The following is a 110605-nucleotide window of genomic DNA, read 5'->3' on the forward strand; positions in this document are numbered from 1 at the left end:
ACTCTCCCACCCCTTGCCTCCCCATCTCTCCCCAACTCCTTTCCCCTCTCCCTCACCCTTTACCCTCTCCCTCACCCCTTACCTCACTCCCCTCACCCCTTACCTCTCTCCCCTACCCCTTCCTTCCTCGCCCCCAACCGTCCCCCCACCCCCTTCAACCTGCACCCACCCCTCTACCCCTATCCCCTCCCTTTCTTCTACCCCTTGGCCCAACCTCTACACTCTTCCCTCCCTCACCCCCTCAAGACACTAACCCCCTTCCTCCCCTCACCTCCCACCCTTCCCCCCTGCCCCCACTCCTTCGCCCTTCCCACCACCCCTTCCCTCTCTACCCCACCACTTCCCTCTCTACCCCACCCCTTCCTCCCTCACCCCATCCCTTCCCCTTCCCACCACCCATTCGCCCTCCCTCTATCTCCCCATCTCTTCTCCACCTCCCCTTCCAACCTCCACTACCCCTACCCCCTTTCCCCCACCCTCCCCTTCCCCCTCCCCAGAACCATTACCTGCACCCCTCTTCTTCCCGCCCCCTCTCCATTCACCCTCCCTTCCCTTCCCCCTTCCTCGCCATTGCCCCACCCACTACATCCTTCATCTCTCCAATCCCATGCCCTCCACCCTCACCTCTACCCCTAAAACCCACCCATCCCACCTCCCCCAACCCCCACCTCCCCCACCTCCCTCAACCCCCACCTTATTCCACCCCCAACCCCACCTCCCCCCACCATAAGCCCCCTCACCTTATTCTCACTCCCCTCCCTTCAACCCCTCCCTCTCCCTTCCTCTCCTCCCTCAACCCAAACCCCTCTCCCACCCCCTCAACCCCACCTCACCCCACTGCTCTCAACCCCACCTCATCCCCTCACCCCCAACCTCACCTCACCCCCATCTCACCCCCCTCAACCCCACACCCTGCTACCACCACCCCCCTTCAACCCCAGCCCCTCAAACCCCACCCCACCAACCCCCACCTCAACCTCCACCCCCACCCCACCAACGCCCACCTCAACCCCTACCTCACCAACCCCCACCTCAACCCCAACCCCTTTCAACCCCTACCCCCTCAACCCCCACCTCACCTCCACCCCCATCAACCCCACCTCCCCTTCAACCCCCACCTCAACCTAACCCCTTCGACCCCCACCCCACCCCCTCAACCCCACCCCCCTTCAACCCCCACCCCCCTCAACCCCACCCCCTTCAACCCCCACCCCCCTCAACCCCACCCCATTCAACCCCCACCCCCCTCAAACCCACCTCTCCTTCAACCCCCACCCCCCTCAAACCCACCTCCCCTTCAACCCCCACCCCCCTCAAACCCAACCCCTTCAACCCCTACCTCAACCTCACCCCCTCAACCCCCACCTCACCCCCACCCCCTCACCCCTCACCCCCACCCTCACCCCACCCCCTCACCCCCACCCTCACCCCACCCCCTCACCCCACCCCCCAACCCCCACCTCACCCCCCCAACCCCCACCTCACCCTCACCCCCCCAACCCCCACCTCACCCTCACCCCCCCCAACCCCCACCTCACCCTCACCCCCCCACCTCACCCTCACCCCCCCAACCCCCACCTCAGCTCCGTCCCCACCCCATCCCCGTCTGTGTTGCTGCCAGGACGTTCCGCGATGCCCCCTGTGGGTCGGAGGACTGAACACGGCCCACAGTCTCCGTCTCCGACCGGGGTGGCGGGGGAGCTGTGGTAACACTGTTTTTCCAGACGGATCCGCCTCCTCCATCTCCAGGCCAGGAGACGTCCCGCCCTTTCCTCCTTCTACCCAATCACCACTCCGACCGGTGCCAGCAGCAGGTCGTCGTTGTCACGCAGCCCATTCCCCATTGGCCTTCGCGCCTGTCGGTCAGCGCATGTCAGCCTGTTATTGGCAGTCGGCACACCCCCTCCCTCCCGTCAAACGAGGCCCACGCCCAGGTTCGCCGGCTGACTCACTTGTTTTTCCGCCCCGTTTTGTTTCGGGCCTCTGGTCAAAACCTGCTCAGGAGTGGCCGGCCCCCGTCGGTGCGCCGCCACTGTCCCGGTGGGCCGGTTTGCGTGTTGGGGAGCGGCGCCAGTTGGATCCGCGGGGCTCCCCTCGATCCCGGTGCCGGTCCTGGTCCTCACCGCCCCCCGCCCCCTCCGCGGAGATGTCGGATGACGGTCCCAAAGCTGCCGACCCCGGGCTCCCATCCGAGAATCTGTACGTGGTGGTGGACTGTAGTTCGGAGCTGATTAACCTGCTGAGGTGAGACGGGAAGGTGGGGAGTGGGGGGAGAAGGAAGACCTGGGAAATGGGGGGGGGGGGTGGAAAGAAGGGGGAAAGGGGACGGTGATTGGAAGGGGTCAGAGACATTGGGGGTGGGGGAAAGAGGAGGTGGCAGAGGGAGTGGGACGGGGAAGAGGTGAGGGTGGTGAGGAAGGGGGTTAAGGAATGGGGTGGATTGGGTGGAGGAGATGATGGGCTGAGATGGAGCTGCTGAAGCTGTAGGGGGAGATGAAATGAGAGGGAAAGAGGCAAGGGGTGCAGAGGGAGTGAATGGGGCATTTGGGGGAGGAGGGCATGATAGGGGAGGTGGATTGGGGGGGGAGAGTGTAAGTGGCATGGATGAGTTAATTCTGGGGCCAAGTGGAATGAGAGATATTGGGGGTGCAGTGGATGTCTGAAGGGGTTGCGGATGATATCCGGGTGGATTATGGAGAGGGGAGCCACCCCCCCCCCCAGCAATGGCCCTGGGGTCACTGTTCTAGTCACTTCCCCATTTGTCAGTGCCTGTCGTTGTGAACCAAGGCTGCCTTTCCGTATGGGTTTCTCATTAGTGCCGGGAGTGAGCCTCTGTGCCAGCATTGTGTGTGTCCCTGTGCCACTACGTTCCTCCCCAGACACCAGGTCCCTGGCCTAACCCCTCGGTTCTGAAACCTGGCATAGGAATTGCCCTGGAGTTGGCTTTTGTGGGTGAGGCTATCCTGCCCTTCTGCTGAAATACCCAAGTGGGGTCAGAACAGGGGACGAGAAGACCACCATCCTGCTGACTGCTGATCACCATCCTGACTACCTGCTGTACAGCTCACCAAAGTCCTCTACCTCCCCAGCCTGTCCCTCAATCTCCTCCACATCTTGAAATCCATGGACCTGTGTTCTGAGTGGACATAGAAACGAAGCTCCCACGGTAGTTTGGGGAATGCCAAAGGAATAACACTCTGGATGAAGAAATTCTGCTGTATCTCAGTCCTAAACAGCTTACTCTGCAAGGTTCAGTCCTCTACCTCTGAGATGCCTCTGGTCAGGAGAGAAATCCTCACTGAGAGAGTGCCCTTATCAATGACTTTGCCTTTCCTTTTTCTAAGCTCTCTTGAAAGGCAATTGCGAAATGTACTTATTGTGACAGGGAGGGAGTTTGGAGAGAGGCAATAGTATGCAGGTGCTGAAATCTAGAGCAGTGACTGATTTTACAGGCAGGGTAGAGGATGCATAAACAGCACTGACGTACAGAGGGACCTTGAGGTGCAAGACCATCGTTCGTTTGTTATGTGCCTTGTTGTTTGACGTGGGCACATATAGTTGTTTCATGACCATGATTGTTCTTGGCAAATTTTTCTACAGTAGTGGTTTGCCATTGCCGCCTTCTGGGCAGTGACCCCCAGCCATTATCAATACTCTTCCAGAGATTGTCTTTAGTCCCTAGCCTCTTGAAAGTGGCCACACAAGTAGATGACGTGGTTACGAAGATGCTTTGCTTGCTTGCCTTAATCAGTCAGGGCACAGAGTACAAGAGTAAGGTATATAAACCTCTGCGGGCCACACAAAGTATTGTGTGTAGTCTGGTCACCAAGTTACAGGAAGGCTGAGGGTGTTTTGGAGAGGGTGCAGAAGAGGTTCACCAGGATGCTGTCTGGATTAGAGGGCGTGAGCTACAAGGAGAGGTTGGATAAATGTGGGTTGTTTTCTCCGGAATGGTGGAGGTTGAGGGGAGATCTGGGAGACATTTATAAAATGGAGAGGCAGAGATGGTCACAATCTTTCACCTAGCGTAAAAATGTCAAATACCAGTGAACATGCATTTAAAGGGTTTGGCGAGGTGGGAGGGGGAACATGTTGGCCCATGGCCGCCTCTTGTGCCAATCTGAGGCCGTCCTTGGGTGGATGAGCAGCACCCTGTATTCCGTCTGGGAACCCTCCATTCTGATGGCATGAATATCGATTTCTCCCTTCCCCAATATCCCCCCCTTCCTCTATTCTCCACTCTGACCTTTTACCTCTTTTATTTTGTCTTTCCTGTAAACAAATATCCACCCACCTCCTTCCTGTATTCTCCACTCTGACCTTTTACTTCTTCTCACCTGTCTATTTTCTCCCTCTGGGTCCCCCTCCTCGTTCCCTTTTCCTATGGTCTCCTTTCCTCTCTTTCTCCAGCCCTTTACCTTTCCCACCCACTTGGCTTCACCTCGCACCTTCCAACTAGCCTCTCCCCCACCTCACCTTATTATTCTGGCATCTTCCACCTTCCTTCTCAGGCCTGAAGAACGGTCTCGCCCTGAGCCATCAACTATGTTCATTTCGATATACCTGCTGAGTTCCTCCGGCATTTCGTGTGTTACTCTGAGCTTCCAACATCTGCAGAATCTCACGGCGTCTTTAAGTTCAAAGATGAGATGTGGGGCGAGTTTGTTCTCGTAATACAGAATATGGTGGGTGCCTGGAATGTGCTGTCAGGGATGGTGGTGGTAGCAGAAACAAAAGAGGAGGGATACGGATCATATGCAGGCAGTAGGGATTTAGATGAATTTGACATTGTGTTCAGCACAGACATTGTGGGCTAAAGGGTCTTTTCCATATTGTAACAACCTGTTGCAAGTCACCTGCACCCAGTCTCCACAGGATGAAGCCATTTGGCTCATCGGGTCCACCCAGGGGGCACTGTATCGGGTGTGGAACTCGGCACGGTCTTCTGCTGCTGTAGCCCATCCACTTCAAGGTTCAATGCGTTCTGCATTCACTGCTGTAATGTGGGGTTGTTTGAGTTAACTGTCAACTTGAACTGGTCTGGCCTTTCTCCTCTGACCTCTCTGATTAACAGGGTATTTTCGCCCACAGAGCTGCCCTTCAATGGATGATTTTTGTTTCTTGCTCCATTCTCTGTAAACTCCAGAGCAGGGGTTCCCAAACTTTTTTTTTATACCATTGACTGAGGAGTCTGGGTTAGGAACCCCCGTTCCAGAGCATTGGAGACTGAGGGAAGCCTCTGTGTATCTCCAGGGACAGCAACCCAAGTTTGTCCAACCTTTCCTTATAGTTCATACCTTCGAATCCTCTGAATCTCTTCTGCGACCTCTCCAAAACTCCTCACACCCTCCCTGCAACGGGAATGACCAGAACTGCACACAATTGTCGAGATGTGGCCTTGCCGGTAAAGCTGGTGAAAAAGGTTTTGGCTGTCTGTGTATGCTTTTGAACTGCCATTCTGGAGAAAACAGCTCAAGGCTATCCAACCTCTCCTTGTAGCTTGCAGTCTAATCTAGGCAGCATCTTGGTGAGAATCTTCTGCACGCATCCTCCCTCTAATGGGAAAGACTTGAAAAGAAAGCAATACACAGAACGTAGAAGAGTACAGCGCAGGAACAAGTCGTTCAACCTACAAAGCTAAAAAGCAAATCGAAAACACTCAAGTGCTAATATCTCCTATCTACACCATGGCCATATCCCCCCACCTTCCTTATATCCATGTGCCTATCTCTACAAAACCTCTATAATGTATTTGCCTCCACCACCATACCAGGCAGTGCAGTCCAGGCATCCATGACTCTGAGTAAAAGAAGAAACTTGCCCCTCACACCCCCCCTCGAACCTCCCCTCATTCACCTTCAATGAATGCCCTCTGGTATTAGACATTTCAATCCAGGGAAACTTGTTGTCTATCCACTTTATCGAAGCCTCTCATAATCTTGTAATCCTCTTATCAGATCTCCTCTCAGTCTCTGGTGCTCCAGAGAAAACAGCCCAAGTTTCTCCAGGCTCTCATTACACGAACCCTCTGAGCCAGACAGCATCCTGGTAAACCTCTTCTGCACCCTCTCCAAAACCTCAACATCCCTCCTATAGTCGGGCAACCCAAGTGCATGCAGCCTCACCAAGGTTTTACACGGCTTCCTGGCTCTTGTACTCAACAATATTTTCCCGCTCTCTTCCTCTTGCAGTGTGAACTCGGTGCAGCCAGAGTCGGGGATTGTTGCTGACATCGACATCGCTGAGCTGCTGTATCCCAAAAGTTCGGAGAGTTACTACACATTGAAAAGCCAGCCCATCACTGAAAGGTTAGTCAAATATCCCTTGGTGAACGTCGTAGCAGATCAAAGATTCGAAGTACATTTATTTTCAAAGTGTATATATGCAGTACGCAACCCTGAGATTCACACAACAAAGAAGCACCATGGAACCCATTTTAAAAAAAAAATCAAACTCCCCAAATGGCAAAAAAAAAGGGACAAGAATGCAGAATATAAAACACAAAATTACCAGAGTCATCGAAAGGGTCTGGGTATACTCGGTCCAGCTCAGTTCAACCCAACCCAGCGCTGTGCTGTTCATTATCTTCAAAATCCTGGATTAAAATCGCACAAAATAGCAAAAAAAAAAAGGAGCGACCAAGAACCAGAAACACATCATTACGTGATCTGGACTCTGAAAGCTGTCACTCCTCAAACATACTTTATTTTACTCGTGCGCTAGGAGACCAGCATGGCCTCTGTCACCCACACTGGTCTGAAGTCTGGACAGAGAAATGTCATTTTTATACAAAACTGTCTAGCCGTTACAGATATTGACAAAGTGGTGGCCTTGTGTATGTTCAGATTCCTTATTGGACAGATCAATTTGAGATGAGGTGAAAGAAAGGATGCAAGACACACACAGCAACTAAGGGGCAATGGTTTTACTGACTTCGAGGTATCGTCGGTTGTTAGCTTGTTGCTTCTACTGTGAATGGCGATTGATCTTGATAGTAAGGAATTCAAATGTACAGTGATTGAGCTGTAAGAACTGTAATTCATAGCGTAAGAATGTCAATTAGAAGGACCTGGTGGATCAGCGGTCCCCAACCACCGGGCCGCAGAGCATGTGCTAGCGGGCCGTGAGGAAACCATGAGTCAGCAGCACCTTTCCTCATCCCCTGTCATGCACATAGGGTTGAACATAGGGTTGCCAACTGTCTCGTATTTGCCGGGACATCCCGTATATTGGGCTAAATTGGTTTGTCCCATACAGGACCACCCTTGTCCTGTATTTCCCCCGCTAAGGTAGAGCGTTCCTATGAAACCTTTCGTGCCGAAATGGCGTAAAGTGAAGAAGCAATTACCATTAATTTATATGGGAAAAATTTTTCAGCGTTCCCAGACCCAAAAAATAACCTAACAAATCATACCAAATAACACGTAAAACCTAAAATATCACTAATATATAGTAAAAGCCGGAATGATATGATAAATACACAGCCTATATAAAGTAGAAATAATGTATGTACATTATAGTCGGGAAGATTAAGCCAAAACCGATTTGTGGGGAAAAAATCGGCACATACGCACATGCGCACAGAGGTGCCCGCGCAAGGCGTCATGGTCACGGTAGTCTTTCTCGGGGTAAACCCAAGTGTCTCGTATTTGACTGCTACTTTTGTCCCTTATTTGGAAGTGAGAAAGTTGGCAACCCTAACTGTAAAAGACATGTTGAGGTGAGTTTAACCCTACTTGAACACCACTGCTCCCACCCCCCCACCGGCCGGCCGGTCGGCAAGAATATCGTCAATATTAAACCGGTCCGCGGTGCAAAAAAGGTTGGGGACCTGTGTGGTAGAGCAGTGCCAGAGACGGGGATTGAGGGTGTGATGTGAGCCTTTACAGGTGGGGTGCAGAGGTTTTGCTGGGCTGCTCACTCAGCAGAACCTGCTCTCTTCCTTGCCATTACGGGGACTGGAAAGACCGTCTCGCCTCCAAATGGCTGTGGATCAAGAGGAGCGCTGGACACAAGCTGGCTGGGTCGCCCAGGTGAGGGTGTCTGATGTTCAAAGACCTGGAGCACCCGGTGACCCCAGGTTACATCGCTGATGATGTGTCCCAGCACATCTTAGGTAGATAGATACTTTATTGATGCCAAGGGAGATATCAGTGTCACAGTAGCATTACAAGTGCACAGATATACAAATATTAGAAGAGAAGTATGAAAGAATAAAAAATAAATTAACTCAGTCTAACAGGAGGGGGTCATCACTTCCTCGGCTGTAGGTTGACTCATGATAGGGCCTAATGGCCAAGGGTAAGGATGAGCCTCTTCGGAGCAGCTTCAAAATATTGGTATTAACAGTCAGTGGAAACCTCAAGCTGACAACCGATGATGCTTGGATGTGGTGGATAATACAGCCCAGTCCGTCACAGTAAACTGTATGTTTGAATTCCTTACTTGCAAGATCAGTCACCATTCACAGTATAGGTGCCAAGTCATTAGAAACTGCAAGTTGACAACCAATGATGCTCGAAGTTAGTAAACCAATTGTCCCCTAGTTGGTGTCTGTGTTTGCATCCTTTCATTATAGTTTTATCTTGAAATGATTCTGAGAAACTGCTATGCAAAGGGAAGCTCTGCTCTTTAAAGACCTTTCTTTCCTGTCCTATCTGCACTTCTCTACAGTCTATTCTTGCCTGGATGTTTGCCTTACCACAACTCCTCGAAGCTCCTGAAAGCCTCCCCCATCCCCCAGTCACTCAGCATGGAAACAGGCCCTTCAGCCCAACATATCACTACTGACCAAGATGCCATATTCAAGCTAGTCCCATTTGTGTTTGGCCTGCATCTCTCAAAACCTGGGGTGCAAGGACCCCGTTGCTTAAAGGTATTGGCCCATGGCCTAAAAGAGGATGGGAACCCTTGTTCCAAACCTTTCCTATTCGTGTACCTGTTCAAGTGTCTTTTAAATGTTGGTTGGATGGTATTTGTTAGCTTTCTTGAGCCCATCACCCCTTCTGGGGCTGAGGCTGCCGACAGCAGTTTGCCAGAGTCCTCTGTCCCGGACCAGTCTTTCAAGTTGTCCCCCTGGTGTAGCCCATCCCCTCAGTGAGAAGTGTGGACAGTCATGGAAGGAGTATTGTGTTCCTAGAACAGGGCCCATATCACTATCTTCCCTAACACAAGACTCCAGAGGAGGTTCACAGGGAGATTCCAGAAATGAAAGGGTTATCATACGAGGAACATTTGATGGCTCTGGTTCTGTACTCACTGGAATTTCGAAGAATGAGGGGAAGGATCTCATTGAAACCTTTCGAATGCTGAAAGGCCTAGACAGAGAAGGTGTGGAAAGGATGTTGCCCATGGTTGGGGAGTCTACGACAAGAGAGCACAGCCTCACCATAGAGGGACATCTATTTAAAACAGATGCGGAGAAATTTCTTTAGCCAGAGGGTGGTGGATGTCAGATTTATTACCACAGGCAGCTGTGGAGGCCAAGTCATTGCGTGTATTTCAGGCAGAGCTTGATCGGTTCTCGATTGGACACTGCATCAAAGGTTAAGGGGGGAAGGCCTGGGAGCGGGGCTGAGGATGGAAAAAAAAGGATCAGCCATGATGGAATGGCAGAGCAGCCTCTATGGCCCAAATGGTCTAATTCTGCTCCTATGTCTGATGGTCTTATCATCAGCTGGGGCATCAAAGAGTTGACAGTAATGCTTTTATTGTCTTAGTTTATGTATTGTAGCTCATCACCCCTACGTCAGCATGGGCTTCACCTCTCCCTGGCCCCTTCCCACTCTCTGTGCACAGTAGAGACCATAAACAGAGTCAGGTTTATCATCACTCAGATGGTAAGAGGTTGATCAGCCCTGTGGCTTCCGCGAATTTGTGCCTTTCACCACGTAACATCATAATCTTCGAGGTGAAGATCCTTTCTCTCCCAGGGATGAGGTCTTTGGAGCTTCTGTAGGCGTTTCTGTAGCCCTGGGTTTTTATGGGACGGGTTTGTTAGCCCCGTGCCCAACCCTCCTCCTGCCGGGCTTGGTACTGTCCATGTCCATGGCGGAGTTCAGATTTGCTATCAGTGAGTTATATACCCTATGACTTGGCTTCCACAGCCGTTTGTGGTAATGAATCCCACAGATTCACCACTCTCTGGCTAAAGAAATTCCTCCTCATCTCCATTCTAAGTGATGCCCTTCTATTCTGAGGCTGTGTCCTCTAGTTTTAGACTCTGCTGCTATAGGAAACATCCTCTCTATCAAGGCCTTTCAACGTTTGATAGGTTTCAATGAGATTCCAACCCCTCCTCCTTCATTCCTCTGAATTCCAGTGAGTACAGACCCTGAGCCTTCAATCGCTACTCATATGACAATTCTTTCATGTGACCACATGATAGAGGAGCAGAATTAATCCATTATGCCCATCGAAGCTGCTCCACCATTTCATCATAGCTGATCTATTTCTCTCGCTGCCCGGATCATTCCCAGAATCATTCTCGCGAATATGCCAGCACATATTTTCTTAGATAACAGGACCAAAGCTGCTCACCACTCTCCAAGCTCGGTCTGACCAATACCTTATGAAGCCTCAGCATTACATCCTTGCTTTTAGTTTGCAGTCCTCATTGACTCAATCTACACGTTGGCCTTTAAAGCATCCTGCACGAGGACTCCCAAGTCCCTTTTAGTTTTCCTCCCTGTTTACAAAATACGTTTTTATTTCTTCTACCAAAATGCATGACCATACACTTCCCTACACTAGGTTTCAATGAGGTCCTCCTTCAAATCCTTCCTGTCCCAAGGATGAGTTCTATGGAGCTTCTGTTGGTGTAGGTAGATAGAATTGCAAACCATGTGCCCAGCCCTCCTCCTTTCGCATCCAGGCTCGGGGCCATCCACGGTGCAGTTCAGATTTGCTATCACGGAGTTCTAATGGCGTGGGATTCATTGTTTGGGGGTAGAAGTACAGTACAAGTAGATAAAATTACCATAAGTTACAGGCAAAACTGCAAGAATAATAAGGTGTAAAGTGTTCACAGACTATTCAGAAATCTGATGGAGAAGCTGGTCCTGAATCATTGAGTTTGGGTCTTCAGGCTTCTGTACCTCCTCCACGATGGTAGTAGTCAATTAGCATCAAAACCTCAGAAGATCCATCCTGGGCCAAACATATTGATACAAATATGAAGAAGGCATGCCAGCGGTTATATTTCATTAGGAGTTTGACGGAATTTGATATACCACCAACAACTCGAGCATTTTAACTGGCTACGTCATCGTCTGGTACGGAGGGGCCATATGCATGTGATCGGGAGAAAAGGTTCACTGGGTTGTAACCTCAGCCAGCTTAATCGCGGGCACAACCCTTCCCCACCCAAAAAGCGGTGCCTGAGGAAGCTGGCATCTAACAATGAGGCCTCTTGGGAAAAGGTACAGGAGGTTGAAAACACACTTAGAATTTTAGGAGCAACATCGTCCCCTCTGCCATCAGATTTCTGAGCACTATCTCGTATATATGTATATGTGTGTGTGTATATATGTATATGTGATTTACAGTAATTTTTATGCATTGTTGCCGCAAGATGACAATTTTCCTAACAAACAATACTGTTTAAAAAGATCTTAGGCACAACATATATATAGCTAAGGTGCCTAAGACTTTTGCACAGTGCTATAGAAATTTTGTATATTGCACTGTACTGCTGCAAAAAAAAACAAATTTCATAACAGTTGAGTTATGATAAACCTGATTGAGATATGGGTCTCTATTGTGGACTGAGAGTGGGAAGGGAGCAGGGAGAGGGGAACCATGGCTGGGAAAAGGGGAAGGGAGCAGGAAGCACCAGAGAGACATTCTGTAATAATCAATAAACCAATTGTTTGGAATGAATGACCTTGCCTGGTGTCTCAGGGCTGTTTGTGCATGCACCTCTCCCCACCCCTGGCGCTCCTTCTCTGCCACCTGTCCCACACCCCTCCTGCGACGCTCCACCCCCGTCGTTCCCGACAGCTTTTGCTCCCACCGCATTTAGAAACCCAACTGTCTGCTCTAGGTTGACATACAGTACCATGCTAAAGTGTTGGGCACCCTAACTACAGTATTTGGGCCCGAGACCTTTTCACAGTACCATACGCCAGTGACAATAAACCTGACTTGTTCTGTATCTACCTCAACCGCTTCCTCTGACAGCTTTTTTCCACATCAAGAGTGGTAGGTATGTGACATGAGCTCCCAGAGGAAGTGGTAAAGGGAGGTACATTTGCTATGTTTAGCAGACATTTGGGCAGGTAAGGTGCAGGAGCAGATTTGGATCATTCACTCCGTTGAGTCTGCTTTGCTGTTCCATAATGGCTGGTTTATTTTCCCTCTCATCCCCATTCTCCTGCCTTCCCGTCTCCCTCTTCCACCTGGAGCACCGTGCACAGTTCCCATCTCCCTCTCCCGCCAGAAACACAATGCAAAGTTCCCATCTTCCTCTCACACTGGAAGGAACTGTGCACAGTCCCCAAGTTCCCTCTGCCATTCCATCATGACTGATTTATTTTCCCATTCTTCTGCCTTTTCCCCATGACCTTTGATGCTCTTACTAATCAAGAACTTATATACCCAATGACTTGGCCTCCACAACCATCTGTGGCAATGAATTCCACAAGATTTGCTACTGTTTTGCTAAAGTGATTCCTCCTCACCTAAAGGGGCGTTCTATTCCATGGCTGTGTCCTCTGGTCCAACACACCCCACGATAGGAAACATCCTCTCCACACCCATTCTATCCAGGCCTTCCAGTGTTTGAAAGATTTCAATCAGGTTCCCCTGCCCATGTCATTTTTCTAAACTCTAGTCCCAGAGCCATGAAACACACCTTGTCCATTAACCTGTCATTCCCGCGTTCATTCTCGCGAACTTCCTTTGGACCCTCTCCAATGCTAGCACATCATTTCTTGGATAAAACTGCTCACGATGCTCCAAGTGTAGGTGCCGTCCACAAATATACTGATGTTGTTGGTGGAATCCCAAATGACCACGAGAAAGCGTTTGGGAGGTTGATAAGACCACCCTAGGAGTATTGGGCTCAGTTTTGTTTGCCCTGCTATGGTCAACATGGCCCAGAGCCATCAAACACTCCTCATATATTAACCCTTTCACATGGATAGGGAGCCTGCAAGAAGACCACAACCTTGTTGTAGGGTTTAAGGGCTTGCGTGCCTCAATGACCAGGCTGGAGTCAGGGCTTTATTCTTTGGCTCCTGGTAGGGTCACCCCTAGATTGGTCCACTGGTCCTCCAGGTTTGGGGTCTCGGCTCAGTGCTAACAATCCTGACTGGTCAAACAAAATTGTTACGGAAATATCAGTGAAGTATCTTAGAACCATAGAAACTACAGCACAGTGCATCGGTATTCCTGAGTCTCCACCCTGGCCTTGCATGACTGACAGTAGTGAAAACCGAGAAGCTACTGGCACAGTGAACATTGCCAGGGATGGAGGATTTTCATTGCTGCCCTAAACAGCAGCAAAGACCAATGCCATTAAGCAAGGGGTCTTTGGACCCCAGGTAGAGAACCCCTCCTTCAGAAGGCCAAATCCAGGCAAGTGAGACCAGCTAAAGTAAGCAGCCTGGATGAGTTGGTGTACGGTGCGTGTTCGCCAAGGCATAATTCCATGGCACATACACCTCCTGTATAGACACGTACCTTGTAAATCTTGTGTGTGTTTAGGCACAGTGATTTTTGTCCCGTTTCAATTTTGCCTTTCTTGAAGCCTGCCTTTATGTCTGTGCAACCTACTTCCTCAACTCCAGCTTCTGACCTTGCTCCTGTTCCTTCCCTCAGTAGAAAGGCCGAATAGTGTGTTAACTCGTCCCCCACCACACCTGCGACCAAGATACAGGAGGCTGGCTGCCCCTGAGGAAGCTGTGTGTGCTGTGTTGCTGCTGGGGTTGGCAAAGTGACAGTGCACCAGTTGGGTCCCTGGCTTCATTCCAGGATTGGGTATTCACCGAAACATAGAGGGAAGAGCAGGAAATCTCATGCAGAATTTCAGCACAGATCCACAGGCTACTTAGAGCGGGATAGCGCCTACAGCCCATGATGTTGTGCCGACCTTTTAACCTCCTCCAAGATAATTCTAACCTTTCCTTCTCACATAGCCCTCCATTTTTTCTTTCACCCGTGTGCCTGTCCCAGAGTCTCTGAAATGTCCCTAGTGGTTGGGAAGAGAGGGGAGAGTGAGCAGAAGCACCAGAGTATTAAATAAACCAATTGTTCGAAATCAAGTGACCTAGCTTAGTGTCTCCATGCTGGGTCTGCGCCACCATCTCCCCCCACCCCGCTGCACCTCTGACACTCCCGCTCCACGTTGACAAATTCGGTCCTGTGTCAAAGTCTTAGGACACATAGTCTCAACCACTCTGACAACTATTTTTCCACTCCAAAGGTGATGGGTATATGAAGCGAGCTCCCAGAGGAAGTGGTAAAGGCAGGCAGAAGTACAGTATTTAACTGACATTTGGATGGGTAAGGCCATTAAGACGTAGGAGTGGAATTAGGCCATTCAGCCCGTCGAGTCTGCTCTGAAATTCTGTCATGGCTGATTTATTATCTCTCTCCCTGTCTCTTGCCTTCTCCCTGTAACCTTTGACACCCTTACCAATGAAGAGCCTCTGCTTTAAATATACCCAGTGACTTTGCCTCTACAGCCATTTGTGATAATGAATTGGCAAGGTTCCTCTACCCTCCGGCTAAAGAAATTTCCCCTCACCTCTGTTTCCTCAATTCTTAACCCAAAAAAGACAGGAGCAGAATTAGGTCACCCTTGCTGAGTCTGCTGTGTCGTTTCACAATGTCTGATTTATTATCCCTCTCAACCGCATTCTTCTGCCTTCTCCCCGTAACCTTTGACACCCTGACTAATCAGGAACCTATCAACCACTGCTTTAAATATACCCAGTGACTTCACCTCTGCAGCTGACTGTGGCAATGAACTCCACATATTCACCACCTTCTGGCTGAACAAATTCCTCCTCATCTTTGTTTTAAATGGATGCCCCCCCCCTCCCTTTTCTGAATCTACCCACTGATCTTAGACTCCCCCCCCCCCCAAGTATTGGAAACATCCTCTCTACATTCACTGCATCCAGGCCTTTAAATATTCAATAGATTTCAATGAAAGCCCTCATTCTTCTGGACTCCAGTAAGTACAGGCCCAGAGCCATCAAATGCTCCTCATACTTTTAACCCTTTCATTCCTGGCATCATAGTCGTGACCCTGCTCTAGACCCTGTCTCCAGGCCAGCACATCCTTTCTTAAATAAAACTGCTTACAATACTCCCAAGTACAGAAATCTTCTACAAGCACGCTGATGACACCACTGTTGTTGGCAGAATCTCAGTGGTGATGAGAATGTGGTTGGGGGGTATTGTGCCCAATTTTGGTTCTCCTGTTATGTGGAAAAACCTCACTATGGCCCAGAGGCATCAAACGCTCCTTATACATTAACCCTTTCACATGGATAGAAAGTCTTTAGAAAAGGGGTTCCCAACCTTTTTTATGCCATGGACCAATGCCATTAAGCAAGGGGTTCATGTTCCCCAGGTTGGGAACCCACCCTTGATGAGGATACGGGTCAAATCCAGGCAAATGAGACCAGCTAAAGTAGACAGCTTGGATGAGTTAGTGCACAGTGCCTGGGAAGGCCAAATTCTGGCTTACCTTCACACCACCCCCCTCTGGGACCAAGGTGCAGGAGAAAGGCTGCCCTAGGGGAAACTTCATGTGGAGCTCTCAATGCAGTGTTGTTGCTGGTGTCGGCAAAGCCAGACTGGTCCTTGGCTTCATTCCAGGATTGGGTATTCACCAGAGAGTAGAGGGAAGAGCAGAAAATCTTGTGTGGAATTCCAGCACTGATCCACAGACCACAAACACTAGAACATAGATCTGTACAGTACAGGCCCTTCAGCCCACTGTTGTGCTGACCTTTTAACCTGCTCCAAAGTCAATCTAACCCTTCACTCCCACTTAGCCCTCCATTTTTCTTTGATCCGCATGCCTAAGTGTCTCTTAAATGTTCTTAATATATCGGCCTCTGCCACCTATGGCAGGGCGTACCATACACTTGCCACTCTCCGTACTGGGGGAACAAGAAACTACCTCTGACATCTCTCCCAATATGTTCCTTGACTCACCTTAAAAGGATATTCTCTGGTATGGTCCATGACCTTTTTGGGAAAAAAGACGCTACCTGTCCACTCTTTCTATGCCTTTTTTGTAATCTTATACACCTCTGAGGGTCGCTAGTTCAAGCCCTGGCTGAGGCAGCGTGTTGTGTCCCTGAGCAAGGCACTTAACCACACATTGCTCTGCGACGACACCGGTGCCAAGCTGTATGGGTCCTAATGGACAAGATCGGTGTCGTGGAGAGGGGAGACTTGCAGCATGGGCAACTGCCAGACTTCCATACAACCTTGCCCAGGCCTGCGCCCTGGAAACCTTCCAAGGCGCAAATCCATGGTCTCATGAGACTAGCGGATGCCTATATACACCTCTATCACCTCCTGGGTGGCAGGGTGGAGATGCGCCTCTACAAAAGGATGTGTGAGGCGCTCCTTCCCTCTGCTGACCTGCAGGTCACCCTTGGGCAAGGTGTAGTACCTGCTTAGTCTCTGATCAGGGTCACATGAATCCATGGGAGCGGCTGGTGCATATCAAAGTCCTGAATATACGACTGCTGGCACCAGCCAAACAATCTCTGAAGAGTATTGATAACGGCTGGGGTCACCCATCTTGTAAAGATGCTGCCCGGAAGGAAATGGCAAACCATTTCTGTAGTAAAAATTGCCAAGAAAAATCATGGTCAAGAACATGCTCACCTAGATGCAGATAATGATGATTAACCATATCCACTGTGGTGGGGGGGGGGGGGTTGGGGGGGAGTCCCTGGTTGCCCACTCGATCTGTGCCTCGTATCATCTTGTACACCTCTATCAAGTCATCTCTCATCTTCCTTTACTCCAAAGAGAAAAGTCCTAACTCTCTCACCCTTTCCTTAGAAGACTCTAACCCAGGCAGCATCCTGGTAAATCTCCTCTGCATCCTCTCTATAGCTTCCACATCCTTTCTATAATGAAGTAAAATATGAATTTTCCCATAATGAAAATTATTATATTTTCATTATACTGTGGATTCCAGTTAATTGGGACACTTTGGGACCAATGCATTTTGGCCCAATGAAGCGGCTGCACCAATTTGCTGAAGGCTCATGGAAATAGTTTTTTTAAAAGGTATAAAAATGACAAACTACTCTTTACAAACTTGCTCTCTGCTCCACGTTGACAAATACAGTACTGTGCAAAAGTCTTGGGCACCCTAGCCATATATATGTGCTCAAGACTGTTGCACAGTGTGGAGAGGAATAAGCAGCTGGTGTTTCGGGCCCAAGATTCATTCCCCTCCCTTGACGTTGGCTAAGTTGCTGAGTTCCTCCACCAATTTGTGTGTGTTGCTTGGTGTGCGTCATTGATTATCTTGGTCAGCATAGATCAGTCGGGCCAAAGGGACTGTTTCTGTGCCATGCGTCCCGTTGGTCCCCCAGCCATGATTCTCAGGAATATTAGAATAAGCAATATAAGATTTGTATCTCCTCTGTGACCTTCCCACTAAACTTGACGTGTCAAAATTAGATTGTCCAGATGCTGGAAATCTTGAGGAACTCACAAAATGCTTGAGGAACTCAGCAAGTCAGGCAGCATTTATACTTAGCCCATTACCCTGACTAGGGCAAAGGCCACCAACAGCATCTTGCCAGAGTCCTCTGTCCAGGGCCAGTCTTTCAAGTTGTCCCCAGGTGAAGCCCATCTTCGAAGATCCTTCCTCTCCCAGGGATGTCTGTGGAGATTCTGTTGGCGTTTCTATAGATCTGAGCATTTACCTGGTAGAACTGGTAACCATAATGCCCAACCCTGCTCCTTTTGCAGCCTGGCTCGGGACCGTCCATGGTGGAGTTAGGCAGCATCTATGGAGGGAAATAAACAGTCGCCGTTTGGTGCCGAGATCCTTCATCAGATCCGAGATATCGGCTGTTTATTCTGCTCCATAGATGCTGCCTGACCTGATGAGTCCCTCCAACATTTCATGTGTGTTGTTAACCAGCGTTAGCACATTTAGAATGGGGGGGAAAATATTTTAATCTATTGTAGTGCAAAGTCACAGTGATACTGTACTGAGGTCGTGACTCAGATTGTGCAATTTCGTTCAGGAAGTCACAGTTCAACCTTGTGGTATGGATTAGGGAACATTATATTGGTTATAACACACATTTACACTTTGTACTTATCTCCTGTACCTAATAAAGTAGCCACTGCATATATGTTTATGATCTTCTGCTGCTGTAACCCATCCATTTCAAGGTTCAACGTGTTGTGCATTCAGAGATGCTCTTCTGTTGTAATGTGTGGCTACCCTGTCAACTGAAGCAGTCTGGCCATTTTCCTCTGAACATTAGCAAGGTGTTTTCACCCACAGAACTGCTGCTCACTGGATGTTTCCTGTTTCTCGCACCATTCCCTGTAAACTCTAGAGCAGGGGTCCCCAACCTTTTTGCCATAGACCAATACCATTAAACAAGGGGTTTGTGGACCTCAGACTGGAAACGTCTGCTCTTGAGACTGTTGTGCGTGACAATCCCAAGAGATCAGCAGTTTCTGAGATGCTCAAATCACCAACAATCATTCCACGGTCAAAGTCACTTAGATCACGTTTCTTCCCCATTCTTATGTTTGGTCTGAACAACAGTTGAGCCTCTTGACCATGCCTGCGTGCTTTTGTGCATTGAGTTGTTGCCACATGATTGGCTGATTAGATATTTGCATTGAGGAGCAAGTGTATAGGTGTCTCTAGTAAAGTAGGTGCTGAGTATAAATCTGAAATTTGCAGTCTATTTTGTGATATTGTAATAATATGCAGACACTTGAGAAGCCAACAATTGCTTCATGGCAGAACCATGGCTAACGGTGAATGTTTTAAGTTAAGAATCCTTTGTGAGAATGGAGAAAGAGGGATTAATTAAATTAGTGGTTTTAGGTTGCCGAAGATGTGGTTGGAAGAGTGAGTAGGTCAAAGGGAATATCCGTGAGTTGCCATAGAGATCTGTTGTTCCGTTACCAGGGGCAACTGTAGTATTGGAGGAAGTTGGCTGAGCTTGTATTAGGCAAGTCCCTCGGGTGAGATGGAAGGCGTCTTGCGATTTGGCAGGACTTAGAATGGACGTGGAGATGTTTCTATCATAGGGTGAGTCTAGGACCAGCGGGCACAACCTCAGAATAGAGAGACATCCATTTAGAACAGAGAGGAATTTCTTTAGCCAGAGGGTGGTGACTCTATGGAATTTGGGAAGGCCTGGTCAGGCGTGAAAGTTTACAGGGACAAGTTAGGAGTAATGGGGTTAGGGGGAAATAGATCATCCATGATCAAGTTCCAGAGCCGGCTCGATGGGCTGAATGGCCTAACCCTGCTCTTACGTCTTGTGGTCTTGTGGAATCACTGGTTGGAACAAGCTTAAATTTTCAGGATTGATTCAAAATGGAAAATGCCTGAACTTCACACGCCTGTCAAAAACGAGGCAAAGGATAGACTGGGTGGCTCCAGATGGTCGTGTAATTTCAACTTTCTGCACCAATTTTTTTTAAAATTGAGATACAGGGTGGTGTCAGGCTTTCCGGCCTTCAAGCTGTGCCGCGCCACCCAGCGGACCCTCAGTTTAATCCTGGCCCAGTCACAGGACTATTTACTATGGCCAATTCAGTTGCCAACTGGTGTGTCTTTGGACTGTGGAATTCCTCACCCGGAGGGACTTGCATTAATTAGGATTCTCTGGTGTAGATTAACCAGTGGCTGCCCACATTTGAGGCAGTTCTATGGTGTGGTAACGCTCAGAGATGGTAAGAGTATCGTACTGGACGCGGGGTACGTGGGCTTGCAGAAGACGTTTAACTAAGTGCCACACGACAGGCTTATCATCTAAGCAAAAGCATCTCAAAAGTTCAAATTAAATTTATTATCAAAGTATATGACACCATGTGTTGGCGCGTGGCCAAGTGGTTAAGGCGTTCGTCTAGTGACTTTACCACACATTGCTCTGCGACGACACTGGTGCCAAGCTGTATGGGTCCTATTGCCCTTCCCTTGGACAACATCGGTGGCGAGGAGAGGGGAGACTTGCAGCATGGGCAACTGCCGGTCTTCCATACAACCTTGCCCAGGCCTGCGCCCTGGAAACCTTCCAAGGCGCAAATCCATGGTCTCATGAGACTAGCGGATGCCTATTATGTCACCATGTAGCCGGCTGGTGGCGTAGTGGCATCAGCGTTGGACTTCGGAGTGAAGAGTTCAAATCCAGCCAGCTCCCCTGCACACTTTCCATCCATGCTGGGTTGAGCGTCGAGCTAGCAACTCAGCCTCGTAAAAATAAGAAAGCCTGCTTAAAAAAAAATGCTGTCATGACAGCGTCCTGATGACTCCACTCAGAGTTAAGGGCTTTCATTTATTTTTATATAATCCTGAGATTCATTTTCTTGCAGGCATTCACAGTGAAACAGAGAAATAGAATGGAATCAATGAAAAACTACACGCAAAGACTGCCAACCAATGCGCAAACGAAGGCACATGGTGCAAATAAGACCATAAGACATAGGAGAGGAATTAGGCCATTCAGCCCATTAAGTGTGCTCTGCCATTCTCTCTCAAACCCATTCTCCTGCCTTCTCCCTGTAACCTTTGATGCCCTGACTAATCAAGAACCTATACAAAAACAATACTGAGAATACTTAGACTCCTTAAAAGTGAGTCTGTAGGTTCTGGAATCGGTTCATTGATCAGGTGAGTGAAGTTATCCATGGTGGTTCAGGAGTCTGATGGTTGAAGGGTAATGACTGTTCCTGAATCTTGTGGGTGGAATCTGAGGTTCTTGGATGGTGGGGGCCCTTGATGGATGCTTCTTTCTTGTGGCAGCACTCCTTGTAGCTGTGCTGAAAGGTAGGGAGGGCTTTGATTGCGATGGACTGGAAGGTGTCTGTGTAAGCTTTTCTTTCTTCGTTTGAAAATTGTGTTCTCCTGTAAATGATATGCCAGGGCTGGGGATATGTGTGGAGTAGTTAATTTGTTTATGTTAGTGTTACAGTGCGGAACAGCCCCTTCTGTCCCAATGAGCCGCACCGCCCAGCACCCCATCTATTTTAACCCTAGACTAATCACCATGCGATTTACTATACGAGGAGTGATTGATACGTTCGCGGCCTAGGGTAGAAGGAGTCAATTTTAGAAAATCTAGCACATTTATTTTTCAACATAGTCCCCTCCTACCTGTACACACTTACTTCAGCGGTTATGGAGCATACGGATCCCTTCTTTGTAGAAGTTGGCGTCTTGGACCTCCAGAAGTTGTCCACAGTATAGGGTGATTGATAAGCTTATAGCCTAAGGTAGAAGGAGATGAGTTATTAACATCAAACTTTCTGCATTATCACTCAAAGAGTTGAACTGCACATGCATGTAATGAGAGTTATATAACTCATTTCTTTCTACCTTAGGCCACGAGCTTATGAATCACCCCTGTTGTGGACCACCTGGAGGTCCAAGATGCTCTCGTTACATGCACTAGCGGTTCAACGCTTTGAGTGATAATGCAGAAAGTTTGAAGTTAATAACTCCTCTCCTTCTGCCCGAGGCCACGAACATATCAATCACCCCTGCTGTGGACCATTTCGACAAAGAAGGGATCCGTATGCTCCACGACCGCTGGAGAGGACTATGTTGAAAAACACATGTGCTAGGTTTTCTAAAATTGACTCCTTCTACCTTAGGCCATGAACTTATCAATCACCCCTCGTACAATGACCAGTTAATCTACTAACCGGTCCATCCTTGAACTGTGGGAAGAAACCCATACAATCACGGGGAGAATGTGCAAACTCCTCACAGACGTTGCGGGCGTTGAACCCCCAAACTCTCAACGTCTAGCTAACTGCAGTGTTACCGTGGCGCCTCAGACAAGAAAGGTTCAGGGAGGTATGTGAACAACATTTAAAAAAAAACTCTTGGACAGATATCAATAGGGAAGGTTTAGAATGCTAAATGGCACAGTCTTAGATAGGAAACTTGGTCTGGAGAGCCTGAGTTATTGGGAGAAGTTGGCCGGGGTAGATTTTTATTCCTTGGAATGCTGAAGACTGAGGAGCAACCTTATGGAAGTGTTTTTATTTTTAATTATTAAGGCTTAAACACGAGATTCTGCAGATGTGCAAAATGACATCTGTCCTGATGGGATGTGTCGGCCTGAAACGTTGACTCTACATAGATGCTGCCTGACCTGCCGAGTTCTTCCAGTGTTTTGTGTGTGTTTTGCTTATGATGGGCAGGGATAAGGTGGTCAGTGAAGGTCAAACCCCAGCGTAGGGGAGGCCAAAATTACGGGTGACGGGAGAGTTTAAAAGGGAATGCAGTTTTTTCATGCCCGGGGTAGTACATGGAACAAGACAGGAAGTGGTTGAGGCAGGTACCATCGCATCAACGTTATTCCGCATGGAGACACAGTAGCCAAATGGCCTAATTCTGCTCTGTATGTCATGTGCTCTGTGCTCTGTCTGTGCTCTTTCCAGCCCACCACCCCCCTCCCCCCAACCCCAGACAGACATGAAACTGGATGCAGGAACCAGATCCGCACACACTTCCCTCTCTCCTGCACACCAGCGGCTGTTCCAACACCCCCTCGTCCTTGTGCGTCAGATGTCCGGCCACATCCTGTCTGGGGGCACATCGCCTGCAGGGGGAGGTGAAGCAGCGGAACCGAGGGGAAGCCCTCCCCCAGCAGGCTCAGCCCAGCCATGAGACCTGACCACAGTCCAGCACCGGGGGCCAGCTTCTTCTGCGGGCCCTACACGACTTCCGCGTTCGTCTCCGAGTCATGGAGGCAGGCCCAGTGGCCTAAACTGTTTACGCTGACCACCTTGCCATCAGAGGACAGGATACAGGAGCAGAATTAGGCCATTCTGCCCTTCAAGTTTGCTCCACTATTCCATCATGATTTACTAGCCCTCTCAACCCCATTCTCCTGTCTTCTCCCCAAAACCTTTCACGTCCAGACTAATCTAGAACCTGTTAACCTCTGCTTTAAATATACCCTATGACTTGGCCTCCACAGCCATCTGTGGCAGTGAATTCTACAGATTCATCACCCTCTGGCTAAAAAAAAAAACAACTTCCTCATCGCTGTTCTAAAGGGACGTCCCTCTTTACTGAGGCTATGTCGTCTGGTCCTAGACTCGCCCACTATAGGAAACATCCTCCCCACGTTCACTCTGTCCAGGCCTTTCTATATTCGATGGGTTTCACTGAGGATCTCTCCCCCCGCTTCGTTCTAAACTCCAACGAGTTCATGCTCAGAGCTGTCAAACACACTTCAAATGTTAACCCTTTCATTCCCGGGATCATTGTTGTGAACCTTCTCTGGGCAATTTCCAATGCCAGCACATCCTTTCTTACATAAGGGCCCACAACTGCCTCACATTACTCCAAGGGTGGTCTTTCATTGATTCTGTTATGGTTATTGTTCTATAGATTTATTAAGTATGCCCACAAGGAAATGAATCTCAAGGCTGTATATGGTGATACATATGTACTTTTGATAATAAATTTACTTTGAACTTTGATGATGACGATGTCGACTCAGGCCGGAGAGGCCAGCGTCAGGCATTTTCATGCCTTACAAGGCGCGGATTGGAAGGCTGTGTGGGGCGCCACTCCTCGCACAAACATTTCGCGGTATTTTTATTTTACGAGGCTGAGTTGCGAGCTCAACACTCGCGGATGGAAAGCGTACTCGGGAGCGGCCCAACTGGATTCGAACCCGGGAACCTCCATCCGGCGCTGATGTCACTGCGCCACCAGCCGACCAACTTTGACCAGCATTAACAGCATTAAACCTCAGCATTATGTCCTTACTTTAATATTTCAGTCTTCTCTCTTTCTGTCTATCTGTGGCCGAGATAAGATGATAAAGAGGTTTAAATCAAAGGAAGAGGGCATAATAAGGCATTATTTGGAAAGAAAAGGGCAGCTGAAACATTGGGTTGAGATGTTTAATTTGGACTACATGGGACATAGATCACTATGGCATGGTAGTGCACAACGCTTAGCTGTACAAGTGACGCGGGTTCCTGACGATGCCTGTAAGGAGTTTCCTCACACAGTTCAAAGGTTGGTAGGTAATTGGTCATTGTAAATTGTCCCGTGATTAGGCTCAGATTCAATGGGGTGTTGCTGGGCGGTGCAGCTCGAAGGGCTGGAAGAGCCTATTCCATGCTGTATCTCAATAAATAGATAAATGAAAACAGGCCCTGATCTCTCACACACAAGAGATTCTGCAGATGCTGGAAATCCAGAGTAATGCACAGAAAATGCTGGTAGGACTCAGCAGGCCAGGCAGCATCAATGAAAAGTGTTGTGTATCTAATATTTCAGTAATGCCTGAGTAATCTTGTATGTGTGTATTATTTGTCTAAGTATATTATTTATTCATATATAAAATATATTCATTGCTTGTCATACCGGACAGTCAGTCATTCTTGTCTGGCGCGTAGTATCAGGATTGGTCTCCTTTCAGATTAACCAGGTCACGATATGAACATTCCTGACTCGACCCTAGTTTTTTTTTAAACTAGGCCGAGTGGCTAGCTTGGTGCTCAACACGGCACGGATGGAAAGCATGCCCGTGGGCGGGGGAGGGCAACTCGATTTGAACTTGGAAGCCTTCGCTTCTGAAGTCCAGCGCTGATGTCACTGCGCCACCAGCCGGCTTATAAAATATATAATATAAGTTAAGCATTCTTGTTCATTTGAATAATTCTTTACAAGTTATATGTAAAAATATGTGAATTGCATATGTCATGATGCTACTATGTGATACATGCATGCTCACTTGAAGTAAACACGAAGTTAGATACACATCTCGGACTCCCGTGTCTTCCTTTGAAGTAGTTTAATATTCTGAAGTTACAAAACATAACAGAAAGGAGCACACAAAATGCTGAAGGAACTCAGCGGGTCAGGCGGCATCTGTGGAGGTTAAGTTGACATTTCAGGCTGAGGCCCTTCATCAGGACTGAGAAGGAAGGGGGAAAGATGCCAGAATAAAAAGGTGGTTGGAGGGAAAGGAGGATAGCTGGAAGGTGATAGGTGAAGCCAGGTGGGTAGGAAAGGTAGAAGATGCACTCTGTGATAGGAGAGGAGAGTGACCATGAGAGGTGGGGAGAAGGTAGGAAGTGATGGGTGGAAAGGGTAAAGAGCTGGAGAAAATGGAACGTGATAGGAGAGGAAAAGATCTTGGGAGATGGGGAAGGAGAAGGGGCACTAGGGGAGGTAATAGGCAAATGAGGAGTAGAGGTTGGAGGGCAGAGTGGGAAAGCCAGCATCTTTCTCAGGGATAAAATCTCAATATTAGAGGGCACGCTTTTACAGAGAGAGTCTCCAGCATTTCGTGTGTGTTCCTTCACTCCATGATGTAGTTCTGAACTAATTAAATTGATAATTAAGATTGTCACTAAACTAATCCCTTCTGCCTACACAGTGTCCACATCCCTCAATTCCCTGCACATCCATGTGCTTATCTAAGATAAGCCTCTATCCTATCTGTCACCACCTCCACTGTTGGCAGTGCGTTCCAGCTACCCACCTTCTGCATTACAAGAACAAACTTGCCCCACATCTCACCTTTGAACTGATAAACACACAAGATTCTGCAGATGTTGGAAATTCAGAGCAACACACAAAATGCTGGAGGAACTCAGCAGGTCAGGCATCATCTATAAAAATGAATAAACAGTAGACGTTTTGGGCCGAGATCCTCCTTCAGGACTGAGAAGGAAGTGGGGGGGGAAGGGTGGGAGGCTTTTTGGAAGGTGACAGGTTGGAGGGCTAGAGATGAAGGAATCTGATAGGAGACAACAGCGGACCATAGGAGAAAGGGCAGAAGGAGGGAACCTGGGGAAGGGTGGGGGGGAGTAATAGGCAGGTGAGATGAGGTGAAAGGTCAGAGTGCAGAATAGAGTAAGGGCATGATGGGAATTTGTTCATGGGAAGGAGAAATCAATATTCACGCCAGAGGGAATATAAGATGTTGCTCTTCCATCCTGGGTGTGGCCTCATCTTGTTACAAGAGGAGGCCATGGACCAACATGTTGGAATGGGAATGGGGATTGGAATCAGCATTTTGTGGGTGTTGCTTTGGATTTCCAACATTTGCAGACTTTCTCGTGTTTAGGATATGAACTTACCCATTCTCACCTTCGGTGCATGCCCTGCGATATTGGACATGCCCATTCTGGAGAAAAAGATCCTGGCTTTCTGTCTCTGCCTCTCATAATTTTATAAGCCGTTGTCAGGTCTCCCCTCGGCCTCCGTCGCTCCAGTGAAAACAGCAAGTCTGTCTAACCTCTCCTTGTAGCACACACCTTCGAATCCAGGCAGTATCCAGCTGAATCTGTTCTGCACTCTCTCCAAAGCCTCTGCACCCGTCCTGTAATGAGGGAGACCAGACAGGAGACCACAATAATGTAGCGGTTAGTGCGACACTGTTACAGCTCGGGGTCAGAGTTCAGAGTTCAATTCTGGCACCCTGTGAGCAAGTTTCTGTGTTCCTCCCCATGAGCATGCGGGGGTTTCCCCCGGATACTCCGGTTTCGTCCCACAGTCCAACGACGTGCCGGTGATAGGTTAATTGGTCGTTGTAAATTGTCCTGTGATTAGGCTACAGTTAAATTGGTGGCTTGCTCGGCTCAAAGGGCCAGAAGGTGACAGTAACTCAAATAACCACATGCTACGACAGTGGTGTGCAGAGAGCATCTCTGAATGTAAAACACATCAAACCTCGAAGTGGATGGGCAATAGCAACAGAAGACTGCGAACATACACTCAGTGGCCATTTTATTAGGTACAGGAAGTACCGACAATGTGGCCAATTAGATTATACAATCACGAGAGGCATATTGATTCATTCTTACCATGGTAGCGGGGTCTCAAAACAAGAAGGCCTAGATTTGAAGTGAGAGGAAAGAGATTCAAAGTGGATCTGGGGGCAAAGTTCTTTTTCTTTCCCTCTCTTCCCATAGGGGTTGATTGATATCTGGAATGTGATACCCTCTAAGCTGTGCGGGTGCGTGGCCACACAGTAACTGAAATGCTCTTGCACACATACCCTCCTTTGCTGAGCAGTTAGAATATCTTATATATATAATGACGTCGACTCAGACCTGAGAGGCCAGCGTCGGGCATTTTCATGCCTTACAAGGCGCAGTTCGAAAAGCTGTGTGGGGCGCCACTCCTCGCACAGACATTTCGCGGTATTATTTTACGAGGCTGAATTGCGAGCTCGACATCAACCCGGCGCGGATGGAAAGCGCGCACAGGGGCGGTCTGTCACTGGATCGAACTCGGGAACCTCCATTCTCAAGCCCGGCACTGATCTCACTGCTCCACCATCCGACCAGCAAATATATTTTATATAATGTTAACGTGATTTTGAAATTTGCTAATATTTTGACATCTGTGTTAATGTAATTATGAAATATCCTGTAAGTAATGACATGTTAATGAATATAATCCATAAATTTTCTAAATAAGTAATGTACCACAACCTTCATGTTGAAACATTTGGAGCTTTAACATGTTTACATTGCTGCCTCAAATTGTAACAATAAACACAGAATGGAAGTCAGTAGTTCATTGTTAATAAACCAATAGTCCACTGAATGCCGATGTCATTTAAGTTTAAAAGTTTATGAAACATGAAAAATTTTTTGTTCTATATTTCATTCATATTCATCAGCATGTGCCATGTCGTATGACGTGATCAATCACGGTCTTTCCATGGCTGTGATTTGTTTTTGGCAAATGAAGTGGTTTACCATTGCTGCCTTTGGGACAGTGTCTGAATTTCTGAATTTGCTCTCTATTTAGAAAACCGTCTACGCTTTTATTCCTCCGACTAGAATTCCATTGCTGAGGAAGAATTAGTGATAGCCGATACTGATAGTGATAGCTCCCTCTTTCACGTTCCTGTCTTTCTCTCCATTCTCTTTCTTCTTTTACACAGATTAATTAGTTTTGTGGCTTACAGTAATTTGTCTTGCACTGCTGTTGCACAGAATAAATTTCATAATGTTTGTCAGTGATAATAAACTAGATTGTGATTTTCTCTCCCCTCTCCCTCTGCTCCTCCCCTACCTCTCATCCCCTCATCTCCATTCCCTCCCACTCCCCCTCCACCCCCTCCCCTTCCACCCCTTCCCCCTCCCCCTCTACTCCATCCCCTTCCTCCTTCCACCTCTACCCTCTCCCCCTTCCTCACCCCTCCACCCCTTCCCCTTCTACTTCCCCTTCACCCTTCTTCCTCCCTCTCCTTCTCTCCGTTACCCCTCTTTGCCCCTTCCGCCCCACCCTTCACCCCCCCTTCATTTTCACCCTACCCCATCTCTCAATATCCCACTCCTCCTCCCCCTTCCCTCTCCCCCCTCCCCACCCTTCACCTCCCCCTCCCGTTTTCCCTTCTCCCCCCTCCTTTCCCCTCCCCAACCCTTGCTCTCCCCTCTTCACCCTCTCCTCTCCCCCCCCCCCAGCACCCCGTCGGAGCTGCGGGAGAGCCGTCCCGCTCCCCCCTCGGCCATGAGCTCGCGGGTGCTGCTTCGCCAGCAGCTGATGAGGGAGCAGGCGCAGGAGCAGGAGAGGCGCGAGCAGGCGGCCGCCCAGAGGCAGCAGGAGCGGCCCCCCGCCCCTGCTGCCCGGCCCATCCCCGTCGGCATGCCCACCACCGCACACGTCCCTGCCAACATCCTGAAGGTGGGTGCGGAAGGGACGGGCATGGGTCACCGTGGAAATGGGAGGCGGGTGTGAAGGGGGCGGAGATGGGGAGAGGGAGGGGGTAGTCTTCAAGGGGGGGAGAACTGGAAGATGGGGTCATTGTCTGCTATGGGGAGGGGTGGGAGGGAGGGAGAGTGATGGAGGGAGGTCCGCCCCCTGGCTAAAGTGATTCCTCCTCATCTGTTCTAAAGGGATGTCTCTCTATTCTGAGGCTGTGCCCTCTGGTCCTAGACTCCTCCACTGAAGAAACACTAAAGGACTGCAAGATATAGAAGCAGAGTTGGGCAATTCGACCCAGCAAATCTGCTCTGCCATTCTGCCATGGCTGATTTATTATCCCTCTCAGCCCCATTCTCTTGTCTTCTGCCCGTCTCCTCCATATCTGCTCTATACAGGCCTTTCAGTATCCTATCTCTCTCCCCCCACCCACCATATGTCTACTCAGTATCTCATTTCTGTGTGTGTATGTGTGTATACATGTGTCTTGTCAGTGTATATGTCTTGACTGTGTGTCTGGTGCATGTGTGTGCACGCTTTCCTTCTGACCTGCTGAGCTGCTGTGCTTCTCCCGGTCGCTCTGGTTCCGTTCTACGTCCCAACGAATGTGTGGAGTGAGTGGGTTAATCCTGTCGCCCTGCCCGACCCCTCTCCAGAGTGTGAGTGTGGCTGAGGGGAAAGCGCAATGGTATCAGCATGACTGGATCAGCAGAGGGGGGCCTGCTCCCGTGCAGGATGTGCCTACATCAGCCATGTCCTTGTTCTGTTTCCTTCTGTAAACACGCATGCTGTTTATCTGCTTCTGCCGAGCCCCTGACTCTGTCAGGAACTTGCTCCCGAGTGGCCGGGGCAGCTGAAGGCACAGTCTGTGAGTGCGGCCATTCGCCTTCAGTCCTCTTTGGCCCGAACTTTCCCTGCCTGGCGCCTGCCAAGTTCTGGAAGTCATGGAGCGGTGACAAACTCGTCAGCCCAAACATAAGATGCCAGCCGTCCAAGATCCCAATCTCAGCTAATCCCATTTATTCACTTATTCAGAGATGGGGCCAGAACAAGCTCTTCCCGCGTCACCCACCTGTTTAACCCTAGCCTAGTAGCAGGACGACTTACAATGACCGATTAACCTCCTAACCGGGACGTCTTTGGGATGTGGGAGGAACTTGGAGCACCCAGGAGAAACTCGTGTTGTTCATGGGAACCCGTGCATTCAAACCTCTTGCAGAAGGAGCCAGAGTTGAACTCCGAGCACCAAAGCCCTGAGCTGCATTAGCATCGTGCTGCCTGCCAAGCTACCTGAGCGCTACTTGCATTTACCTTTAATCCCTCTCAGCTAGGAGTTCCCAACTTCAGGTCCACGGACCCTTTGCTTAATGGTATTGGTCATTGGCACAAAGAAGGTTGGGTACCCCAGCTCTAAGCCTTTTCCATCCATGTACCTGTGCAAATGGCTTTTAAGCATTGTTATTGTACCTGCCTCAGCCACTTCTATGTACCTATCACCCTCTGGGTGAAGAAGTTACCCCTCAGGCCTGTCTTAAATCTCTCCCCTCTCACCTTAAAACTGTGCCCTCTAGTCTTGATTCCCCAACCTTGGGGGAAAAGACTGTGCGCCTTCACCCTGCCTGTGCCCCTCGTGACTTTGTACACCTCTATGAGGTCAACCCTCTGCTCTTGATTCGCCAACCCTGGGGAGAAATACCGAGTGCATTTACCCCTATAAGTGCCCTTCATGATTTTATGTACCTCTATAATGTACCCCTCAGTCTCTAATGCTCCAACCTCTCCCTAATAACTCTCTACAACCTCCTGTAAAGAGCAACATGGTGGTGCGGTTAGCATCACGCTGTTATGGCACCAGTGACCATAAGCTATAGGAGCAGAATTAGGCCATTTAGCCCATCGAGTCTGGTCCACCGTTCCATCATGACTGATCCATTTCTGTCTCAGCCCCAGTCTCCTGCCTTCTCCCCGTAACCCTTCATGCCCTGATAATGAAGAGCCTGTCAACCTCTGCCTTAAATACAGACTTGGCCTCCACAGCCGCCTGTGGCAACAAATTCCACAGATTCACCACCTCTGGCTGGAGAAATTCCTCTGCACTTCCACTCTAACTGGACGTCCCTCTGTTCTGAGGCTGTGCCCTCTGGTCCTGGACTCCCCCCACCCATCCTCTCCACATCCACTCTATCGAGGCCTCTCAGCTTTCGATAGTTTTCAGTGAGATTCCCACCCCCCCCCCCCACCTCGTTCTGCTGCATACCAGTGACCTGGGTTTAATTCCTGCCACTGTCTGTAAGAAGCTTGTACATTCTCCCTGTGACTGCTTGAGTTTCCTCCACGTGCTCCAGTTTCCTCCCACCTCCCAAGGATGTTTGGGCCAGTAGGTCACCTGAGTGTAAATGGGCTGTGGCGGCTTGTAGGCTGTAAGGGCCTGTTACTGTTTCTCTAAAGAAAAATAAAATCACTCAGTCCCAGTAAATCTTTTCCGCACGTTTTCCTGTTTAATGACGTCTTTCCCAAAACAGGATGCTGCCAAGCTGCAGCCTCAACAGCGTCTTGTACAACCGCCGTATATTGTTCCAACAACTGTACTCAGTTCCCTGACCAGCTGAAGGCCAGCATGCCAAACATTTTCTCAATCGACCTGTGACACCACTTTCCAGGAACCATATACCTGTACCCCTGGGTCTCTCTGTTCCACGACACTTGCCAGAGCCCTAGCGTTCACTGTGGCATCGCTGTCGTGGTTTGACTTTCCAAAATACACCTCACATCCAGTTGAGAATTCAGGAGGAATGCGGTTGTGCCCGGGCGTGGCCGCTGGCTGCTCAGGGTGAAGTCACGGTGAGGATGATACGTGCGGGGAAAATGAGCAACGGAAAGATCTGGACCATCTGGGAAAATGGCAGATGAGATTTAATGCAGACAGGAGTGAGGTGTTGCAACTTGGCAGGACAGAGTAGACCAGGACATATGCGGTAGGGCACTGAGGAGTGTAGTACAACAAAGGGATATGGGAATACCGAATCATAATTCCTTGATAGGGTTATAAAGAGATCTTTTGGCACACCAACCTTCATACATCAGGGCACTGAGTGCAGGAGTTGGGATGGGATGTTGAAGTTGTATAAGACGGTGAGGACTGATTTGGAGTATTGTGTGAAGTTCAACAATATCACAGTTCAACACATCAATAATAAGTATACCGTTTTGAATACTGTTAGTGGGGACGACCTACCAGGGACAAGTTGTAGTGGTCGCGTCTCTGGCACCGAGACTGGACCCTCAGCTCAGAAAGGAAGGAGGGACAAGAGGAGAGCAGTAGTGATAGGGAATTCGATAGAGGGACAGATAAGAGGTTCTGTGGGAGAAATGGAGAATCCCAGATGGTCTGTTACCTCCCTAGTGCCAGGGTCCGCAATATCTTGGATCGAGTTCTTGGCATTCTCAGGAGGGAGGGTGAGCAGCTAGATGTCGTGGCCCATGTAGGGACCAAACAATGATGTGGACAGGAAGGAGGAGGAGGTCCTGCAAAGAGAGTTTAGGGAGTTGGGTGCAAAGTTGAAGGACAGGACCTCCAGGGTTGCAATCTCAGGATTGCTCCCCGTGCCACGTGCTAGTGAGGCTAGAAATAGGAAGATAATGCAGCTAAATATGTGGCTAAGGAGATGGTGCAGGAGGGAGAGCTTCAAGTTTCTGGACAATTGGGCCTTGTTCCAGGGAAGGTGGGACCTGTTCCGATGGGACGGTTTGCACCTGAACTGGAGGGGGACTAACATCCTTGCGGGTAGATTTGCTAGTGCTGCTCCGGGGGGTTTAAACTAGATTTGCAGGGGGAGGGGAACCAGAGTGTTAGAGCAGATAGTGAGGTGGAGGAGGATAAAGGTCATGTGAGGACTGCATGTATAGACAGAAATCAAAGGTTTGTATGTCAGAGAAATGTTCTCAGGTACTTCTATTTCAATCTAAGGAGTATTGTAGGTAAGGCAGATGAGTTTAGGGCATGGATTGGCACGTGGGATTACGACATTATTGCTATTAGGGAGACTTGGTTGCAGGAGGGGCAGGACTGGCAGCTTAATGTTCCGATATTCTGTTGTTTCAGACGTGATAGAGGGGGAGGGATGAAAGGGGGAGGAGTGGCATTACTAGTCAGGGAAAATATCACAGCTGTGCATAGACAGGACAGCCCTCTTATCTACAGAGGCCAAATGGGTGGAGCTGAGGAACGGGAAAGGTGTGACCACACTAATAGGGTTGTATTATAGACCACAATAGTCAGAATTGGAGGAGCAAATCTGTAGAGAAATAGCAGACCGCTGTAAGAAACAAAGTTGTAATAGTAGAGGAGTTTAACTTTCCACATGTTGACTGGGACTCCCACACAGTGAAAGGGCTAGATGGCTTGGAGTTTGTCAAATGTGTTCAGGAAAGTTTTCTAAATCAATATATAGAGGTACCTACGAGAGAGGATGCAATACTTGATCTCCTATTAGGGAACCAGACAGGTCAGGTGACAGAAGTATGTGTAGGCGAACATTTTGGGTCCTGTGACCGTAATATCATTAGTTTTAAGTTAATTATAAGGATAGGTCTGGTCCTCGAGGTTCTAAATTGGAGAAGGGCCAATTTTGTGGAAATGAGAAAGGATCTAGGAAGAGTGGATTGGGATAAGCTGTTTTCTGGCAAGGATGTGTTCAGTAAGTGGAAGGCCTTCAAAGGTGAAATTTTGAGAGTGCAGAGCTTGCATGTTCCTGCCAGGATTAAAGGCAAATGGAACCTTGGTTTTCAAGGGATATTGGCGATCTGGTTAAGAAAAAGAGGGAGGTGTATAGCAGGTATTGGCAACAAAGAACAAATGAGGAAATTGAAGAGTATAGAAAATGTAAGAAAATACTAAAGAAGGAAATCAGGAAGGCAAAAAGAAGACATGAGGTTGCTTTGGCAGATAATGTGAAGGTAAACCCAAAAGGTTTTTTACAAGTATATTAAGAGTAAAAGGATAGTAAGAGACAAAATTGGTCCCCCAGAAGATAGAGTGGTTGTCTATGTGTGGAGCCTCACGAGATGGGAAGATCTTAAACAGCTTTTTTGCATCAGTATTGACTCAGGAAACTGGCATAGCGTGTATGGAATGAAGGGAAACAAGCAGTAGTGTCATGGAACATATAGAGATTAAAGAGGAGGAGGTGCTTGCTGCCTTACAGCGAATAAAGGTAAATAAATCCCCCAGGCCTGACATGATGTTTCCTCGGACCTTGAGAGAGATGTGTAGAAATTGCAGGGGCCTTGGCAGAAATATTTAAAATGTCCTTAGCCACAGGTGAGGTGCCAGAGGTTTGGAGGGTAGCTCATGTTGTTCCGTTGTTTAAAAAAGGCTCCAAAAGTAAACCAGGTAATTACAGGCCAGTGAGCCTGACATCAGTAGTAGGTAAATTATTGGAAGGTGTTCTGAGAGATCGGATATACAAGTATTTGGACAGCCAAGGGCTGATTAAGGATAGTCAGCACGGCTTTGTGCGTGGTAGACCGTGTTTAAGGAATCTTGTAGAATTTTTCAAGGAGGTTACCAAGAAAATAGATGAAGGAAAGGCTGTGGATGTTGTCTACATGGACTTTAGTAAGGCCCTTGACAAGGTCCCACATGGGAGGTTAGTACAGAAGGTTCAGACACTAGGTATCCATGGAGAGGTTGTAAACTGGATTCGAAATTTTCTGTGTGGGAGAAGACCGAGTGGTAGTAGATGATTACTTATCAGACTGGAGGCCTGTAACTAGTGGTGTGCCTCAGGGATCTGTGCTGGGACCATTGTTGTTTGTTATCTATATCAATAATCTAGATGATAATGTGGTAAATTGGATCAGCAAGTTTGCTGATGACACTAAGATTGGACGCGTTGTGGACAGTGAGGAAGTCTTTCAAAGCTTGCAGAGGGATCTGGACCAACTGGAAAAATGGGCCAGAAAATGGCAGATGGAATTTAATGCAGACAAGTGTGAGGTGTTGCATTTTGGAAGGACAAGTCAAGGTACTTGTAAATGGTAGGGCACTGAGGAGTGCGGAAGAACTAAGGAATCTAGGAGTTCAGACACATAATTCCCTGAAAGTGGCGTCACAGGTAGACAGGGTTGTAAAGAAGGCTTTTGGCATCCTGGCATTTATAAATCAAAGTATTGAGTATAGAAGCTGGAATGTTATAGTGAGGTTGTATAAGACATTGGTGAGGCCAAATTTGGAGTTTTGTGTGCAGTTCTGGTCACCTAACTATAGGAAGGATATCAGTAAGATTGAAATAGTGCAGAAAAGATTTACTGGGATGTTGCCGGGTCTTCAGGAGTTGAGTTACAGGGAAAGATTGAACAGGTTAGGACTTTATTCGTTGGTGGGAGTGTGGAACGAGCTGCCATCTGATGTGGTAAATGCGGGCTCACTCTGAAGTTTTAAGACTAAATTGGATAGATACATGGATGGGAGAGGTCTGGAGGGTTATGGACTGGGAGCAGGTCAATGGGACTAGCAGAATAAAGTTTTGGCACAGATTAGAAGGGCCGAATGGCCTGTTTCTGTGCTGTAGTGTTCTAAGGTTCTATCGTTCTGGTCACCTACCTACAGGAAAGATGTAAATAAGATTGAAAGAGTACAGAGAAAATTTACAAGGATGTTGCCAGGACTTGAAGACCTGAGTTACGGAGAGAGGCTGGATAGTTAGGACTTTATTCCCTGAAGCATAGTTTATTTTTCAATGAGTAATTCTTTAAACAGACAGGTAGACCTCGATCCCATTTATGAGCCAGTGCAGACAGATTTCCAGCCAATGCACAGAGTTTGCCATGCAGCCAATCAGTGAAGAGACCCCCTACCTATGTCACAATTGAGTTTCCGCGGTGACGGCCAGTCATATATAAAAGCCAAGCATTCGGAGAACACACAATGATGATGTCTCTTTGTACAGTGACGAAAAATTTACAAATGGATTGGCAAGAGAACAACTCAGCCCAACCACCAACCACCCGAGCTACACGTTTTCCTATTTCTATCTAACTCTCTAAATTCTCTCCTCAGGGCCTCCTTCCTTTTCCTACCTATGTCATTGGTGCCAATATGTCCCAAGACTTCTGCCTGCTGAACCTCCACCTCCTTGGACTTGCCTGTCCCAAGATGCCCCTGAACCTGGCCTCTGGGAGACAACAAACCATCTGGTGTTTCTATCACGACCACAGAATCTTGTCTCTATTCCTCTAACTGTGGAATCCCCTATCACTACTGCAGTCCTCTTCTCCCCTTCCCTGCTGAGCTAGAGTACCAAACTCAGTGTCAGAGACCCGGTTACTGTGGCTCCCTCCTGCTGGGTCCTCCCATTCCCAACACTATCCTAAGTGGCGTACTTATTATTGAGGGGAGCAGCCTCAGGGGCGCTCTGCACTGGCTGCCGTTTTCCCTTCCCTTTCCTGTTAGTCACCCAGGTTTCTGCTCCTGCAACCTCGGGCGACTACCTCCCTGTAGCTCCTATCCATCACCTCCTCAGTTTCCCATATGATCTCAAGGTCATTGATCTGCAGCTCTCATATGTTCTCTGTGGAGCTGCAACGCAGTGCACAGTGCAGATGTGCAGATCCGGAGGGCTGGAGGTCTTCCAGAATTCTCTCATACCACAGAAAGTACAGAACAGTGTGGAGCCTTTCTGACTGCACCAACTATGCACTAATAGATGAAAAAGGAGCTTCTCAGAAACTTACCTCACCCAAGGCTGTTGTCACAGAACCTGCTGATCCAAAGCCTCCCCACTCTTAACGCTGGTCCACTCCAACAATGGCCGCTCCGTTTGTGTCTACCTTGCTAATGAGTCGCGATTCGACTGGGCTGCCAGAAAAAAGCCAAAAGCCCACGAGCTGTGTCCACAACGTTGCAGTTTCTTGCAGTCATGGGGAGAGCAAATGCCATACCAAGCCGTGATACATCAAGATAGGATGCTTTCTATGGTGCCTTGATAAAAAATTGGTGACTTGCCAAGTTTCTTTAGCCCCTTGAACAGATTAGGGAGATATGAGCCACACATGGACGGGTGGGACAAGCTTTGAACGAGGGATATTAAGCTGGCATGTATGAGAGGGGCTGAAGGGCCTGTGTTGATTGTTATAATTCTGACCGGCTCTGGTCCCCCTGTAGGTGCAGACCCATCTGGAGAACCCCACCAAGTACCACATCCAGCAGTCTCAGAGGCAGCAGGTCAAGCAGTACCTTTCCACCACCCTGGGCAACAAGTCGGCCGCCTCCCAAGCCATGGCTGCCGCTGCCGCCGCCATCCCCTCTGCCTCACCCGGACCCCAGGAGCGGACGCCTTCCCGTGCCGGTGGGAGCACCCCCGGCAGCCCCATGGTCCTGCTCAACATCGGCTCCAACACTGAGACGGAGGTGGGTGACTGGGGAGGGAGGAAGGGAGAGGTTCGATCCTGTCGCTGAGCAGAAGTTTTCAACCCTCCCTCACTGGTGGTGGGGAGAGGGAGTGGTGGGGAATGGGAGCTGGCGGGAGTCAGCATGCCCTTGATTGGCAGAATGGCGGTTTCCCACTGCGTGAATCATCTGTCTGGTATAATAGGTGGCTAGCAGAGAATCAATGGGTTGAAGGGCCTATGTCTGTGATGGGGAAGCTTGGTGGTGGTGTTTAATAGGTCAGCAAGATGTCCCGGGGTTGTTTAGTCATCTTAACTGGGGAGTATTTTGGTTGAACAATTACTGGGAAGGGGGAATGGAACGAGAGGCTCAACATCTGTGTTAGTGGGGGGAGGTATGGAACACCTTCGACTGGATTCATTGTTGACTGTCCGAGCCCCCAACCCCCTCCAGAGATGCTCCGTCAGCTCGATGGTAGCACCAAGCTCCAGCACCTCTCCTGGCTCCATCCCGACACGGGGAAGGATAGGGGAGTCGGCTGGACATAGCAGGAGCTGGGGCAGGTGGAGGGATGTTTCAGAAAGGGAGGGGTGGGAGGATCCACATTAGGGGGCTTGGGATTGTCTTTCCAAGTGCGGGAGCATTGCCCAGGGTGTGAGGTGTATTGTTATACGACTGGAAAGAATGATATTCACAAGTTGATGCCCATCTCCCCTTCCCTCCATCACCCACCGCACCACCCCCCTCCTCATCTTCCTTGTCCTCCCCTTCCCCTTTTCCCTCTTCTCTTTCCTTAATACTCTCATATCCCCTCCCCCTCTCCCACTCCCCATCTCCCACTCCCATTCTCCCACTCCCCCTCCCACTCCCCCCTCTCCCCACTCCCCCACTCCTGCTCTCCCACTTTCCTCTTGTCCTCTTTCCCCCTCCCCTAACTCCACAAAATCTCCCATCCCCCATCTACCCCCTCTCCCCTCCGTCTCATCCCCTTCCCTTTCTCCACCCATTCTTTTCCTCCGTCCCCTCCTCTTTCCTACCGCACGCCCCCTCCCCCCCACTTTTCCCAACACAGATTGACGATGTCATTGATGAGATCATCAGCCTGGAATCGAGCTACAACGACGATGGTTTGGGCTTGCTGGACATCGGGGTGCAAATGCCCAACACGGTGAGTGCCCCTTCCTTGCAGGGGTTTCCAGCAGTCTGGGGAACATACCCCACCTGTATTTTATTCACTGTCAGGGTCATCTGCTGTATCAGGTGCCCCAGTGTGGTCCCCCGTTGGGGAGACCCCCCGTAAACTGGGCAATTGTCCCACTCCATCCAGCATTAGAGGTGGGATTTCCTGGTGGGCCTCCATTTCAGTCTGACTTCCCGTTCTGATGTGCCTGTCCATGTCTCCCTCGCCACCATGAGAATGCCACACTCAGACTGGAGGAGCAACATCTCCTTCCTTCTTGGTAGCCTGCAACCTGATGGCATGAACAGTGATTTCTTTAACTTCTGGAAATTTCTCCACCTTCCCCTTGCTATCTTTTTTCATTCCCCATTCTCGTTCCCCCTTTTACCCCTTCTCCTCACTTGCCCATCCACCTCCCTTTGATTCCTCTCTCCTTCCCTTTCTCGCATGGTCCACTATCCTCTCCTATCACATGTCTTCTTTTCAGCCCTGTGGTGAACGGCAGGGCAGTGAAGTGTGCGTTAGAACAAAGGAATCTGGGAATACAGCTCCATAGTTTCTTGGAAGTGGTGCCATAGGTAGGTAGAGTCATAAAGAAAAGTTTTTGCAACATTGGCATTTATGAAGTCAGGGGGTGCAGGAGTTGGGATGTTATGCTGAAGTTGAATAAGATACTGATGAGCCCTAATTTGGAGTAACCGTACCACACACAAAAGGCAGCATCTATGGAAAAAAAGTACAGTCGGCCCGAAATGTTGACGTCAGCTGTACGTTTTTCCATAGATTCTGCCTGGCCTTCTGAGTTCCTCCAGCATTTTGTGTGTGTTGCTTGGATTTCCAGCATCTCCAGATTTCCTCTTAATTTGGGGTATTGTGTGCGGTGCTTGTCACCTACCTACAGGAAAGCTTGATCAGGTGCAGAGAAAATTTACAAAGATGCGGCCAGGATTTGAGGCCCTGAGTTATAGGGAAAGGTTGAATAGGTTAGCATTTTATTGTTCTTCTTTTCCGTCTTGTTTTATGGCGGTTGGCACCCAGCTTAATGGTGCATTACTGCCACCTTCTGCTCCGGAGTGTGCACTAGACTTACATTCTAAATCCCTTCACCCAATCACACACACACACACCCTAACCTACACTTTATCCTCCCATATTTGGCCATCCTATTCCTGCTTATTCATCACAAGTCATCTCCCTCTCTCTCCTCCCTCTCTCTTTTTCTCTCTCTCTGTCTCTCTCTCTCTGTCTCTCTCCCTCTCTCTGTCTCTGTCCATCTCTTAGCGAGGAGCCCCTCCAACATGTCCGTCTGTATCACCAACTCCAGGCACGGGGAGCCCTGCTACTTCCTTCTGGGGCGATCTGACAATATTCGGTGGGTACCCTCCCCCTGCCCCCCTCCCCTGCCGCGTGTCGTGGGGCGGGGAGTACGTGGAAGCATGCATCGGTGTGCTGACGGGTTAGCACGAAGGTGGTGGCGTTGTGCACAGTGCAGGAGTTTGCCAAATGGTACAGTGGGATATGGTTGAGTTGTAGATGTGGTCAGAGAAATGATAGATGCTACTCAATCCAGGGAGGTGTAAGCCTAGGAAGGGAGCGGTACACATTGATGGTAGGACTGTTAATAAAGTTGATGTACAGGGGGATCTTGGGGTCCAAGTCCACAGCTCCCTAAGAGTGGCTGTATGTCGCCAGGGCAGTTATAAAGGCATTCGGCATGCTAGCCTTTATAAGTCAAAGCATTGAGTTCAGGAGTCAGGAATTTACATTGCAACTTTATAAAACTCTGGCTAGACTGCATTTGAAGTATTGCAGTGAATTCTGGTTGCCCCATTTCAGGAGGGATGTGGAGGCTTGGGAGAGGGTGCAGGAGAGGTTCACCTGGATTAGAGGGCATGAGAGGTTGTTTTCTTGGGAACAACGGAGGCTGAGGGGAGAGCTGAGAATGGTTTATAAGACTGAGAGGCATCAAAGGAGCTGATAGCCGTTTTCCAGGGTCAAAACGTCTGCTCTGTAGAAAAGGGTCAAAGTAAATTTTATTGTCAAAGTACAAATATGTCACCATATACAGCCCTGAGATTCATTTTCCTGTGGGCGTACTCAGCAAGTCAACAGAGTAGTAACTATAACAGGATCAATGAAAGATCAACCAGAGTGCAGAAGATAAACTGTGCAAATGCAAGTATAAATTTAAGGCATCCGTTAGTCTTGTGAGACCATGGATCTGCGCCCTGGAAAGTCTTCACTCTCCAGGGCGCAGGCCTGGGCAAGGTTGTATGGAAGACCAGCAGTTGCCCATGCTGCAAGTCTCCCCTCTCCACAACACCAATGTTGTCCAAGGGAAGGGCATTAGGACCCATACAGCTTGGCACCAGTGTTGTCGCATCATATCCATCATATCCTATAAAAATAATATCCATTATATCCTATAAAGTCCTCAATCTTCTACGCTCCAGGGAATAAAGTCCTGGAGCGGAGAAGATTGAGAGGAGATTTGATGAAAGGTATACAAAATTATGAGAGGTATAGATAGGGTGAATGCATGCTGGCTTTTTCCCCTGAGGTTGGGTGAGACCAGAGCTAGGGGTCATAGGTTAATGGTGAAAGGTGAGAAATCAAAGGGGAGCCTGAGGGTGAACTTCTCCACTCGGAGGGTGGTGCAAGTGTGGAACGAGCTGCCAGCAGACGTGGTGAATGTGGGTTTGATTGCAACATTGAGGAGCTAGGTACATGGATGGGTGGGGTACGGAGGGCTGTGGTCCGGGTACAGGTCGATGGGACTGGGCAGCAAAACCAGGCTGGCATGAACGAGATGGGCTGAAGGGCCTGTTTCTGTGCTACAGTGCTTTATCGCTCTGTGGTGAAGCTGGCTGAGTTCCACCACTGCTCCTGTACTTGTGAACTGGATTCCCACACCAGACCGCGATGCCAGTGAAACAGCTTTGCACGGTAGAAGTTTGTCAGAGTCTTTGACGACATGCTGAATCTCCTCCTCACGAGCTGCCTGTGTGCCTTCCTCATGGTTGTATCAATGTGCTGGGCCCAGTGAGAAAGTAATTGAAGTTGCTCAGCCTTTCCAACATGTCTGAGAGACCAGAGTCACTGGCGCCTTCCTCCCGGGACTATATGGGGTCTCTGAGATGGCTTTCTAATAGACTCTCTGCTACCCCTACCCTCTCCCGCCCATTTCTGTCCCCACAGCTGCCGGTGTCTGGGACCCTGATGAGCGCGTACACCAACCCGGGCCTGAGCAAAGCTGCCGTCACCATCAGCAACTCCTGCCCAGCCAAGCTGCCCAACGCCAAGGATGCCACAGGTACTGGCCACGCATGCCACGCTTCCGGGCCTGGCGTTCTGTCTTCCCCGAGACGCGTCCACCGGCTGCTATTTGTACTCCTCGCCAGCTTTCACCCGCCTCTGACATATATGTCTGTCCACCTCTCTGCAGCTGTGTCCTGTGCTCCTCTCCCCTGCCTCTCTGTACCAGTTCCTCCCCTTACTCTCACGCCTTCCCATCTCCACTTTCCTTGCTCCACTCCTCATTTTACTCCCCTCCCCGTCCTTTTCCCTCCACCGTACTCCCCTCTCCCCCCCTCCCTGCTCTACCCCCTCTGCCCTCTTCCTCCTCTCCCACTGCCCCCTCTCCCCTCTCCCTCCCCTCCCCTTTCTCTCCTGCTGTCCTCCTTTCCCCATCCCACCCCCTCTGCTTTCTCCGCTCCACTCCTCACCTTTCTTCTCACCCCGCCATCCAGCCAGTCTCCAAAATGTCTGCACATGGGTCAGGGGCTTGTAAGCCGGGGAGGGCCTGTACGCACGCTAATTCAGCTTATAATAAGTAAAACTCCCCCTCCCCCTCTTCCTCCCTCCCTCTGTCTCTCTCTCTCTCTCCCCCCCCCCCACACTCACAGATGTCGATATGAAAGCTTTGATCAAAGAACGACAGAAGAAAGACAACCATAACCTCAGTAAGTGTGGGCGGGTTGCGCCGTGCAGGGATGGGGAAGGGCGGGGCTGGTCACGCTGTTTGGTGCAGGGAGGGGTGGGTCAAGCCGTGTGGGATGGGGAAGAGGTGGGCCATGCTCTGGGGAGGTGGGTCGTGCCGAGGGATTCGTCCGCAGGGAAGGGTTCCTCAACTCCTTCCTCCCCACTCTCCCCCCCACCCTTGCACAGACACCCGCCACCCCCGTGGCCAGTTGCCTTGCTGTACACGGGGAGGGGGATCGTCGCAGCTGCTGTTAACCTTGCTCGTTGTGATGCGAAGCACTTTAAATACACTGACCTAACACCCCACCCAGAATGCCGAGGGTCCGGCACCTGGAAAGCGGGGTAATGGTTGTCAGTTGAGGATTGGGAAGGAGAAACCCACCGACTCGGTTGCAGCCCCACCATCTTCTCCCCCACCATCACTGATGCCTCCCCTTTCTAATGTTCTGGGACCCGGCTGATGAGGGAGGAGGGATCGCTGAGTTCTCGGGTATCACCAAGGGAGACTGGCTGCCCCACTCACTCTTTCTCCCTCCTGTCCACAGTTGAGAGAAGACGGAGGTTTAACATTAATGATCGGATCAAGGAGCTGGGAGCCATGATCCCAAAATCGAATGATCCGTGAGTTCCTCTCCCGACAACGCCAGCTGGGGTGAATTACTGGGGAAATCAACTTGCCTTCCCTTGCTCAATGCACACCATCCCATCACACACACCAGGAGCCAAACATAAAGTGAAGCTCCCTCCACACCATCCCATCACACACTCCCGGAGTCAGAAACAGAGTGAAGCTCCCTCCACACCGTCCCATCACTCACTCCCGGAGTCAGACAGAGAGTGAAACTCCCTCCACACTGTCCCATCACACACTCCCGGGGTCAGACACAGAGTGAAGTTCAGTCCACTATGTCCTATCAGACACTCCTGAGGTCAGGCACAGAGTGAAGCTCCCTCCACACCGTCCCATCACACACTCCCGGGGTCAGACACAGTGTGAAACTCCCTCCACATCGTCCCGTCACACACTCCTGGGATCAGACAGAGTGAAGCTCCCTCCACACCGTCCCATCACAAACTCCTGGGGTCAGACACAGGGTGAAGCTCCTTCCACATCGTCCCATCACACACTCCCGGGGTGAGACACAGAGTGAAGCTCCCTCCACACCGTCCCATCACACACTCCCAGGCAGGAACGATATATCAGCAGAGCCATATAGGGATCCGACAGAGAGTGAGGCCCCTCAGTTCACTGCATCTCAGCGGTGTGTAAAGTACGTACCTTTGCAGTCGTTGCACTCTCATCCTTTCTGCTTGACTCTGTCACATAGCACAGGAACAGACCCTTCGGCCCATCTCACCCATGCCAGCCAAGATGTCCATCTAACACTAGTTCTATTTGTCTGTGTTTCATCCTCCAATCTCTCACTAGAGTATAAAAGCCAGGATGTAATATCGAGGCTCTATAAAGCACTGGTGAGCAGTTTTGGGGCTGCTTATCATAGAAAGGACGTGCTGACATTGGAGAGGGTTGAAAGGAGGTTCACAGAAATTACTCTGGGATTGAAAGGTTTAATTGAGAAGAATCGGCGGGACCTCATTGAAATCTATGGAATGTTGAAAATCCTCGATAGAGTGGATATGGAGATGATGCTTCCGATGGTGGGGGGAGTCTAAGATCAGAGGACACAGCCTCAGAATAGACGGATGTCCTTTAGAACGGAGATGAGGAGCAATTTCTTTAGCCAGAGGGTGATGAATCTGTGGAATTCATTGTCACAGGCGGCTGTGGAGCGAAGTGATTGAGTATATCTGAGGCAGAGGTTGATTCTTGATTAGTCAGGGCATGAAGACAGGCAATTGGGGCTGAGAGGGAAATTAATCAGCGAAGCTGACTCGATGAGCTAAACGGACGAATTTGGCTCCCATGTGTTATGGTTTTGTGGTCTCTAACCGTGTACCTGATCAAATGTCTTTTTAATATTGTGAGTGTACCTATGTCTTGCACAAGCTCGACAGTAGGGGGAGCTATTGGAGAGGATTCTGAGGGATAGAATCAGATTTATTATCACCGGCATGTGACGTGAAGTTTGTTAACTTACAGGCTGCACGAGCGATTGGAAAACCATGGCCTGAGGACACAAAGCTTGGTGGGGTTGTGAGTAGTGTGGTGGGGGGGTTGTAGGTTACAATAGGACACGTCTGGGGAGCTGGGCTGAGACATGGCAGATGGAGTTCAATGCAAGAAGAGCATGAGGTGATTCATTTTGGAATGTCGAACTTGAAGGCAGAATCCAGGGTTAATGGCAGGATTCTTAGCAGTGTGGAAGGACAGAGGGATCCTGGGGATCCCTGTTCGTAGATTAACAATTCAACAATTACAGCATGGAAACAAGCCATCTCGGCCCTTCTAGATCCTTCAGAGTTCCCGCGCAGGTTGATAGGGTGGTTAATAAGGTGTATGGCGTGTTGGCCTTCATTATTCGAGGATTGAATTCGAGCTTTGAGGTAATGCTGCAGCTCTACAAAACCCTGGTTAGACCACACTTGGAGTATTCTGTTCAGTTGTGGTGATCTCATTATAGAAAGGATGTGGGTGCAGAGGAGACTTATCAGGATGCTTTCTGGATTACAGAGCATGTTTGTTTATTTGTTAACAGAGTAGGCCGTTCTGGCCCTTCGAGCCGCGCGGCCCAGCAATAACCCGATTTAATCCTAGTCCAATCACGGGACAATTTACAGTGACCAACAAACCTACCAACCAGTAGGTCTTTGGACTGAGCGCGAGGAAACCCACGTGAGTGGTCATGGGAAGGGGGGGTCCGCTCAGCAAAACAAAGGAGCTGGTCACTAACCGCAGCACCGCTACCGTGTCTGAGGAAGGTAAGTTGAATAAACTCGGACCTTTCTCCCTGGAGTGAACGTACCTTCATCGAGGCGTGCAGGATGATAAGAGGCACAGATCGACTGGACAGCCAGAGACCTTTACCCAGGGCGGAAGTGGCATCATTTTAAGGTGATTGGAGGGAAGTAGAGGGATGCCAGAAGTAAGTTTTTTAGACAGTAATTGGTGAGTGTGGGGAGCACACTGCCGGGGGTGGTGGAAAAGGCAGATACATCAGGGACATCTGTGTGTTCATCCATCATCAACGTTGGTGAGGACCTCGACACCATTATGATGGTGTTGAGACGAGCACTTGATTTGGATTTAAGTGAGGGAGAGTTGCATCGTGTCAGCCTCACTCTCTCTTCCCAATTCCCATCTGGATCCAGTGGCGAGACAGAGTCGAGACGGCTGGAGATGGGACTCGGCGCAGTGGATGACCAGGACATCTTCTGTGTCTTGTCCTGCTCTACACGTTCCACATTCTTGACTGTTGGACCTTCCATTGGTCTCGTCCACTCAATCTGCTGGAGTCTGTCTTCACATGCTGGGATAGACAGCTCCCTATCTCACTGAGGGTTTGAGACCCGTCGGCTACCCTCACCCAGTTTAGCCGGCTTGTCAAAGCCGTTGCCCGGGGTGTGGCCGCTGTCGCATGCAAACAGCTATGGGGAGCCACAGGTGAGAGCTGAGTGCCAGGTGGGGACCAAAGGTGGACTAACCGCTTTGAAAAGGACGCGACATGTTCCCCCACCAGAGGTGCTACCCCTCCCTGACACCCCATACACCCCGTCAGGGACATTTAAGAGACTCCTATACAGGGACATGAATGAAAGAAAAATGGCGGGTTATGTAGGGGGAAAGGGTTAGATTGACTTTAGAGTAGGTTAAAGTTCAGTTCTATGCTATAAGGTTCTTTGATGAGTCAGCATGGTTTTGTGAGGGTTATAGTAACTTCATTGTTTTCAAGGAGGTGACGAAGGTGATTGACTCAGGTAGAACTGTGGATTGTAGATGTTTGATAAGTTCAGAGAAGATGTGAGGGGCGCGTTTCTTGTTTACACAGAGTGGCAGGTGTCCGGAATGCGCAGCCTGGAGTGGTGATGGAGGTGAATACAACAGGGGTGTTTAACAGGCTGCTAGACACAGTAGCGTGGCGGTTAGCGCTGTGCTGTTACAGCTCGGGGCCTTCCGGAGTGTGGAGTTCGATTCCAGCATCTTCTGTAAGGAGCCTCTCTACATCCTCCCCTTGCAATGGGTGCGTTTTCTCCAGGTCCTCCGGTTTCCTCTCACAGTCCAAAGACATACCGGGTGGGTTAACTGGTCACTGTAAATTGTCCCGTGGTGAGGACAGGGTTAAATTTGGGCTGCTGGGCGGTGCCACTGAAAGGGCCGATGTCACCATGTGTGTTGGTGATGTGGGGACCCAAGTGTGCAGGAAGGGCAAACTCCCACGCAGACATTAACCTTGGACCTGCAATTAGCGCTAATCAGGCGTCCGCTAAATAACACAAGTAACGTGGAATCCCCAAGCCTATCAAAATAAACTCAACAAGTCTAAATAGAACGCACCAGAAATCACAATCAGAATCAGGTTTGATATCACTGGCATGTGTTCTAAAATTTGTTGTTGGCAATACGTAATCAAAACTGTATATGACTGTATATTAGAAGTATATATAGTGTCCTTGGGTTCAATGTCCATTCAGAGATCTGCTGGCAGAGGGGAAGAAGCTGTTCCTGAATTGTTGAGTGTGTGCCTTCAGGCTCCTGTACCTCCTCCCTGATGTTAGCAATGAGAGCAAGGCATGTCCTGGGTGATGAGGGATCCCTAATGACGGACACTGCCTTTCTGAGGCAGCACCCCTTGAAGATGTCCTGGTTGCTTGGGAGGCCGGTGCCCATGAGGGAGCTGGCCGAGTTTACGACTTTCTGTAGCTTGTATCGATCCTGTGCGGTAGCCCCTCCACCAAACGGTGATGCAGCTAGAATGCTATCAAGAGTAAGTCGCTCAAGGTAAAACGCAAGGAACTGTAAACGATTAATAATTTGCGTTGAACAACCATTAACCAATTCAGGTTTACTGAGAAACCCTCGGCGTCAGTGCTCTCTGGCGCCCTGCAGAGGCCCAAAGAGCTCATTGCAGGCCAACTCTACGCGGTATCTCATTTAAGACAGGCACTTGAATGTGCAGGGAGGTGTGGGGTGTGCACTCAGTACAGGCAGGAGGGATTCGGTGTCATAAGCATAGTTAATAAAAGGGCCGATTGCTGTGTTGTGATGTTCACTGTTCTATGCTCTGTCCTGTCTGAATGTCTTGAGTTTCTTACCCAGTAGGAAGGTGCTGTAGATGTGTAAGGTTGTGGGGCGGGAGCGACAGCGGGACATTTTGACCCAGTGATCCGAGGCCACCGTGTCGAGCGTGGGCTCCCTGCATGCTCTCGAGTCTCAGGGTGTCTCCCCTCCTGTCTCCCTACCCCCACCCCCACCCCACAGAGAAGCCCGCTGGAACAAAGGCACCATTCTGAAAGCGTCGGTGGACTACATCCGCAAGCTGCAGAAGGAAAGCAGTCGCTCCAAGGAGCTGGAGTCCCGGCAGAGGAAGCTGGAGCACGCCAACCGGGTCCTGCTGCTGCGGATACAGGTGAGGGGCAATGGCCGTCACCGTTACCCACAGGCCTCTGTGATGGGGAAAGGGCCCTATCTGATGGAAAGGAGATACTAACATCTATGTCTCCCTCTCTCTTTCTACCCCTCCCTTTCTCTACCCCCTCCCTCTCTCTACCCCATCCCTCCCTCCCTCTACCCTCCCTCCCTCTACCCCTCCCTCCCTCTACCCCTCCCTCCCTCTACCCCTCCCTCCCTCCCTCTACCCCTCCCTCCCTCTACCCCTCCTTCCCTCTACCCCTCTCCCTCCCTCTACCCCTCCCTCTCTCTACACCTCCCTCCCCCTCCCTCCCTCTACCCCTCCGTCCACCCCTCTCTCTCCCCCTCCCTCCCTCCACCCCTCCCTCCACCCCTCCCTCTCCCCCTCCCTCCACCCCTCCCTCTCCCCCTCCCTCCCTCCACCCCTCCCTCTCTCTCTCCCTCCCTCCACCCCTCCCTCTCTCTACACCTCCCTCTTCTCCTCTCCCTCCCTTTTCCCTCTCCCTCTATTTCCATGCGAATCTCTTCCTCCTCTGTCCCGCTCTTCTGACTCTGTCTCTCTTCCCCTCTCTCACCAAACCCCTCCCTTCCCCTCTCTATTTCTCTCTCCCCGTACTGTCTCTCACCCTCCACCCTCCCTCTCTCTCTTCCCCAACACCCCCCTTCTGTCATTTCCCCCTCTCTATTCCCCAACACCCCCCTTCTGTCATTTCCCCCTCATTCTTTCCCTCCATTCCCTCTCTCTCCCCCTCCCCTCCACAGGAACTGGAGATCCAGGCCCGGGTGCACGGCCTGTCGCTGAATTCCCCCTCGGGCCTCAGCACTGCCCAGCTGGCCGCTCAGGTCATCAAGCAGGAATCGTTAGCCCCAGAGTGTATGTCGCTGGCTGCGCCAGTGCTGGGGGCTGAGACCGGCCCGCCCTTCGAGCTGGGCCTGGAGCCAGGCCTGGGGCTGGGCTTGGACCTGGGCATGGAGTCCCTGGATGAGCTGCCCTACCCCCTGAAGCTGGACTCGGGCCTGGGCGATGTGCTAATGGAGGGGCCGCTCTCGCCAGTGGGGGCAGGCGACCCCCTGCTCTCCTCTGTCTCCCCCACCGTCTCCAAGGGCAGCAGCCGCCGGAGTAGCTTCAACATGGAGGAGGAGCCCGGCCTCTAGGCCGAGGGGGAAGGTGGACACAGGGGAGAGGTGTAGGGTGGGGCACAGAGGGTGTGCCGTGCAGGAGGCTGACTATGGGGTCCCCCTTTCCTCAGACACAGTCTCCTTCCTCTAAACTGGCTCCTTCCCCTCTCTCTCAACCCCTCCCTTGCCTCTCCCTCCCCTCCTCCACCACCCCCCTTGCACTCTCCTTCCCTGCCTCTGCTCCTCCCCGCTTCCCTCTACTCTGCATTCTAGCACTCTCTATCCACACTATCTCCACCATCCCTTCCTCCCCCTCCCCTCCATCTGCCCTGTCCCACGACCACACTATCTGTCCTCTTCCTTCCATCATGCCCCACCCCGTCCTTATCATCCCTCCCCTCCCCCCCGCACCTTCCCCATCCTCATGGCTTCCTGCCTCATCTCCCTTACATCCACCCCCCCTCCCTCTCGGCTGCTTAGACTTCCTCACAGCCCCCACCCATCTCCATCACCGCCCCCACCCGCCTCCCTCACACCCCCCACCCGTCTCCCTCACAGACCCCACCCCATCTCCCTCACCTCCCCCTTGCCCAATTTCCCTCACTGCCCCCACCCCGTCTCCCTCACAGCCCCACCCATCTCCCTCAGCCCCCACCCGTCTACTCACCGCCCCCACCCGTCTCCCTCACAGCCCCCACCTGTCTCCCTCATGGATCCCACTTTGTCATAACCCTTCTCCCCCGACAGAACTTCACACTTTCCTCTTCATTTTCTCCCTTCTCATCCACCCTCTTCCCCTCAGGCACCTCTCACCCCCTGTGTATACGCCCCACTGAACTAGACTCTAAGCCCCCACTCCCCTCCCAGTCTGCTCTGTCCCGGGACCCGACTGTTTGCGAAGCCTCTCACAGTTGAGCGTCCCGGACCTCACCGGACCTGGGAGTGGAGCCGCGAAGCCGGCTGTGAATTTGGGGAGAGGAGGGGCGTGAGCTTCTCTCCAAGTGTTGGACAATTAACGAACGGCTGGACTGTAGTCGTCAACTTGACCTCTGTTCTGATCAAGGCAGCGTTTCCTGGCGCCCAGAGTGGAGATTCGCAATTTTATTTTTTAACCAGCAGGGTATATTCATTATGTAAATGTGATTATTCAGCTAAGAGATCTGTAAAATAAATTTTATATACTTCCAACACCAGATCTGTTGGACAATTGGAGGGAAGGGGTTTTCTTGGGGAACGGGGTGTGCCTGTTTCATCTGTGTCCTCAAGAGATTCTGCAGATGTAGGAAATCTTGGAGCAACATTTCAGGAATGATGCCCAACTCTATAAAAGCCCGGTTAGACCACATTTGGAGTATTGAGTTCAGTTCTGGTCACCTCAGTATAGGAAGGTTATGGAAGCTTTAGAGAGGGTGCAGAGGAGATTCACCAGGAAGCTGCCTGGATTAGAGAGCGTGTACTATGAGAATAGGTTGTGTGAACTGGGGCTGTTCTCTTAGGAGCGAAGGAAGATGAGAGACAAGTTGATAGAGGTGTACAAGATAATAAGAAGCATAGATCGTGTGGACACCCAGAGATTTTTCCCTGGGGTGGAAGTGGCTTGTGATGACTATCATTATGTACCGTGGCGTTTGATGTGGGCAATCGCTATCTTTGTTCTTAGCAAAATTTTTCTACAGAAGTGGCTTGCCATTGCCTCCTTCTGGGCAGTGTCTTTACAAGACAGGTGATCCCCCCAGCCATTACCAATACTCTTCAGAGATTGTCTGCCTGGCGTCAGTGATAGCATCACCAGGACTTGTGAACTGCACCGACTGCTCATACGACCATCCACCACCTGCTCCCATGGTTTCATGTGACCCTGATCGGGGGGCTAAGCAGGGGCTACACCTTGCCCAAGGGTGACCTGCAGGCTAGTGGAGGGAAGGAGCACCTTACACCTCCTTTGGTAGAGATGTATGTCCACCTCACCAACCAAAATACCAGCGGTATAATTTTAAGACGAATGAAGGAAAGTAATGTCAAACTAAAGCTCTTTACACATGTAGCTGTGGGTGCGTGGAATGCCCTGCCAGGGATGGTGGTAGAGGCAGATACATCCGAGGCATTTAAGAAACTCTTAGGTAGGTTCATGGACGACAGAAAAAATGGAGGGTGATGTGGTGAGTTAATGAAAGTGTGGAGGAAGAGGGGCAACTTGGAGTCCAGGTCCATAGATCCCTCAAAGTTGCCACGCAAGTTGTTAGGGTGGTTAAGACTGTTGGCCTTCAGTAGTCGGTGGATTGAGTTCCAGAGATGTGAGGTAATGTCGCAGCCTTATAAAACTCTGGTTAGACCACAGCTGGAGTATTGTAAGCAACACACAAATGCTGGGGGCGGCAGGTCAGGTATCTATGGAAATGAATGCTTCAGTCCAAAATCCTTCTTCAGGACTGGGAAGGAAGGGACAAGACGCCAGAGTGAGAAGGTGGGGGGTGGAGGAGGCTAGCTGGAAGGTGATAGGTGGGAAAGGTAAAGGGTTGAGAGGAAGGAATCTGATCGGAGAGGAGAGTTGGGGGGAGCAGAGGGAGGTGATAGGCGGGTGAGAAGAGGTAAAAAGCCAGTGTGCGGGATAGAAGAAGAGGGGAAGGGGGAGCATTTTTTTTTAAACCAGAAGAAGAAATCAATATTTATGCCATCAGGTTGGAGGCTACCCAAATGGAATATAAAGTATTGCTCCTCAGCTCCAGTGAGTATAGGCTCAGAGCCATCAAACGCTCCTCATACTCTAACCTTTTCATTCCCGTGATCACCTCACCGAGATCCTACATCTGACGATCCTATGTCACCTCTTTCTACGGAGACGATTTTACTGTCCATGTACATTGTTCCCAGCAGAGCTACCCCACCCCTCTTCCTGGCCGTCCTTACAAAGTGGATCCAAGGTTCCAACTATAATCTTTCAGCGTCCACTCTGATATCCAAAACATCATACCTGCCAATCTCTAACTGCGCCACAAGACCATCTGCCTTATTCTGTATACTGGGTGCATTCATATATAGAACCTCCAGTCTTGTATTATCACCCTCTTCAGTTATGACACCATATTACCGGAAGTTAAACTATTATACGTTTCTACAAATTTGTCTCTTTTATGTATTTTGGAGAATTTCGTACCCTCTCCTGCACTCTCCCCATTTGTTTTATCCTCGTTTTTCCAAATTCTTGAACCCACTCACCTTCAACCCATCCCACGGACCGCAATTTTGCCCTATTAACAGCCTAGCCTTCCTCACAGTCTCACTACTCAACTGTATTGCCCCGTCACTCGGGGTCCCACCCCGCGCCAAATTAGTTTAAACCCTCATTCTCCCATAGGAGAATACTTGTTAAACTGCTGGAGCAAACCTGTTCACAAGAATATCGCTTCCCTCCCTCCAGTTCAGGTGTAACCCATCCTTTTTGTGCAGGTGATACCTTCCCCAGAAGCGATCCCAATGATCCAGGGATCTGAATTCCTGCCCCCCGCACCACCAATTCGTCAGCCGCGCATTCATCCGCCAAGTCATGCTATTCTCACCCTCACTGGCACAGGCAGCAATCCAGAAATTACTACCCTGGAGATCCTGCTTTTCAGCCTTCTCCCTAACTTCTCTCTTCAGGACCTCCTCCTTTTTCGACCTACAGGTATGTCGTTGGTAATTAGGTTTTAATTAATATGCTACCTTGTTATAGGCACTGTGAGCGGACATCTATATTTTCAATGAAAGACAGATTTATTCTTGACCCTCGCATTGGGTCACAGCAGACAGACCGCAGGGACATAGGGGCAGAATTAGGCCATTCAGCCCATCGACTTCGCTCCACCGTTCCATCATGGTCGATTCATTATCCCTCTCAACCCCATTCTCCTGGCTTCTCGCCGTTAGCTTTGACACCTTGACTAATCAAGAAACTATCGAGCTCCACTTTAAATATACCCGATGACTTGGCCTCTGTAGCCATCCATGGCAATGAACCCACAGATTCGTCACTCTCCGACTACAGAAATTTATCCTTGTTTCTGTTCTAAAGGGACGTCCTTCTATTCTGAGACTGTGCCCTCTGGTCCCAGACTTCCCCACCATAGGAAACATCCTATTGAGGTCTTTCAACATTCAATAGGTTTCAATGATTCTTCAATTCCAGCGAGTCCAGGCCCAGAGGATCAAACGCTCCTCATACGATAACCCTTTCATTCCCGGAATAACTTTTGCGAATCTTCTGAACCCTCATCAATGTCAGCTCATCGTTTAAGTAAAAGGCCTAAAAACTGCTCACAATACTCCAAGTGAGCCCTCAGCATTACATTCTTGCTTTTATACTGTAGTTCTCTCGAAATGAATGCTAATGTTGCATTTGCCTTCCTCGCCACCGATTCAACCTGCAAGTTAAACCCTCTTGCACGAGGACTCCCAAGTCCTTCTGTACCTCAGATTTCTGAGTTGTATCCCCGTTTAGAATATAGTTCATGCTTTTATTTCTTCTACCAAAGTACATGGCCACACACTTCCCGACATTATTCCACCTGCCACTCCTTTGCCCATTGTCCTAATCTATGTATCTAAGTCTTTCTGCAGTCACCTCGTCTATCTTCGTGTCGTCCACAAACTTGGCCACGAAGCCATCAATTCCGTCATCCGAATCACTGACGTGTAACGTAAAAAGAAGCGGTCCCAACACCGACTGCTGCGGGACACCAGTAGTCACGGGCAGACAATCAAAAGGCTCCCTTTATTCCCACTCTTTGTTCCTGCCAATCAACCAATGCTCTAACCATGCCAGTTTCTCTCCTATAATACCATGGGCTTTTGTCTTGCTCAGCAGCCTTATGTGCGGCACCGTGACAAAAGCCGTCTGAAAATCCAAGTACACAACATCCACCGTCTACCTTGCTTGTTATTTCTTCAAAGAATTCCACCAGTTTTGTCAGGCAAGATTTTCCCTTGAGGAAACCATGCTGACTATTTTATCATGTACCTCCAAGTACCCCGAAACCACGTCGTTAACAATCGACTCCAACATCTTCCCAACGATTGAGGTCAGGCTATGCCTACATTTGCCTTTCTTCTGCCTCCTTCTCTTCTTAAAGAGTGGAGTGACATCTACAATTTTCCAGTCCTCCGCAACCATGCCAGAATCTGTTGATTTTATTATAGAAAGAGAAAGCGGGCCGTGTCGACCGTCGATGTTGCGTCCTAGCGGTCGAGATACACGAGCCAGGACAGTGCCGATATGGAGAGCAAATGTTTGCCCATGTAACAGTATCACCCTCTCCACGCAGCCGATGAACCCAAAGGAACGGGCAGAGGTCGATACAGCTCGGCACCAGCAGCGTCGCAGGGGTTGGAAGTCGGTCTCTCGGGACTCGGCTCCGGATTTTACCAGCAACACACATAAAAAATGCTGGTGAACGCAGTAGGCCAGGCAGCATCTATAGGAAGAGGTACAGTCGACGTTTCGGGCCGAGACCCTTCGTCAGGAACTGACTGAAAGAAGAGATAGAAAGAGGATTGAAAGTGGGAGGGGGAGATTCGAAATGATAGGAGGGGGAGGGATGGAGCTAAGAACTGGAAAGTTGATTGGCAAAAGGGATACGAGGCTGGAGAAGGGAGAGGATCATGGGACGAGAGGCATAGGGAGAAAGAAAGAAGTGGGGGGGTCAGAGGATGGGCAAGGAGTTATAGTGAGGGAGAAAAAAAGAGAGGATTAAATAAATAGATAAATAAGGGATGGGGTACGAGGGGGAGGTGGGGCATTAACGGAAGTTAGAGAAGTCAATGTTCATGCCATCTGGTTGGAGGCTACCCAGACGGAATATAAGGTGTTGTTCCTCCAACCTGAGTGTGGCTTCATCTTGACAGTAGAGGAGGCCGTGGATAGACGTATCAGAATGGGACGTGGAATTAAAATGTGTGGCCACTGGGAGATCCTGCTTTCTCTGGCGGACGGAGCGTAGGTGTTCAGCGAATCGGTCTCCCAGTCTGCGTCGGGTCTCGCCAATATATAGAAGGCCGCATCGGGAGCACCCGGATTTTTCCCTCGGGGTTTACTCCCCAAGCCTTCCCCATGAGTGGGTACAGCCGCAAGGCAGCGGAGGCTTGAGCTCAGTTTCCCTTCTCACAGCTGAGCTGCCGACCACGGCTGACGAGCCCCAGCTGCCCGGAGTGACTGGTGTTAAGGCATCAGTAACCCAATAACCCGCTTTTGCGCCTTCTCCTATCAGTAGAAACGGTTCCAGCGGGTTTAGTAGTTAAGTCACAATGAAGGACAGGAGCTGGACTTGTTTGGCAGAGGCTATTTGAGACGCATACCACTGAGAGCATTTAACGGGTAGTGGGCCACATCTCCACTACGCCCCCCCCCCCCTCGGCCATGCAACCTTAAGAAACAGATTTTATATCTTTTCTCAATAGTGCCAGTGACAGTATACTGTCATCGCTCTTTATTCCAACCTGCCAACCCTCAGGCCATCCCACTCAGGGACTTGTGCTAGTATTATTTTGTGACTATGTGTGGTGTGCATTGCACGCTATATGTGCCGTAGCCCCAGAGGGCCGATGTTTCGTTTGTCTGAATGTTGAAGGACAATAAACTTGAACTTATTCTAACAGCGGGAAAGAAGTTGTCCTTGAGCCGGCTGCTACTCCTTTCAGGATTTTGTGTCTCCTGCCTGGATGGGGGTGGGGTGGGGAGAAGAGAAAATGTCCGGGTTGATTATGCTGGCTGCTTGGCTGAGGCAGCGTGAAGGGTCTAGAGAGTCCTTGGAGGCGAGGCTAGTTTCCAAGGCTTTAAAGGCTACCGAACAAGAGTTCGTAAAAGCGATTAGAGGAGTTGGGACCGAAAGGCCGGTTTCTGTAACTCCCTCCACTGTGGGCGGTGGGTGCGTTGACTACAAGTCTTGGGGGTGGGGGTGGGGTTGTTTCTGGCTGGCTGGATGAGGGAGATCGAGCCTCATCAGGTTGTCAAGCGCCGTTATGCATTATCAATTGTGGCGAACGCTTGTGTGGCACCAAGCGGACAATCTGGGCTTGTGTTTATGCTCAACTCTCCAGGCAACCAGGGGTTAATTGTCGCAGGTCGCCAATCAGAGCGCGGGCAGCCGAGGCCGTGAGCTGCTGCGACAGGCCCGGGAGAGAACATGGGGAGCTCACGTGGGTGGAACTTCGGCCGGGGCGGGGTTTAATCGTCGGGCGACGTCAGTCCTCGGGGAGCGCTCATCATTAGAGGGGACAATTTCTTTTCGGTAGAGGTAGCGGGTCGGGAGATCCTATCAATCCTTCGCCGCATAGTATATATACCTACTGGAGGACAGTGAGGCGGAGTCAGCGCCTAGTATGGAATGAACGAGATTCCAGTAGTAAATGGGTTTATTAGTGTCACTTCTACCGCGGATACAGCAAAAAAAAAACTACCTTCTTCGTTATACGTCACGGTAGCGCAGCCGTTAGCGCGACGTTATTACAGCTCGGGGGCGTCGGAGTTCAATTACCGTGTAAGGAATTTGCACGGTCTCCCCGTGAACCGCGAGGGTTTCCTCCAGGTGCTCCGCTTTCCCCCTACAGTCCAAAGACGCCCCGATTAATTGGTCGTTGTAAATTGTCCTGTGATGAGGCTTGGGGTTAAAAGGGGCGAGTTGGTGGGCGGCGCGGCTCCACGTTGCATTGCTAAATAAATAAAAGTTAAAATAATAACAATGTAAAATAAAGTGTAACAGCTACAGAGAAAGTGCACCGTAGGAGGACGATAAGGTGAAGGTCATATAGAGGCAGATTGTGAGGCCAAGAGTCCATCTTATCGTTTAATAGTGGGTAAGGAGTTCTAGTTGAGCCTGGTAGTACGCGCTTTCAGGCTCTTGTTCCTTCAGCCCAATGGGGAGGGGGTGGGGAAGAGAGTGTGTCTAAGGTGGGTGTGTGGGTCTTTGAGTTTGCTTTTCCGAGGCAGCTGGATGTAGACAGCGCCAGGGGATGGGATGGGGGGGGGGGTGAAGGTTATCCAGATGTTCTGTCTTTTTGCGCTTTGAATTTTATCTATTTTTGAGTTGGCCGCCGCTGGTGAGAACGGCGGCCATCGGAAGGTGGGAGCGGCCAGCCTCTGTGAAGCCCTGGCGAAGTTATTAATCTCGTTTCTTTCCCGCGCCGGCAGCGCGAGTGTATCTCAGTCCACATCGGCCAGGCCGGGTGCCAGATCGGTAACGTTTGCTGGGAGCTGTACTGTCTGGAGCACGGCATCCAGCCGGATGGACAGATGCCGAGTGACAAGACCATCGGAGGGGTCGACGACTCCTTCAACACCTTCTTCAGCGAGACGGGGGCGGGCAAGCACGTCCCGCGGGCCGTCTTCGTCGACCTGGAGCCCACGGTAATCGGTAAGGAGAGGGGAGGTGGGACACCGACCATTCGTGAAGGTTCCATTCAATCGGAACCATTGGCTTTAAACATGGTTGTTTTCTTCTGTTCTTAATCATCCCCACCGCCTTCTCCCTTTCCCCCGTTCTTTGCTCCCTCCTTTCCCACACAGATGAAGTCCGGACTGGCACCTACCGGCAGCTCTTCCACCCCGAGCAGCTCATCACGGGCAAGGAGGACGCGGCCAACAACTACGCGCGGGGCCACTGTTCTATCGGTAAAGAGATCGTCGACCTGGTCCTGGATCGCATCCGGAAGGTGGTAGGTACACTTGCGCCGAATGTCGGGACCCGACGCACCGGCAGGGTCCCGACACCATCGTGCCTCTGCTACCCTGAGAAGACGTCGTCAACTAGATGAACCTTCGTCCTAATTCTGCTCAGAGAGTTCACGGACCCTCGAGAAGAGCCTTAGAATAGAAATGTTTAAAATTATGAGAGGCGGAGATGAGGTGGACTGCCACTGTGCATAAACACTGATCTCTCTGGGGTGCGCAACCGCGCAGTAACTGAAATGTTCCCATGCACATATCCTTTGTTGCCCCGCAGCAGCCGGTATTTTCTTTTATATAATAATATAAATTGCTGACTAGTTTTCAGGCCGTGTAAAAAGTTCCTATTCAGAGCGATAGGAAAAAACAGGGGGACTGTGAGCGGACAACTACACTTCCAATAATAATAATAAAACCCCTATCAGATTTGTTTCTGACCCCCTCATTGGAGGCGTAGGGGACAGCCCATAAGGCATAGAAGCTGAGTTCGGCTATTCGGCCCATCGATTCTGCTCCACCGTGGCCGATTTACTATCTTTCTCAACCCCATTCTCCTGCCTTCTCCCCGTAATCTTTAACGCCCTCACTAATCAGGACCCTATCAATCGCTGCTTTAAATATACTGAATGACTTGGCCTCCACAGCCGCCTGTGGCAATGAATGACCAGCAGCATCCACAAGGTCGTCCGGACAGGTCCGCCCCATCATTGCAGGCCGACAAGAGCTGGGGAACATTTATTTATTGAGATACAGCATGGAATAGGTCCTTCCGGCCCTTTGATCCCCCGATTTAACCCCAGCCCAATCACGGGACAATGTACAATGACCAATTAGCCTACCAACCTTTAGAGCGTGGGGGAAACCGGAGCACCCGGAGGAAATACACGCAATCACGGGCAGAACGTACACACTCCTTACAGGGAGCGGCGGAAATTGTACTCCGAATTCCTTACAGGCAGCGGCGGGAAACTAGTCATGAGGAAGAACGCAACAAGGACCAGAGAGCGTTCCAGAGTGCCTCAAGGCAGACAGCCCAAGATCTGACCCGGGAGAGCCCATAGAAAAGTGGATAGCCACACAGTCTTTACCGCACAGAGAAGGGAGGACCAAATCTCGGGGGCATTGGTCAGGAGAAAGATTTTAAAATGATCTGAGGGACATTTTTGTTTCACCAACAGTGCACTCCCTATGTGGAGCGAGCTGCCAGAGGAAGAGGTTGAGGCTCTATGAATAGTACAGGCTCAGGGGCGGTCAGAGGTCAGAATTCAATTCCGTCCTCCTGTAAGTCCTTCCTGTAAGTGCGTGGGTTTCGTCCCACAATCCAAAGACGTATCGGTTAGTAGGTTGGTTAGTCATTGTAAATTCTCCCGTGATTAAGTTTGGGTAAAATAGGTGGGTTTTGCTGGGCAGCGCGGCTCGGTAGGACGGAATGGCTTGTTCTGCGCTGTATCCCTAAATAAAATACTTTGAGAAGCACATGGATAGTTAATTTGTGACTCGCTACATTGTCAGGGTAGACTTGACGGGCTGAAAGGCCTGTATCCGTGCTCGAAGCGTTCTTATCCGTCGCCGTGTAACAACACCTTGTGCCCCCGCGAGTTGGGGTGAGAGGGAACTCGGCTCGCAGTGACTGGACACTTTGTTCCCGACTCTCGCTGTCCTTTCCCCGCAGGCGGATCAGTGCACGGGGCTGCAGGGGTTCCTCATCTTCCACAGCTTCGGGGGCGGCACCGGCTCAGGCTTCACCTCCCTCCTCATGGAGAGACTCTCCGTCGACTGCGGCAGGAAATCCAAGCTGGAATTCTCCGTCTACCCGGCGCCCCAGATCTCCACCGCCGTGGTCGAGCCTTACAACTCGGTGCTGGTCACCCACTGCACCCTCGAGCATTCGGACTGCGCCTTCATGGTGGACAACGAGGCCATCTACGACGTGTGCCGGAGGAACCTGGACATCGAGCGCCCCACCTACACCAACCTCAACCGCCTCATTGCGCAGTTGGTGTCGTCCATCACGGCGTCGCTGCGCTTCGACGGCGCCCTCAACGTGGACCTGACCGAGTTCCAGACCAACCTGGTGCCCTACCCCCGCATCCACTTCCCGCTGGCCACCTACGCGCCCCTCATCTCGGCCGAGAAGGCTTACCACGAGTAGCTGTCCGTGTCCGAGATCACCAACGCCTGCTTCGAGCCGGCCAACCAGATGGTGAAGTGCGACCCCCGCCAGGGCAAGTACATGGCGTGCTGCATGCTGTACCGCGGAGACGTGGTGCCCAAGGACGTGAACGCTGCCATCGCCACCATCAAGACCAAGCGCTCCATCCAGTTCGTGGACTGGTGTCCGACCGGCTTCAAGGTGAGTGGGGCGTTTGAGAAGGGGTGGGGGGGGGTCGGCGGCGGGGATTAAACTCCTCCTATCTACACAGATTCAGTGACGTCCTCTCCCTCACATGACAACATTCTGATCCAAGCCGGCCTCGCCGTGCGGACATCCCTCTGGGATTATTCCCGTCTGCATTGCTGAGTACAGGCCTACCTTCCGTTCTGCCCGGAAAGGGGCGCGTGAGGGTGGAGGTTGCTGCGCACGCATCTAGTAGGGATGCCATTGGCTGAATGGCCTCATTCTGCCCGGTAACGTGCACGATTTGGAAACGTAAAGTCCATGCGGGAGAGGAAATAAGGAATTGGATCATTTCCTGGTGGGTCCTACTCTTCGTACCAGTCCCAACCCCAAACAAGGTCCCAATTTCCCCCCAACGGGCCGGGGACTCCTCTGTTCTTGCATCTTTACCTTTGGGGAGAGAAGGTGAGGGGTGCAGCGACTAACATTAGGGGGAACTTCTTCACTCAGAGAGTGGTGAGAGTGTGGAACGAGCTGCCATCTGGTGTGGTAAATGCGGGCTCACGCTAAAGTTTTAGGAATAAATTGGATAGGTGCATGGATGGGAGAGGTGTGGAGGGTTATGGACTGGATGCAGGTCAATGGGACAAGCGGAATAATATTTCGGCACAGACTAGAAGGGCCGAATGGCCTGTTTTCTGTGCTGCAGTGTTCTATGGTTCTAAAGTCTGACCGTTCTCTCTTCTCGGCCCCCCGCCCCCACAGGTGGGCATCAACTACCAGTCCCCGACTGTGGTGCCCCGCGGCGACCTGGCCAAGGTGCAGCGCGCCGTCTGTATGCTGAGCAACACTACCGCCATCTCCATGGCCTGGACCCGGCTGGACCTCAAGTTCGACAAGATGTACGCCAAGCGGGCCTTCGTCCACTGGTACGTGGGCGAGGGGCTGGAGGAAGGGGAGTTTCAGGACGCGCGGGAGGACATGGCCTCGCTGGAGAGGGACTACCAAGAGGTGGCGGTGGACTCCGCCGAACTTGACAATGCAGCGGAGAAAGGGGAGGAGTAGATGATATTATTTAAAGTTTAGCATTTAATCTAATTTCTAATATCGTTACGCAACGACTTAAGGTTTAGGAAATAAATTTTAACAATATAAGCCTTATAGTTCCGAAAATAAATTGTGAAATAAGTCTTTGAAACTGTGCCCATTTATTTCAAAGCACATATTAAGTAACCATCCAGAACGCGGAGATTCAGAGTAAATACAAGCACACTATAATCAATTAAAGACCGCACCCAACAAGACGGACAGCCAGTGTGCAAAAAAAAGAACAAACCGTGCAAATATAAAAATAATAATACTGAATAAATAAGCAATAAATATTTGACAACAGAAGATAAAGAGTCCTTGAAAGTGAGTCCAGAGGTTGTGGTGGTGTGAGTGAAGTTATGCCCTCTGCGTCAAGACCTAATTTTGACGTGCAGTCGTGGTGGTATGATCACTCGTTGAGCATGATGTTCTCCTAGTGGAGATTGTCCGTGCGTGAGAGGCAGTCACCGCACGGTACTTGACAGATCTTGGTTGGAACCTCCCCCTGAACCTTACCACGATGGGGCGACTAAGCTCCTAACCACCAGACGGTATCGCTGTTGGGAATTCACAAGTCTTTCTAGTACAAGGTGATGATCTTTGGAGAAACATTGAAGAGTGCAAGGATGCCGTAGGGGGATGTAGTGAGAGGGCCCAATTGTCCATGCTGACCAAGAATCCCATCTAAGCTAGTACCATTTGCCTGCATTTGGCCCATATCCCTCTTTCTGATCCAAGTACCTGTCTAAGTGTCTTTAAACCGTTTTTCATATACCTGCCTCAGTTCACTCCCTCTGGCAGCTTGGTCCCCATCGTGACCACCCTCTGGGTGAAGAAGTTACCCCACTGACCTCAAACCTCACTCCACATAGAATCAGTAACCACATTTTTTTCCCCCCAGGTACACCTACCTGTTCGTTAATGAAAAAATCTCATCAGCCAAACACGTAGCAGCAACTCAATGCATAGAAGCATGCAGATGTGGTCAAGAGGTTGAGGCTAAACTTCAGAATGGGGAATAAATGTGATCTAAGCGACTTTTGGTGTGGAATGATTGTTGGCGCCAGACAGGGAGGCTTGAGTATCTCAGACACTGCTGGTATGGCATTTTACACACGACAGTCTCTAGGGCAGGCATTCCTAACATTTTTTAAGCCATGAACAAGCAAGGGGTCTGTGGACTCCAGGCTGGGAACCCCTGCTCTAGAGTTTACAGAGAATGGCGTGAAAAATGAAATAAACATCCACCGAGAGTCAGCTCTGTGGGCAGAAATGCCTTGTTAATGAGGTCAGAGGAGAACAGCCAGGCTGGTTCAAAGTGACAGTAACTCAAACACATGTTATAACAGCAGCGTGCAGAAGAGAGCATCTCTGAACACATCGAACCTTGAAGTGGATGGGCCACAACAGAAGACCACACCAGGTTCCACTGCAGTGGTCACTTTATTAGGTACACCCCCGCACCTAATAAACTGGCCACTGAGTGGATGTACTGAAGGGTTGGTCTGCAGGCACACTAACTAATTCAGTTTATTAGTTAACTAATAGTCTATAAAATTCAGATGCAAATTCACAGGGCGCAGGGGAGAACACACATGGACTACAGCAGTCTTCGTGAAGGAGCACAAATGCAGTGTTAGCATTCATTTTGAGAGGACTAGACTACAAACACAAGGATGTAATCCTGAGGCTTTATAAAACATTGGTGAGACTGTACCTGTAACATTGTGAGCAGTTTTGGGCTCCTTATCTTTGGATGTGCTGGCATTGGAGGGGGTCCAGAGGAGGTTCATGAGAACGATCCTGGGAATGAAAGGGTTTGTGTACGAGGAGCATTTGATGGCTCTGGACCTGTACTCGCTGGAGTTAAGAATGAGGGAGGGGATCTCATTGAATCCTATTGAAACACCTAGATAGAGTGGCCAAGAAGGATGTTACCTATAGTAGGAAAGTCCAGAACCAGAGGGCATAGCCTCAAACAGAAGGACATCCCTTTAGAACAGAGACGAGGGAGAATTTTTTCAGCCAGAGGGTGGTGAATCATGGAATTCATTGCCACAGATGGCTGAGAAGGCCAGGTCATTCGGTGTGTTTAAAGCAGAAGTTCGTACTAAGTGTGTCAACGATCACAAGTAGAAGACAGAAGAATTGGGTTGACAGGAATAAAGCAGCCATGATGGAATAGCTCTTAACCACATTCTTCTGCCTTCTCTCTATAATCTTTGATGCCTTGATTAATAAGCAACCGGTCAATCTCTGCCTTAAATGCACCCAGTGACCAGGCCTCCACAGCCGCCTGTGGCAATGAATTCCAGATTCACCAACGTCTGGCTAAAGAAATTCCTAATCTCTGTTCCAAATGGACGTCCCTCTATTCTGAGGCTGTGCCCTCTGGTCCTAGACTCCCCCACCATAGGAAGCAACCACTCTATCAAGGCCTTTAATTCTTCTAAACTCCAGTGCCTTCAATCGCTGCTCATATGATAACCCTTTCGCTCCAGGACAGCGCAGAAGTGCAGTGCGTAGCGCCGATACCTCCATGTTGTGGTGACCTGGGAAAGGTCCTGACTTCTGACGTTTGCCTCGCCTCCCCAAAATCCGGTTCCCTCCCAAATCCCACGATCTAACAGCCGGACAGTCGTCGGCACCCAATCCAACGAGGCAGAGACATTAAAGTCAGCCACCGATAACAATTGGGGCTATTTTATTAAGATTGCTTACAAAACAGAATTAGGATGTTTTAAACACTGATCAGACATCAGATTGTCTTAGCCCCCCCCCCCCGAACCGTAATGAAGACATTGCACCCTCTTGCTGGTGTACAATGATAATAAACAATCCTGAATCTTGACGATCCTTATGATGGCGACCAAGAGGAGTCACTTAGACCTGGCAGTAAGTTTTTATTGATCTACCCGAAGAATCTGATTCTGTCCAGTTAATGCATCGGGCAGGGTGGGGCGTGGAGTAATTGCCTTCCAACCCCAGTGTGAGTAGGGAGATGAACGTGAGGGAATAAAAGGAGATCAGTGTAAACAGTTGGGTCTTGGGCAAGGTTTGATTGATGCGGCTTGTGATAAGCTCATGATACGACGTGTTTCTGGTTTCTGGCCACTCCTTTCTCTGTTGCGATGTTGATTGGGGTGGACTGCTGTCAACCAAGAACACAGTGCTAGATTGAACTGAACTGAACCGAGACTTAACACGCCTGGACGGTCTCACTGAATTTGTGGTTTGATGATTCATATTCTGTGCTTTTCTTGCCATTTGCACGATTTGCTCTTTTCATTTTGCATGCTGGGGGGTTTGAAGTCTTTCTGTGAATGGGTTGCATGGTTTTCTTGTTTTGTGGCAGCCTGTGAGAAGATGAACCTCAGGGTTGTACACCACGTACATATTTCGATAATCAATGTACCTTGAATCTCTGAAGTAGTTGGCGCAGCCTCTTGTTTTTGCTGAGTCCACGGGAAGAAATGGTTCAACAGGCGGCTAATTTGCGGGCCCCGAATGCGTGGTTCAGCTTGAACGGAGCAGGGGAAATCGGTGATACCGTGGATCATGGAGGAATGCCCAGAGGGAGCTTGCTGACGTCAGTAGGCAGACAGGAATACAGACAGCAGGGTGGGCACTGGCAGCAGGGAGAGGAGCAGAGTCAATATCGCTGGTCTTCGCCAGTCTGCTCCCTCCGGTTTGTGCGTACACACGCACACACATGACTGTAGGGCTAAACCAGGGGTTCCCAACAGCTTTTATGCCATGGACCAATACCATTAAGCAAGGGGTCTGCAGAGCCCAGGCTGGGAACCCATGCCTGGTAAATACAGCTCCAGTGCCATCTACAAATTCGCCGATGACACCACTGTTATTGGACCAATCACCAGTAGTGACAGGTTAGCGTACAGGAGCGAGACAGGTCACCTGGTGAGTGGTGCCCCCACAGTACCAACACCAGTAAGACTGAAGAGCAGATGGCTGACCTCAGGAAGGGAAGGAGGGTGAGCATTCGCCAGTTTATACTGAGGGTGGTGGGGGGGTAGGAATTGGCGGCAGAGTCCGGAATCCTTGCTCCATGTCCACCCACCCTCTTGAAATTCACTGTTAGTTCTACTTCGTCGCTGAGTTAAAATGTTTCTTCGTCATTGCCAAGTCGAAATCTTGGGAGTCTACTCGAACATCACAGTGGAAACCACAAGCTGGTGAAACTTGAGCTGGTGAATAAGGTCATAAGAAGGAACTGGTTTAGCAACCAGTGCAGGTCCTGGGTTATCTGACATTGGCAGAGTTCTCTCGGTCAGGGAGAACGTTTTGGGAGAAAGCCTTGGCTGTCAAGTCCACTGGTGGCCAACGCAGCAGGCGGGAGCCTCGGCCATGCCTCTTCCCCCACAGGTGCTGACCGCTCCACCTGGCCTGCCTCACCTCACTCGATGCTCAGGTACCTCTTCTTCTTGGCTGTGTTCGTGAACGGGTGCCAGCACCACTCCATCTCGGAGGTTCGCTCGTTCTCCAGGGTCCCCAGTTTGATCTGGTACGCTGCAGTGGGGGCAGGAGGTGCAACTGAGTGACAGGGTTCGCCTGGTTCTAATTAGTCCCACCAAAGGTGGCAATACTTCAGGCATTTACTGAGACACCGAGCAAGGGCCTTTCAAACCCAGTCAGGTCCGCCCTCAGGGACTGCAAAATCCTAATCAAGTCTACTTTGCTTCTCAAACCACTGAACAGCAGCCAGTCCTCCCAAATCCCCAGTACACAGCCAGCAGAATCAAATTCCCACACACCCTAGATATTTTCTTTTCTCCATTCTCCCAGAGGGCAGAAGATGCGTGAAAGCTCATACCAGGGTCAAGGACAGCCACTAATCTGCTGTTATAAGACTAGTAAATGATTAACTCAAATAAGATGGACTCTTGACCTCACAGTCTACCTCGTTATGATATTCCACCTTGGTTGACTTGAGTTCTCTGAGCTTGGCAACTTACTTATCAATGTTTCATCGCCACACGAGGAGACAGCGTCAGCGCGCTGTTGAATGTGGTGCGTCCTCTGAATGCTTGGCCTTTACATACTTTCAATCATTCTAGAAATTCAATTGTGGACGTGGGGGGGAAATCTGGTCGCTGATTTGCTGTGTGGCGAACTCCGTGCGCTGTGGTCATCGAGGGGCACAAATTCCACTGGGCAGCAGTGGAAGTCGCAGCGCGAGCGAACACACGGGATTCAAGGGAATCCTGAAGCGTGGTTTTCCACAAAGAATTCTGTGAACAAACATGCAGAGCTCGATCCTATTTATGAGCCGATGCGGGCGAAATTCCAGAGATCATGTCCAGTCAGCTGATTGAAAAGCACGTAAAGGCCAAGTATTCGGAGGATACACTACATTTAACAGCGCACTGATGACGTTTCTACAAGTCAATTGTCAAGATCGGAGAACAATGCAACCCAACCATTGACTGCCCGAGCTACACCCCTTCTGAATTATTTCCATATTCCCCCTCATCGTCCACCCCCAGTGACAAGTGTTTTGTGGCTCTGGGGAGGAGATACTTACGCTTCATTTCGAACCTGGGCCCCACTTCGGACAGCTCCACATTCTTGTGATCCACCTTTTTGTAGACGTGGTGCCTGGGGAGCAGCAAGACTGGCGGTTAATTCCAGAGCGAGCGAGAAATAGCAGAGTTGGGGAAACCCGCGTCTCCCTCCACGTCTCACTGGCTTGGTAATCGTAGGCCCCTTCCACCAGGGCATTTATGTGTCACCCTCGTCCACTGGGCAGGAGATACAAAAGCCTGAAAGCACATACCACCAGGCTCAAAAAAAACTTCTACTCTGCAAGACCATTCAACGGTCCCAGGTATGATGAGATGGACTCTTGGCCTCACAATCCATCTTGTGATTGTTGGACTGAGTTACAGAATTAGTATTTTTCTTTGAGTTTAATGTACCAAATTTTTTTTTGTTTTATGTAACTATCTATATACACTCAGTGGTTATTTTATTAGGTACACCTGCACACTAAAGCAAATATCTAATCAGCCAATCATATGGCTACAACTCAATGCATAAAAGCATGCAGACATGGTCAAGAGGTTCAATTGTTGTTCAGACCAAACATCGGACTGGGGAATGTGATCTAAGTGATGTTGACTGTGGAATGCTAGTTGGTGCCAGAAAGGGTGATTTGAGTATCTTAAAAACTGCGGATCTCCTGGGATTTTCACGCACAAAAGTCTCTAGAGTTTACAGAAAATGGTGCGGAAAACAAAAACCATCTGGTGAGCAGCAGTTCTGTGGGTGAAAACATCTTGTTAATGAGAGATGTCAGAGGAGAATGGCCAGACTGGTTCAAGCTGACAAGAAGGCGACAGTAACTCAAATAACCATGTGTTAAAACAGTGGTGTGCAGAAGAACATCTCTGAGTGCTCAACATGTCGAACCTTGAAGTGGATGGGCTACAGCCGCAGAAGGCCATGAACATAAACTCAGAGGGCTCTTCATTAGGTACTTAATAAAGAGAACTCCGAGTGTTTGTAATGTGGCAGCTTCTTCCCTGGGCAGAGAATTCCTCCTCATGTCTGCCCTAAATCTACTCCCATGAATCTTGTGGCTGTGTGCCATAGTTCTAGTCTCACCTACCAGTGGAAACAACTTGCCTGCCTCTATCTCATTTACTCTTTTCATAAATTTTTATGTTCCCGCAAAATCCTCTCTCATTCTTCTGAATTCCAGTGAGGAGCGAGTGCATGCGCAGAGAATGTATCCTATAGTGGGGGCGTCTAGGACCGTAGGGCACAGCCTCGGGACTTCACTTCAGAAAAGAGATGAGGAGAAATTTCTTTAGCCAGAGGGTGCTGAATCTGTGGAAGCTCGGCTATTGAATATATTTTAAAGTGGAGGTTAACAGGTTCTTGATTAGTAAGGGAGTTGTATGACATGTATAGGAAGCAGGGAGTAAATAAGGTGCTTGAGGAGTATAAGAAGTGCAAGAAAATACTTCAGAAAGAAATCAGGAGGGCTAAAAGAGGACATGAGGTTGCCTTGGCAGTCAAAGTGAAGGATAATCCAAAGAGCAAAAGGATTGTAAGGGATAAAGTTGGTCCTCTTGAAGATCAGAGTGGTCGGCTATGTGCAGAACCAAAGGAAATGGGGGAGATCTTAAATAGGTTTTTTGCGTCTGTATTTACTAAGGAAACTGGCATGAAGTCTATGGAATTAAGGGAAACAAGTAGTGAGATCATGGAAACTGTACAGATCGAAAAGGAGGAGGTCCTTGCTGTCTTGAGGAAAATTAAAGTGGATAAATCCCCGGGACCTGACAGGTGTTCCCTCGGACCTTGAAGGAGACTAGTGTTGAAATTGCAGGGGCCCTGGCAGAAATATTTAAAATGTCGCTGTCTACAGGTGAGGTGCCGGAGGATTGGAGAGTGGCTCATGTTGTTCCATTGTTTAAAAAAGGATCGAAAAGTAATCCGGGAAATTATAGGCCAGTAAGTTTAACGGTAGTAGGTAAGTTATTGGAGGGAGTACTAAGAGACAGAATCTACAAGCATTTGGATAGACAGGGACTTATTAGGGAGAGTCAACATGGCTTTGTGCGTGGTAGGTCACATTTGACCAATCTATTGGAGTTTTTTGAGGAGGTTACCAGGAAAGTGGATGAAGGGAAGGCAGTGGATATTGTCTACATGGACTTCAGTAAGGCCTTTGATAAGGTCCCGCATGGGAGGTTAGTTAGGAAAATTCAGTCGCTAGGTATACATGGAGAGGTGGTAAATTGGATTAGGCATTGGCTCAATGGAAGAAGCCAAAGAGTGGTAGTACAGAATTGCTTCTCTGAGTGGAGGCCTGTGACTAGTGGTGTGCCACAGGGATCAGTGCTGGGTCCATTGTTATTTGTCATTTATATCAATGATCTGGATGATAATGTGGTAAATTGGATCAGCAAATTTGCTGATGATACAAAGATTAGAGGTGTAGTAGACAGTGAGGAAGGTTTTCAGAGCCTGCAGAGGGACTTGGACCAGTTGGAAAAAATTGGGCTGAAAAATGGTAGAGGGAGTTTAATACAGACAAGTGTGAGGTATTGCATGTTGGAAGGACAAACCAGGGTAGAACATACAGGGTTAATGGTAAGGCACTGAGGAGTGCAGTAGAACAGAGGGATCTGGGAATACAGATACAAAATTCCCTAAAAGTAGCATCACAGGTAGATAGGGTTGTAAAGAGAGCTTTTGGTACATTGGCCTTTATTAATCAAAGTATTGAGTATAAGAGCTGGAATGTTATGATGAGGTTGTATAAGGCATTGGTGAGGCCCAATCTGGAGTATTGTGTTCAGTTTTGGTCACCAAATTACAGGGAGGAATTAAATAAGGTTAAAAGAGTGCAGAGAAGGTTTACAAGGATGTTGCTGGGATTTGAGAAACTCAGTTACAGAGAAAGGTTGAATAGGTTAGGACTTTATTCCCTGGAGCGTAGAAGAATGAGGGGAGATTTGATAGAGGTATATAAAATTATGATGGGTATAGATAGAGTGAATGCAAGCAGGCTTTTTCCACTGAGGCAAGGGGAGAAAAAAACAAGAGGACATGGGTTAAGGGTGAGGGGGGGAAAGTTTAAAGGGAACATTGGGGGGGCTTCTTCACACAGAGTGGTGGGAGTATGAAATGAGCTGCCAGACGAGGTGGTAAATGCGGGTTCTTTTTTAACATTTAAGAATAAGTTGGACAGATACATAGATGGGAGGTGTATGGAGGGATATGGTTCATGTGCAGGTCAGTGGAAAGAGGCAGAAAATGGTTTGGCACAGCCAAGAAGGGCCAAAAGGCCTGTTTCTGTGCTGTAGTTTCTATGGTTATGGTGAGAAGGCAGGAGGCTGGGGGTTAAATCAGCTATTATGGAATGGCGGAGCAGGCTTGATGGACCAAACTGCTGAATTCTGCTTCTATGTCTCATGGTCTATAGTCCCCAGCGACCCAGTCTCTTCTCTTGGGATGATCTCCTCTGCACCGCCACCAAAGCCAGAGTGACAGGAGAGATTGTGGATGCTGGAGGATAATGAGCTCTGCGGACAGGCACGCTTCCACATCCCTATTCGCCTTCCCTCTTCGCGGATCAGCAGGCAGCCGTTTGGCCCACCATCGCATCCTCTATCCTAGCCCCTTTATCGCCAGCAGCAGCAGCGAAAGGAACACCAGCAGGTCTGCAGGGTTATCAATACAGTAGCACAGCAAGAGCCCGAAGCGACAAAGCAGAATCACCAATACAGACAGGGAATTGAAGGTCACAGAGCCATTTAGTCGCGGCTGAACCATTAAAAATGCCTACTCCCATTGACCTGAACTGGGACCATAGCCCTCCCATCCATGTCCCTATCCAAATTTCTCTTAATCGTTGAAATGGAGCCTGCATGCACCACTTGTGCTGGCAGCTCATTCCACACTCTCACAATCCTGAGCGAAGAAGTTTCTCCCCATGTTCCCTTTAATCTTTTTGTCTTTCACCCTTAACCCATGTCCTTCGGTTGTAGTCTCATCCAACCTCAGTGGAAAAAAACTGTTTGCATTTACCCCTCAGAATTTTGCGTACCTCTATCAAATTTCCTCTCAATCTTCTACATTCCAAGGAATAAAGTCCTAACCTATTCAATCTTCCCACATAACTCAGGTCCTCCAGACCCGGCAACATCCTTGTAAATTTTCTCTGTACTCTTTCAAAACTATTTACATCTCTCTTGCAGGTATGTGACCAAAACTGCACACATTGGATGTCGGGCTGAAGGGCCTGGGTTCAGTACCTACCTGAAGGAGATGTAGTCGTCTTGGTTCGCAAACGTGATCACTCTCTTGCTGTCGTCTTTAGGGACTGGGAATAAATACTTCAGGATGCTAGATACCTGCAGCACAAGAAGGCAGTGGAATTCAGCACCCAACAACTCTGCACACAGTGACATCTCCTGGACAAGGATGCCATGCTGAGGTTTAATAACTAGTTGGCAGCCGCTGCAGTGGAAGCACCTTAAGCAAGGGGTCCCCAACCCTTTCTGCACCGCGGACCGGTTTAATATTGACAATATTCTTGCCGACGGCGGGGGGTGTTCAAGTAGGGTTAAACTCACCTCAACATGTCTTTTACAGTTAGGGTTGCCAACTTTCTCATTCCCAAATAAGGGACAAAAGTAGCAGTCAATACCGGACACCTGGGTTTACCCCGAGAAAGACTACCTTGCGCGGGCACCTCTGTGCGTATGCGCATACGTGCCGATTTTTCCCCCACAGATCTGTTTTGGCTAAATCTTCCCAACTACACTGCACATACATTATTTCTACTTGATATAGGCTGTGTATTTATCATATCATTCCTGCTTTTACTATATGTTAGTGTTATTTTAGGTTTTATGTGCTATTTGGTAGGTGATATTTTGGGTCTGGGAACACTCAAAAATTTTTCCCTTAATAAATTAATGGTAATTGCTTCTTCGCTTTACGCCATTTCAGCACGAACGGTTTCATAGGAACGCTCTACCTTAGTGGGGGAAATACGGGACAAGGGCGGTCCCGTATAGGATAATCAAATTTAGCCCAATATATGGGACGCCCCGGCAAATACGGGACAGTTGGCAACCCTATGTTCAAGTTCAACAGTGCGTGACAGGGAATGAGGAAAGGTGCAGCTGACTCATATCGTTTCCTTGCGGCCCGGTGGTTGGGGACCACTGCTTTAAGCTACTTTTACACTCACAAAATGCTGGAGGAATTCAGCAGCTCAGGCAGCGTCCCTGGAAATGAATAAACAGTCGACGTTGCTGGCTGAGACACTTCCTCAGGACTGAGAAGGAAGAGGGGAAGATGCCAGGATAAAACAGTGGGGGGGAGGGGAGGGGAAGGAGGGTAGCTGGAAGGTGATAGGTGAAGCCAGGCGGGTGTGAAAAGTCAAGGGCCACAGAGGAAGGAATCTGATAGGAGAGGAGAGTGGACCACAGGAGAAAGGGAAGGAGGGGTCCCAAAGGGAAGTAATTAGCAGGCAAGGAGAGTGGACAATAGAGGAAGGTGGGGGGGGGGGGGAGGAGGGAGAAGAGAATTTTTTTTACTGGAGGGTGAAATTGATTTGCTTTCTCCTGCTAAACCACTTCCTATAAAGCTGTTTACGCTGTATATACATGCTGGTATTTATGCACAATTTATTTCAAATATGTACTTTAACATCCAACTTACTTTTATATAATTTAACTTTATAATTGTTGAGTGTCGCAGGGCATGCAAACACACCACAGCATATTCCCAATACATGTAAACGTCATTATGTGCCATGTCCTATGACGTGGGCGATCATGGTCTTTCCATGACCAGGGTTGTTCTTGGCAAAATTTTTACAGAAGCGGTTTGCCATTGCCTTCTTCTGGGCAGTGTCTTTACAAAGACGGGTGACCCCAGCCATTATCAATACTCTTCAGAGATTGTCTGCCTGGCGTCAGTGGTCATATAACCGGGACCTGGTGATACGACCATCCACCACCCGTCCCCATGGCTTCACAAGACCCTGATCCAGTGGGGGGGGGGGGGGGGGAAACAGAAAGCAGGGTTACCTGTAGGCCAGACCATCTTACACCTCCTTTGGTAGAGACGTATCACCACCCCGCCACCCATTTGCACAGTAGTGTAGGAATTGTTTTCGTGTTGCACCGAACTGCTCCCGCCAAAAGTAAACACAGCAGTTTTCATGACATGTGAGTGATGATAAACCTGATTCTGACCTGGGCCGCTATTGTGGACTGAGAGTGGGAGGGGGGCAGGGAGCCGGGAATGATGATTGGGAAAAGGGGAAGGGAGGGGGAGAGAGGGAAGCATCATTTTGTAATGATCAATAAGCTAACTGTTCTGAATAAAATGAAGTTGCCTGTTGCCTCAGGACTGGGTGTGTCTGTACCCACACCAACCACCCCGCCCCTGGCACTCCTCTCTGCCATCTGTCCCACACCCCTCCCACGGTCCTCCACCCTCCTTCCAACATCCTTTGCCCCCGTCAGATTTACAAATTCACTCTCTGCTCCACATTGACAAATACAGCACTATGCAAAAGTCTTAGGCACCCTAGCTACATACATGTACCCAAGACTTTTGCACAGTACTGAATTATGTACACTTTATTCTACATATGCACCTGAACAACATATTCTTATATAATCCTTTCTACTTTATAATGGTTGAATGTTGTCATTTTTTGTTGCATGGCAATCCAACACACCACAGCAACTTCTAATCCATGGAAATGCATATGGCAAACAAAAGTCGGCCCTTGAGAGGGTGTGCCGGCATTGGAGATGGTCCGGAGGAGGCTTACGAGAATGAAAGGGTTAATGCAATGAAGGCAGCGTTTGGTGGCTCTGGACCTGTACTTACTGGAGTTTATGAGAATGAGGGTTGATTATTGACAGGCATAGACAGAGTGGATGTGGGGAGGATGTCTCTAGAGTCTAGGACAGCAGGGCACAGCCTCAGAATAGAAGTACGTCAATTTATAACAGAGGTGAGGAGGAATTTCTTTGGCCAGCCGGTAGTGAGTCTGTGGAATTCTTTGACATAGATTGCTGTGGGTCATTGGATATTTTTAAGGTGGAGGTTGATAGGTTTCCTGATTAGTCAGGGCATTTAGGGTAATGGGGGAAAAAGGCAGGAAAATGGGGTTGAGGGAGATAATCAACCATCCATTGCAGAGCAGACTCGATGGGCTGGATAGCCCAATTCTGTTCTGACTGTGCAAAAGTCAGACGCAGATTAGTCCAGGGTGACGCAACATCTATGGTCGACCCTGACCAGCAGAGGCCTCAGAGCACTGCTGCCACAAAACAACACATTCTGTGATATACATTAGTGATAATAAACCTGATTCTGATTTCAATATAGTGTGTAATGTCTTGATCTGTATGAATAGTATGTAAGACACTGTACTTGCTTAGAGATGCAGCCTGGATTAGGCCAACCCGGTATGTATTTGGAATGTGGGAGGAAACCGGAGCACCCAGGGAAAACTGTAGGGGGGAACACCGAGACTCCTTACTGAGGATGCTGGGACTCAATGCCGAACTGCGACGCCGTAATAATGTTGCACTGACCCGCGACGTAATTTCACTACGTGACAATAATGAATCAATGCCAACCGGTGCTCACGAGGACGCGCGGGTCGCCGTGACTACGTTGGGGGGGGGGGGGGGGAGGCGCGAGCGAGGGAGAGAAGGGCTTTTGTGCAGCACTCACCCTCTGTCCGAGCCTGGACGTCAGGTTGTGGAAGATGAGGTGGGGGTGGGCCTCCGACATGGTGCCGAGGTGGGGGATGTCGTGCCGCATCACCACGTTGGAGAGAGCGAAGTACGCCGTCGGGCCGAAGGGCAGGTGGCAGACCACCAGGCCATCTGCAACGAGAGGGATCGGTTCCGTGATGCACAGAGACACAGAGCACAACAGCAGAGAAACAGGTCCTTTTGCCTAGCTAGACCTGCTTCTCTGCCTTCTCCCATCAACCTGCACCCGGACCCGAGCCCTTCATACCTCTCCTGTTGATGTATCCACCCAAATTTACCTTAAATGTGGAAATCGACCCTCATCCACTGGTTCTGCTTGCAGCTCATTCCACTCTCACACCACCCTCTGAGTGAAGAAGTTCCTCCTCAGGTTCCCCTTAAACATTTCACCTATCACCCTTAACCCATGACCTCTCACTCTAGTCCCACCCAACCTCAGAGGAAAAAGCCTGCTTGCATTTACCCTATCCAAAACCCTCAATTTTGTATACCACTGTCAAATCTTCCCTCATTCTCCTTCGCTTCAGGAAATAAAATTCCAAACTATTCAATCTTTCCCTCTAACGCAGGTCCTCGTCCTGGAAACATCCTTAAAAATATGTGTATAAACATCCTTATACAGTTCTGTGCAAAAGTCTTAGGCACATATCTATAGCTAGGGTGCCCAAGACTTTTGCACAGTACTATAGTAATTTAATGTATTGCAAGGTACTATTGCTGCCAAAAAAAAATTTCATGACATATGTGAGCACTCCTTCTCTGCCATCTGTCCACCTCTCCACCTTCACCATTCCCAACATAGAAAATAGGTGCAGGAGTAGGCCATTCGGCCCTTCGAGCCTGCACTGCCATTTATTATGATCATGGCTGATCATTCAACTCAGAACCCCGCCCAGCCTTCCCTCCATACCCCCTGATCCCCGTAGCCACAAGGGCCATATCTAACTCCCTCTTAAATATAGCCAATGAACTGGCCTCAACTGTTTCCTGTGACAGAGAATTCCACAGATTCACCACTCTCTGTGTGAAGAAGTTTTTCCTAATCTCGGTCCTAAAAGGCTTCCCCTTTATCCTTAAACTGTGACCCCTTGTTCTGGACTTCCCCAACATCGGGAACAATCTTCCTGCATCTAGCCTGTCCAATCCCTTTAGGATTTTATACGTTTCAATCAGATCCCCCCTCAATCTTCTAAATTCCAACGAGTACAAGCCCAGTTCATCCAGTCTTTCTTCATATGAAAGTCCTGCCATCCCAGGAATCAATCTGGTGAACCTTCTTTGTACTCCCTCTATGGCAAGGATGTCTTTCCTCAGATTAGAGGACCAAAACTGCACACAATACTCCAGGTGTGGTCTCACCAAGGCCTTGTACAACTGCAGTAGTACCTCCCTGCTCCTGTACTCGAATCTTCTTGCTATAAATGCCAGCATACCACTCGCCTTTTTCACCGCCTGCTGTACCTGCATGCCCACTTTCAATGACTGGTGTATAATGACACCCAGGTCTCGTTGCACCTCCCCTTTTCCTAATCAGCCACCATTCAGATAATAATCTGTTTTCCTATTTTTGCCACCAAAGTGGATAACTTCACATTTATCCACATTAAATTGCATCTGCCATGAATTTGCCCACTCACCCAACCTATCCAAGTCACTCTGCATCCTCTTAGCATCCTCCTCACAGCTAACACTGCCACCCAGCTTCGTGTCATCCGCAAACTTGGAGATGCTGCATTTAATTCCCTCATCCAAATCATTAATATATATTGTAAACAACTGGGGTCCCAGCACTGAGCCTTGTGGTACCCCACTAGTCACCGCCTGCCATTCTGAAAAGGTCCTGTTTATTCCCACTCTTTGCTTCCTGTCTGCTAACCAATTCTCTATCCACATCAATACTTTACCCCCAATACCATGAGCTTTAAGTTTGCACACTAATCTCCTGTGTGGGACCTTGTCAAAAGTCTTTTGAAAATCCAAATATACCACATCCACTGGTTCTCCCCTATCCACTCTACTAGTTACATCCTCAAAAAATTCTATGAGATTCGTCAAACATGATTTTCCTTTCACAAATCCATGCTTTGTCCGATGATTTCACCGCATTCCAAGTGTGCTGTTATCACATCTTTGATAACTGACTCCAGTAGTTTCCCCACCACCGACATTAGGCTAACCGGTCTATAATTCCCCGGTTTCTCTCTCCCTCCTTTTTTAAAAAGTGGGGTTACATTAGCCACCCTCCAATCCTCAGGAACTAGTCCAGAATCTAACGAGTTTTGAAAAATTATCACTAATGCATCCACTATTTCTTGGGCTACTTCCTTAAGCACTCTGGGATGCAGACCATCTGGCCCTGGGGATTTATCTGCCTTCAATCCCTTCAATTTACCTAACACCACTTTCCTACTAACATGTATTTCGCTCATCCCTTGTCCCGCCAGATTTACAAACTTGCTCTCTGCTCCACGTTGACAAATACAGTCCCGTGCAAAAGTTTTACACAGCCTAGCTACATAGATATCCCCAAGACTTGGAACATAGAAATCTACAGTACATTACAGACCGTTCAGCCCACAATGTAACCTATCAGAAGAGGCTCTCAAAAGACCCTATTGTATCCGCTTCCACCACCGCTGCTGGTAGTGCATTCCACGCACCCATGACTCTGTGTGAAAAACTTACCTCTGACATCCCTTCGGTACCCATTTCCAAACACCTTAAAACTATGCCCCCTCGTGTTAGCCATTTCAGCCCAGGAAAGAGCCTCTGACTATCCACACGATGAATGTCCCTGATCTCATACACCTCTATCAGGTCACCTCTCACCCTCCGTCACTCCAAGAAGAAAAGGCCGAGTTCACTCAACCTATTCTCATAAGTTACGCCCTCCAATCCAGGCAACATCCTTGTAAATCTCCTCTGCACTTTTTAAAAATAGTATCCACATCCTTCCTGTAGTGAGGTGACCAGAACAGAACACAGTACTCCAAGTGGGGTCTGACCAGGATCTTATATAGCTGTAACATTACCTCTCTGCTCTTGAACTCAATTGCATGGTTGATGAATGCCAACACTCCATATGCTGTCTTAAAAACACTGTCAACCTGTGTAGCAGCTCTGAGTGTCCAATGGACATGGACCCCAAGATCTCGCCGATCCTCCACACTGCCAAGAGTCTTACCATTAATAGTATATCCCATCTTCATATTTGACCTACCAAAATGAACCACTTCACACTTATCTGGGTTGAAGTCCATCTGCCACTTCTCAGCCCAGTTCTGCATCCTATTGATATCCCGCTATAACCTCTGACAACCCTCCACACTATCCACAACACCCCCAACCTTTGTGTCACCAGCAAATTTACTAACTCACACTTCTACTTCCTCATCCAGGTCATTTATAAAAATCACAAAGAGGAGGGGTCCCAGAACAGATCCCTGTGGAACATCACTCGTTACCGACCTCCATGAAGAATACGAAAAATCTACTACCACCCTTTGCCTTCTGTGGGCAAGCCAATTCTTGATCCACAAAGCAAGGTCTCTTTGAATCTTATCAAATGTCTTACTGAAATCCATATACACTACATCCACTGCTCTACCTTCATCAATGTGTTCTGTTACATCCTCTATGAACTCAATCAGGCTCATAAGGCACGATCTGCCCTTGACAAAGCCATGCTGACTATCCCTAATCAGATTACGTCTCTCAAAATACTCACAAATCCTGCCTCTCAGGATCTTCTCCAACAACTTGACCACCACTGAAGTCAGAATCACTGGTCTATACTTTCCTGGGCTATCTCGACTCCCTTTCTTGAACAAGGGAACAACATTTGCAACCCTCCAATCCTCTGGCACTTCTCCCCTCTCTATTGACGACACAAAAGATAATCCCAAAAGGCTCAGCGATCTCCTCCCTCGCTTCCCACAGTAGCCTCATCTGCTCCTGGTGACTTATCTAACTTAATGCTCTTCAAAAGCTCCAGCACATCCTCTTCCTTAATGTCTGTATGCTCAAGCGTTTCAGTCTGTTTTAAGTCACAGTTGTCAAGGTCTTTTCCCCTTGTGAACACTGAAGCGAAGTATTCATTAAGTACCTCCGCTACCTCCTCCGACTCCATGCACGTTTCCACTATCGCACCTGATCGATCCTATTCTCACACAGCTCATCCCCTTGCTCTTCACATACTTGTAGAATGCCTTGGGGTTTTCCTTAATCCTGCCCACCAAGGCCTTCTCATGGCCCCATTCAAGCTCCTTCCTAGCAACCTTGGAATTTTCTAGAACTCTAACAGTGCCTAGTTTCTTGAACCTTTTGTAAGCTTTTTTTTTCTTAACTAGATTTTCTACATCCTTTGTACACCATGGTTCTTTAACCCTACCATCCTTTCCCTGCCTCAATGGAACATACCTACGCAGAACTCTGTGCAAATGTTCCCTTAATATTTGCCACATTTCTGCTGTGCATTTCCGAGGACATCAGCTCCCAAGTTCCGGCCTAAAGGCTGATTTATAGTTGTGTGTCAAATCAACACTGTAGGTACGGCGTAGCCGCGAACCCTACGCAGAGCCTACGCCGACCCCTACGCCATAGCCTGACGCGCACCGCTTCCAAAATGTAACTACGCGTCGCGGCAACGCAGACTGCAACAACTGTGATTGGTCCGCTTGGTAGCGTCGCAGATCCTCCTACGCTGCAACAGCTTCCCATTGGGCGACTGAAGGGCAGGGAAGGAACTCTGGCTGCAATGCTTTCCATAAAGCTTTACAGACCTCCGAAATTATGGAGGACACATTTCGCTTTTACGAAAAAAGACGCTCACTTTAAACTTGTTTACCTCGAGAAAGACTACCATGACCATGAAGCCTTGCACGGGCAGGTGTGTGTGTGCGTGAATTGCAGAGTGATGCAGACGCACCAACACAGAAGTATAAATGCTCACAACGGCATAGCCCACTTGTGTAGACTATGGCGTAAGCTGGTACGCACAAGTATTAATCAGCCTTTATAGTATCATATTTCCCCCTACCCCAATTAAATGTTTTCCTAAATTGTCTGCTCCTATCCCTCTCCAGCGCTATGGTGAAGGAGATAAGAGTTGTGGTCACTACCTCCAAAATGCTCTCCCACCGAGAGATCTGACACCTGATCAGGTTCAGTTTCCAATACCAGATCAAGTACAGCCTCTCCTCTAGTTGGCTTATCTACATATTGCGTCAGGAAACCTTCCCGAACACAGCTAACAAACTCCACCCCATCTAAACCTCTTTTGCTAAGGAGATGTCCATCAATATTGGGAAAGTTAAAATCTCCCATCACAACAACCCTATTGTTATTGTACTGTTCCAGAATCTGCCTCCCTATCTACTCCTCGATATCCCTGTTACAACAGGGGGCGGGGGTTAGTCTGTATACAAAAAAAGCACCCAGTAGTTCCACCCCCTGCAAATCTAGTTTAAACCCTCTCTAATAGCATTAGGAAACCTCCCCACCAGGACATTGGTCCCACTTGGATTCAAGTGTAACCCGTCCTTTTTGTACAGGTCACACCTGCCCTGGAAGAGGTCCCAATGATCCAAAAAATCTGAATCCCTGCCCCTTGCTCCAATCCTTCAGCCATGCATTTATCCTCTACCTCATTCTATTCCTATACTCACTGTCTCGTGGCACAGGCAGTAATCCCGAGATTACTACCTTTGAGGTCCTGCTTCTCAGTTTCCTTCCCAACACCCTGTAGTCTGCTTTCAGGAAGGGCCTCCACCATTTTTCTATCCATGTCGTAGGTACCAATATGTACTACGATCTCCAGCTGCTCGCCCTCCCATTTCAGGATATCGTGGATGCCTTCAGAAACATCACGAACCCTGGAACCTGGGAAGCAAACTACCATCCTTGTTTCTTTTTCGTGCCTATCTGTCCCCCTAACTAGAGTTCCCTGCCATCCTCTTCCATTTCCTACCCTTCTGAGCCCAGACTCAGTGCCAGAGGCACGGCCTCTGCTGCTTCCCCCAGGTAGGTTCCCACCACCCGCCCCCAAAACAGTACTCAAAATGGAGTACTTACTGTAAAGGGGGCAGCCACTACCTGACGCCCGCCCTCCCCTCTGCTGATGGGTCACCCACTTTCTGTCTCCTGTGGCCCCGGGGTGATTACCTGCCGGTAGCTCCTGTCTATCACCTCCTCACTCTCCCCAACAAGCCGAACGTCTCCAAGGAGCTGTAGCTCAATGCACCTGGCGCAGATGCGGCCATCAAGGAGACTGGAGGTCTCCCGGACATCCCACATCTGACACCCAGCACAGAAAACTGGCATCGCAGTCGTACTCACTATTCTAATGCGCTGATACCCGCAACACGCTCCTTTTTAAAACTTTTCTCCCAGACCTGTGCAAAGCTCACTCTCTACGAATCGATTGGTCTGCCGCTAATGCACTGGACCCCGCAAAACGCTCCTTTATAAAACTTTTCTCCCCGACCTGTGCAAAGCTCACTCTCTCTTTGAATCGACTGTTTCACCACTTCTGCACAGGAAGGCACTGGAAGAACATCCTTGCTTGGACTGCGTTCATCATTGGCGTAAACGGCGTATTTCACTGTATGTATCGATGTGCATTGGACAAATAAAGCTAATCTTTACCTTTCTGCCATTCTCCACCCACATTTGCAACAAAATTTTTAACGCTGTAATTGTAGTCACCTCCACCCTTCCTCTGTCAGCTCATTCCTCACACCCAACACTCTGCGTGAAGCTTAGTTCTCTCCCGTCACTCTAAACCTGCAGCTTCTCACTTTGTATTTCCTTCAGGTTATGTTGCAACCTGGCCGGCCGCAGCCCAGTCCAAAGAGTGAGGCCGATTCCAATGCTCGCCCTTATCTAGGAAAGGATGTGCTGACATTGAAGAGGGTCGACAGGAGGCTCAAAGAACGATTCTGGGGATGAAAGGAGCGTTTGATGGCTCTGGGTCTGTACTCACTGGAATTCAGAAGAATGAAGGGGAATCTCATTGCAACCTATCGAACGTCCAAAGGCCTCTACAGAGTAGATGTGGAGAGGATATTTCCGATGGTGGGGGAGTCAAGACCAGAGGACACAGCCACAGAACAGAGGGCCATCCATTTAGAATGGAGACAAGGAAGAATTTCTTCAGCCGGAGAGAGATGAATCTGTGGCCACAGGCGGCTGTGGAGGCCAAGTCATTGAGTATGTTTAAGGCAGAGGCTGATAGGTTTTTGATTAGTCAGAGCATGAAGGGATAGGGAGAATAGGAGATTGGGGCTGAGAGGAAAAATAGATCAGCCCTGAAGAAATGGTGGAGCAGACTCCAAGGACCAAACGGCCTAATTCTGTTCCTATATCCTCTAATAGTCTTTGCCATCCGTGACCACTTCCCCATCAGTGAACCTGGGATATGATACTGCCAGATGTCTGTCTGCTCTGCCCCTCCTACAGAACACAGCTTCCACCGCACCCCACGTAACTTGTCACCTAAACTGGGACACCTTGGCACCTTCTGTGCTCCCCCAGAACCACCCCCTCCACCACATCCGTGATCTGACCTGGGACGCCGCGGTGCTCGTGCACGACAATCAGGTCAGTCACCGCGTTGGCCTTGCACGCCGTCACCAGGGCCTCGATGTCGTGCTTCCCTCGGTTCATCCGCTGGCTGCCGGGGAAGATCAGCTTCAGCTCCTGAAACAAACGTACATGGGGGTGAGAAGTTCAGGGAGCAAAGCTGGGGAGAATAAAATATAATCACCTCTGGGAAACTGTGGGGCTTCTCCCCAAGCTGGAGAGAGGGCAGAGGAGATTTAAGATCTCAGTGGCCACTATATCAGCTACCTCCTGTACTGAACAAATTGGCCACTGAGAGCATGTTTGTGATTTTCTGCTGCTGTGACCCACCCACTTCAATGTTTGATGTGCTGTGTGCTCAGAGATACTCTTCTGCACACCACTGTTGTAACATGTGGTTATTCGAGTCAGTGTTGCCTTCCTGTCAGCTTGAACCAGTCTGGCCATTCTCCTCTGACATCTTTCATTAACAAGGTGCTTTCAACCACAGAACTGCCACTGGTTTTTAAAATATATTTCTGGCACTTTTCTCTGTAAACTCAACAGACTGTTGTGTGTGAAAATCCCAGGAGATCAGCAGTTTCTGAGATACACAAACCACTCCGTGTGGCACCAACAATCACTCCACAGTCAAAGTCACTTAGATCACATTCCTTCTCCCATTCAGAACAACAAACTGAACCTCTTCACCAAGTTTTTTTAAGTGTTGAGTTACTGCCACTTGGCTAACTGATCAGACATAGGATGGATGTAGATGGATGTAATGCTTTACAGTACCAGCGAACTGGATTCAAATCTCACCACTGGGAAGGAGTTCTCCCCATGACTGCATGGGTTTCCTCCGGGTGCTCCCGTTTCCTCCCACAGTCCGAAGATATAATGGTTGGTAAGTTAAGGGTTGTAAGTAGCCCTGTGATTAAACTTGGATTAAATCAGAGGATTGCCGGGTAGTGCAACTCAAATGGACGGAAGGGCTTATTCTGCGTTGTATCTCAATAAACAAATACTTGCATTAATGAGCAGGTGTATAGGTCGACACAATGTGTACATCAGTGACAATGAACAAAATCCATTTTATTTTTCATTTAATTCATACCCTTCCAGCCACTCTGCCCAGCAACCCTCCGATTTAACCCTAGCCTAATCATAGGGCAATTTACAATGACCAATTAACCTACCAACCTTTCGACTGTGGGAGGAAACCAGAGCACCCAGAGGAAACCCACGTGGTCACAGGGAGAACGTACGAACTCCTTACAGGCAGTGGTGGGAATTGAACTCGGGTCGCTGGAAGATCCTGAACACACCACGGATTCTATCATTTCACACCAGGGGTAATTTGGCAATTTACAGGGGCCAATTAACTACCGACCCCACCGGTTGTTGGGATGCTGGGAGAGAAACCCACACAGAGACAGAGGCCGGGGTCGCAGTCGAACCCGGGTCTCTGGCACCGTGAGGTTTACCCACTGCGCCACTGCACAACAGCGATCTGACATCAGCGCTCTCTCTCACCTTGGCAAACTGCTTGAGCTTGGCGCTGGGGTCCCGGGAGGTGGTGATCATGACTTTCGGGTCCTCCACTCCGGCCCACCTGTACTCGTCGTCCACCTGACTGCTTACTCCTGCAAAGGGACGGAGGTCGGTGATGGAGAGCTGGCCTGGCCTCTAGAGACGCACGGACAGCACCTCCAGTCCAGTAATTGGTGCCCCCCCCCCCACTATCCCCCATTTCCCTCTCTCATCTCATATCACCTCCCTCTGGTGCTCCTCCCTCCTCTCCAGCCCTTTATCTCTTTCACAAATCGACTTTTCAACTCTTTACTTCAGCCCGCTCCCCCTCCCGGTTTCACCTGTCACCTTGTACATCTTTATCCCCTACTCCCACCTTCTTACTCTGGCCTCCACTCTTTCCCAGTCCCGATGAAGGTGGTCGTCCCGAAACGTCGACTATTTACTCTTTTCCATTGATGCTGCCCGGCCGGCTGTGTTCCTCCACCATTTTATGAGTTACGGTCCGCCAGCTATGCAAAGGATGTCATTACGCGGGCCCGGGGGGGTGGGGGTAAGATTCACCAGGATCTTCTGGGGACCGGAGGGCTCGATATCTCGGTTTATGAGGAGAGGCTGGACAGACTGGGACTGCTTTCCCTAGAGTGAAGGCGGTTGAGGGGTGACCTTGTAGAGGTTTATAAAGCCATGAGGGTCGTAGATAAAGTGGATAGTGACAGTCTTTTCCCGCAGGGTAGGAGCATCTAAAACTAGAGGGCACAGGTTTGAGCGGAGGGGTTCACTAGGAACCTGGGGGGCAGGTACTTCCACACAGAGGGTGGTGGGTTTATGGAGCTGCCAGAGGAAGTGGTTGAGACAGGACACTCACGATGATAAACGGACAGGAAATGCTGAGGCTTTATAAGCCATTGGTCAGACTGCATGTGAACAGCTTCAGGCCTCTCATCTAAGAGAGGATGTACGGGCATCGGAGAAAGTCCAGAGGAGAATGATCCCAGGAATAAAAGGTTAACATACGTGGAATGTTTGATGGCTTAGGGCCTGTAATCGCTGGAGTTTACAAGAACGGGGGAAGCTCACTGAAACCTATTGAATATTGAAAGGACGAGATAGAGTGATTGCATAGAGGAATTTTCCTATATCGGGGGAGTCTAGGTCCACAGGGCATAGGCTTTGAATAGAAAGATATTTCTTTAGAACAGGGACGAGGAATCTATTTCGTAAGAGGGTGGTGAATCTGTGAAATTATTTGATACAGATGGCCGTGGAGGCCAAGTGGTCAAAGGTAGGATGTGCAAACTCTACACCAAGTATTCAGTGCCAGAGATGTTGAAGTTGTCTAAGACGTTGGTGAGGCCAAATATGGAGTATTGTGTCCAGTTTTGGTTACCTACCTACAGGAAAGATGTAAGTCAGGTTGAAAGAGTACAAAGAAAACTTACAAGGATGTTGCCGGGTCACTCATTGGAGACTCTATAGTCAGGGGAGCAGACAGGAGATTTTGTGGACGTGAGAAGGACACCCACATGGTTTGTTGCCTCCCGGGTGCCAGGGTCCGGGATGTCTCTGACCGGGTGCACGACATCCTGGTACGAAAGGGAAAGCAACCAGAAGTTGTGATACATGTTGGGACCAATGACATAGGCAGGAAGAGGGATGAAGTCCTGAAGTGTGAGTTTCGGGAATTAGGCAGAAGGCTGAAGAACAGGACCTCAAGGATGGCGTTCTCAGGATTGCTGCCAGTGCTACGTGACAGTGATGGTAAGAATTGGAGGAGATGGCAGTTGAATGCGTGGCTGAGGAGTTGGTGCAGGGGGCAGGGTTTTAGATTTTTGGATCATTGGGATCTCTTCTGGGGAAGGTGGGACCTGTACAGATTGGATGGGTTGCACCTGAAATCGAGGGGGAGCAATATCCTTGCAGGTAGGTTTGCTAGCATGGTTCGGGAGGGTTTAAACTAATTTGCGAGGGGGATGGGACCCAGAGTGGTAGAGCAGTGAAAGAAGTGCATGGAGTAAAGCCAGATCTAACATACAGAGAGGCCTTAAGGAAAGAGAAGCAGGATAAACGGTGTAGAGACAATAAGGTAGAAGGGCTGAAATGTGTGTACCTCAATGCAAGAAGCATCAGGAACAAAGGTGATGAACTGAGAGCTTGGGTACATACATGGAATTATGATGTAGTGGCCATTACAGAGACTTGGCTGGCACCAGGGCAGGAATGGATTCTCAGTATTTCTGGATTTCAGTGTTTTAAAAAGGATAGAGAGGGTGGAAAAAGGGAAGGAGGGGTGGCATTACTGGTCAGGGATACTATTACAGCTACAGAAAGGGTGGGTAATGTAGCAGGATCCTCTTTTGAGTCAATATGGGCGGAAGTCAGGAACAGGAAGGGAGCAGTTACTCTACTGGGGGTATTCTATCGGCCCCCTGGTAGCAGCAGAGATACAGAGGAGCAGATTGGGAGGCAGATTTTGGAAAGGTGCAAAAATAACAGGGTTGTTATCATGGGTGACTTTAACTTCCCTAATATTGATTGGCACCTGATTAGTTCCAAGGGTTTAGATGGGGCAGAATTTGTTAAGTGTGTCCAGGATGGATTCCTGTCACAGTATGTGGACAGGCCGACCGGGGGAATGCCATACTAGATCTAGTACCAGGTAATGAACTGGGTCAGGTCACAGATCTCTCAGTGGGTGAGCATCTGGGGGACAGTGACCACCGCTCCCTGGCCTTTATAATTATCATGGAAAAGGATAGAATCAAAGAAGACAGGAAAACTTTTAATTGGGGAAAGGCAAATTATGAGGCTATAAGGCTAGAACTTGCAGGTGTGAATTGGGATGATGTTTTTGCAGGGAAATGTACTATGGACATGCGGTCGATGTTTAGAGATCTCTTGCAGGATGTTAGGGATAAATTTGTCCTGGTGAGGAAGATAAAGAATGGTAGGGTGAAGGAACCATGGGTGACAAGTGAGGTGGAAAGTCTAGTCAGGAGGAAGAAGGCAGCATACATGAGGTTTAGGAAGCAAGGAGCAGCTGGGTCTATTGAGGAATATAGGGAAGCAAGAAAGGAGCTTAAGAAGGGGCTGAGAAGAGCAAGAAGGGGGCATGAGAAGGCCTTGGCGAGTAGGGTAAAGGAAAACCCCAAGGCATTCTTCAATTATGTGAAGAAGAAAAGGATGACAGGAGTGAAGGTAGGACCGATTAGAGATAAAGGTGGGAAGATGTGCCTGGAGGCTGTGGAAGTGAGCGAGGTCCTCAATGAATACTTCTCTTCGGTATTCACCAATGAGAGGGAACTCGATGATGGTGAGGACAATATGAGTGAGGTTGATATTCTGGAGCATGCTGATATTAAGGGAGAGGAGGTGTTGGAGTTGTTAAAATACATTACGACAGATCAGTCCCCGGGGCCTGACGGAATATTCCCCAGGCTGCTCCACGAGGTGAGAGAAGAGATTGCTGAGCCTCTGGCTAGGATCTTTATGTCCTCATTGTCCACGGGAATGGTACCGGAGGATTGGAGGGAGGCGAATGTTGTTCCCTTGTTCAAAAAAGGTAGTAGGGATAGTCCGGGTAATTATAGACCAGTGAGCCTAACGTCTGTGGTGGGAAAGCTGTTGGAAAAGATTCTTAGAGATAAGATCTATAGGCATTTAGAGAATCATGGTCTGATCAGGGACAGTCAGCATGGCTTTGTGAAGGGCAGATCATGTCTAACAAGCCTGATAGAGTTCCTTGAGGAGGTGACCAGGCATATAGATGAGGGTAGTGCAGTGGATGTGATCTATATGGATTTTAGTAAGGCACTTGACAAGGTTCCACACGGTAGGCTTATTCAGAAAGTAAGAAGGCATGGGATCCAGGGAAGTTTGGCCAGGTGGATTCAGAATTGGCTTGCCTGCAGAAGGCAGAGGGTGGTGGTGGAGGGAGTACATTCAGATTGGAGGATTGTGACCAGTGGTGTCCCATAAGGATCTGTTCTGGGAGCTCTAATTTTCGTGATTTTTATTAACGACCTGGATGTGGGGGTAGAAGGGTGGGTTGGCAAGTTTGCAGACGACACAAAGGTTGGTGGTGTTGTAGATAGTGTAGAGGATTGTCAAAGATTGCAGAGAGACATTGATAGGATGCAGAAGTGGGCTGAGAAGTGGCAGATGGAGTTCAACCCGGAGAAGTGTGAGGTGGTACACTTTGGAAGGACAAACTCCAAGGCAGAGTACAAAGTAAATGGCAGGATACTTGGTAGTGTGGAGGAGCAGAGGGATCTTGGAGTACATGTCCACAGATCCCTGAAAGTTGCCTCACAGGTGGATAGGGTAGTTAAGAAGGCTTATGGGGTGTTAGCTTTCATAAGTCGAGGGATAGAGTTTAAGAGTCGCGATGTAATGATGCAGCTCTATAAAACTCTGGTTAGGCCACACTTGGAGTATTGTGTCCAGTTCTGGTCACTTCACTATAGGAAGGATATGGAAGCATTGGAAAGGGTACAGAGGAGTTTTACCAGGATGCTGCCTGGTTTAGAAAGTATGCATTATGATCAGAGATTAAGGGAGCTAGGGATTTACTCTTTGGAGAAAAGAAGGATGAGAGGAGACATGACAGAGGTGTACAAGATAATAAGAGGAATAGATAGAGTGGATAGCCAGCACCTCTTCCCCAGGGCACCACTGCTCAATACAAGAGGACATGGCTTTAAGGTAAGGGGTGGGGAGTTCAAGGGGGATATTAGAGGAAGGTTTTTTACTCAGAGAGTGGTTGGTGCGTGGAATGCACTGCCTGAGTCAGTGGTGGAGGCAGATACACTAGTGAAGTTTAAGAGACTACTAGACAGGTATATGGAGGAATCTAAGGTGGGGGCTTATATGGGAGGCAGGGTTTGAGGATCGGCATAACATTGTGGGCTGCAGGGCCTGTACTGTGCTGTACTATTCTATGTTCACCTGAGTAATATGGAAAGAGTGAATAGGCTAGGACTTTTATTCCTTTAACTATAGAAGATTGAGGGGAGATTTGATAGAGGTATAGAAAATTATGAGAAGTATAGATAGGGTAAATGCAGTCAGGCTCCTTCCACTGAAGCTGGGTGGGACTGCAACTAGGGGTCATGAGTTAAGGGTGAAAGGTGAAAGGTGAAAAGTTAAAGGGGAACACGAGGGGAAACTTCACTCGGAGGGCCGTGAGAGTGTAAGCAAGCTACCAACACAAGTGGTGAATGCGAGCTCGAATTCAACTCTAATATAGGCACTGGGATGGTCTGGGAGCAGGTCGATGGGAGTAGGCAGTTTAAATGTTTCAGCACAGATTAGATGGGCCAAAGGGCCTATTTCTGCGTTGCGCTTTTCTGTGACTGTGACAAATAGTCCTGGGGTCAGGGCTGAAGGCGGGTTTTGATGAAGCCGTGTGGCAGGGGGGCTACTTGATGGTGCTGACAAGTAAAGTTGTTTCACTGGCAGCATCACCTGCTCGAGCTGAAAGGAAGTAATGCCGCACAGTTGCTACGATTTCTCTCCTCCCCCCACCTCAGACCCTCAGACTGCACAGTCTCTCTGCCCCCGCTGAAGCAGCCCCTCCCCCACCAAATCCCATGCCTCATCACCCCCAACGGGAAAGGAAGCCGCCCGCACCCTCGCCTCCTTCGTCGTCGTACTCCAATGCCTTCAGCAGCTCCAATGCTTCCCGCCGCAGTTCAGTGGGGATCAGCTTGTTCTCTGCAACAGAGAGGAAGGGGAAAATGGAACATCGTCACCAGGAAAAGAAAGTTCAAGGTACATTTATTACCAAAATAAAAAATATATACTGTGGCCACTGCGAGAGGAAATGCAGTGCAGGCAGAACAAAGGGCCACGACAAAGTAGACTGAGATTTCATGTTTATCATACAGGATGTCCGCTCTGAAGCCTGATAACAGTGGGATAGAAGCTGTCCTTGAGTCTGGTGGTTTGTACCTTCTGCCCGACGGGAGGTGGGAATAAGAGAAAACATCTGAATTGGGAGGGGTCTTTGATTACACTGGCTGCTTTACCAGGGCAGTGGTAGACTTAAAGGGGACCAGGGGGTTAACTTCTTCACAAAGAGGATGGTGGGGACATTGAACGAGTAAGAAAGCAGAGCAGGTGAGGACATGAATTACATTTAAAAGACACCTGGACAGATACAGGGATAGGAAAAAGTTAGAGCAGAGGTTCCCAACCTGGGGCCCAACTCCGTTAACGGGAAGGCTCCATGGCACAGAAAGGGTTGGGGAACCCCTGGTTTAGAGGGATATGGGCCAAATGCTGGCAAAAACCATAGTCCACATTTAAAGCAGAGGTTGGAAGGTCCTTCATTAGTTAGGGCATTAAAGATTATGGGGAGAAGGGAGGAAAATGGAGTTGAGAGAGATAACAGATCAGCCATGGCACAGCACACTCGATGGGCTGAATGGCGTAATTCTGCCCCTGGTGGCCACATGGCATGGCAGAGAAGGTCCCGGTTCTGAGCTGGATGACTGCATAACGACCCCAATCGGAGCTCCAGAGTAGTTTAATAATAAATCCACGTCACCACACACTGCCCCGAGATTCGCTTTCTTGCAGGCATTCACAATAGAACAAAGAAATACAATAGAATCATTGAAAATAAAAACAAAGTGATAAACAACCGACGTGAAAAAGATGAGAAACTGTGCAAATAATTGTACCGCATCATGATCGACTGCGAGAATCTGGTGAATGTGCATGTGGATGATTGATCGCGTGGTGAACCAACTGGATCTCCTCCACGTGGCAGGCTCTCCCTTTTGGGTGTGGGCTTTCGAGTGTGCGTGCTCTTCATCCTACTGGCCCCGATTTGGCACTCCCACACTGTAAGTTACGCAGCGTGTACAGTCACGAACATGAATCAGTAGAAGTATGGAATCCTGCTACCCTGTCGTTGGTCCTGAGCTTCGGATACGTAACAGTAATAATCTTATGCGCGTCCTGTGACAGATGCTCGGCCACCAGACCCCGTGATCTGCTGATGTTGTCTACCCAATTGAAGTCCATCAGCTCCACCTTCAGGCCGCTCAGTGAGCAGAGAGACCCCGTGAAGGCAGGAGCGGACCCACCAGGCAGAGACTCACCGTCCAGGGCGCTTTGCAGTTTCCGCTTTTTCTCCTCTATTCGGTGCAGCTTGTCCTCCTGCGCCTTTCGGTACAGGTACTCCCTCCGCATCCGGGCCTGTCGACGCAGCTGAACAGGGGCAGGGATAACACAGAACAAAGCTCAAAGTCAATTTACAAAAAATCAAGTTTCAGGCAATCTCAAGCTCCTGGGTGTCAAGATCTCTGGGGACCTAACCTGGACCCAACACATCGATGCAGCTATAAAGGAGGCATGACAACAGCTACATCTCATTAGGAGTTTGAGATGATTTAGTATGTATTCCTCCCTGGCCAAACTTGAGCAAAAGAACAGAGAACATAAAACAATAGAGCACGATACAGGGCATTTGGCCCACAATGTTGTGTCGATCTTTCAACGTATTCTAAGATCACTCAAACCCTTCCCTCACATGGAGTCCTCCATTTTCCCTATCGTCAAGAGCTTTCTAAATGTCCCTAATATATCTGTTTCTACCATTCCACACAAACCCACCAATCTCTGCATAAAGAACTTAACTCTTAAATTTCTGCCCCTCCTCTTCATTCGGCCAAAGACCTTAAAATTATGTTCCTTTGTATTAGTCATTTCTGCCTCGGCAAAAATTTTCAATATACCTTTAACTAATAACTAAAATCAAATGTACACGACTTTTCCATTTCCATTCTAAATACTTATAGAATGCATATCATGAATAAAAATACTTAAAGTGCCGTGCAGTTTCCAGGTTGTATAAAAATTTCCTGCTCAGATGCACAGCTGTCCCTTTCTCTTTCTCCTTTCCCCCCTCCTTCCCCCTTCCCCAGGTCCCTTCCCCCCCCTCCCTCCCCCTAGCCCGGGTCCCTTTCCCCCCTCCCTCCCTCTTCCCCCGGTCCCTTTCCCCCTCCCTCCCCCTTCCCCGGGTCCCTTCCCCCTCCCTCCCTCTTCCCCGGGTCCCTCTTCCCCCTCCCTCCCTCTTCCCCGGGTCCCTTTCCCCCTCCCTCCCTCTTCCCCGGGTCCCTTTCCCCCCTCCCTCCCTCTTCCCGGGTCCCTTCCCCCCCCTCCCCAGTGTCCCTTTCCCCCCTCCCTCCCTCTTCCCCGGGTCCCTTCCCCCCCTCCCCGGTGTCCCTTTTCCTCCTCCTTCCCCCCTTTCCCGTGCCACTTTCCCCTTCCCCTTCCTTCCCAACCTCCTGGTGCCTTCCCCCTCCCCCCTCTCCGTCCCTTTCTCCTTCTCCAGCCTCATCATCCCTTTCCCCCGTCCAATTCCCATTTCCCCTCCGACCTTTTTGTCTTCCCCCTCCCCTTCAGTCCCCATCCTCTCCCCAACCCCCCACACACCACGCTGTCCCTGTCCGGTTCCCTTTCTCCTTCCCCCAGTCCTGTCCTGTCCTATCCCCATCCCCGTTCCCCTTCTCCCTGTCTATTTCGCCACAAGCCCGCTCACCATCTTGGCAGCTCCAAGCTCGTCACCCACGTTACTCCAAACGCTCTAGCACACTGGCTGACAAGCCGGAACCAATGGTTGCTCGCGATACTGCGTTGTCTTCTGAGCATTCGGATTGGCGGTAGGAAAAAGCCACGCGGGTGTTATTGGCTGACGGCAGTCAAAACAAAGACGACCGTCTATTGGTCAGGAACCTGGAAAGGGATGCTCAACTATTGGTGTAACTAACTGCCACTTACAGAACACGATGATTCTATTGGTGAAGCAAAGAAGGGACCATGGTAAAGAGGCGGGGAATCAAAACATCGAGGGAAGGAAGCAACTCTCATTGAACTTGGGCGGGAGATAGCGACGATGACGTTCATTGGTGTACATTCCTGTCGATCACAGTGGATGCGAGCATTATTGGTCGAAGGGAGTGCGGGCTCGTTGATGATTGGTGCGAGGGGCGGTCAGTGACAGCGGCGGGGGACATGGAGTCGTGATGTCCGGGGAGGCCGGGCGGGGGCCGCTCTGTGAGCGGCTGGACGAGCAGCTGCTGCGCTACCTGGAGGAGATGGAACAGCTGAACGACCGCAGGGAGCGGCTGGAGAGGCTGATGGAGCAGGTGAGCCCGGCCGCAGGGGGAGGAGGAGATCACCTTTAACCAGACGATGATGTCAACCCTATTGACATCAATGGATCTGGGGTTGAGATGGTGAACAGCTTCACGTTCCTTGGTATCCAAGGACTTCACATGGTCTGTACATACTGGTTGTGTGGTGAGAAAAACATAACAGCCACTCTTTCACCTCAGTCGGTTGAAGAAGTTTGGAATGAGTCCCCAAATCCTAAGAACTTTCTACAGGGGCACAATTGAGAGCATCCTGACTGGCTGCATCACTGCCTGGTGTGGGAACTGTACTTCCCTCAATCGCAGGAACCTGCAGAGAGTGGTGCGGACAGCCCAGCGCATCTGTGGATGTGAACCTCCCACTATACAGGACACTTACAAAGACCGGTGTGTAAAGAAGGCCCGAAGGCTCACTGGGGACCCAAATCACACAAACTGTTCCCGCTGCTACTCTCCGGGAAACGGTACCGCAGCATTAAAGCCAGAACCAGCAGGCTCCGCGACAACCTCTACCACCAGACCATCAAACTAATTAATTCATGCTGATACAATTGTATTTCTATGCTATGTTGACTGTCTTGTTGTAAATCTTACGGTACATACTATTTATTACAAATTACTACAACTTGCATATTCAGACAGATGTAACATAAAGATTTTTACTCCTCATGTATGTGAAGGTTATAAGGAATAAAGTCAATTCAATTCAATTCAACGTGTCTACCCAGCGACTGAGAATTTTGACTGTCTGAGGTTTGCCGGGCCACTGATAACACTGGACCACAACTTATGGATCTGGGGGTGCTGATCCTGAAATTTTCCATGACATTTCCCTACCATGCACTGTTTCTTTTTGAAATTGTCTGTATTTGTTATTTCAATTCGTAATTTAAGTCAATTAAAATGTTGCCCACAATGTAAGCTGAAAAGTTTTCTATCTTGTCCTGGCATGCTTAGGCAGGGGACATGGAATGCACAAAAAACAGGGGGAATTCAGGCAGCATCTATGGAGGGGAGAGTGTCAGCAACTTTAAATTTCAGAGTCTCTGTCCTGGGCCCATAAGTGCCACATCTACATGAAATGCTGTCACAGGAAAGCAGCATCCATCATCAGAGACCCCCACCACCCAGTACATGCTCTCTCCTTACTGCTGCTATCAGGAGGAAGGTCTTGGGACTCACACCATCAAGTTCAGGAACAGTTGTTACCCCTCAACCATCAGGTTCTTGAACCAAAGGGGATAACTTCACTCAACCTCACTTGCCCCATCATTGAAATGTTCCCACAACCTCTGGATTTAACTTTCAAGGGCTCTTCATCACATGTTCTTGATATTTATTGTTTATTTATTTATATTATTCTTTCTTTTTGCATTGTCACAGTTTGTTGTCTTCTGTACTCTGGTTGAAAACCTGAGAAAGGAAAGAGGCCTAAGTAGGGAATAGAAGAAGAGGGGAGGAGGACGGACAACTTCGTTTCAACAGGAGGAGAAATCGATATTCGCGTCATCAGGTTGGAGGCTACCCAGATGTTATATAAAGTGTTACTCCTCCAACTGGAGGGTGGCCTCCTCTTGACACAAGGGGAAGCCATGGACTGGCATGTTGGAATGAGAATCGGAATTAAAAGGCTTACAACCCTCTGCAGCCTTCTCTGATCCTGTGCAGTGGCCCCCTCCATACCAGAAGGTGATGCCACCAGTTAGAATGCTCTCCTCAGCACACCTGTAGCAATTTGCGAGCGTCTTCGGTGTCCTCCAACTCCCGATGAAATATAGCTGTCGTCCTGCCTTCTTCGTAATTGCATCGATATGTTGGGCCCAGGATAGACCTTCAGCAATGTCAACACTCGGGAACTTGAAGCTGCACTACTGACCCCTCCATAAAGACTGGAGTGGATATCCCCTTCCTGAATTCCACAATTGATTCCTTGGCCTTGGTTGGTTGTAACAGTAAGTCTCTCCCCACCCCCATGTCCTTTCACTGAATTTGAATTGTCTGGTGTTCGAAGTAACCCACATTCTGGGCCAATAGGAGTTTAAAAATGCAGGCACCGAATGGTGGGTGTGCAGATGCATCTCACTAATTCTCGTATCTGAATATCTGGATTCTGACAACTCTCACTCGTCCCGCAATCGCACTTCATTCTCTCGTGTGGAAGGGCAAAGGGTTCTGACCCCGTCACCAAACTTCTGAAACTTCAACTCTGAATTGCTATTTTTCTTTCTATTTCCTCGGTGTGCGCATGAACAGACAATCGAACCTGGACCTGCAGCATCTCCTCACGAGTCAAGTAGGCACAGTAACATCTACTTGGCTTGCAAGGCTCCCTGCCCCCATTCTAACAACTTGCGATTGGAGCGTGTCCCGTCTGGCTGTATGATTGTGTGGTGCGGAACCTGCAAGACCCTACTGTGGACAGTCATAACTGCCAAGAGGATCACCAGAGTCTTCTTTCTCACTCCCCCCCCCCCCCCATTTGTGACATTTACCAGGAATGTTGCAGACGAGGGGCCCAAAGCATTGTTGAGGATCCTGACCACTCATCAGGAAGGAGCATCAGGACTAGGACTGCCAGACTGGGTAACAGCTTCTTCCCTCAGGCTGTGAGACTAATGAATACCCTGCCACCACCAAGATCCCATCACCAGGACAGCGAGCTTTTCACTGTTCCGCTCTCTGGATTGAGAAGCAACACCTACATTCTGTCTGGGTAGCCTCCAACCTGATGACATGAATATCAATTGTGGTTTAAAAAAAAATCCTTTCTTCTCCCTCCTACTTCTATTTCTCATTCTGGCCTCTTCTCACCTGCCAATCACTCCCCCCCCCCCCACAGTTCCCTCCTCCTTCCCTTATTCCATGGTCTACTCTCATTTCCCATCAGGTTCCTTCCTCTCCAGCCCTTTACCTTTCCCACCCACCTGGCTTCACCTATCACCGTCTAGCTATCCTTCTCCTCCTCCCCCTCTCGACTTTTTTATTCTGACACCTTCCCCTTTCCTTTTCAGCCTTGAAGTAGGGTCTTGCCCTGAAATATCGACTGTTTATTCCTTTCCAGAGATGCTTCATGACCTACTGAGTTCCTCCAGCATTTTGTGTGTGGTGCATTTTGAATTATATTTCATTAACTTATTTCTGGTAATATTTTGTTTTGTGTGCTGTGTGTGATAGACGTTTTGTGGGAGCGCCATGGTCGGGAGGATCAATATTTTGTTGATCAATGTCAATGTCTATACAGTATAGATATACAGTCAGGTGATGATGATCTTGAATGTTTATACAGATATTGATCCCATAGAAAGTTTCTGCACTTTTGAATTCCATCATTTGCATGTCTGACCAGAAGTCTCCCTCCTCAGGGTTGGTTCTCGCTCTCCAAGGCTCGCTACTCCATGGGGACCAACTGGGTTTCTTCTCTCCAGTATGGACCGGAGATGGTGCCGTTGGCTCGTGTTGACGTGAGGTACGTGTCGAGCTGTGTGGTACGTGGCCGTGCAGTAACTGAAATGCCTCCGTGCACATAGCCTTTGTTGCCACGCAGCTGGGATTTTCAGTGTTAATATAATTGTGAAATTATGCCAATTTTAAAATTTATGTTGATATAATTGTGAAATATTCTGTAATTAATGCTGTGTGTTAATGAATATAATCCATAAATTTTCTAAATAATAAATGTACACAATTTTTACTTTGGAACATTTCAAAGCTTCAATGTGTTTACATTGTCAGTGTTTCACGTTACAAATTGTAACAATAAACACCGAATTGGGTGGCGGGTGGAGGTGCGTCCCTACCAAAGGAGGTGTAAGATGCTCCTTCCCTCCACTGACCTACAGGTCACCCTTGGACAAGGTGTAGCACCTGCTTAGCCCCTCGATCAGGGTCATGTGAAGTCATTGGAGCAGGTAGTGGATGGTCATACGAGCAACTGGTGCGCATCACAGGTCCTGCTTATGTGACCACTGATGCCAGGCACACAATCTCTGAAGAATATAGTTATGGCTGGGGGTCACCCATCTTGTAAAGACACTGCCCAGGAGGAGGCAATGGCAAACCACTTCTGCGGAAAAATTCGCCAAGAATATGGAAGGACTGTGATCACCCACGCCGTACGACAGGGAACATAATGATGATGATGGTAAATCTATTGGTGGTGTTTGGGGCACTTAAGAGATTCGTTGATAGGTATATAGATGAGAGCAAGTTGGTGGGTCTATGTTGGAGGGAAGGGTTAAGATTGATTGTGGAATAGTTTAAATGGTCAACACAACATCATGGCCCGGAAGGCCTATTGTGTTCTGTGTTCTTATTCTGGCTGCTTTTCAAGTACTGATGAAGGGTCTGGGCCTGAGACATCAACTGTTGACTCCTTTCCGTAAATGCTGCATGACTTGCTGAGTTCTCCAGCATTGTGTGAGTGTGTGTTGTCCGGCTGCATCTCTTTCACACTCGTTCTCCTGCCTCCCTGTGCTGTGGTGACCAGAACTGTGCCGTCAGGGCAGCATGGTGGCGTGGCGTTCAGCGTAACGCTGTTACGGCACCAGCCGCCCGGGTTTGATCTTGTAAGGAGTTTGTACGTTCTCCCCGTAACCTCGTGGGTTTCCTCCAGGTGCTCGAGTTTCCGCCCACATTCCAAAGGCGTACGGGTTAGTAGGGTCATTGGCCACATGGGTGTAATTGGGCTGCTGGCGCTCGCTGGGCCAGAAGGGCCTGTCACTGTTACGTATCTCTAAATAAATAAATTAACAAACTACTTCTCAAGTGTGGCCTCACCAATGCTTAAGATCATAAGACATCAGAGCAGAATTAGGCCATTCGGCCCACTGAGTCTACTCCATCATCCCATCATGGCTGATGGTATTATCCCTCTCAACCCCATTCTCTTGCCTTCTCCCCCTAACCTTTGCCACCCTAACTAACCAAGAACCTCTTAACCGCCACTTTAAGTATACCCAAAGACTTGGCCTCCACGGCCGTCCGTGACAATAAATTCCACAGATTCACCAGCCTTTGGTCAAAGAAATTCCTCCTCATCTCTGTTCTAAAGGGACATCCCTCTATTCTGAGGCTGTGCCCTCTGGTCCCAGACTCCACCACTACAGGAAACGTCCTCCCCGCATCCACTCCATCTAGGCCTTTGTCCTATACAGGTTTCCCCCGCCATCTGAAGGTAGAGCGTTCCTATGAAACGGTTCGTAAGCCGGAAAGTCGTAAAGTGAAGAAACAATTGCCATTTATTTACATGGGAAAAATTTGTGAGCGTTCGCAGACCCAAAAAATATCCTATCAAATCAAGCCAAATGACACATAAAACCTAAAACAACAGTAACATATAGTAAAAGCAGGACTGATATGATAAATATACAGTCTATATAAAGTAAAAATAATTTTCTACTATCATTGCCGCATCACCTCTGAACTGGGCCAACATTTACGTGCCCGGCTGCACCTAATTAATTAGCTTGTTTATTTTAGCTTTTTCTCTTATAGACGTGCTGGGTGCGTCCCGGCTACCGCTGCACCACTGCATGCTTCGCGGCAATGTATCAGTCTGCGGCCTGGAGGTTGGGACCACTGGGGTGGTAGGACACTGAGGTGTCATCTCATCATCGTCTGTTTCCATCAGGGCAGGCAGGTCATCTTCTTCTATGTCTGCCTGCCTCGATATCGAAGGTCGAGGTTCGTCGTCTGCTTTGGCTGATGTGGAAAGCTTGAAAAATGACAGTATGCTTGACTGCTTAGCCTCGCGCATTTTTCTATCATACAGTTCTTTGTAAGCACTCAAACCATCCTGCAAATATGCTCTAAACCTACGTACCCTTTCAAAATTAAAGTCATACTTTTCTGCAATCATTGCAGCGAAAATCTCACGCAGTTGCTTCACGTTCAGTTCCTGGACGACTTCACTTTCGGTCCATTCGCTACTGCATTCAGTTTCGATTGTTCCTTTCCTCTTCCAATTGCATCAGTTCTTCATCTATCAGTTCTTGGTCATGGGATGCCAAAACTTCTTCAACATCATCTTTGTCAGCTTCCACAAGCCAAACTCACTTTGTCATTACTTCGTTCACCATGATTGAAACGCTTAATTATGTTTAGTTTTACGCTAAGTGTAACACCCTTACGAGCTCTTTTAGGCTTTTCTGATACCTTAGAACTTGTCTTGCTAACGGGTGCCCAAAATAAATCGAGATAAAGCACAGATGCTCACAGGCATGTGTTTAAGCAATGCCGGCTAGGATACAGTTCCGGGGGAGGATCTTGGCGTGCGCTGCCTTTTTTCGTAACAGTGAAAACATCTTCTTTTAGTGAAAACAGGTAACTAATGTAGGTCTTTTGTAACAGCAGTGTCGTAAAGCGAACGCTCGAAAAGCGGGGGACACCTGTACTGATTTTCAGTCAATGAAGGTCAGCGTGCCAGTTGCCCTATCCCACCCTGTTGTCTCTATGAGGGGAGCTCTGACTTGATCCCCCGGGGTCCCTCGGTGCATCATTACCACCAAGGTCCCTTTTAGTATCTGATGTCTTCCTAAAACATTTCCTCATGACTTGTTGCAGTCAGAAAGAAGACGGTTACTACAACTTCAGAGTGGAGCGGGTGGACTCTGGAGAGCAAACGGGTGGGACCATCGTGGAAAAGCGCTTGGAGATTGAGGAGATCGGACCCAAAGAGCAGGAGGAAGCTCCACTCGGTAAGAAAATGCAGCGGATTCTGTTTAATTGGACCATTGGTTTAACGGGGCAGACATTTATTTGTGACAACCCTTCAAGAACAAAAACTGATTGAGAAAGTAGCCGGGATTCACTTCATTTATTTGGGACATTTGTGCCTCTTAATTGGGACAGGAGACTTGCTGAGCAGTTTCTGACTTGTGTCAGTCCTGTGCACTTGTGTGGCATTTGACACTGCAGCATGCTTAGAGCGAACAGTTTTAAAAAAAAATGTCATTTGCCTGTATTTGTGTTCAAAAAGCAGTGATTTTTGTCACTGAGTGTCGGCGAAGAATAAGCATTAAGACAATTGCCTCTCAGCCCCATTCTCCTGCCTTCACCCCATAACCCTTACTAATCAAGAACCTGTCGACTTCCGATTTACATACACCGAATGATTTGGCCCCTACGGCCGTTCATGGCAATGAATTCAACAGATTCATCACCGTCTAGTGACAGAAATTCCTCCTCTTCTCCATTCTAAAGGGACATCCTTGTATTCTGAGGCTGTGCCCTCTGGTAATAGATTCCCCCACAACAAGAAACATCCTCTGCTTGTCCACTCTAACTAAGCTATTCAACATTTGATAGGTTTCAATGAGTTCCACCACCTCCCCCTCCCCCCGTGAGAACAGGCCCAGAGCCATCGAGCATGCCTCACACGTTATCCCGAGATTCAGTGAGGAGATTTATTTTGTGTACCATCCAGACAGATTATTCCAAATGCTGTACATCACAGTAGTATTAAATTATGAGGGTTATAGGATTCCTTCAAAGTTCAAAGTAAATTTATTATTAAAAACATATGTCACCATATACAACCCTGACATTCATTTTCTTGTGGGCATACTCAATAAATCTACAGAATCTATAAGATGATGAGAGGCATCGATCGTGTGGATAGCCAGAGGCTTTTTCCTAGGGCTGAAATGGCTAACACGAGAGGGCACAGTTTTAAGGTGCTTGGAAGTAGGTACAGAGGAGATGTCAGGGGTAAGTTTTTCACACAGAGTGGTGGGTGCATGGAATGCACTGCCAGCCAAGGTGGTAGGAATGGATACAATAAGGTCTTTTAAGAGACTCTTTGATAGGTACATGGAGCTTAGAAAAGTAGAAGGCTCTGCAGTAGGGAAATTGTAGGCAGTTTCTAGAGGAGGTTACATGGTTGGCACAACAGTGCGGGCTGAAGGGCCTGTAATGTACTGTAGATTTCAATGCTCGATAATAACCATAACAGAATCAATGAAAGACTGCACCAACTTGGGCAATCAATGTGCAATAGACAGCCAACTATGCAAATACAAAAAGTAATAATAAATAATTAATAAATATCGAGACCGTGAGATGAAAAGTCCTTGAAAGTGAGTCCATAGGTTGTGGAAACATTTCAGCGATGGGGTGAGTGAAGTTAAGGTTGTTATAGCCAGGAGTAGTAGTGGGTACAGGTTCCCTCTCCCTAATTAAATGTGCCTGTCTTAAATAGCGTCTGACGCTGAGTCTAGCTCCTGGCCTTCATTTTCAGCTACAAAGCCTGGAGGAATGGGCTGTTCCTGGGGACGCACATGGAGACCAACATCCGGTGCTGCTGGCAGATCGTCAACTCGCTGAGAGACGCTGTTTGGTTGGCCCGAAGCTTGCTGGTCCGCCAGCACGTGGAGATGTCCGTGGGAGAATGCTGCCGGCTGGCACATTCTCGGCTGCAGGAGTACGTGCTGAGGGACGCACTCAAACTTGGTGCAGCCACCGCAAGGGCCTGGTGGGGAAGGACCACAGTTTAGGGTTCTTCTCCCGTGGGAGTGGGAGGGGTCGGGTGGTGGGGAGTATACCCCTCAACAATGGTGTGGAAAGGTGAAGCAACAGAGTGCCACGTGGGTGGCTAAAAGTGTGGAAGTGTATAGACCGTAATGGAAACATCTGTAAAGGATTGGCAGTAATTGAATGGTTTATTGTATGTAATTTTAATTTTGAATATAAGGTATATTTTGTTAAAAAAACTGTTTCTACTGACAGGAGAAGGGGCAAAAGTGGGTTACTAGTGCCTTAAAGACAGTCGCTTCAGGCAGATGGGGCTTCACAGCTGTGGCGGGCAGTTCATCTGGGAGAAGGAAAATTCTGATCTCAAACCTCCGCTGACTTGCGGCTATATCCTCTCACGGGGAAGGCTTCGGGAGTAAACCCCGAGGGGGGGGAAAAACCCGGCGCTGGAGTCCCGATGTTGAGTTCAACGCGGACTGGCGACTCCTGTGCCGAACTGTATCGGTCTCTGCCTTTTGTTTGGCTTTGTCAGCTGCGGGGGGAGGGGGAGCCTCCCGCATGGGTTGTTCTTCATGTCGTACTGTGCCCTGGCTTGCCCATCACGTAGGCTGCATGCTGGACTCCGACCAACAGGGGGCCTCGAAGAAGGAGTATATACATGCAGACCTTTCCCCCTCAGGTTGGGTGGGACTGGAGGTCATGGGTTAATGATGAAAGCTAAAAAATTTAAGGGGAACTTCTTCACTCAGAGGCTGGTGGACATGTAGACAAGGGATAGAGGGCATCCAGAGTCACTGCCTCTGCTCTGTGCTCGACGGCGTGGACGGGTGACAAAGGACATCTATGGGGATCGTGCTGACCTAGGTTAGTGGGCCCCAGGGTTGGACATGAGGACTGGTCAGTTGGTGAGCTTGGAGTTCGAGGTGCCGTCATCGGCTAGCCCGGGAGTGGACACCAAAGTCCCTGGGCCGATTGCAATTCTGAAGGTCTAATCCTGGTGGCTGAAGGCCTGTTTTGGACTTGGATGACTGTGTGTGTGTGTGTGTGTGTGTGTGTGTGTGTGTGTGTGTGTGTGTGTGTGTGTGTGTGTGTGTGTGTGTGTGTGTGTGTGTGTGTGTGTGTAAAGAAAGTGGTTTGTGTTGCTTTTGTTAGTTTGTCGCTTGCTGTGTTCTCTGTTCTGCCGGGCATTGTGGGCGTGCTACATTGGCGCCAGAATGCATGGCGACATTTGCCGGCTCACCCTCAGCACACCCTCGGGTTCAAAGCTCAAAGTAAATTCATTATTGAAGTACATGTATGTCACCATATACAGCCCTAAGATTCATTTCCTTGTGGGCATACTCGATAAATCCATAACATATTAATAACAATAATAGTAGTAGTAGGCAACTGTCGATCCCAGGGAAGCATGGGTTTTTGTCTCTGGTGAACTGTGTCCTCTCCAGGGTGAAGCCTGGGCGGGAAGATTTGAAGAACTGGCTGTTGCCCATGCAGTGGCTTTCCCTCTCCACGTCACTGGGTGGGTCTTGGGGTGTAGTCCAGGGGAAGGGCAAGCGCCGATACAGCTTGGCACCAGTGTCGTTGCAGAGGTTGCCAGAGTGAAGTTGTAAACGACATCAAACTGCCTTAGGGACCCCGGCTCCGGATTTCTCCCTCGGGGTTTACTCCCGAAGCCTTTCCCATGGGTGGATATGGCCGCAAGGCAGCAGAGGTGTGAACTCAGAGCTTCCCTTCTCCTAGGCTGCTGATGAGCCCCACCTGCCCGAAGCAACTGGTTTTAAGGCGCCAGTGGTCCACCATTGCCCCTTGTTAGTAGAAACAGTTCTGCTGGGCCTAGTAGCTAAGCCACTCGTGAAGGCCAAGAGTTGGACTTGGTTGTCAGAGGCTGTTAGAGGTGCACACCATTTGGAGCACTTTATAGGTAGTGGGAGCTTATCCCTGCTACCACCCCCGGCTCTGACAACCTTAGGAACAAATAACCATAATAGAACCAGTGAAAGTTTACACAAACCTGGGCGTTCAACCGAGGTGTAAAATACAACAAAACTCTGCAAGTATACAAAGAAATAATATCAATAAATAAATTAGCAATAAATAGCATGACATGAAGATTCCTTGAAAGTGAGTCCATAGGTTGTGGGAACATTTCAATGATGGGGGCAAATGAAGTTATCCCCTTTGGTTCAAGAGCTGATAGTTGAGGGATAATAACTGTTCCTGAACCTGCTGGTGCGAGTCCTGAAGCTCCTGTACCTCCTTGCTGATGGCAGCAGCAAGAAGAGAGCATCTCCTGGGTGCTGAGCGTCCTTCAGTGATGGATACTGCTGTCCTCCAACAGCACTTCACATAGACGTGCTCAATGGTGGGGAGGGCTTTACCCGTGAGGGGCTGGATTGAATCGACTACATCTTTGTGCAATTTCCCATTCAAGGGCATTAGTGTCTCCATACCAGGCCGTGATGCAGCCAGTCAATATACTCTCCAGAAGTTTGTCAAGGTGTCATGCTGAATCTGTGCAACCTACTGTGGAAGTAGAGGTGCTGCTGTGCTTTCTTCAGAATTGAACTTGCGTGCCGGGCCCAGGACGGGTGCTCTGAAATAATAACACCAAGGAATTTAAAAGTTGCTGACCCTCTCCACTGCTGATCTGCCAATGAGGACCAGCTCATGGACCTCCGGTTTCCTTGTCCTGAGGTCAGTAATCAGCTCCGTGGTCTTGCTGACACAGAGTGAGAGGTCGTCGTTGTGTCACCACTCAGCCAGATTTTCAGTCTCCCTCCCCGATTCGTCGCCACCTCTGATTTGGCCAACGACAGTGGTGTTGTCAGCAAGCTTGAATATGGCATTGGAATTGTGCTTAGCCACACAGTCATGAGTGCAGAGTAGAGCAGAGGGCTAAACACGCTGCCTTGTGCTGGCCCTGCGCTGGTGGAGATCATAGAAGAGATGTGTGATCAAAGAACCTAGATTCGAATCTTGAATTGGAACAAGCTGCCGTTGAAAGTGGTGGATGCGAGTTCAGCTACAATACTTTAGAGAAGTTTGCATACTTTATACTTCATTGCCGCCAAACAATTGATACTAGAACGTACAATCATCACAGCGATATTTGATTCTGTGCTTCCCACTCTCGGATTACAAATATTAAATATTAATAATATTAAAATAGTAAAAATTAGTAAATATTAAAAATTTAAATTATAAATCATAAATAGAAAAAGGGAAAGTAAGGTAGTGCAAAAAAACTGAGAGGCAGGTCCGGATATTTGGAGGGTACGGCCCAGATCCGGGTCAGGATCCGTTCAGCAGTCTTATCACAGTTGGAAAGAAGCTGTTCCCAAATCTGGCCGTACAAGTCTTCAAGCTCCTGAGCCTTCTCCCGGATGGAAGAGGGACGAAAAGTGTGTTGGCTGGGTGGGTCGTGTCCTTGATTATCCCGGCAGCACTGCTCCGACAGCGTGCGGTGTAAAGTGAGTCCACGGACGGATAGGTACATGGATGGGAGAGGGAGGTGTGCAGGTCGATGGGACTAGGCAGGAAAACAAGTCAGGATGGACTAGATGGGTGAATGGCCTGCTTCTGTGCTCTTCTGCTCTGTGACTGAACACTGAACTGATTCCTGAACTTATGGACTCACTTCCAAGGAATCAAAGATTCAAAGTGCATTTATTATCAAAAAATGCATAAATTATACAAACTTGAGTCTTTTTTGCTTACTGGCCGTCACAAAGCAAGGAACCTGAAAGAACCCATGTAGAAGAAGAAAGAGAAAGAAACCAACCCCCAGTGCCCACACAGAAGGGGAAGAAAAAAAAAACAAAACAAATCACGCAAACAATAGAAATGAGCAATAACAACAGCATTTCGAACCAAATTGAGTCCTTGGATCCAAATCCCCAGAGCAACCTGGAGTAGGCCCAAAGCCCAAACCTAGTTCATCACATTAGCGGGGCAAATCACCGCAAAATTCGCAGACATGAAGCACTGCAGCCCAGGGCAGTCTCACACACAGCCTTGGCATTATGGAGAGAGAAGCCCCCAGCCTATATGGGCTGGCGTTTAAATTGTCCGAACCTCGCACTAGGGCCTAGTCCTGCCACAGCGAATCTCTCCAGGTCTGAATTTTGCTGCTGGAGAAGCCGCTCTCGACCTCTGCACACCTCAGCACCCAGAACGATCCTACCTCACCCGGCACCCTACCCTCTGGTCTATCTGGGCTGGCATTTAGATTCTCCAAACAGTACCTTGTATTAGGACCTGGGCCTCGCCGTGGCGAATCGCTCCAGGCCTAGAACAGGCCACCCAGCGATTCGCTTTGGACCTGGATTTTGCTGCCGAAGAAACCAAGCCTTGACCTTTCCAAATCGGCTCGGCACTTGGATAGATCCACCCTCCCACCCAAGCCAGCTGGATGGGCATCGGAACACCTCTGCCCCGTCTTCTCCCTCCGAATCATCCACTCCAACTCCCAAGTGCATCGATTTTCCAGGTCACCTGCGGGGCACATCCTGTGAATTCACTTAGCCTTCGCTCACTTCTTCATTGTTTGCGGTGATAGTTCACCACAATTTACTACTTTAAAAAAGTGTTATTAATAATAGTTTTAATTACTCTGCTTTCGAACTGCCAGTGAGCTGTTGCACATCTTCAGTAGCACCATCTTAAACCAGAGGTTCTACAACATGTTCTCAATATTATTTATAATGCATTTCGTCGTCTGCGTACTTAGTTTCCTTTTGCACATTGGTTGTTTGTTTGTCTTTGTGTGTAGTTTTTCATTGATTAATTCTGTCATAATTTGTTTATCTACTGTGAATGCCTACAGGAAAATGAAACTTAGAGTAGTGTATGGTATAGTGTACGTTCCTTAGTAATAAATTTACTTAATTGGCTAATCGTTGGAGTCCATGGCATAAAGAATGTTGGGAGCCCCTTTGAACTTTGACCCACTGACTCTAAGCTGCCCTTGAGTCTGGTGGTACTTTGTATCGTAGGAGATGGGGGAGAAGAGAATGTCCTGGGCGGGAAGGGTCTCTCCTTATGCTGGCTGCTTTACCAAGGCAGTGGGAACTGTAGACAGCGTTGGTGGAGGTGGGGGGGGACTGGTTTCCGTGACGGACTGTGCTGTGTCTCCAACTTGCTGGAGACAGAGGGGAAGGGAAAATGTGAACTTCCTCCGTAAATAAACGCAGCCTGACCACTGGCACCTTGCTCTGTTGCACAGTGAGGAGGAGGAGGAAGCCCGAGGACAGCGGGGAGAAGGCGCCGCGTGCCGACGAGGAGGTCTGCGGGACGCAGGCCTCGGCGGAAGATCGTGCGAGACCATTGCGGCCGGGGGGACCACCGCTGGCTCGGGATCCGCTGAGGTGGTTTGGGGTCCTGGTGCCGCACAGCCTGAGGCTCGCTCAGGCCTCTTTCAAAGAGGGTGAGTGGTCTGCGACGCGGGCAGGGGGTGGCGAGGGCTGGGCTCTGGGAACTGGGGCTGTGGAGACGAGGCAGGGGTAACGATCAGAGGAGAACGAGTATGGCATGGAAATGGCAAGGAGGGAATGGGGAGGAGAGTGAGGAAAGGTCGAAGCGGGCTGCGAGGAAGCAGATTTGAGGATAGAAGACGGATGGAAGGAATCTGTGAGGAAAGTATGGCAAAGCAAGGAAATGAGATGGGGAGGGGTTAGCTGGTGGTTTGTAGGGGGAAGAGAGCGGCAGGGTCAGGTGCATGGTGGGGAAGAGGGTGGGATTTGAGCAGGTGGTCTTTGGGAAGGAGGGAGGGTGGGCAACATAGGCTTTGGGGAAAGGCAATGCCAGCCAACTTCCTTGAACCACTCAGCGACAACAGTCCATCAGACTGCTCATCGTCTGGAATGAGGTGGGATGGAATTTCCTCAACTGTCATGCCCTTCACTCCCTGGCCACAGTTCTTCCCCTCTTCCCTGGGCTGTTACTGTTGTAATACGTGGTTATTTGAGTTACTGTCACCTTCTTGCCAGCTTGAATGAGTCTGGCCATTCTCCTCTGGCCTCTCTCATCAACAAGGTGTTTTTGCCCACAGAACTGCTACTTACTGGCCATATTTTATTTTTGGGACCATTCTCTGTAAACTCTAGAGACTATAGCGTATGACAATCCCAGGAGATGGGCAGTTTCTGAGATACTCAAACCACCCCATCTGGCACCAACAGTCATTCCATGGTCAAAGTCAGTTAGATCACATTTCTTCCCCCATTCTGATATTTGGTCTGAACAACAACTGAATCTCTTGACCATGCCTGAGTGTCTTTGTACATTGAGTTGTTGCCACATGATTGGCTGATCAGATATTTGCAGGTGTAACTAATAAAGTGGTCACTGAAAATGTTTTCTCTCTCTCTCTCTCTCTCTCTCTCTCTCTCTCTCTCTCTCCCTCTCTCTCTCTCTCCCTCTCTCTCTCTCTCCCTCTCTCTCTCTCTCTCTCTCCCTCCCTCCCTCCCTCCCTCCCCTTCTCTCCCCCCCCCCCCCCCCCCCACCGCCCGGTCAGTTATGGAGCTGGCAGCTGAGGTGGCCACTCTCCAGAGCAGAATCTCAAACACCAAATCACGGTACCGGGACCTCCTGCGGCGGAAACAGGAGCTGGCAGAGCGGCCGAGCCTATGACGGAAGGGCTCTGCGCCCCCCCCCTCCCCCCGCATCCGCTGCACCAGGTCCCTCACTCCCATCCTCCAGCCACAGGGATGGTGAATCCCACTCTGGAAAAGTCTCACTCCCAGTGAACATCAGCTGTGGAGGACCCACGTCGTGTACATTTCACCAGAGTTACGCCAAAGACAAGGACTCGGATGGAAAAATTGAAGGGGTGGGATGGGGTGCGCGTAGATTGGAACTGTAATGGATTCACATGCAGTGTGTCTGTAATCTGAGTTTAAACAGAGGCTACCTTTTTTCTGGTGTACTGAGATTCATAACTCGGGGCGCTTCTTGAGTGGGGCAATGTGCCCAAAAGTGCTGGAGGAATTCGGCAGGTTGGGCAGCAGCTGGGGAGGGGAATAAACAGTCGATATTTTGGGCTGAGACCCTTCTTCAGGACTGGGAAGGAAGGAGTGAAGCCAGCATAAGAAGGTGGGGGGAAGGGGGAAGAGTACAGGCTGGCAGGTGATGGGTGAGGACGAAGATGAGCAGGGGAGGCGGCTTTATCATCATTTTGCGGCAGCAGTACAGTGCAGGTGTAAGAAATTACTGTGTCACAGTACAAAATAAACAAATATTGCAAAATAATGCAAGGTGGTGTTGATGGGGTCACAGACCGTGCAGAAATCTGACGGCAGGGGGACAGTAGCTGTTCCTAAAACATTGAGTGTGTGCCTTCAGGCTCCTGTAGCACCTCGATGGTGGTAACGAGAAGAGGGCACTGCCTGGGTGATGGGAATCCTGCAAGATCGATGCCGTGTTTTGAAGATGTCCTCCATGGTGGGGAGGCTGGTGCTTGTGATGGAGCTGGCTGTCTATTTCTTATTTTATTTACAGATAGAGCGAGGAGAAGGTCTTTCCGGCCCAGCGAGCCACACAGTTCACAACCCTGTCTAACACAGCACAATTTACAATGCCCAATAAAGCGGTCTTTGGATTGTGGGGCCAATCGGGAGCAGTCAGAGGAAACCCATGCGGTTCACAGGGAGAACGTACAGACTGCTGGAATTGAACTCCAGAATTCCCATGAGCCGTAATAGCGTCACGCTAACGGCTACCAGGGCGTCTACAACCCTCTGCAGTCTCTTAAGTTCTTGCGTATTGGCGCCTCCATGCCAGTAAACGGTATGAAGTAAGAAGCTGGGGGGTGATAGGTGGAAGAAGTAAAGGGCTGAAGAACAATGAATCTAATTGGTGAGGAAAATGGATGGCGAAGTAATGAGTAAACAAATTATGGTACACACTGAGACCACTTTAGTAGTCCGTTCTCTACCTGATGAAGTGGCCACTGAGTGTAAGTTTGTGGTCTTCTGCTGCTGTAGCCCACCCAGTTCATAGTTTGATATGTTGTGCATTCAGAGATGCTCTTCTGCACACCACTGTTGTAGTGTGTGGTTATTTGAGCTACTGTCACCTTCCTGTCAGCTTGAACCAGTCTGGGGATTCTCCTCGGACCACTCTCATTAACCAGGTGTTTTCCTCCACAGAACTACCACTCACTGTATGTTTTTATTCCTGGCACCATTGTCTGTAAACTCTACAGACAGTTGTGAGAAAATCCCAGGAGATCAGCATTTTCTAAGATACCCAAACCACTCCCTCTGGCATCCCATGGTCAAAGTCACTTCAATCACATTCCTTCCCCCATCTTGATGTTTGGTCTGAACAACAACTGAACCTCTTGACCATGTCGGCATGCTTTTATGCATTGAGTAGCTGCCACACGATTGGCTGATTAGATATTTGCATTAACAATTATACACAAGTGTATATAATTGTCATATATAAATAAATGAACAATGAGTAATGAATGAATGAGTGGAGGACAGGGCAGGAAACACAACAAGCCCCCGACCTCACCCCCACCCTCTCAGCAGTCTCCAGTCAGGTATTCAAGGGTGAGACACAGACTGAAGCTCCCTCTGCATCATCTGTCAACATCCCTGGAAGTGAGACGGGCGCAGAGTGAAGCCCTCGCTGCACCCAGTCTGGAAGAGCACCGAGTTCCCGATGGCGTTCCTGGCCGGGCTGGCATTTCCTGGTTTCAGTGCCACACCACCAATTAAAGACCAGGTGTTGGGACACCTCCGCCCCTGTGTCGGCACAGGAGAGGAAGACAACCCTTTGCAGAGGACACTACAACCTTTTATTGGCAACGTAGTTGTGAGGTTACAGCATGAAGGCAGACAATGCTGGTGGAATTACACATGCAAAAAAATGCTGGAGGAACTCAGTTGGGCAGCATCTATGGAGCGGGAGTAGACAGTTGTCTGAAGAATCTCTTGTGCTTGTGGAGTTGCTGCTGTCGGATTTAATTCTGGTGACATTTCATCTTTTCACAGCAATAATAAATATATCCCAAACCCAGGTTACTTTGAACCGGTGTGGCCTTGGTGGCAAATGCACTTGTTCTGTCTGTGTTGTCGACTGAGTCCCAGCCAGGACGCATGGAGAAGGGGCATAGAGGGGAAGGATTGGCGCTCCCGCTGGATCAATACAGTGCGTAAGCCGCCTCGTGTCGGCGGTGCAGTTGGGTCCTGTGGTAATGGACCTTGCACTCGGATAATGCAGGTTCACTTGGAGAACCGCTCTGTGCTGAGACTGGCTGCAGTCTGCCCTTCCCACGTTCAAAGTCACAACGATGAGGTCAGGGGAGCAGAGATTTGCACACGATCTGCAAAGTGACGGGAGGGAGTTTCTTGCATTGACAGGGAGCTTTTA

The 110605-nt window shown here is 49.2% G+C and overlaps 3 protein-coding genes and 1 pseudogene across 5 annotated transcripts; 3 read left to right on the forward strand and 1 right to left on the reverse strand.

Annotated features, from left to right (window-relative positions):
- The first annotated feature begins 1903 nt into the window (after window positions 1–1903).
- On the forward strand, window positions 1904–50272 carry LOC140190237 (transcription factor E3-like). The gene is made up of 10 exons (XM_072246799.1): window positions 1904–2244; window positions 6192–6308; window positions 28651–28870; window positions 37053–37298; window positions 38350–38445; window positions 41656–41770; window positions 42363–42419; window positions 42984–43059; window positions 47816–47963; window positions 48728–50272. Exons 1-10 carry the CDS (start codon window positions 2147–2149, stop codon window positions 49118–49120), a joined length of 1566 nt encoding a protein of 521 aa, XP_072102900.1. The 5' UTR covers window positions 1904–2146; the 3' UTR covers window positions 49121–50272.
- Window positions 50273–57332: 7060 nt separating this feature from the next.
- Window positions 57333–61300, forward strand: LOC140190260 (tubulin alpha chain-like; annotated as a pseudogene).
- A 2593-nt stretch (window positions 61301–63893) lies between these two features.
- Window positions 63894–92207, reverse strand: imp4 (IMP U3 small nucleolar ribonucleoprotein 4). Of its 2 annotated transcripts, XM_072246836.1 has the most exons (9): window positions 92143–92207; window positions 90701–90809; window positions 89223–89306; window positions 83595–83704; window positions 82064–82196; window positions 74455–74609; window positions 71002–71096; window positions 66752–66825; window positions 63894–65736 (listed from the first exon to the last, which is right to left on the reverse strand). In XM_072246836.1, exons 1-9 carry the CDS (start codon window positions 92143–92145, stop codon window positions 65624–65626), a joined length of 876 nt encoding a protein of 291 aa, XP_072102937.1. In that variant the 5' UTR covers window positions 92146–92207; the 3' UTR covers window positions 63894–65623. The 2 variants fall into 2 exon arrangements, with proteins under 2 accessions (XP_072102937.1, XP_072102938.1); XM_072246837.1 differs by lacking the exons at window positions 63894–65736; window positions 66752–66825 and adding an exon at window positions 66832–66989.
- A 360-nt stretch (window positions 92208–92567) lies between these two features.
- On the forward strand, window positions 92568–108472 carry ccdc115 (coiled-coil domain containing 115). Of its 2 annotated transcripts, none has more exons than XM_072246531.1 (5): window positions 92568–92749; window positions 96118–96221; window positions 99321–99450; window positions 100992–101174; window positions 106449–106535. In XM_072246531.1, the coding sequence occupies exons 1-5, from the start codon at window positions 92627–92629 to the stop codon at window positions 106449–106451; spliced, it is 543 nt and encodes a 180-aa protein (XP_072102632.1). In that variant the 5' UTR covers window positions 92568–92626; the 3' UTR covers window positions 106452–106535. The 2 variants fall into 2 exon arrangements, with proteins under 2 accessions (XP_072102632.1, XP_072102631.1); XM_072246530.1 differs by lacking the exon at window positions 100992–101174 and adding an exon at window positions 107739–108472 and having other exon boundaries at window positions 92579–92749; window positions 99317–99450; window positions 106449–106649.
- The last annotated feature ends 2133 nt before the right edge of the window (window positions 108473–110605 follow it).

This window comes from Mobula birostris, chromosome 29 (assembly GCF_030028105.1).
Source record: "Mobula birostris isolate sMobBir1 chromosome 29, sMobBir1.hap1, whole genome shotgun sequence".
NCBI lineage: Eukaryota > Metazoa > Chordata > Chondrichthyes > Myliobatiformes > Myliobatidae > Mobula > Mobula birostris.

What these genes read in the sequence shown, in the direction of transcription:
- imp4 (XM_072246836.1), bottom strand. An exon ending in CGACGACGAAGGAGGCGAGG is followed by an intron (nt 83,705 to 89,222) that starts GTGCGGGCGGCT and finishes GTCCCTTTGCAG; the next exon opens with GAGTAAGCAGTCAGGTGGAC. An exon ending in CGTCCAGGCTCGGACAGAGG is followed by an intron (nt 71,097 to 74,454) that starts GTGAGTGCTGCA and finishes CTTGTGCTGCAG; the next exon opens with GTATCTAGCATCCTGAAGTA.
- LOC140190237 (XM_072246799.1), top strand. Translation starts at nt 2,147, where the DNA reads ATGTCGGATGACGGTCCCAAAGCTGCCGACCCCGGGCTCCCATCCGAG. An exon ending in AGCCAGCCCATCACTGAAAG is followed by an intron (nt 6,309 to 28,650) that starts GTTAGTCAAATA and finishes CCCCCCCCCCAG; the next exon opens with CACCCCGTCGGAGCTGCGGG. An exon ending in TCCCTGCCAACATCCTGAAG is followed by an intron (nt 28,871 to 37,052) that starts GTGGGTGCGGAA and finishes GTCCCCCTGTAG; the next exon opens with GTGCAGACCCATCTGGAGAA.
- ccdc115 (XM_072246530.1), top strand. Translation starts at nt 92,627, where the DNA reads ATGTCCGGGGAGGCCGGGCGGGGGCCGCTCTGTGAGCGGCTGGACGAG. An exon ending in TGGAGAGGCTGATGGAGCAG is followed by an intron (nt 92,750 to 96,117) that starts GTGAGCCCGGCC and finishes CTCCCTCCTCAG; the next exon opens with GGTTGGTTCTCGCTCTCCAA. An exon ending in TTGGCTCGTGTTGACGTGAG is followed by an intron (nt 96,222 to 99,316) that starts GTACGTGTCGAG and finishes GACTTGTTGCAG; the next exon opens with TCAGAAAGAAGACGGTTACT.